Below are 142748 nucleotides of genomic sequence, written 5' to 3'. Positions count from 1 at the left end.
CAACAACAGAGAAATACATAATTTAACTATGCTTTTGAATAGGGCTTGTCTTGTGCTCATATCCTCCGGGTCTGATCTGGAATATAACAATCTCAAAAATAAAACATGCTTTAACAAGTAATGAAGCCGTGTCCGTCATAACACAGTCGTTGTCATAGAGACGGGATGTACTTGTTGCTGGATGCAAGCGAATCTGAGGGCTTTTCTGCCCAGAAAGAAACACACAGGGCCTGAGTGGAGATGCATCTTTGAACAAACACGAGGCTGAGGACCAGAGGAGGCCGAGCTTTATCAGCTAGTGCTCCAAAACCAACCTCAACGTCCCCTTATGTTCATGTGCTGACTGAGAGCCCGCTGGTGGCTGGAGTCTACAAACTGTGCCTTTAATTGGGCCAGGTGAAATGGCCTGAAAAAATAAACAAATTCAAATTAATGTGTTCTCCTATTAAAGAAATACAAATAACAAAGAAACGACTCAAAACAAGTTTCACTTTTTCACAACATTTATTAGAAGTAAGCTGAATTTCCCCTCTGGGTTTAATAAAGTGAACTAAGTGTGTGTTTTGGGGTCAAAGTGCGAGCTGTAAACTTGTCTTTTAAAGTGCACTGTGTAGTTAAAGTGTACAGCTGAAGTATACATCAGGCGGAGTAACTTCAGCAGCTGTGCAGCAGACAAGTTCCTCATGTGGAAACAAACTCTCAATCAAGCAGCCTTGTTGTTGTTGTTGTTTTTGTGTGCGTCTCTGAAGGAAGTAAATGAGGAGGGAGGATGTGAACTATGGGAGCCAGAGCAGCGGAGGAAGTCAGATAAAATTTCTACATTAGTTTAAATGTCATCCTCAGTAACCTATACGTTACAAATGATTCGATATAAAGGATTTATCGCTCAGCCCTAAGTCAACCGGCTTTGTAGAGGTGCGTCTAAAAATAGAATAAACCTCTAAAAATGTGAAGCGTTGTATTTGCTTTAACCTTGAACCTTACAGCTAATGAGAAGAATATCACATACGACCAATTAATCAAATGTCGACCTTCTGAAAAAAAAAAATCTTCATTTATGTCCTGAACACTTGGTCACAATGGTCAGCACTCCTTTTTCATGAATCACTGCGGCGTGGCTGACACAGTCAGCCTGTGGCTCTGCAGTCTTAAGATACTCCACAGATTCTGTGGTCGGTTCAGGTCTCGAGGCCACAGTGAAGGGATTTGAGGTGCCATGTCATCTGCCATTGTTGGTCCACTGTGTTCTATGAAGTCCAGAGTCAAGGCAGCATCCACCAGGAGCTTTTCAAACACATCATGCCTCCCTCTGCTGAGGAGCTTTATGTTGATTTCCTTTTCCAGCAGGACTTGGGACCTGTCCACAGAGTGAAGACTACCAGTAAATAGTTTTCTGACCCTTGATTACTGCGCTTGATTGGCCAGCTAAATCCCCTGACCTGACGTTCTGAGATGCACTTGAGTAAACTACCGTCACTGTTGTTAGCTTCAACAAGTCAAGCTAACAAATACAAACAGTCTGTGATATGAGTTGTTTGTCATTCCACTCTCACTTCTTTCTTTATACCCAGAGCTGAACAAAAACCCTGTGGAGGGATTCTCAGCTGGCTTGATTGAGGACAACGATCTCTACAGATGGGAAGTCCTGATTATCGGGCCTCCAGACACATTGTAGTAAGTCTGTCACTGCTATTTAGCGTGAGCTCGTGTTGCTCCGATGATTTGTTCAATCAAATGTGATCATGATTCTTTTTCTGTTCACAGTGAAGGAGGTGTTTTTAAAGCTCATCTGACATTTCCCAAAGACTATCCTCTCAGGCCTCCGAAGATGAAGTTTATCACAGACATTTGGCACCCTAATGGTACGTACACTGTCAGCACTTGTGTTGTAATGTTCCCCGACCTTTTTTTGTTGAAGAAACATTCAGAGCAATATGTTTCCAAATCGAGGTCAGTAAGGCTTAGGCTTAGGCACGATACAAAACAATCATGCCTAATCTGAAAACGGCCTCAAAGTGCGTCTGTGATTAAACTACGTTTTTCTACTGAGTCGAACATGTTTCAGCTCAAAGTGATCAGAGCGGCTGCACAAAAAAAGACACTGGGAGCTGCACCTGGATGTCCGCCAGCTGCTACAAATATATATAATATAAATATTTAAAATGCTATAAAACTATAAAACGCTCTCTCCTCATTGAAAACAAAAAACAACAAAAAAGACTCTGGAGCTTGGAAATAAACGAATACTAATTTTCAGTTTTTCATTAAAGAAAATAAAAAATATACACATGTTTTTCTCATTTCACTTCACCAACTTAGACTATTTGGTGCAGATCAATCAAATAAAATTTAAACTGAAAATATTTAATTTATATATTTATGTATATAGATAGATGTCAGTGTGGTTGATTTGCTGAACGTCATGGGCAATAAGAGTACAAGAAGAAGCAAACATTAAAACAGCTCGAGATTCAACATGGCCTCCGGCAGGGCTGCCCTTTGTCACCGGTTCTGTTCATTACTTTTATGGACAGAATTTCTAGGCGCAGTCAGGGGCCGGAGGGGATCCGGTTCGGGGACCACAGGATCTCGTCTCTGCTTTTTGCAGATGATGTGGTCTTGTTGGCTCAATCGAACCCAGACCTTCAGTGCGCACTGGGGCGGTTTGCTACCGAGTGTGAGGCGGCTGGGATGAGGATCAGCACCTCTAAATCTGAGGCCATGGTTCTCGACCGGAAAAAGGTGGTTTGCCCCCTTCGGGTCGGTGGGGAGTCCTTGCCCCAGGTGGAGGAGTTTAAGTATCTCGGGGTCTTGTTCACGAGTGGGGGGAAGATGGAGCGTGAGATCGACAGACGGATCGGTGCGGCGTCTGCAGTCATGCGGTCGCTGTATCGGTCCGTCGTGGTGAAGAAGGAGCTAAGCCGAAAGGCGAAGCTCTCGATTTACCGGTCGATCTTCGTTCCTACCCTCACCTATGGTCATGAGCTTTGGGTCATGACCGAAAGAACGAGATCTCGGATACAAGCGGCTGAAATGGGCTTCCTCCGTAGGGTGGCTGGGCGCACCCTTAGAGATAGGGTGAGGAGCTCGGTCACCAGGGAGGAGCTCGGAGTAGAGCTGTTACTCCTCCACATCGAGAGGAGTCAGTTGAGGTGGTTCGGGCATCTGGTCCGGATGCCCCCTGGACGCCTCCCTAGGGAGGTATTCCGGGCATGTCCCTCCGGGAGGAGGCCTCGGGGTAGACCCAGGACACGCTGGAGAGACTATGTCTCTCGGCTGGCTTGGGAACGCCTTGGGGTCCCACCGGAAGAGCTGGAGGAGGTGTCTGGGGTGAGGGAAGTCTGGGTGTCTCTGCTTAGACTGCTGCCCCTGCGACCCGGCCCCGGATAAGCGGTAGAAAATGGATGGATGGATGGATGGAGATTCAACATGTTCTGTTTTGTGTTTCCAGTTGACAAGAATGGAGATGTTTGTATTTCTATTCTACACGAGCCCGGGGAGGACAAGTACGGCTACGAGAAACCCGAGGAGCGCTGGCTGCCTATCCACACAGTGGAAACCATCATGATTAGTGTTATCTCTATGCTTGCAGACCCAAACGGGGACTCACCAGCCAATGTGGACGCAGCGGTAAGGTTGTTTAGAAAAGTGTTTGGAAAAAAATGGAGGTGATTTCTGTTTTAGTTCAGCCTTACATAGTGCCTTAATGAAGATCTTATTTAAGCTACACACGTCAGCTAAAACCAAGAACCCCCTCAGGGATCCTTTGCACCCCTCCCATAGAAACTGTATGAAAAGAAATGCATGTTTAATAACTTTAGAAAGAGTGTTGATTGAATCATTAAACCCATTATAGAAGGTTTAGTTCTTTTGATTATAGCAACTGTTAAATACTAACAGTAAGATAAAAAAACATCAACAACCTGATCTTTTTTTCCCCCCCGCTGCAGAAAGAGTGGCGGGAGGACAGACACGGAGCGTTCAAGAGGAAAGTGGCCAGATGTGTACGAAAAAGCCAAGAGACTGCGTTTGAGTGATATTTATCAAAGATCTAGCTTCATGTTTTCAGGGTGAGTAACGACGTTTTCCACCAATGAACGACACAGCATACGAACAGAGTTCATTAAGTATAATACAGTTTGATTCGCGCCTTGTGTCCTCGTGAGGATTTTAGGTTACTGCCAGCGTCCACACCTCGATATCCAAATAGATTAGATCTGTGGCATCTCATGTTGGCTCAAGAGTCTGAGCTTTCTCTATTAATCATGTCGTTTTTCTTGCCTTCTTCATTCTGTCAAGTCAAGGTTATGTGTGATCAGCCTCTTCCTCATGTTTCTAATTGGATCTTTGCTCTCCTACAGGTCTCCAATTGAAAATCAACATGGCACTGTTTCCTGCACTCACCCCCCCCCCCCCCCCCCCGTCGTCTGGGTTTGCCCTTCTTTGTCCAGGCAGGAACAGACTGGCTTCTGTAGGCTGCAATAGAACATAACAGTGACTACCAAGGCTGACAGAAAACCGCCAAGCAAGTGCCAACTCCAACAACAGACGAGAAAACATCCCAGAAGACGACGCACCCATTTCTCAAGACTATGAACTGCTTCAACATTCAGGAAGATATTGTAAAGACGTGTAAATAGAACAGACTAAACCGGATAATATATAAACTCCCTCTCCATCCATCAGGACTCTTAGACCAAATGAATAGCGCTGGTTCCACATAGATATGTTTTGTTCTTGTTTTCTCTTTTCTCCGCTCCAGCATGCATGAGCCCTCGTTAGGTTGTTTTAACAGCAGCTCTTCATAGAAAGGGGATGTTGTCAGAGGAACGTCAGCAGTGAAGACCTTGATTGATTCGAGCCAGACGTGACCTGACTGATGAAGGTTTTTTTCTTTTTCTTTTGAGGAATACCGCCATGTTGGAAAACACAGCTGTTCTTCTCTTTTGGGTTCTTCAACACTCATCACATTTTGTTTTCTGTCTTTAAGTCTGAGCATTCCGCTCAGTTGACTTAAAGAAGGAAACATTCCCGTTACTTCTTTGCTTTTTTTTTTTTTTTTTTTTTTCAAAAGTGCCTCCAAAATAAATGCTAGGCCGCTTCACCGTGCATTAAACAATAGTCAAAAAAACATTATAAAGGAAGGAAGACTTGTGTACCACCTATGGCTGAAGTAAATGAATAGCGAGTGCACAGGCAGTCTGTGCCATTAGGGTATTGGTAATAATTTGGTGTAGCAATAATTCCTCTAGTGTAAAGTGTACATGTTAATTTTGGATGTCCTGATCCGGTTTGAGCTCCTCATCTCTGGTTTTCTTTTAGCAGGCTCCGCCCTTCCTCTGTGTTGTCCTCAGTAGAAAATGTTATGCATGCTATATTGTTCTTTTTTCATGATTTTTTTTTTTTTTGCATAAAGTTTCTGGGATTATGTTTGTGAATGTCCCGAGTGTTTGTGTAAAGAGAGTGTGCGCATTTCGTTTTGTCACCCCTCATCCCCCCCTCCCCCCACACACAATCTCATGATTTCTCTGCTCACTGAACTCTTGCAGTTTTGCCTGATGTACAAAGACAAAATACTGATGTATATTTTTCATGTTATGAATCCTGTCACCTGTAGTGAGTTCTTCTAAAATATGACTTTTTTTCAATATTTACCTGTGTATTTTATTCAGCTGTAACATGAATCCCAAATTTCACAAGGCGGCAGGAACCTTTTCACGGACACACAGAAATGACATGCTAATATTTATTTGTTTTAAAGGCATGGTACATAGCTTACACACACTTCAGTTCCTACAGGCTGTCGTCCACAGCAGCAGATCAGACAGGAAACAATAGAAAATTAAATGCATCAGCTGTTAATTATAATAAATAATGCTTGTCACAACAGAGACGAGTCAAATCAAGAATACATCTGGATGGAGATCCTTAAAATGGTTTGTCATCCACCTTCGTGTAGTCCTAGAACCGGCTCCAGGGAGACCCCTCCTCCACCTTACTGTCTCTTGATCTGTTTAGCATACTTTCATAAGATGCTGTTTCTTTGCACTGACCCATTCTTTCACATGTGGGGCCTTGGATGTTTTCCAGTATCTTAAAATAACCCGACAGCCTGTTATTGTTCGCTCCATGATCACACAAGATTTATGTTTTTATTTTTTTAAGGATGTTAAGACGTGCACATATTTAGAGTATAGTAAAAACAAAATTTTACAAGATGTGATTTTAAAGCCTCGATCTACTTGGTCAGATCAATGTTCAAATCATACATTTTCTGTTATGTTTTGTATGGAGCAATTAACTGGACGCCACACACCGCATTTATAGCCTATACTCATTCTATACTCAGCTTAAAAGTAAAGACAGGCGGGATAGTACAGGATACAACCTATTATACATTAAGACAAAGTAAAGCAGGAAGAGCAAGCTCAGACATAACCACCAGATGGAGTCCTCTTTAAGAAGAGTTTCAAATGACTCCAGTCTGTTTCCAGTTTGAGCTCTTCAGCGTTCCACACATATTGATCCCCTGAACACAAAAAGCTGCTCTTCCCAAACTGAAGAGTTACCAAATCTCACCTCACAGTCTCCATCAGAAACTCCTGATAATCTAAGTGAAACCACGAGGTCACAGAGCTCCTGAGGATCCTGAAGATTTAAACATTCATGGATGACTTCAAGAGAAGCGGTGTGAATAGTTTATTCTGTATTCACAGTTTATCAGTTTTGATATGTTAGCATGTTAAATTTACAGTCACAGACTTTCTTTTGTGTAGGAGTCAATAAATGAAACTCACACAGACAATATATGGCGTTATCAGTCCTACTATTATAGTAACAACAGGAATTAAGATAAGACAGGAATTTCTTAGTTCTGATGTGATGCTGCTGCAGTGTTTTTATTGTTTAATTTGTTGCACTTCTCCATAAAAAATGAAATGTCAAAGTTAGAGTTCCCTGGAAAACGTGTAAATAACAGCCTTTCACAGTTTAGGGTTTTTATGGCCATATAGATTTTAGATATCAAGCCCATACCACTCCTGGACTCGCCCCTGCTTGGCAGGTTACTAACGTTTTTTTGTTCGTTTTTTTTTTTTTTTGGCACATAAAGTGTACGGTTTGGCCGATGCTCCTGAAGGCAACGCTTGTTTAACAACCGTAAAACTACTTAAATGTTTACACCGTGCTGCTTCTGGGTTTATGCTAACTTATTAGGAATATAACCCCTGTGTTTTAAGATGTCTATCAATAAATATATATATTTTTCCGGAAGTAAGGAAAGTTGCGTACGATAAATAACGAGTTTTAATAGTTAAATGAACGCAGCACCTTCGCCTGCTGTCTGTCGCTCCGACATATCGCGAGAGAGACCGTTGGGCCACAGAGCTAACGCGGAGCAACATGGCGGAAGGTATGAGATTGGGGTTTTTTGACTATTTGGTACACTCCCTGTTGTCCCCGTTTGCTTGTTGAACTGTTGAGACGAATCAACTAGTGTCTCAGGATTTCATTAACCCTTTCTTTTATGCGTGGTTTGAGATATGAACCGTAACGTTTGTAATGACACACTCACATTGTCGTTAAACGTTAGCTCTCGTAGATGTTGCTAGCTTTTTAAAATTATATATAGCTGCGAGTTTTTGTGTTTAGGCAGATTGCTGGGGTGCTTCATTAGAAATAACCCTGATGTTGAGTTACAGAAAATGCAGTTAATGTCTGCAAAGATGGTAAACTCAACGTCAACGATGAGATCTGCGTCAAACTGTGCACATCATCCAGCTCCGTGAACGCTCCCTTTCTGCTCTTTTAATGGGTGTTTAATGAGAAACTGTGTTAGCAGTGCAGTCTGATGTCAGTTATCTTCAATGCAGAATAAAGACAGGACCGTAGGCTTCACATGTGTCACTCCCTGAGAGGTATTACCTGGCTGGCAGAGGTGCCGTGGCTTAGGCAGGGCACCTCCTATATTTGGCCTTGACGTGTGCCAAATATAAGCTGTTGGTGAAAATCTACTTACCAACACATACCAAGTGCTATAAGGAATCTGCAGTGGTATGAAGCTGCTGCATGGATATGTAGTGAAGTGCTCTTGTTGTCTGAATTAAGAGATGGCCTATGTTTGATTTAAAATCCCACTGGCAGTGCTTTGATTGTGTTGTTTTGTAGTGACAGATGGTTTGTCCTCTCACAAGATGCAAAGAGTCGAGGCAAAGTTAGTTTGCTTCGCTGCACAGAGTCTATCACTGAAAAGAATAGACTTTGCACATGTCTGTTTTTTTATGTGCCTGAGTTCTGTTGTATCACACAGCTGTCTTTGAACAAGCTACTGGTTCATTTTTGGTTTGCAGATACACGCATCACTCCAGTTGGATCCTGCAGACATTAATTGGATTTTATCATAATGTACGAATAAGTTCTGGGTCAAGTTGGTGGGCTTTAAGCTGCAGCTCTGCTCCAACATGCCGCCCTTCCTGTATTCAGCTGATCAGGTGGTTTTCAGACCCCCCCCCCCCCCACACACACACACACACACACACACACACACACATGCACACACACACACACACACACCACCATCTGATCCTCATGACCAGTAGCTGTGCCAGTAAGGGTTTACGACAAGAGAGGACAAAGTAATGTGCTGCATCAGCATTCTTTCCTCACTAAAACTTTACTGGTTTAAAGGAAGGAAATGGGCCTCAATGAAACTCCCTGAGATCTGTTGAAAGTGTCCCAAAGAGGAAGAGGGAAAGCTTTGACTAAACAAAAACACCCACAGCCTGCCATGGTCTGTTTTTTTGACATCCAGAAATGTGCATCTTCTATATCCTTCTCAGGGAACACTAGAAAACTTTACAAACCTGGCTGTGTGATATATAGAAGGAAATAAGAGCTGAAATGACACTTCTCAATGTTTTATAGCAGCACATAACTTAACCTCAATGTTGCTACTCCAAACACACTCGCTGCTTACTTTAAACTAACACAGACCGCCTTTGTTTCTTTGAACTGAGAGGTGACTCTGTCTTTGTTGCTGCATCCTGTTTCTCCTCCGCCTGTCTGCTGCACCTTGGCGTGGGACAGAGGAGGTGGCCAAGCTGCAGAAGCACCTGGCCCTGCTCAGGCAGGAGTACGTGAAGATGCAGCAGAAGCTGGCCGACACAGAGAGGCGCTGTGCTGTGCTGGCTGCTCAGACCTCCGGGCAGGGCGCCTCCAGCCCTGCAGCCGCTGCAGAGACCTTCATCAGCCGCCTGCTCGACATCGTGGCCGACCTCTATCAGCAGGAGCAGTACAGGTGAGGATCATGTTTGGACAGGATGACTACAAATGTCATCACATGGTTGTGCGCAGCCGGATCTTTTAATCTGATGTTTGAAACAACAAACGTGTTCAGGTTTATTTTGAGTACTGTTGTCTTTACTGAGTAAGTCTCCACAGTAGATACTCTCTTGATGAAGTGTATCTTATAACACTCGTGACTTTGTTTCTCAGAGATCAATGTGTTTGTGTTCCAGTGATCTGAACGTTAAAGTGGCAGGACAGAAGCTAAGTGCCCATAAGTTTGTGCTGGCTGCTCGCAGTGATGCCTGGAGTCTGGCCAACATGGCCTCCACCTCAGAGCTCGACCTGTCTGGTGAGTGACTCCGATGTGACTTTTCTGTAATGAAGGAGTAGCTGAGGTCATTGTGAAAATCAATTTGTTGTCCACTTGCTCCTCTGTCGGTCGACATGCTAACAGGTTAATAGACGATGGCTGGATATTTATTCAGTCAAAGTCCAGTATTGGGCAGCTTGAGGTCGCGTTCTGCCCTCAGGCCTTTAAAGAGAATCATTTAGGGTTCGAGTTTTAAAGGTATTACTATTTTATTTTTTTTCTTCATGAAGCTATTTTCACTCTGACACCCTGTCTTTATGTCCTGATGGATGTTCCAGACTGCAAACCTGAGGTTGCCATGGCGATGTTGCGGTGGGCCTACACAGACGAGTTGGAGCTCAGTGAGGATGATGCCTTCCTTATTGACCTGATGAAGCTGGCCAACCGCTTCCAGCTCCAGCTGCTCAGAGAGAGGTGAGCGCGAGGCATTTATCTGTCCTGAAGGCTGCCATTAAAAGATCTCGTTTCAGAGGCAGAATGAATGTTGCGTAATATTCTTCGACATGTGGAAACACTTTGGTTTCTGTCCTGGGACAGGTGTGAGAAGGGTGTGATGTCATCGGTGAATGTTAGAAACTGCATTCGCTTCTACCAAACGGCTGAGGAGCTGAACGCCACCACCCTGATGAACTACTGCGGGGAGATCATAGCCAGTCACTGGGTCAGTACATCAGACAGAGGCTGTATTCCTCGCCTACTTCACTTTACTAATATCCTGCATCTTCTTTTGAACTGTCAAATAAATCACTGATTGAGGATAAATATGGCCCGAAAGATATCAATATTAGGGCGAGAAAAAAAACAACAAGATACCGATATGTCGGCCGATATTTTTCTTAGCGCAATGAGCGATCTGTTGAGAAAGATGAACACATTTATCGGGTCGATCTCTCAGTTATCTAACACTTGTGGAAAAGATTTATGACAAAAACAGGACGATCACTGGAAATTAACTGAGCATGTACGAGTGTCACCGCTTGACTTTGCTTAAAAATTAAATGCTATTTGACTGCTAAATGAATCTTGTAATACTGGCACATATCTGCAATAAAATTAGCCGATACTAATAGTTACTTGATATTCTAATATCGGTCGATTAATCGTCCGCACTCCCGTAAAGAAGTTTGTTTCTGCAGCTTGCTGTCAGTCCTTTGGTTTGAGTCTGACCCTGTTCGAACATCAGAAGGAGTCGGTGGTCTCTGTGATGGTCCAGTTTTCTCTGTCAGGTGGTGAAGAGTCATCAGTACCAGCTTACAACTCCACAAAAGAGCTTTCATCTATTTGATCAGTCAGGATGAGCACCCAACTTTTATATTTAAAATCAAAATGCAACTTCTTAATCTTAGAATCAGAATAGTTTTTTTATTGACAAGCTCATTTACACGAGGATTCGGACTCTGTGGTTTGGTGCAAAAATAGTAAGAAGCTATAAAAACAGCAGAGCTGGAGCTGAACTTAAATAGAATCAGATTCAAATCTAAAAGTAATTAAAACATATATTATAGAGTCAAAAAAACTAAACGCGCAAAATGTACAGAAGGTGAATGGAGGAGCTGTGCAGGTGTGTGCAGGATTCCCCGTTCAAATAACTGTTGTTTGTGTGCAGCTTATTGTCCCAGAGTTAACTCTTCTCTGACAGATCAAGGTTGCTGTGTCACACTCGAGTGTATCATCTCCTTTACGAGACGATAAATCCAGTCAAGGTTGTCTTTACAACTCTGCTGCAGAAAACATCTATCCATCTATATATCCATCTATATATCTATCCATCTATATATCTATCCATCTATTTATCTATCCATCCATCCATCCAGTTTCCATGCATGGGGTGATTCTTATTTTTCCATCCTGTGTAAACACTGACTGTCTGACTCTGACAGTAGGTTGTTGTCTTCCACTGATTGTCTCGTGTTAGGATGATCTGAGGAAAGAAGATTTCAGCACCATGAGTGCCCAACTCCTGTACAAGATGATCAAATCGAAAACAGAGTTCCCCCTTCACAAAGCCATCAAAGTGGAGCGAGAAGATGTTGTCTTTCTGTATCTCATCGAGATGGACTCTCAGGTGAGCTCTGCACACACACTCTTATCCGCTGCTCCCACGCCTGTTTATTTAGTATGCTAAGCAGCATGGTGCAAGAAAGGTTGTCGGGTTTATGTTTTGGATCCTGATGATGTTATTTCTCACTTTCAGTTACCAGGCAAGCTGAATGAAGTAGACAACAACGGTGACCTGGCCCTTGACCTGGCGCTCTCTCGTAAATTGGAGAGTATTGCCACCACTCTGGTTAATAACAAAGCCGATGTGGACATGGTGGACCAGAGCGGCTGGAGCCTCCTGCACAAAGCTATCCAAAGAGGTGTGAAGAGTGATTGCTATTACACCCCTCATGTTTATCCTTCTTCTTCTGTCTTCTCTTCCATATTTCTGTGTTCACTTTAAAAAGCATCTATTTAATATCAAACTAAAAGTGAAGTATCATCCTTTCTGTTCAAGTCATTTTCTTGCATAACCTCAATAACTGAGAGAAGCACAGAAGTGTGGTTTTGTGGTGGTAGTTGATTTTTTTATTTTTATTTTTTTTTTGCAGAGGTAGAATTTCTTCCAAACTGTCAGTTTTTCTTTTCCCGCTTGCAGGCGATGAGTTTGCTTCCATCTTCCTGATTCGTCACTCAGCTCAGGTGAATGCAGCCACGGTGGGGGCGGTTGAAACCCCTCTTCACCTGGTCTGTTCTTTCAGCCCCAAGAAACACTCTGCTGAAGTGATGGGGGGTATGGCCCGGATCGCAGAGGCCCTGCTTAAGACCGGGGCGAACCCCAACATGCAGAACAGCAAGGGCAGGTAGGTGATTAGGCTCCTGCTTCAAACTCTGCTGTCATTTTCTGAAGATCACCAACCACCCGGAACGTATCGTGTTAATTCAGTGTTGCCTCTTATTTCCGGTTTTAGAACTCCGTTGCATGAAGCGGTTTCCTCAGGGAACGAGCCCGTGTTCAACCAGCTGCTCCAGTGCAAACAGTGAGTGACGCTCTACCTTCAGTGTTGAGTTTGCTGGCATGAAAAATCGTAGGATGAACTCATCTAATTAATTTGACATAATGTGTTTCTGGCCTTGTGTGAAAATAATCCTGTGTTTCACCGGAGATAATCTGTCCATCTCGTTAGGCTTGACCTGGAGCTCAAAGACCACGAGGGCAGCACTGCTCTATGGCTGGCCCTGCAGTACATCACAATGTCTTCAGACCCTTCAATAAACCCGTTCCAGGACGACGCCCCGCTGGAGAACGGCACCTCTTTTGACGAGAATAGCTTTGCAGCCCAGCTTATCCAGAGAGGGAGCAATCCTGACGCACCCGACGCCACCTCAGGTGTTGTTTCTGAACCTCACATCCCTGTGGCCTCTTAAACTGAATGCTGCTGGAGCCTGTAAGCACATTTGAAATCCTCATCTCGTCGTGTTTTATCCCTCGTAGAAAACTGTCTCATGCAGAGAGCAGCTCAGGCGGGCAACGAGGCAGCGTCTCTTTTCCTCGCCACGCACGGAGCCAAGGCCAACCATGTCAACAAATGGGTGTGTATGAACGTTTTGCACAGGTTGATAACTAATCCTTAACCATAAGGTGAGTGGAAAATTCTCCAATGTTACTATCAAATATGTCATTCATCTCTTGACCTTGTTTCAGGGGGAGAGCCCGCTCCATACCGCTTGTCGCTGCGGCTTGGCGAGCCTGACAGCAGAGCTTCTCCAGCAAGGTGCCAACCCGAACCTCCAGACCCAGAAGGCTTTATCCGACGATCACCGCGACGTGGCCATGCAGACCCCCCTCCACATGGCCATTTCTCACAACCACCCAGATGTTGTCACTGTGATCCTCGAACAAAAAGGTCTGTGCATGCTTTGTGCGTTTTATAAATGATCTTAAAGAGCAAACGGCCTGAAATGGATCCACTGATTTCCTCCCTTCATTTCTCTATTTCAGCAAACGCACTTCATGCCACCAACAACTTCCAGATCATTCCAGACTTCAGTCTTAAAGACGGCAGTGACCAGACCGTGCTGGGCCTGGCCCTCTGGACAGGTAGACGCCGCTCCACGTCTTCTAACTGTGGAATCTGTTGTCCTTATCTTCACAGGTCGTACTCTTGTAACCAGCGTTGGGCTCATTACTGAAAAGAAGAATAAATTATTCATTACTCTTTTTTAAAAGTAATATCATTTTAGTTTTTACTCCCTGCCAACAGTAAAATGTTACACTGGTTTTCTTAAACAGCCAAAAGTTTCATGAGATCTTTATTGCTTGTAGCTATCCATAATCAAATCCAGTCTCGGTGGTTTTGTAGGCATAATGAGGCTACAGCAATCCTCCGCAGTGTGCTCAAGGAGGCGTGAGGTTGTGTATTTTACAGAAGAAAGAATCCTGGTACATCTGACAGCGATGTTCTCTCGACAAAATGAAAGTTATGGGAATATTTCCAGCCGCTGAATTTAAACGCGTGCGCTTCCAGGTTCCAGGCTAGCCAAGGTTGGCAGTTATGTGTGACAAAACAAGCCCGATGCTCAGGAAAAAAGCTACCCGCGGCAGCACCTAGAAAGAAGCCCAATTCGGCGTGGAAAACCGCACATGCCTGGCAGCCATGAAGCTCGCTTCATCCCTGCTTGGCTGACGTGCTTGCCCAAATCAATCTGGTGATTTAAATCAGAAGTGAAGTAATAACAACAACAGTTAAGATGTAACGAGTGACTTTTTGCGTGAGTCATTTCTTTACTAATTCGTTACTCGTTTACCAGTGAAAGTAATTTTATTACTGTAAGGTGTTACTGGTAATGTGTTACTGCCCAACACTGCTTGATCAGACTGCTTCTATTTATCTGACGTAATGTTCTGTACTTTGTGTTCCTGCTAGGAATGCACACCATAGCAGCTCAGCTGTTGGGATCAGGAGCTTCTATCAATGACACCATGTCTGACGGACAGACCCTGCTGCACATGGCCATCCAAAGACAGGACAGCAAGAGTGCCCTTTTCCTCCTCGAGCACCAGGCAGACATCAACGTGAGGTAACGCCGGCCCCGACTGCACTTTCCTTTGACTAAATGTTTTGAGTTGCTTTTATGCGTTTAGTAATGAATGCACACAAGACGATGACTTAAAAGGCTTCACTGTCCACCAGGCTGTCACAATCATGAAATTGTTTTAGTTTCACTAATTAATATGCTGTGATAAATTCCAGCTGCAGCTTTAAGAACAATGAAAGATCCATTTGTGACCAGAGCGACACCTTCACTGTTCTGGTTTCCTCTCTATTTCTCGTCCACTCTCAGGACTCAAGAGGAGAAAACAGCACTACAGTTGGCCATCAGTAACCAGCTGCCACTCGTGGTGGATGCTATTTGCACAAGAGGAGCCGACATGTCTGTGGTGAATGATAAAGGAGAGCCTCCGTTGTGGCTTGCTCTGGTGAACGGCCTGGAAGATATCGCATCAACACTGGTGAGGACAAATGCATTCAAGAAAGGAATGTAGTATGTTTCCTCCCTCTTGGCTCAGCTGATAAACTTAGTTCAAGATGGAATGAAACCTCAATGAGAGGACACATCAGGACCCATCTCTTATTTTCATCACCTTTTTGTTGGAAGCTGCCAGTTTCATCCCAGCTTTATCCAAAACGTGTGGAGTTGATCTTAAACGACACGAGAACACAGATCAATGATATTCTTCTGCAATAACCCTTTAAACACCTGTGCTCCCACCTGCAGCCTGTCCTCTTACAATCTCCTCACACTGAATGTTTCTGCCTGCTCAACAGTATTCTCTGACATTTGATTTCTTTCTCATCGAGGTCCGCCACGGCTGTGATGCGACTTGTTGGAGTCCCGGACCCTCGGGCTGCCAGCAGACTCTCCTGCACCGAGCGGTTGATGAGAACAACGAGGTCTCCGCTTGCTTCCTCATCCGCAGGTCAGGCTGCACTGTGAACGATCATTCATCACAGTGTTTATCAGAGCTGTCAAATTAAAACGAGGTGTGGCTGTTTTAAAGCATTACATTGAGATGCTTCCTGTTTTGCTTATGTGTCTGTAGCGGTTGTGACGTGAACAGCCCCAGGCAGCCAGGGCCTAACGGGGAGGGAGACGAAGAAGCTCGAGACGGACAAACACCTCTCCACCTGGCAAGCAACTGGGGTTTGGAGGAGGTGGTGCAGTGCCTTTTAGAGTTTGGAGCAAATGTCAATGCACAGGTCAGTTCACTTCCTGCCGCAGCGGCTCTGCTTTTGTTACGGCACTGCGGCACCTACGCTGCACATCCACTTACAAAGTGAGTTTGTCAACATGCTCTTTTCGATTTATTCTGTTTTTACCGTCAGGATGCCGAGGGCAGAGCGCCCATCCACGCTGCCATTAGCAACCAGCACAACGTGATCATACAGCTGCTCATTTCACATCCAGACATTCGCCTCAACATACGCGACCGTCAAGGAATGACCCCCTTCGCCTGTGCCATGACCCACAAGAACAATAAGGCAGCAGAGGCAATCCTGAAGAGGGAGCCAGGGGCGGCAGAACAAGTAGGATGGATTCTAAAAGGCACCGTTTTGTCTGATGTCACCCTTTATTAAGAGAAAAGGCATCCATCCCCTTTGACCTCAAACTGCTGTTTCCCTCCAGGTGGACAACAAAGGGCGTAACTTTCTGCATGTGGCTGTGCAGAATTCAGACATTGAAAGTGTCCTGTTTCTCATCAGTGTCCAAGCTAATGTCAACTCCAGGGTTCAGGATGCTGCCAAACTCACCCCTCTGCACCTGGCTGTCCAGGCCGGGTCTGAGATCATCGTCCGCAACCTGGTACACGCCTCGCATTCTCACAATCTGCTGCTGTTTAGTCATTCATTTCAATCCAAGTGTAATACAAATAGTCAGTGCTGTTTTTATTTGGCCGCTTGCAGCTGCTCGCCGGAGCCAAAGTCAATGAGCTGACCAAACACAGACAGACAGCACTGCATTTGGCCGCACAGCAGGACCTGGCCACGATCTGTTCGGTGCTGCTGGAGAACGGAGTAGACTTCGCTGCCGAGGACGAGAACGGCAATAATGGTACCTTTCATCTCTGTTATTATGCTTCAGTTTTTAATCCTGGATCAAAACAAAGATCAGGTCACCAATCAGCTCTGAGGCCAGTCAATGTTTCATTTTCACTTTCACCTCAATCTCTTGACAAACAGGACAGTTGAGTTATCAGTCCCGTGATAATCAGTCTTCACTTCAATTAAAAATGATTAATAGCTGCCTTCTCACAAGTTCAGTCTCTTCTCTTTTACTTCTTTGTTTTATAAAAGAGTGATTTTTTAAAAAATCCAATGATACTTTAGCCCTGTTGTTGCTTATTTCAATGAATTATTTAAACATGTTTTAGGCATTTTAACTTGCGATTAGTCTGTTTGTCTGTGTAAGTTGTCTCTGCGGGGCGTTCCAGCCTGTGAGCTCTGACTCACACAGACAGAGAAAACTGTGTGGCTGAATCCTCAGACAGACTTTCTGAGGTGCAAGGTTAAACAGAAGCTGTTTGGATTAGACGAGGCCAGCAGGTGGATCTGAGTCCAGTTAGGCGAGACCAGCAGGTGGATCTGAATCCAGTTAAGCAAGACCAGGTGGATCTGAGTCCAGTTAGACAAGACCAGCAGGTGGATCTAAATCCATCGGGAAAGTAAGACGCTGTGGTCACTGACAGATCAACGCAATTCTCAATGAAGTTGGAGTAACGTTGAGCTGTAACAACTTTGTGGTTTTCACCCCTAAAGCACCCTAAGGTGGGGTTTGCAGGTCACCTTGGAGAGTCTTTGATTAAGCAAAAAAAAAAAAAAGGAAGAAGAAGAAAAGCCACTTGTTCTGTTTTCTGTCGTGTGGGTAGATTTCATTATCTAAATCTTTCTCTCTGTTTGTGTGTTCTTCACAGCTCTGCACCTGGCTGTCATGCAGGGTCGCCTTAACAATGTCCGAACCCTTCTCACAGAGTCTAACATTGATGCTGAGGCCTTCAATCTCAGGTACTGTGTGTTTCTGTCATGGTCAGACTTCAGCTCAGAAAGATTTCAGAAAATAAAATCAAAATATTGAGTTTGAAAAAGTTTGAGAGTTTAACCGTCTGAAGACTGAGACGTCAACCCTCCTTTGTCCCTCCTGTGTCATCTTGTTCTATCTGATCAGGGGTCAGTCACCGATGCACGTCCTGGGCCATTACGGGAAAGAGAACGCTGCCGCCATTTTTGAGTTATTCCTTGAGTGTATGCCTGAGTATCCTCTGGACAAACCCGACAATGAAGGGAACACCGGTACGGAAGCTTTACTATTATTAATAAGAGAACCCGGACGCTACATTGATTCCTGCCGTACATTCAGAACATCTGTGACCTGTGTTCTGTTGCAGTTCTGCTCCTCGCCTACATGAAAGGAAATGCGAACCTGTGCCGTGCCATAGTGAGGGCCGGGGCTCGACTCGGTGTCAATAACAATCAGGGCATTAACATTTTCAACTACCAGGTCGCAACCAAACAGTTACTCTTCCGCCTTCTCGGTAAGTTCTCTCGTCTCATTACCTGCGTGGTTCATAGTCGGTTAACATGATGCTCTGAGCCTCTGACACTTTGAATAAAACCAAAACAGTTCAAGGTCTTCTTTAAACCGGACGGTCGAGGGTTCAATCCCTAAGCTACACACTTCACCCAGCGGTGTATGAATGTATGTGAATGGATGAGTTAATACCTGACGGACATCAGTGTGTGACTGTGTAGGTGCTACCTGTGCTGTAAAAGCACTTTGAGGAATCAGAAGAGTAGGAAAGTGCTTTACAAGCTCAGATCCATTTACCCTTCTCTTCTCCCTATCATTTGTTCAGACATGCTGTCCAAAGAGCCCCCATGGTGTGACGGGTCAAACTGCTATGAATGTGCAGCCAAGTTTGGTGTGACAACTCGGAAACATCACTGGTTAGTGGGGCCGTGGTATTTTTATAGATTTAGTTTATGCTTTCATGTAATGTAAAATGTTTTTATTCATCCTTTGTCTCGTCCTTGACCCTAAACTCTAGCCGCCACTGTGGGCGCCTGCTGTGCCACAAGTGCTCGATAAAGGAGATCCCCATCATCAAGTTTGACCTGAACAAGCCGGTGAGGGTCTGCGACATCTGCTTTGATGTTCTGACTCTGGGTGGGGTCTCGTAATAAAGCGGTCTGGACCTCCTCCACCCTCTGACGCTGGCCACGCAAGGCTGAACTCGGCACAGTCATCCAGGCACACACGGAGAAGGGACATCAGTAGCAGGACAAACTAACATGAGATTCCTGGACAGTTCTGGACCTTCATCTTTCTAACGTTCCAGTCTTTGAAAAACGGTCGTTGTTCTAAAAGGACGTTGTCTTTTTGTTGTTTTTGATCAAAGTATCTTAACGTGGATATAAGCAGATCCCCAGCTCTGTGACGGCTGGACACAATTTGTGAATCAATTTCCCAAGATCAGTAATGTTCACGATGATTAGCTCTTATTAGCTTTAGCAGGTAGCTGCTGCTGTGCGTACATTTCAATTCAGTGATGAACTTTTCAATGATCAAATCAACTTCTTTTGGGGGGAGGGAGGGGTTACTGCTCCCTGTTGGTAGATTTCACCATCTGCAGCCTTCATGCTATGTGACCTGCCCACAGACAAACCAATTTTTGCATTTATAGGACATCTGAGGCCGCTATCATTTAAGAACAGAGTCGAACAGTAAAATGAGCTGCATGTTCTCTGTAATCTTTCATGTGTTGCTCTTCTGTTGTCCTGACTGCGTTCTGACCGGGTAAAGACGAGGAGGACTTAAAGGGAAAGAAACCAAACGTAATCTTCACATGAGCATCTTTTTAAAGTGAGATCTTCTCTGAAGTAGATTCTAAATTATAACACTGACATTTTTTGATTTCACTGTGAGGTGAACGACTGCTCAACTGAGCAATGATGAAATTCCTTCTATCACTTTTTGTTTTCACTGATCGTTCCATCATCTTGTTTACATCACGTTTGGAATTGCGACCAGAGAAAGCCCCCTGCCCCCCTTTCCTTTCATTAACAAGAGGAACAAAAGAATTCTCTTCCACTGTTGTTGTCCACGGTTACAGAGAATCCTCTTCTGCCTATGCATGTGATTTAATTTGTAGCCTTTTCATGTCCCTGTCAAAATCATGAATCTTGTTTCAAAATCAGCCATCAGATGATTACATTCCATTTTTTGATCTGCCGCGAGGTCCTGTGCAGGAAGTTGTGATTGTGATCGAGTCCCCCAAACGTTGCCTCAAGTCGTCGTCTTGACCCATCCCGCGTAACGCTTCTTGATTTCTAAGCCTAACAGGAGCACTTTATCAGAGATCACGCAGCATCTTGGATCATCGGGCAGAATGTGGAGGGCCGGCCGGCTAATGGGGCCTCTTTAAGTATTGTTTAATTGTACAGATAAATGTGTGATATTTTTGACCACTACAACTGTTTTGTACTTAAATGCAGTTTGTGCTTGTCATTGTGACAAACCTAAATCTTGCCTCTGTTAATCTTTTATGCACATTGTTTAATCTTTTATGCACATTATATTGTATCTGTATGCTCAGATATCTAGCCTGTCTCTTCCTAGTGTATCCTTTTAGAAGAAAAGGGAGGACAAATTTACATAAAGGTCATCAAAAACACACGTATGGAACTTTCTTTATTCTACTTTTTTTTTATTGTTCAGGTTAGCTGTGATTTCCTGGTGAATACTTCCCTGAGATTTGTTCTAGTTCATTTTTCTGAGCTGGGCCCAGAAACTACTGGTCTTTAACAGAGCATGAGTCAGCATGTGGAGGGCACCCATCATACTTCTGCAGGTTGGGATTGTCCTCTGCTGCAGACGGGTCTTCAACACACACACAACGAGCGCCAGTGAGGCCTGCAGAGAAGAGTTTCCGTGGTACACCTGTCCAGCTTCTGTCCACTCCGCCGCTGAAGAACGGAAAATGATATAAGCATTGTTCAATCTAATACATGAACATCAATCACACCTGCTATAGTGTAAGACATATCACAGGGGAACAGTATCTCCAAGCGTCACACGCTGTGTAGCCTGGTTAATATTTGATAAGCACAGAACTGTCTCCATACCTCTTCGTGGAGCACCAGACTCTGCCCCCACTGGTCGAGCTCCATTCTGAGTTACACGTCGGGAATCGAACCTTCTCAGACTCCGACTGGGCCTTCAGTCTGCGGCCCTTTGCAAGAGACTTTTCTGCCTGCATCAGGGCCTCCGTAGGCTTCCCAGTCTCGCTATAGAACCGGCCAATCACAAGACCTGTACAGTATAGGAGACGCGGTGAAGTCTAATGTTACCACAGAGCAGCGCCTCTGTACTATGAACCTTTACTTTGTTTGATTCTGAGGTATGATGTGATGCCTTTAAACCCCTCTATTTCAGCCCTGCTCAGAACAGGCTGTTTCTGTGTCTGTAGCTTTAAATGTAAATGAGATGTGTTGACAGACTAGGGACACATAGCCTAATAGAGTTAGGGAAACATGGTGAAGTGGATTTTGAAGAATATGCGACATCTTAAAATAAAATCCGAGTTTAACAGACATGTAACAGGTGTCTTAGTCAGGCTTATTTAGTTTAGGAACTATTACAGGTTGTATATCACAAACCAAAGACAGTGTTATTAGTAATCGATGGGACCACATACCTACAGCTTGGTATTCCCTCTGGTAGAAGGCCAGCCAGTCATAAAGGGCCACCACCTGCACAGGGGTCAGGCTGGACAAATCATCTGTCAGGCCTCTTTCTGTGAAGTCCCCAGTAATGTAGGCCAGCGAGGCATCTTTGCCTGAAAATCCAAACCCACAAACAGAGTATAAAGTACAGGGCTGCAGGCTGTGGTACTTATCTACTTAAGCTGTTCATGTGCTACTAATTGGCTTTAATTATCTTCACATTGGTTTGTTGCTCTGCTTTTTGACGTATTCAGCATCACACATTGTTTAAACATAATAATCTCTCTCTTTGGTTTTATACTGAGATCTCAGGTTCAACACACACTGTTGGGTCAGATAGGAATCACCTGCCATACAGTGGTAGGCACCACCAGGTCCATAGTGCTTCTGTCCCTTATGCACATCAAAAACTTGTCCCAGTATGCCGAGGTAGAGGCCCTTGCTGCCTTCCTCTCCGTCGTACAAAGCTAATTCACGCCGGTTCAGGATCCGCATGGGGGGGCCCTGCTTTGATTCATTCCCAGATTTAAAGAGCCACTCCCAGGGAAGAAACGGCACTGCCACCGACAGAAGCGCGACACACACATAAGTGAGCATGCTGTTGAGTCAAACGAAGAAGTGCATCATTCATTTACATCACGTCATCATTTCTCATTGAACATCTGACAACAACCACAATAAATCTGTGGCAACTACGACGCAGGTGCTTCCGTGATGGTGATGTACTTCTAGAGAACGAGTCGGTCCTAATAGACGACTCACTAAAGTGACCGGATCAAGATTGTGTTTTGTTTTGGGGTTTTTTTTAGGTTGAAATTGATTTATTTTTGTTATTTATTTATCAAATAAAGCTCCCTGCACAGAGCATGGATACTGTAAATATTACAGTTAACACTTTCGCTGGGTAACACTTTTTTTTTATGAAACACCGGCTATTTTGCAGGTTGGTTGAACCAAAAGATCTGGCTCACTGGAAAAACACGAATTTCCCATCTGTATGCTACTCCGTGAACGGGAACTCATTTAGCGCATGCGCATTAAATGACGCAATGGACGTTTCATGCAAACTGACGTACAGTACGTCAATGCGGTAGTAGTGAACGACGGAGCCTAGCTGTAGGTTAGAGAGAGGTCTGTGTACAGACCGGTTCTCGAAATTGACACCTAAGTGGGCCGCAGAGATTTTCGGGGGCTGCGAAGGCCGGTGATACAAACATGGGGAACGCGGAGAGCGGCTGTGGGGGCGGCAGCGGCGACGAGGAGGACGTAGAAACGGAGAGCCCCGGTTTCGCGGAAGACAGCCCGGCCTCTGCGGCCACTGGCGTCAACGTTGGAGGCGGCGGAGGCGGAGGCTCCGGTTCTGGGCGAAGCGGAAGGGGATCGAATAACCTGCCGGTGCCCACCGGCGGACCCCCTACCCCCGGGGTCCTGCTAGAGCAAGTGAAACTGAGAGAGGCGGCGGCTCGTATCAGTGACTCAGGAGTCGCCATTCAGGAGTCTGTCCTGGCAGGGAACGAGGGAGTCCTGGTGCGGTGGCTGGAGGACCGGTTGAACCGAGGAGAGGAGTCTGTCAATGTGGAACAATTTTGTGAGATGTTGGAAAGCAGAGACGCCCCGAGAGATGAGTGTGAAGAGGTACACAGAACCAGAAGCGGGCCTGGCACATGTGAAATGTCTTTATTGCGACTCCCCAGGGTGTCTCTGATCTAGTCCCAGGTGTGAGGACACAAGTGTTTGTAGGCAAGCCCATTTATGAGGACTGATTAGAAGCTATACTGAGGCCATGACAGGAGGAGTCTTGATATCCTGTATTCGAAAGGGTGTGGAAGGAAACGGATGAATAAGGTGGTGTTGTGCCGTCTGTGCTTGTCAGAGTTATTGTCCTTTGGTTTTGAGCTTACAGTGTACCTCTAGTAAGCAGAACATGCAGCTTTGTTGTCTGGTATGTGACATCTGTTGTGTGAGCAAAGGTTGCAGATGAATGGTTAAACCAATGAATGTGTACTTTAGTCTGCAATTGGCTTTGTGTTGGTCAACATGGAGCGCCTCTGCAACACTGTGAGTAACACTCACTCCACCTAAAGGTCCTGCTGCATGACATGTAGAGCTGCTCCATGCCTTTCTTTCACCAAACACTCACAAACACATGCATTTCTAAACATCAGAGAATGAGTTAGCATATTGTCTGCCACATGGATGAGCATGTGTGCAGCTGTGAAGGAATGTGAGTTATTGTGTTGGATGTCTAATGTGACCACGATGTGTCCCCCGTCTCAGGCCTTTGGACAGTTTGATGCAGAGGGGGACGGGGTGGTGGACGTCGAGAGCATGCTGGTTGCTCTGAAGAACTCCAACGGAGCAAATCTAAAGGGAGAGCTGAGTCATGTGATAAGACAGCTACAGGCATGCTCCCTAACTCCAGGTAGGAGGACTGATTTGTTTACCTGCATCAACAAGGCCCGGATTATTTGAATGGGTTTTGTTTGCAGGTTGCAGAGGAGCTAACGCTTCAAATGTGACCACTGCTTTTTCTCCCTGCAGGTTTTGTTGACATATTCTCCAAGACCAAAGACCGGTTAGGGGCACATGCCTCTAAGATCCTAAAGTTCCTACACAGGAATCGTATTCCCAGCAGTGCCATCCCTTTCCCTATCTTAGAGGGATACAACAGTATCTGCACCATGAGGTCCAGCGTGGTCCAGGACTTCTTGGAGTTCCTCTTGCAAAAAGAGAAAGGTGAATGCTTTTTGTGAATGTTCTTCAGTGGATTTTTATTAAAGACTTTTTCAAACTCAAGGCACATTTCACAGCTTCGTAAAATCCACTGCGGCGTCGTCGCTCTTCATCACATGTGTTTGGTTCCCTCAGATTTAGACATCCAGTACAGGGCAGAGCTGGACCGCGATCCAGATGTGGACAAGGTAAAGGTGGTCACACAGTGCTACACCACGATCGAAGCTTCGTCCAACGCGTCAGACATTAACAAGATGACGAATGGGGAAACGTCCTCTTTCTGGCAGTCAGACGGCAGTGCACGCTCACACTGGATAAGGTAAGAGCAGCTCATGAGTTGGATCCTTTTAAATATGTCTCTGTGTGTATGACGTGATTTCAGGCTGATCTTTTTTTTTTTTTCTTTTTTATTCGTGTGTCAGATTGAAAATGAAACCAGATGTGGTTTTGAGACGTCTTGCCATCGCCGTGGCTTCTAATGACCACAGTTACATGCCTCAGCTGGTCTCTGTTGCTGTCGGGAAGAACCGCCGCTCCTTGCAGGAGATCAGGGACATCCGCATCCCCAGCAATGTAACGGGCTACGTCGCTCTCCTGGAAAACGCCAACATCACACATCCCTGTGAGTTTTTCGCTGTCCGTCTATCTGCTTTGTGACGTTTTCTTCCGTCTTGGTTTGTCTGGTCCTTCACTGATGCTTGTGGTAAAACATCTTTCTCATGTGCTGTGAAATCAGAGCACCGTGTGAGCTTCAGAAAAGCACTGCAGCTTTCATCGATAGCTGAGTGGTTAAGTGGCTCAGATTTGAATCCAGAGGCAAGTTTCCTGGAGCGAAGGATTCCTACTTGCCGCTGAAGGGACTTAAAGCCAGGGCTGTTTATAAAGCCAGTGGGCCACACGTCAACCCATACTAGACGTTTTTCAGCTTAAAAGATGCTTCACGACCTCCGGTTCGCCCCGCCCACTCCCACTGTCACAGAGTGAGCAGAGTTTGAAGGCACTCCGCCAGCTGAATGTAGCGCCCTTCATTTAATTGCAGTCATTAGATACAAAGTCAAGATGTGAAGTTGCAATCGCATGAATCAGTTTCAAGACTACACACTGATGACTTAGATCCTTAATATGATCTGAACCTTTAGATCTTCTCATCAGTGTGATACTGTGTCTTACTTAAAGCAGTTTCTGTTTGTGTGGGTTACACCTGTTCAGTTTATCTGCTCACACTCCACCTACAAAGGTTTTAGACAGCACGCAGGGTGGTGGACTCTCCACGTGAGCACAACAATGCAAGTTCACAGATAGAGGGAGGAAGGGATGATTTCAGACTGAGGCTCAAAAATAATAGCAGAGGTTAAAACTGCAGAAAAATGTGGCCAGGTATTTTAAAACAGTCCTGTAATTTCTGCTGCAGCTACAGGTATCTTCTTTGATTGTTTAAAATCCCCTCAGCACTTTCTGCAGCACAGACACTGTAGCTTCAGTGTTTAGCCAGCTCTGCATCAGTCTGTAAACCTTTCTGCGTTCTAACCTCTCTCCATTTTTCAAAAGCATCTCCAACATTGATCCTAGTTTGAGCAGCTTTCTGCTGGTGGAGCTTATTAGAAACATGCAGAGGCTTTTTAGCTCGGGTACAATCACTTCTATCTGAACCAGTTCCACTGCCCGCTTCCATCTCTGCAACACCTGTTGACCTGATAACTGCTCTCATATCTGACAAACTGAGGGGCGTCCAAAATGGCCAGATGCCTTTTAAACCGCCTACCTTCTCTGGTCCAAACAAATCCAGAACATTCAGGAGCAGAATCTAAAGTTAGAAGGAGGACATACTGACTGCTGCATTGTTGTCAGAGAAGCCAGCACTTTAACACAGCATGTTTCCTTCATGTCTGATCACAGAGTAAGGTCACTTTATCACTTCACTCGCGACACAGCTCACTGATTGATCCTTTAAGTCTTTTATTCTCGTTATCTGCCGGCAAAGCATCTCGTTAAAAATCAAGATTGATATTGGTTTCAAAAATCCTGTTGTGGTCTGCGAGTGTTTTATCAATCTCACAACAAAATCCGTCAGTGTTCTAACTGTATCATGTCTTCTAATGAACCCCAGACATCCAAATCAACATTAAGAGGTGCCTAAGTGATGGATGTGACACACGGATTCACGGCTTGAAGACGCTGGGTTATCAGATTACTAAGAGTAAAGAGGTGTCTGTGTCGGATGCTTCAGCCATCTGGTACCTGTCTCTCCTCACCTCCCTGGTCACCGCGTCCATGGAGATCAACCCTGCGCTGGCTCAGACTGTCCTTCAGAGTACACAGTAAGACCCACTACTCGTGCGTGCGTGAATTACAGGGTTGTAGACAGACTAGAGACACATTCGAGTTACAGAAACATTTTGACGAATATGTGACCTTTAATGATTGATTGTTATACTTTTGTACATGGAGAGCACAGTATATCAAAGTCAAATTCCTTGTATGTGTGAGCATACATAGCCACTAAAGCTGATCGTGATGTTTCAGCCCTGTGTCTGAGATTTTTATTTTTCTTTCTTCACAGGAAAGCCTTACGACACATGCCACCGCTGTCCCTCACGCCGTCCTCCACAGAGTTCCCAAAGTTCTTCTCCCTGAACATCCTGGAGGAGGTGGATGGATTTCTCCTCAGCATAGCAGAGTAAGGACAATGACATCAGCATACTTAGTCATCACTGAGCTCGTGATGCTGACATCATCGCAATAACAAAAGGCGGGAGTCGGGAGTATTATTGATGAAACACTACATCCATTTTAGAGACTCTGAATTCTTCAGTGGTGCTTTGAGTCTCATCAATAACACAAATACTACCAGTTAGTTATGTGTATATGTTTTGTTTCACATGCAGCATTGTCAGAGATTTATTCTGGCTATAATTATGTTTACATACACCAGAAATAAATCTCTGCACAGCTGAATGTATGTCAGAGTAGTGTAAAACTCAAAGACACTGAGTAAGCACACGGTCACTCTTTATGCTGACACATTCATTTAATCATACAACGTTTTGGTCTCACCGATCTTCATCAGGTATAAAGATGGCAAGAAAACGCTTTTATGTAAATGTACACAGCCAAAGAGAGTCGAGGCTGGCTCAGGTTTTTAATCGCTCAAACAGAGAAGCTTCGAGAGTGACGACCACCTGAAGGTGCACAGTGCATCGTCAGCCAGGAGAGGGATTGGATGAAGGAAGTACGTGGCCGAGTTGAAACTCAACAGGAATGAAAACTTTAAAGGCAGATCGTTAAAATGCAACCATTTCTACTTGTAAGGATCAAATCTTCTTTGAGTCTGTGAATACTGCACAGAGATTCATTGGTATAGCAAATTCATTTAAACCTTTCAGGACAAAATACGCAGCCGATGCCCATATCAGTTCTTCTTCTTACTAGGATGCTAAAATGTTCCTAAAATGGAGTTTTGCTAAGTAGTTAATTCTAATTGAAAGGTCCCTCAAACTAACTCTTGCATTTCTCTGCTCCTGTGAAGCTGCTGTGAGAGTCCTGATGCAGAGCTCACCCTCCTTGCCTTCGCTCTGGCGCGGGGCAGCGTGGCCAAGGTGCTTCAGGCGCTGTCCTGCATCAGCGACCACTTAGAGGCCGAGTACAAGGCCTCCACCCTCATCGTGTCCATGGCCTCCGTCAGGCTGCGACTACTTAATCGCAACGGTAACGTGACCAGCCCTCATTCACTCTCACCGGCAGCGAGATATTTGAAACCACAGGCCTGGGAGAGAAAGTGCTTAGCGCTCGCAGATGAGATGCATTAGTGGAGTGTGCAGTGGAAAAATGGCCAATTCTGTTAGACAGCTGCAGTTCAAGGCTCCTGAGTAGTAGGATGAAATTCTATCCTGTATGGAAAATGATAAAGTGATTAACTCACTAAAAAAGCAGTCATGATAACTGATGTGTCCTAACAGGGAAGCCACTCCAGTTGCACCTGCAGGCATGTGACGTAAAGAGCAAAGAGGAGAAATCAGGACCTGAGAACATGCTCACAGAAACCTCCACTGGTGACGGTATGATGCAGACAAACAACAACATGAGCCTCGTACCTCATCTGAACTCTGCACATGTCCTTTATTCAACCTGAATGTTGTTGTTGCTCTGAAGGTTTTCTTACAGAGGGCGGCAGGAAGAAAGCCAGTGTGATCCTGTCCACCGAGGATCAGAGTAACTTCCAGGTCACTCAGATGAAGATCAAAGTGAGGCTCGCTTGGCTTTGGAGGATTTTGTTAACAACTGCAGTGGAGCTGTAAGTTGAATAACAGCTTCTGTCTGGTCTGTGTGACGCAGGTGCGAAAAGGAGCCATTGGTGCAAAATGCGGCTTGGTGTTTGCGTACAAGGAGGAAGAAGCTTTTGATGCAGAGAAACACTTCAAGAGGTTTAAAAAGTACGACTCGTGGGACTACAAGGCCTACAAAGAGTTTGTTCAAGACAGGTAAGGATAACTTCAAAGAAATCTGAAATGTATTCATCTATGCTTATCTAAGTTAAAGGAGCAATATGTAACTCTGACACCTCGTGTTTAAAATGGGCACTGCAGTCAAAATTCAAAACATTGTAGAGAGCTGTCCCCCGTCCTCCTCTCTTAGAGTGGATGCTCAAGCAGGTTGCCATGTGTTGGACACTGAAGCTTCAGTGTTTAGCCAGCTCTGCATCGGTCTGTAAACCTTTCTGCGTTCTAACCTCTCTCCTATTGATCCTAGTTAGAGCAGCTTTCTGCTGCTGGAGCTTATTAGAAACATGCAGAGGCTTTTTAGGTCGGGTACAATCACTTCTCTCTGAATCAGTTCCACTGCCCGCTTCCATCACTGCAACACCTGTTGACCTGATAACTGCTCTCATATCTGACAAATCGAGGGGCGTCCTAAACGGTCGTGTTGGAGTGCCTTTAAACCGCCTACCTTCTCTGGTCCAAACAAATCCAGAGCATTCAGGAGCAGAATCTAAAGTTTGGAGGAGGACATACTGGCTGCTGCATTGTTGTCAGAGAAGCAGCACTTCAACACAGCATGTTTCCTTCATGTCTGATCAAAAAGGAAGCTCACTTTATCATTTCAGTCACTACACATCTTACATACTGCTCCTTTAAGAGTCAACAACTCTTATTAACAGAAAGCAGCTACAGTATGTCAGTTTATCTAAGAAGAAATGAAGCCCCTCTACAGAGGGGAGTCTTCTGGAGGTTTGTTTGTTTGAATGGCTAACACAACATGCTGTCACCTGACCTGCAGTGTGAGGGCTTCAGCTCAGTCTGAAGATGAGCCGATTGGCTGGTTCGAGCTTGAGGATGACTGGAACGACGTGGAGATCAAGCTGCAGCAGTGCCGTGTCGCAAAGGTACACGACTGCATCTGAAACCTATCTTATTGCCAACAGATGTTTTGCTGTCTAGCATTCAAGGGTTTCACTAAAAGTTCCTTTTTTGTTTTTGTCTTTCTAGTTCCTGATGGTGAAGTTCCTGTGCACCAGGCAGGACTCCGCAGAGCGTCTTGGCGTGCAGTCCCTCACCTTCAGCGGTTACCTGTGTCCCGGGGCGGAGAGGCTCGGAGACCTGGACGACCTGAGTCCAGACGGAGAGAGCTACGACTACGACGCTGTCACCGGCCTTTGTCTACTCAACAAGACCCTATTCTTCATACAGCAGCTAACACGAGACATGGTAACTGCTAAACCTTTTTCAAAACATCCAGTGGTTTAATTTATGACTTTGAATACAAACTCCTAGTATCTCAAAACAATTCCATCAGCATGAATCTCTTCATTTCGTTATTTCCCATCATGCTGTGTTGTTTGTCATCCTTTGTCATTGTCTCTCTCCGCTGCTGCAGGATGCCTCTCATTTTAAACCGAAGTTTCTTCTGGACTTCAGTGGCCTCGGCCTGAACCTTTTCTGGAGCTTCTACAATAAACTCAGGGAGATGTGAGTAGTAGTGCTATTATCACTGCCTCCATTAGAGCAGCAGTAATAACCATTTGGCAAGTGCAGGCTAAGAGTCGGGAAGCAGGGCGTGCACCGTCTTATGAACGTCTCCCTTTAAATCCAGCTGCTCTGTCTTTGTCTTAGCGAGGGAGAGGAGGTGTTTAAGAGCAGAGTTCTGCTGCTCCAGTTGATGCAGAACTGTTTCCCCATGATGCCAAACCCACTGGAGGTCCGAGTCCCTGAGGACAGCACAGGACCAGAGGACGGAGCGGGAGCAGCAGCAGCAGCAGCAGCTTGTCCATCCACTTCCAGCAGCACGGAGCCTCCGTCTGAGTCTGTGAAGGCTGTGAGGGAACTCTACACTTACCTCTGCAGTGGTAAGAACCCGTTCAGCTTCAAACATGCGGGAGCAAGAAAAGGTCTTTATTGAGAAGAAGAATCTTTGCAGGAATAGGAAACCTGACTGATGTCTCTCTCTGCTGATGTTAAGAAAATCAGAAATACGTTTACTGCCAGTAGATTTGCACATACAAGCAATTTGTTTTGTAATAAAATCGAATAAAACAGAAAACTGTACTGACATGAGCAAAGTGTGGCAGAGGCACAGTGTGAACTACAGAGATTATTATTCAGTGCGAAGGTGTAATGGAAGAGTCTGATGTGGTGTCTTAATTTGGAGTTAGAGTAATGAAACAAAAAAGGACTGGACTAGGAGTGTGTCATCACAGCGGGGGGGTACTGAAGCTCATTAAAGACGCTGTCAGCAGAGAGACAACACGTCCTCATGTTTCAGGTTTTGGTCCTAAAGTACCTCATCAGATTGCGGCCTTCTCTGCAGAGAGGGGCTGAAGTAACTCACTCAGTCTGTAGGTACTTGGGTTGTGAAGCCGGTGCGGACCATGATGTTGAAGTTACTGTTGTAGCTGGAGAGATTCCAGTGCACTTCTCAAGTACTGCCGAGGTGTCCTTGAGCAAACCACTGAACCCCCAACAGCTCTGCTGCGTTCCCTGTTTAGCAGCCCCAATCCGACATCTCTCCACTAATGCATGTCCTGGTAGGTGTGTGTGTGTGTGTCAGAAGCATGTCTCATCAGGTGACAGGCTGCAGCGTCCTCTTGTCCTCAGCAGGCACTGATGGAGGAGGTGAGGATGGACTCACTGAGGGAGGAGTGCGAATGCACACCTTTGTCTTTGGCACATTGCATTTCTTCAGCTCCGTCTACTCCCTCCTCTGATTTCCTGTGATGCTCATATTGGCCTCTCACTGAGACATCACACCTGTGTGCATGTGTTCTGATGTGCAGAAACTCTCTGTAAACCATGTTGGGCAGAAAACAACGGTTCAAGTGGTTACAAATGATGTCACGAAAAAATGTGTTGAGCTTCTACACGGCACATGGAGCAGAGCATCACAGCTGAGTAGACGCATTCTGCATTCTGATTGGTTGAAAGTGTTATTTAAGTTCATTTAAAAGAAAGCAGCCGGCTGTCTAACTTTGCATGGCCGTGTCAGCGCAGATTGGAGTGCACAGTCTACAAGGTGTTTGGTGGATACTCCCCCTCTAGAATCTGTTTGTATCCATGTAAACATAGATGGCTATCTTCTGATTATGTTTCAGTCGTGGACGGTCCAGTGGGAGAGACGTTGGTGGAGAAAGCGTTGCACAAAGAAGCAGTGAAGGCCATTCTTAATGGAGCGGCAGTTTTCTTCCCTGATAAAACCGTCAGGAGAGACAAACTCTTCCACATGATGGTGAGTTATTAAAAAGCAAACACACCGGTGAAGACAGACATCTGATCCTATTAATGTCATACTTTGTCTCTTGCAGAAAAACATCACAGAAGAGGATCAGCCCGAGTCGGTGAAGGTGACGTTTGAATCTCTGTGTAATTACTTCAGGTAAGCAGACTGCAGATACGTACGTGTTTTCTTCCACGTTCAGGACACAGCCGAGTATCAGCAGCTGTTTTTTTTTCTTCTCTGTGCAGTGACCAAGATCCAAGTGGCCTTCTACTGCTCCCACCCAAAGGAGCTCCCTCAGACTTTGACATCAGCCCCATACTGTCAGTCATGGAGACGCTGCTTCTGGTGGCGACACGAGAGGTGAGACGTAACAAACGTTTAATTACACCAGTCATCAGCGAAAGCTGCTGCTCTCTCTACTCTTTAATTTTTGTTTGTTTGTTTATCTGTTGTGTTTTTGTTTTCTTTTTTTTTTCTCCTTTCTATTTTAATTGTTTTATCCTTTTAAAAGCCTACTGTGGACAAGTCTTGCAGATTAGCACATGTGCTAAAACACTCAAATCAATGCATCTGCTTTGTCCAATGTAATCGCTATGTCCACATGAAATAAGAGATAATAAAAAAGACATACTCTTCTGATCCACTCTGTGCCTCAGTGTGAGGTGATGATGGTGGGGGAGAGCAGTGGAGCCAGCAGGACGGTGCTGCTGTCCTTGTTCTGGGCTCTGCAGGGCAGTCTGGTCTCCTGGTGCTACCTGCAGCTCAAGACGGGATCGTCCACCGCCATCGCCATGGAGCTGGCCAGAGAAATCCTTCTAAGATGTAAGATACTAACTGTCCAACAGATGGAAGGGCGTTTCTAATGGTTCACTTAGAGAATCAGGAGTAGAGGATGGGCCTCCTCAGATGAATGACTGGGTGCTTTCATTTTGCAGACGTGGATCAGTTCCTGGGAAGTTTCAAAGCCATCCTGGGTTCCCTGCTCGAGAGGTACAGCGGTGCTCAAATCAATGACAAACTGGGCAGCTCCATCCTCGCCACAGTCTTCAGACAACTGGTAAAACACTGTCATCTTTCTGCATTGTCACCCAGCCCCGGTATGAAGCTGTAAGCGCTGAATAAATGTGAAATGTGTTGTGACCTCTGCAGATGATTTTACTCCTGGAGCTGTGCTCTTTGGACATCCCTCACAGTGTGCTGCTGAAGAATTTCTCCTCTCTGGTCCAGCTGCTCAAAAGCCTGTCAGGCGATACAGGAGACATCTTCTCCAAGGTCAGTCCACTTGGAAAAATGATACAGCCTCTAATCCCACTGGCTGAGTGGAAGCAGAAAGGTGAAAAATGCAGACGAGTATTTGGGGCGTGAGGTTTTGTTAAGCCATGAACACACACTGAGGCTGACTTCTATTTAAGGGCACTTGTTTGAAACAAGTTGCGATGAACTGAAATACTTTATTAATCCCGGGGGGGAAATTTGATAATGCGAGTGATAAACATCTGTGTTTGGAAAATTGTGTCCAGCTTTTGGCGCTAGTGGTTTCAGATCAGCACACCTGATCGGGGTGAAACAAACCAAAAATCCTCCGACATGTTAATGCTCCACCATCAACTGATTGTGTTCACTGACTCACCTTTAGGCGGATCAGGAGAGCTGGCACCAGCCCCAGCAGCCCGTGGTGCTGAGGACCTGGAACTTAGAGTCTCCTCACAACTATGAGAACAGCCGACATGAGACCAGCGTCTTCGCCTGCCCCGGCGCCACCTCGTTTGAGCTGGAGTTTGACGAGCGCTGCGAGACGGAGAAGAGGTGAGCGCAGTGAAGAGTTTCTCCTTCGTATCCCCGGTGAGACGTTCTTGTTAACCATTCTTTATGCCCGTGCTTTTCATAGATACGACTACCTAGAATTCACCGACTCCCGAGGTGGGAAGGTCCGATATGACATGAAGGTTGGAACTGAGAAGTGGCCAAAGGTAGCGACTAAGAACTACAGTCAGCTGCGTTCGTATGAAACTCTGTTGATGTTTATCCTGATTTAACACGTCTGTCGTTTCTCGCTGATGCTGCAGAAAGTGACGTTCGACGCTGGCCCTCAGCTCCAGTTCCTCTTCCACTCGGACAGCAGTAATAACGAGTGGGGTTACAAGTTCACTGTAACCGCCCTCGGGCTCCCTGATATCACCATTTCCTGGATGTCAGACTTGCGGCTGCTGGTGGCCCGTCTGATGGGTCGCCTTGCTTCAAGAACACTCGCTCTCAAATCTCCTCATGGTGAGACCGCCCTCCAGGAACTAAATCACATGAATGTTTGTGAGCTGACGGGTTTGGGTGTGAAATGCTCGCCAAAATAAGAGTCTTTCATCATGCACATAATCAAGTCTTAAGCTCTATTCAGACTCCCGAGGGGCGATATTTATGTCTGCATGATGTTTCCGCTTCAGTATGAATGTCTCAGGCGTCATGTGAGGAAGATGTAATCACCCCTCTGTACCGTCTTTGGAGGTAGTAACAGAGGCGTTACAGAGGCGAGGAGCACGCCTTCCTGTGCTCTCTCATGCTTCTCCAACGCTGTGACGCCCCTGTGTCTGAAGGTTTGATGACATCAGAGCTTCGTTGTAGTTCTGCAGCTGAATTGTGAAAATCAAAAGGGCTTTACACATGAACAGATCTCGCTGAGATGTTCTCTCTAACTTGGTTTATGTTGACCTTTTATTTCATGATGATCTTTGTTATGTATTAGCTTTAATTTAGCATCCATCTGTTATCTTCACTGCTTATCCAGTGATTTGAACCTTTGAGGTGACGGCAGCAACCACTGCGTCACTGCATTTCCATCACATGCCATGTGTTGTTCACATGCATCTTTTTATAGTTACGCACTTTGAGCTACAATTCTGACACGAGAGGAGCAGTATAAAAATACTGTTCATCAAAATAAGAGATTTGTTGATTTTAAATGGATTCAATTCAAATAAAAAAAACTTTATTTCTCCCGGGGGGGTATTCAAAGGCACACGGAGCAGTAAATGAGCGACAGTGCAGGTATACTAAAATTAGACAGAAAATAAAGTGTCGACATTTAAATATAAAATTTAAAATACAAAATTACCAAGTAAAATATATCAAAGAAGAGTGAAGGTATTGGTGTGTGTGTGTGTGTGTGTGTGTGTGTGTGTGTGTGTGTGTGTGTGTGTGTGTGTGTGTGTGTCTGTGTGTGTGTGTGTGAAAAGATATCATTCTAAACATTTTGATATCGCTGTCTGTTTCAGAGATTCGATCTGTGAAGGAGCTTCCTCAGGGGAAAATGTCCCACGTTCAGTCTTCTCCTCTGTGGAAACCCATCCTGAGACATGGATTGTGTGAAGCCAGAGAGACGAGTCGAACAAAAAATCCCACAGACCAGGTACCGTCCGATCAATGCACAAGTTTCTTTTCTCAAGTTGTCTTGAGCACGGAGGCGTTTCATCCCGTTGTTCTTTTTTTTTTTCGTCTTGTAGTTGAATTCGTGGACCCCCGATGAGGTAGTGAACTTCCTGGAGGACTTTGCCCGATGGAACCCGTCCCAGGAGCCGACAGACAGCAGAACAGAACTGATGAAGACCCTCATGCAGTCCTGCAGGAAGCAGCCAATTAGAAACGAGATCGCTGCCGGGTCAAAGACAGACCAGGCTGTGAACGCCATTTGGGCGGCCATGGTGTACCACACACCGGCCCTGAACCACGCGCTGACCACCTACGGTAACGCTCGCTTATAATCGTTGGCTAAAGAACACAACGTTTAATTTATTAAGTAAAGAACCTGCGTGACGTCTGTCCTCTGTGCTGTCTTTGTGTGAGCAGTTTATCAGGATTGTAAGTCATGCCTGAGCGAAGAGTTCGTGCAGGTCTATGCACTGGCAGACGGCATCAGGACTTGGATGGTGAGGTTCAGAACCATCGAATGTATGTGTGCCGCTCAACTGACAAACGATGGTGTTTCTGAACCTCTCTGTTTGTTTTCTCCGTCAGCTGGAGATGAAGCAAAGGTACCTCGTCGGTAAAATCACCATTCCTGATGACAAGGAGGGAGGTCACGAGGAGGTTACCACGGAGACGCTAGGTAAGGACTCTAACCTTTGTAAAGGGATGGCTCTCAGGTTGTCTGTCCCTTTCTGAAGGTGATATCTGAAGAATACAAGGAGTACATGGGGCTGCATGATGTATGATAACATTGTTCGATATTACAGTAATTATATGAAGAGCAATAAATTAACACAAGAAGGAGAGAGTACACATGTTTGGACTCGGTTTGTACATTTATCAGCAGTTCTTCATGTTTAACACCATACCTGAGTGCTAAAGTCTTATGATCAAAATGAAACGTGAAACTTTTACGACTAATGATCTCGTCTTCATAATCATGTCAGACAAAATCGAAACTGAATTTGAAGCTTGAGTAATTGCTCAGCTTCATGTGTTTGCGCCGGCTCATATGAGGATGGCTGGTGGCGAGCTTGAGCTTCATCGGACTGTACTTTGGCCTTAATTGTCTTACTTCTTCCCTGAGTTTGGACTGACAGACTCAGCTGTCTGTCTTATTCACGTGAATGTGATATGAAATCTTTATCAAACTGCACGTCATTGTGATTACACATAGTTTATTTCTCTTAATCAAGGTGAGAGTTCTCTTCATGAATATCTGTTGGTTCAGATGTTGTGAGTCGCATCTTCTGCAGAGAAACACAGAAAAGAGATTTTCTCTTGTATGTTTTTAATCAAGACCTGCCTGTGTTGTTTGTTTGTGAGAAATCCATGAGTCGGTGTAAAATGTAACTGGATCGCTTGCAGAGGCATAAAACTTAAAGGCTAAACCAATTACTGTAATTTTTCTGTCTTGGTCTCCAGCTGAGATGTGCATTGAGAAGAGCCTCCTGCTGTTCAGATTCACACCATGTGGAGTGCCGTGTCAGGACAGTGACTCCTCCAAAGCTGCAGAGGGCAGCAGTGCTCCACTCTTTCGCTCAAGCTCGATCTCAGAAGCAGACTTTCAGGCCAGCTCCTCTGTGGGACCTCAGCATGCGAGGCCTGAGGAGAGCAGTGATGCCAAAGCAGCACAGAGCCAAACCTCTGGTGTCCAAAACTCATCTTCATGTGGACACAAGCAAGGCCACAGAGGCTCCACAGAGAGCCTCTCCTCCCAGTCAGGAGAACCAGCCTCACCCTCCACCTTCCCCCGTAAGGCTCCATTCAGCCGGGCCCGTCTTCGCCTCCTCTCTTGCAGATCTATAGAAGAGCCACGTATGACCCCGTCTGTGAAGGATCGCTACCCAATCCTGAAACACATCCTCAACTTTATAAAGGACCAGGCTCTCACAACAGCAAGGTATCACCCTCACTCTTTTATGTTTTCATTCATTATTTATGTTGTTGTACCGTACAGGTGAAAGTCATCCATGTCTTCCTCCTTTAGCATTCTGCAGACCCTCTCACTGAGCAAAGCCCAGGCTCTGAGTGTGTGTAAGGTCCTGGAGATGGTTCAGCAGTGTTTAAATTCCCTGGGAAAGCCACACCTCTTCCAAGCCCCCTGCATCCTGTTCCTGCAGGAGCTGCTGGCGTGTCAGAAGGACTTCACCAGGTACAGCTGCAGAGAATTCTCTGTATATTGTAGTAACACTAAAGTCCAACTCGGCTCAGTAAATATATCAATGTAAACATATAAAATATTATAGTTGTGAGAATCTTCTCCTTTATTGTACTAAACTGAGTTTCTTCATTGAGCATGCTAAAAAAAGAGTCCATTCTGAGTCCTGTTTTATTTTTAAATATATTAAGTGTAAAACTCTTTTACAAATGTGAGTCAAATGTACACTTTTTATAAAACAAAATGACAAACCCTAAAACACTTAAACCAAGGACAGAACAAGTCTACAAGATGTGAAGTACTTTTACCAGCGCTGAGACAAATTTACAGACGATGTCTGTCTTGGTCTTGGTGGAAAGAGAATGTACCAAATGCTGGGAGAGACCGAAGATGTGAAAAGTGTTTCACACATCTTAAATGTGTTTTGTCCTTGCTAAAAGTCCTTGGTTTGGGGTTTTGTAGATTTATGAAACATTCACATTTCTGTTTGCTTTGCCTCTTCCAGTTACTTCTCTCAGCTGTCAGACAGTGGGCAGAAGCTCGGACAGGAGGTGAGGCGTTCCTACCATCAGCTGGTGCTCATGCTGGTGGAGGCAGTTCAAGGTTTCAGCAGCCTCAATGAGAAGTAAGCCCTCCTGTTTGTAACACAAATGACTGAAGTTAAGAACACTGAAGTGGAAAAGCAATCATGATGAGTCTCATTTGAAAGTGTGAATACTGTTATATAACCTGTTCCCTGGTTCCCGCTCTGCAGAGCCCTGCTGCCGGCCCTGTCCTGTGTGCAGACCTGCTTGTTGCACCTTCTGGACATGAGCTGGGAGGTTCATGACCTTCCTCTGTTCCAGAAAATCAAGCTTCCTGAACTCCTGCTCAGCATGTCCCAGGAAAACATCAGTGTCCATGACATTGCCATCAGGTAATCCACAAAACATTTTATAAAGATGCGTTAAAAGGTTTTTCTTCACAGCTGATAAGAAGAGCAGAAAACACAGCTTTCTGTGTTTCTTAAAATATGTTGGACACTATCCCAACGTCTCAATGATCTGTTTTGTCTGATGTTCTGATGCGTCTTCAGTCAGTGGACTGAGGAGGATGAAATCGCAGACTACAAGAAGAACCAGGAGTGGATGGATGAGTGCATGGACGGGATGTTTGAGAAGTGGTACGACAAAATCGACGAGGAAGACTCAATGGAGGACAGGAGGAAGGTACCAAACGCACAAAGTGCTGATTTAAAAACTGCATGTTGAAAAGTGGTTTCAACGTGATTCTCGTAAAAATCAAAAGCCGGCAATACTTGTTTCGATACCATGGCAACAAGATAACAAAAATCCTAGACAGCCCTTTTGGGTGATTTCTTGTTTTTAATGACAAAAACCTAAAATGACGATGAGGTAGCATGCAGATAATGTTATCATCAGATAATACAAAGATTGTGCAAATAATTTTTCCTGCGGTTTCCACAGATGCACATGTTCATCGCTCGTTACTGCGACCTGCTGAACGTTGTCATCTCGTGTGACGGCTGCGAGCGGATGGCACCGTGGCACCGCTACCGCTGTCTGCAGTGCATGGACATGGACCTCTGCAAGACGTGCTTCCTCAGTGAGCTCACACTGCTGACACTATCATACAGAGAGACTCTCATCTCGAGTTGTGGATGAGACAGAGAATTTGTTTGTGTTTATTACCAGGCGGGGCCAAACCGGAGGGCCACGAGGACGACCATGAGATGGTGAACATGGAGTACGCCTGCGACCATTGTCAGGGCCTGATTGTAGGCAGCAGGATCAACTGCAACGTCTGTGAAGACTTCGATCTGTGCTTTGGATGTTACCATGCTAAGAAATATCCGGACAGGTGTGATGACGCACATTTCAGGTTTCATCTAATCCTGTTTAAACTGATTTACATGAGTAGTAACTCTGATATTCTCCATCGGTCTCCTTCTCCAGCCATCTGCCAACTCATCGAATCACAGTTTACCCGATGGTGACGATACGAATCAGTGACCGGCACCGTCTGATCCAGCCCTACATCCACAACTACTCCTGGCTCCTGTTCGCCGCTCTGGCGCTCTACACGTCAGAGCTGAGCAGCCAGAAGCAGACGGAGGGAGAGACTTTAGATAACAACTACCTGAGCCAGGCGTCAGCCCTGCAGACGTGCTGCTCCCAGCTCATCACAGACTGCCTGCTCAAGGGCCAGCCCGGCAAAGGTCATTACAAAGTGGTGTTCTGACTTTAAGCAACTATGCTGAGACTGCCAGTTGAGATTATGAAGAATGTTAAAAAGCATCAGATACAGTATGTGTGCCAAATATGAAGCTAGGACCAGCAGTGGGAAGCAGAGACAAACAAGTCTGGATTTGTATAAAAACAAAGACATACACTGCATATCATGAGGCTAACAAGCCTAAAAGCATCCCCTGCACTTTCTATAACACATTTTTTACTCAATAAATGCAACACAAGTAAGTGAGCTGTAGGGATGCAGGTTTTAGAAAAGCTCAGATGAATGTCTGCCCAGTGTTTCTTAAGCACCTACCTAAGGTAAGAACATACTGAATGTGACTTTACGTTTGGAGTACATATAGACAGACACTTATAGGGGGGTAAGTGTACAAAATGAAAACATCCAAATCAAATGCTGAACTAAATTTCAGCATCAACAAAAATAGGCTCAGAGTAAACTCTCTCTTATCATAACATTAATTTACCTGGAGAAAACTGATTATATCTAAAAAAGAATTACTAAACTCCTCAAGTTGAGCGTGACCTGAGAACCTCCAAATGGAGGCGTCCAGGAAGGCATGCCTGCTGATGCGTCATTGGTCAGCACACATGGAAACAAGAAAACCTCCAGTACTGAAAATCCAGATCCTCTGAGAACAGATGTGAGAACTTCATGTAGAATCTGTAAAAGAAGAGATGATCAAACGTTTCTATTCTTTCCTCCATGAAGGTCTGCGTTCCTCTGCCTTGCTCGCCATGCTGTCGTCCAACGACTCGTCTTCTGACAGCGAGCTGTGTCCAGTCTCACCAGAGTCCTCTCAGGAGCTCAGTACCACTGACACCTCCTCTCTGCCTGGATCCACCGCAGCAATCTGCTCTCCGACGTCTCCAAAGGACAAGGTGAGGAGCTGAAGACAATCACAACACTTTAGGTCAACTGGTTATTGAATTCACTGAATTTGTTTTGCTTAAAAGTAATGTGCAATATCAGTCGCTCATACATACTGTACGTCTTTGTTTCCTCTCAGTTTAACCCCCATGCTCTGCACCTGTAAACATACTGAATGGTTTCATTCTCTCACCTCTAGCGCAAACCGTCCAGTAAGGAGAAAAACTCAAAGGAGGTGGGCTCTCCTCCTGAGGTGTCGTCCCCTCCGAGCACTGGAGAGCGGGACAAAATGAAGCTGGTTATTCAAGACACCCTGGACTCCCCTAGCCTCAGCCAGACCCCCTCAGTGTCCAGCGACGACCCCCTCTCTCCTGTGGTCCGGAGTAAGTGTTGAGTACGAGTCCAGCAGGCTGATTTGATCTTTGTTTTTATATCACTAAATCTACACTGCATGTCCTGAAATGTTCTCAGCTTCAGAGTCCGGACCAGGAGCAGTCAACTCTCCGACATGTGACGCTGTAAAGGGGACGGATGAGAGGCTGCCGCAGGTCCCCCTTCAGGAGCATGTGTTCTCAGAGTGCTCCAGAGAGAGGATACTGGGTCTACTGGCTGCCATGCTGCCACCAGCAAAACCAGTAAGTCACAGATATGACTTTTCATCGTCTAACAAAGTGAGTCCCAGTGAGATTACATCTTGTATGTGAAGGGAGAACTGTCCAAGGGACTTAGCAATGTAAATAAAACATGACTATAAATAACAAGCGGATACACAAAACCATTCTTAGAGATTTCATTCGGCATCAGAAAAAGCTGAACTGGACGTCTCCAGAGGACCGCTTTCTAAATCACTGCTCCCCACTCCCACACAACTGTGAGCTCCTCATAATATATCATGAAGAGTTAGATTGTCAGGATTATTCTTAACTTTTGTTTTTGCACAGATTTAACAAACCATATAGAGCATAAAGAAGAAGTGCCAGGCTAGCTTTCTCCAGCAGTTTTTATGCAAAGCTAAGCTAACTGTGTGCTAGCTCTAAATGTATGTTCATAAAATAAATAGAGTGCTGCCAATCTTCAATGTGCACATTTACCACAAATACTCAAATTTACTGACACTTGTCCTTTTCCTGAAATGATTCCCAATTCAGCATCTGCATCGTTGTTCTCCACAGATAACATGAAGATGTACAATTATAATGTTCTCCTTTGTGTCGTCCTCAGGGCTGCACCCTGTCTCTGCCCAGTCTGAACTCCATCCTGCCCCAGCTTTTCAGAGCCGTCATCTCCAACGCAGGATCTCTGAACGAGACCTTCCACCTCACACTGGGGCTGCTGGGTCAGCTGCTGCTCAGAATCTCTCCGACAGAGGCCGACACCGCCGTCACAGAGGCTCTGGCTGACAAATACGAGCTGCTGACACAGGGAGAGGCGGCCAGTTTAGACACTCAGGGCTGGAAGACCACACAGCTGCTTTTCAGCCTGGGGGCGGTGTGTTTAGACAGGTGAGAGGAGTCATCGTCTCCACACAGACAGGATACTTTCCCTGCAGCACTACTACCTCTGACATTGTTGTCTGCATGCTGTTGAATACCACTAAGGTGACTTGTCTCCTTCCGTCTCTTCCTGTTTCACTAGTCGTATTGGACTGGACTGGGCGTGTACGGTGGCAGACGTTTTGCACAGTCTGAATGTGTGTCCCGAGTGGAGCTCAGTCATCGCTGCCTTCACTGACCATTGCATTAAGCAGCTTCCACAAACGCTCAAACGCACCAACCTCTTCACCCTGCTTGTGCTGGTGGGCTTCCCAGAGGTAGGCGGTCCACTGGACTCGGTAAAGTGTGGTACACGCGTGTTCCTTGACTTTCGTTAAACAACTTTGTGGCTCCTCTGTGTGTGTGTCAGGTTCTGTGTGTGGGCACCCAGACGGTGTTTATCGACAACGCCAATGAGCAGCACAACATGATCCTGCTCAAACACTTCACAGAGAAGAACCACGCTGCTGTGGTGGATGTTAAGACACGCAAGAGGAAAACAGGTTAGTGGAGTGGTAGCACTTCTATCAGGTCTGCCAGTGTTTAGAAAGAACATCAAGGCTCACTGGTTTAGAGGCACGTTACAGTGGTCACAGGTCCGACTCCCGGTCCTGTAGAAATTTGTCTCTCCCTTCAATCATATGCTGTCCTGTCAAATCAAATGCAAAAGGCTGAAGAAATAACATAAATTGAATCCTCTGTGTTGTGTTTCCTCTTTCTAGTGAAGGACTACCAACTCATCCAGTCCCAGGATTCCACTACAGCTGGTCTACCGGGGCAGTCGGAGGGCCAGGGCTCCTCTAAGACCCTGCTTAGCCGCTACCTGAGCAACTTCACCTCCATCATCAGCCACCTGCTGCAGACCAGCCAGGACAACGGCTCTGCTGACGCTGTGGAGGCGTCCTGGGTTCTCTCCCTGGCTCTGAAAGGACTCTACAACACCCTGAAGGTACCGGAGACCTGGTGATACGACGTTATCATTATGTACTTCTGTCATAAGAAGATAATATTTGAGTTTTTGCAATTGGCTGGTTATTGAAATGATGCATAAAACAAGGAGAATCACCTGCTGCGTCGCACATGAGCCCTTTTCAGACTGCGTTTCCACAAAAGTACCGTAACAAATCTCAGCCATCATCACATCTTTGAACATTCATATTGTCATGACCGGCTCAAAGCCCATGGAAGATAAAGGGAGAGACACCCAAAATAACACTTAATTAACTAATTTAGATGCAAAAAATCTGAATGAAATTAGAAAAGGAATGAATTATGGAAGTCAGTAGTATCACTAGTTTTTGTGATTGGGTATGTGAAAGTGTATTGTGCATGTGTTTGATGGAGAAGAAAGGCAAAGTAACAAAACAGATAGCATGTAGAAAGTCTCTGTGAGCAGACTGAGATGACAGAGCACCGGCCCCCCCCCAGTCAGACTGATGACAGCCACACCAACACGCAACACAAGAAAAAGAGAAGGCACAACCTAACAGGCCACAGGGCCCTCACAATATTGATTCTGCAATGGCATTATAAGAGCCCGGATTATTTGGCATGCGCACACACACAGCGCTGAAACATTCTCTCCTCTGTTACTACCTCCAAAGACAGTACAGACGGAGGATCACTTTGTCCCCCCATTACGCTGCCACAACATTCAGATTGCGAAACATCAATATCGTGGCCCTCTGAAGAGGGCCTGACTTTACCCGGCATGTGTGACAGGGTTTTGATTCAGTTGTGGTCTGTTGTGTAGAAACATGGAGTAGACCAAGCTCAGGAGGACATCCAGCAGTCAGGACTCACCCAGCTGCTGGTGAGGAAGTGCAGCAAAGGGACGGGCTTCAGCAAGCTGTGGCTGCTGCGAGATCTCGAGATCCTCTCCATCATGCTCTACTCCTCCAAAAGGGAGATCCACTCCATGGCCCAGGACCCCGAGCGAGACCAAAGGGAGCAGGACAAGGAGCACGACTCGGACCACTCCAGCTGCTGCGCCGACGAGCCGGACGTCAACAGACCCGACCCGTTAGAGGGTCTCGATGAGGAGACAAAGATTTGCTTCCAGGTGATGAGGGATGCAGGTTCTAATCAACGCAGCAAATAAATACAGTCGGATATGAAAGTCTTTATTTATTGTTTTTTTTTTCTTCATCCCAGATCACCCACGATGCCTTAAACGCCCCTCTGCCCATCCTGCGAGCCATGTATGAGCTGCAGATGAAAAGAACCGACTCTTTCTTCCTGGAGGTGCAGAAAAGGTCAGACACAACTTCTTCATTTCCTTTAGAGTTGAACTTTCTTTGTGCCAATCCAACCGGGTAAAGGTCACCTAATACCGCCTCTCTGTGTTTTTTTTTTCAGATTTGATGGAGAAGAGATCAAAACAGACGAAACCATCCGCACGCTGGCTCAGAAGTGGCAAGCGAGCAGACGGCCTCGCTCTGAGGAGAGGAACACCAAGGCTGTGGACACTGACATGATTGTTGTATCCTGTGTGGTGAGTTTGTGAACCTCCATTGGAAGAATTAATACACAACTTAAAAACCGTCATATCACTAACTCTACAAATGAATAAGATACTGTGTCAGTATCCTGATAAACCCTCATCATCCCCCAGTCTAAACCCAGTCACTGTGAGAAGGCCACGGAGGAGATCAACGTCGTGGCCCAGAAGCTCATCACCAACTCAGAGAGCGACTTACAGCTCAGCTACGCCAAACAGAGGCGCACGAAGAGTTCGGCTCTGCTGCACAAAGAGCTGGACGTGCGCAGCAATCGGGCAGTTCGTCAATACCTGGTAAAGGTAAACCAGGCCATCGCCACCCTGTACGCCCGCCACGTGCTGGCCTCGCTGCTCGCCGACTGGCCTGCAGGGGCGGCGCTGAGCGAAGAGGCGCTGGAGCTGAACGGGGCGTCGCACATGGCCTACATCCTGGACATGCTGATGCAGCTGGAGGAGAGGCCGCTGTGGGAGAAGGTGGGCAGTGCAGTCTTCCTGTTGTGTTCACATCAGTGATGGAGAGTTCAGCTGTACAGCTTTGTTAATGAATGATCTTCTCTTTTCTTTTTTCTTTTTTTATCAATGGTTGATCAGATTCTGAAGAGGGTGCTGAAGGGCTGCAGTCAGAGCATGCTGTGCAGTCTGTCTCTCACTGCTTGCCAGTTCATGGAGGAGCCGGGTATGGCCCTGCAGATCCGAGAGTCCAAACACCCGTACGACAACAACACCAACTTTGAGGTGGGTAAACTGCCCCTTATCTTTAGTTTTAGAATTAGCTGCTTCAATTGCAAACACAACTGTTCAGGATGCATCCATATTTGGATAGAGCGTGTGTCATTCTTTTCTTGTATCATAAACCTTTTATTTACTCCTAGACAGTCTCCTTTTTTCAAGTCGGTTTGAAGACAGTTTTATTTCCACCTCTTCAGGACAAGGTGCACATCCCCGGGGCGATCTACCTGTCTGTGAAGTTTGACTCTCGCTGCTACACAGAGGAAGGCTGTGACGAGCTCATCATGTCCAGCAGCAGCGACTTCCTGCAGGACGTCCACAACTTCAGCGGCTCTCCTCAGAAATGGTCCGATTTTGAGATTCCAGGTGAGTCATGTGTTCCTCTTCTGCTCTTAATGTTTATATGATGTATGAATCATGTTCGCTGTTCACTTGAGGTAAATGCTGGTTTCTCTTAGGTGACACCCTGTACTACAGATTCATGTCAGACATGAGCAACACAGAGTGGGGATACAAGTTCACTGTCACAGGAGGCCACAGAGGACGCTTCCAGACAGGTACGCTGCAAAGTACAATATTTCTATTACCTTCTGTTTTTAGTCATCTTTCACTGATCAGGGAGTCGAACCTGTAAAAACAGAATACGGTTTTCATCCTCTCTGTACTGTCCCCTGTCTCACCAGGCTTTGAGATACTGAAGCAAATGTTAGCAGATGAACAAGTGCTTAGTCACCTTCCACTCGCCGACATCTGGGAGTGGCAGGTGGGCGTGGCCTGTCGTCAGACTGGGAACCAGCGTCTCAAAGCCATCCACTTGTTGCTCCGCCTCCTGCAGTGTCAGTCCACGACGTAAGAATTCAAAGATCTCTTTCTCTTTCCTTCCACATTCCTCCTGAGTGGTGCATCCTAATTTTGTTCTCCTGTGAAGTAATTTAACTACTCCCTTACTTACTGTCACGTATAAACACTGAAAGGTAAAGGTCCGTCTATCTGGACCAGCTAACTCTTAGAGCACCCAGCAGTGTCACTTCCTCGTGGTGCAGGATTTAACCTCCACACAGCGTTTGCATAAAAGCTTTGACAGACGTCATCTCGGATGTGAGGTGAAGGATGTGTTCAGGAGTTTACATACGCCGACCGACTCAGCCACAGTCAGGTCACAAAGACATGGAGCCGTGTTTTATCAATACTACACCCCTGATCCCTTTTGCTTCTTATGTCTTCACTCAAACTTTTTTTTCCCAAACTCTTTGTATTAACATTTTCTAATAAAATGACAGCGGTGAATAATATTGATTCACCATTCATTCACTCCAACTTTTCACCGAGCTGAATGTTTAATGTGCTGGTCTGTTTCACTGACACATTCCCACAGCGAGCTGTTTGTTCTGCCTTCTCACTGTAAACTATAGGACATGGAGCAAGAAAGCCCGAGCTACCTGAGCCCTTCCAGAGAGGGGGCGTGGTCAGACACGGCTCATTTACATATTTAAAGCTCCAGACACAGAAACAGCCTGTTCTGAGTGAGAGGGGTTTATAGACATGATCAGAGACAGGATACAGAGGAGGGGAATATGTAACCTTTAAAGACATTCAGTCTTTTTTGGTTTTATTTGGGATTAATGTTAATACGATGATAATGCATAAAGTTTGATTCTATGAAATGCTTCTGGTGGCTTTTTTTCTAAATATCTTTTTTTTTTTCGCCCTGCACTTGTGATTCTTGTCTCACGTCCAGCGCCTGTGAGCTGACGCTGCTGCGACCTCTGTGGCAGCTCTTCATGACCATGGAAAACAACCTGAGCCAGGATCCCACCAGCATCACTGTGTTGCTGCCTCTCCACCGAGCCCTCACTGAACTCTTCTTCATCGCAGAGGCCCGGGCCATCGTGAGTGCCACACACACACGCACGCACACACACACACACACACACACACACACACACACACACACAAACTCACGTATGAAGCCATAATGATATATCTAATTGTATAGGTGTGTTGTTACAGCTGGAGGCATGACTAGCTGACATTTGAGGTCTTTGTTTAGGTGTGTTGGTCGTCATTGGGCTATGATAACATTTCTGTGGACTCTGGAGATAAAATATACAACCGAGTTTCTCAGAATGAGGCTTTTTTGAATAAATCTTAACGTTTGTTTTCTACCTTTGTCCTAAACCCTCTCTCTGTCTTTATCCGTCTCTCTGTGAGATGAGCATGTTTGTCCTCCTCCCACCTGTTCTCTGTGCCGGGCTCGGGGCCAAAGAACGTCCCTTCAATCTGCCAGACGGCCACACTGCCACACCGGCTCCCAGCACACTGCCTGAGAGAGAGGGGAAGAGATGCCATCCATTTTGTGATGCGCTCTCTCTCTCTCTCTCTCACTCTGGATTGTCCTGCATTATTGATTAAGAGGAGTCTCACGTCGTCAGCCAGGAGATTCCCATCTGCAGACCAGAAAAGCAGTGTGTGTGTGTGTGTGTGTCCCCCCCGTCTCCCTTCAGGTCTGCTCGCTGCAGCCCTCAGGCCGCTGATCTGACAATAAAATTACATCAGTCGACTCGTCATCAAGGAGAGATTCTGGGCTCCCATCTGCTCAGACTGGATGTAGTTTTTATATGTGAGGGAGGAGGAGACGCTCAGGGGCGGCTGGTTTGTCGGACAAACACCAGGGGGCAGTAGCAGTGTGCAGCAGTTTGTCCTGAGTGTTCTTTGTAGAGTGCCGTGTTTGCGATGACAGACACATTCAAGTGTCATTTTCAACTCGACGTGTGTGTGTCTGTGTGTGTGTGCAGTGCTTTGGCCCCTCCTGCTCCTCATCCATACCTTGAAGCAGTTAAAGACGGAAGTCCTAGGAGAGGCTAAAAGACTGGTTGTTCGATTGTTTTGCACCCCATTGTTGTTCTCGTCACATTCACTTCCCCGATCAATGATGTGCCAGAAAACTCCAGACACATTTTTATAATCTTTATTTTTACCAGACGTATTTACAAGACATCAGCGCAAACAATAAATAAAGAACATAAGAGAACATCTGGCCGGGTCGCTGTGGCAGCAGGCTGAGAAAGTTGCCCCAGACGTCGTTTCCTCCTGGAGGATCCCGAGGGGTTCCCTGGCCAGAAGGGTTATACGATCCTTCCAGCAAGCTCTGGGTCTGCCCAGGGGTTCTTCTCTAATGAGGACATGCCGGAAAGTCCGCTAAAAGGAGGCGTCCAGAAGCCATCCTGATCAGATGTCTGAACCGTCTCAGCGGACACTTTTTTCGATGTGACGGAGTAGCAGCTCTGCTCCTCGCTCCTCGCTCTGTCTGAGCCCAGACCCCCTCTGGAGGAAACTCATTTTCAATCTTATTCTGTCAGACACTTCCCAAAGTTGAGACCATAGGTAAGGGTTGATAATCTTGTTTCAGAATCCTCTCTAAAGCCTAGAACTTAAAAAAAAAAAAATCACTTAACCAAAGACAGAGAAAGTTTATGAGTCCATACGGCCAAAACGTGCAGCGACAGTTTATTTACTATCGCTTGATGATTGCAAAGGAAAACCACACACCTGCTAGCCCCTCCTCCGCTGTCACGTGTGCTGTTAGGTGGTGCTTTTGTGTCAGGATGTTGTCCAAAGTCTAATAAGACTGTCAGAGATTACACTGAAACTTCTGGAGAGGACTTGGTCATCTAAAGTCATTGAAATAGTGTCAGTGTGCTGTGTAAGGACGTCTTGGTATGTTTTTCTGCAGTTGTCAGAGAATGTAAACATCCGTCGTTTTGAAGTGATGGGAAATGTAAAAGCCTGTGCTGCTGCTCCACAGAGTGTTCACTCTGTCTCTTTCCTGAACTCTCTTTGCCCTCCAAGCCTTCTCGCCGAGCACCTCACTGAAAGCTGTGAGTCCGAGCTGTGGCTCCTTTCCTGCCTGTCATCCCCGCCCCCCCCCCCATATCCTGCTCCATCCACTGTCTTAGCCAAACGAGGAAAAAAACTGGGCTCAAATCTTGAACAAAACAAGCAGTACTTTACCACCCTGTGCGTAAACGTGCAGCAGCTATAAGGATCAGCTGTCTACCTACAGCCTCCTGCTCCATCTGTCCCCGGCCTCCTAAACGTGCAGATTAGTGTGCACTGGGGTCGGTGGCCCTCATGTCACATTGACTTACGAGTGTAACTGCAGTGATGATATACAGCCAACTTCACAGACTCCTTTCTGGCCATATTAGGACTGAACCCAGAAGCGGCTGGTTTTAAACCTTTCAGGGGCTCCAGTGCGGTTCACATTCCAGCCTCAGTCCTCAGCCGGCTCCTCTGAGACCGAAAAAACCCTCTACCCAGGAAGTGAAAGTTATATTTAGGAATCATGTCGTGCATGACTACTGACTGTACAAATGGTCCTAGGATGTTCCCCGGCATAAACAGTCAGGCTGCAGCAGGATGGATGGAGCAGCAGGGATCTGGATTGTGTCTCCAGTCCCGTAAAGACTCGCTTGTCTTATCTGCGCTCTCTGACTCTGTGTGCTGATACAAGCCGGGACACGTCTGTCTCGTGGGGCTTTAGTGGAAGAGCTCCAGAGATCGTTTATAACTTGGAGCAACTTTATCAAACTTCCAGACTTTCGTCCCACACTGAGAAGCAGATGAAAGAGGGGGAACCAGTTCAGCAGCGCTAATAGGATAAATATGTATTGACCTATATATTGCAAGGTTAAAGGGCCAGAAACAGAAGTGCTGCTTCTCTGACAAACAATGCAGCAGCCAGTATGTCCTCCTTCTGACTTTAGATTCTGCTCCTGAATGTTCTGGATTTGTTTGGACCAGAGAAGGTAGGCACTTTAAAGGCCCCCCCCAACATGGTCGTTTTGGACGCCCCTGGGTTTGCCAGACATGAGAGCAGTTATCAGGTCAACAGGTGTCGCAGTGATTTAGAGGTGCAGTCAAACTGGTTCAGATAGAAGTGATTGTAACTGACCTAAAAAGCCTCTGCATGTTTCTAATAAGCTCCACCAGCAGAAACCTGCTCAAACTAGGATCAATATTGGAGGGAGGTTAGAGAGCAGAAAGGTTTACAGACCGTCACCACCTTCTCCCACTCGCTCGAGGTGAATTCTCCTGATGATATCCTGCTGCGTGCTCACATCAGCTCACTCTGACTCTCTGCAGAATAAATTCGTGGAGGCTGGAGGAGAAAATATGTGGCTGTTTTAGTTCACACCTGCTCACCGCGAGAACTTCAGGAGTTTTTCTGAAATTTTGTGCAAAGTGTGAGAGCACTAAAGTATTCAATTTAAATATGTACAGGTTCAATAGTTCACCTTTTTAAAATATTGCGTACTGCCGTGCTGGACCGTATCAGCGTTTCCTCCCTTACTCTGCAAGGGAAGCTTGTATTGAATGATTGATCATGTTTGCAGACGCATTGTAAACAGGCTGTCGTTGTGTTTGTTCAGTCACAGGGGATCCTCCAGGAGTACCTGTTAGCCATGACCACTGACGAGCAGCTCCTCAACCACACACAGATGGTAAGACCTCAACCGTCCACACCTTTCCTCTCTGACGTCCTCCCTGCTGCCAATCCCTCTCAGGCCATCTTTTAGGTTTTCCTGCCAAACGTAGATGATATCATGTCACAGGATTTGTGCGTGCACCCTCAGGTACACAACCCTGTTTCTGAAAGAGACAGTCTGGTTAACCGAGCGCTCTGTGAGTCACCCACAGCCTCAAGTCCCTTTTCGCTTGTGAATCACGAAGCTGTTGACACCCAGCAGATCCCTCAGCAGCCCCCCCTCCTTTTGTTTGGAGTGTGTGTGTGGGCCTCACTCAGGACTAATGTATTTGATAATTACAGTCCATTAGCATTCGTGGCTGAGCGAGCCGCAGCGCTCTCTGCTGCACCGTGGACCCCTGAACGCGTCAGAGGAGCCTGAAGGCAGCTGAGAGCAGCAGAGGATGCGGGGGTCGTGAAAAAAATAAAAACACCGTAGGTGGTTCTGTCGAGTGATTATCTAATACCTGTCAGGCTGGAACCAAACCCTCGGTGGCTTGGCAGTAGTCATAGCGATTATGACGACAACGATGCAAAGTCAAAGAGCGAAGATGCAGAAGCTCACTCTGAGGGAGCAAAGAAAAATGTCCGAAGGCGTCCAGAATAACCGTCTTGTTGACGTTTAAAACGATCTCTTAAGGCGAACTCCTACTATGCAACCCGTACCGTGCTCAAGCACCTCTGACCTCCACTGTCCTGTTTGTTTGATCAGCGCGAGTACACTTCATGATAGAACGTCTCAGCTCGCAGTGTTGCAACAGCTCCATTGTCGTGTTTTCAATCGGAGCTCGTTTGGTAGAAGCTTTGGGATGCGACGCTCCCATACTGAACAGTGTCTGGTTTCACATTTACAATCATGTTAAAAACTGTTTGAATGTTCAACATGTTGGAAAAAGAACATGAATATGTCCACTTCCAAAAGTCAGGGCAGGAACTTTTGAGATAAATGATCTTGGATCAAAGTTTTAATCAAAAAGATTTCTGAAAGGCGTTCATCGAAAACAAGAGACAGTCGATTCAAAGCACAGCCGTCCTGCTGGAGAAGATAACAGATTGAATTTAAAATCCTGTCAGTGGTGATGTGCACTGGACCGAGACGGAGAGAAACTGCCTCCTGTTATCAGTTCAGTCTGAGACGGAACAAAAAAAAAACAATAGAGGCAGTCAATATTTTAAGGCGCTGTTATTTGAAGCCGTGTACAGAAAGTCTATGCAAAATAAGAGAAGTCCTATTTAATGCGTCCATATTTCACCACTTATCGTGCCCTGCAGAGCCTGTGTGAAAAACGAGGTTTCCCCTTCTTTCCTGTGATTCATTCGCCTTCTTTTTTATCGTGCAGGCTCTGAAGAACATCGCTGCCATCAGCCTGGCCATCAATTACCCCAATAAATCTACCAAGCTCCTCAACGGCTCTCCTTGAGGGAGCCACAGGGAGACGTGGAGGGGGGGGGGACACACACATCCTGACTCTGCTGGATCACGTGGAATGAGCCGCAGAGAGGCGGGGGGGGGGGGAGAAGAACCGTCCTGACCAGGACCCCCGCCGCCCCTCCACCTCCACACCTGTAACTCTCTGCACTTCTCTGGAGCTGGGGTGGATTACACTGAAGGAGCACTTTCCACACTTACTCACAATCCTATTTGCCTTAGGTGAATCCGGTATATCAGCAGCAAGTGCATTCACTGGAACAAGAACAGGAACAGCTGCGGGGTCTCAATTTCTTTTCTTTTTTTTTTTTATTTGTTATTATTAAGTTTTACTTGAAGATGCTGTGCTAAAAGGACATGCCGTGTGCCAAATTAGCGACCTTCAAGGGGGGGGGGGGGGGGTTCTTTTCTCTCTTTCTTTTTTGGTGTCCTGCCTTTCTTCTTCCTAAACAGCAGCCACTCTGGGTTATCTCGTTGATCATGGTGAAAACAGGTCACCTTGGCGACTCGCGGGTCTCAGCGGACATGTAGAGCATCCTAAAAATACAGTCCAGGACAGTGGAGACTCATTAGTCACCACGGAGAAAAGGTACTGACCTACAAGCTCATTCAACCCCCTCCCTCCTTCCTTCCTTCGTTTAATCTACCTTTCTTCCGACCCACCTTTTTCTCTGTCTCTACTCTCCGACAGCAGAAGTCGACCGTGGTTGTTTTAGTGCTCTTCTTGAAGGATAGGATCCGTAGATAATCACAGATACCCTAAACATAAATCTATCTTGATGAAGCTCAGAACTCCACACACACACACAGAGACACACACGAGACCTGCTGACAGTTTGATCGGGCTGCACAGGATCAACGTAAAGCCAATAATAGCCATAGTCAGCAGACTGCAAGGCGAGGAAAAAACTGTGATAAATGTCTATCGCAATGCATTCCTTTAAAGGTTATTCTGCCGACAAGTTTGAAGTATTTTCACTCGTTTACTAGTGAAGGAATGAATGATGTCAAAAGAAGTTCATGAAAATGAATAACAGCAAAAAAACTAAAAAAAGATGGGGGAGAAACCGTTAACCCCTTAAAGGCCTTCAGTTTTATCCATAAATGTATTTATTCTTATCTAAAGTTTCATTTGGCTCTTTGTTTTACAGCCGCGAAGGACGAGCTGCTCACACTGTCATCTCCTCAGAGTTTATGTACGGAGCTGACTCCCACAGAAACACAAACCCTTTCTCCTCTCGCCACTTGTAGACACGTAACCGACCACCATTGTTACCGATCGCTACGCTGACAAATATACACGTGACTGTAAAATAGACACAACCCACTTAATCACAGGCTACACACACACACAGACAAGTTTATTACCTCATCTTCTGTAATCACACAAATAATCGATGGCGTGCTTCTCTCAATGTTTAACGTGGCATTCAATCGCATCACATTGTAGCCACATCGATGTTTCACCTTGACGTACAAAATAGCAACCATGTGGTGTTTAGTGACGAATCGAAGACGGAGGGAGTTCAGATGGATTTTTTTTTCCAGTTTTAATTTTCAGGTTTAGAGGTGGTTTTATTCATAGGAAGTTGTGGTTGTTTATACCAAAGAAACCAATCATTGTGAGCCATGAGACATCTCCGACGCAGCTCCTGGAAGAGCGCCATCTCTGTCGATCACGCATGAGAAAGCGACCCGTGTGAGGAAACCTTTAAACATCAATCTCTTTGTTTTATTTGAATTTGTCATGTTTTTTTTTATTATTATTGTTTTACGAGGCGGCCTCTTAAAGCGGACCGCAGAAACAGCTCGGCGGTTTTGTTTACAAAAGCATCGGCTGCAGTGAGGAGAGAGGAAGAGCAGCACGCAGCCTCGCCTCACCTATCTACGACGTGCCTACGGTTAAAAATGAAGCAATCATAATTTAACTCATGTTAGCCGAAAAGTTATTAATTCTATTTTAAAAGAGAAATCTATCGTTTAATTTGAGGTTGTTTTGTAACTTTTTACTTTTATTGTCGGTCGCTCTTTTCTGTTGCTGCGAGGACGCTTGATATTCGAGGCTGACTAATTTGAATGTACATATCTGTGAATATTAATTGCACAGGAGAAAGACTTTGATATCAACCCCTTACAAATATATATATAAAAAAACAAATTTATTGGGCACTAACAGACAAGACACTTTGATTCAGATTTTGTATGCATGGCACATTGAAGGTTACAGAAGATAAATATATATAAACGACTCGGGTTGACATGTGATCCATTTCTAATAAAAATACAAATTACTGAATGTCTGCTGTCATGTGTTTTTTTATGAGGCTGCACCGAGGAGGTCTGTTTTGTAGTCCAGACGGACCACACTAACCGAGACCGGGACACACTTGAGACCAAAGTGCTCCCAGACCGAGACAAAACCAAGACCAAGGCAAGGGGAGACAAAGACAAGACCGAGACATATAGGGATCGAGACCAAGTTAGGGCGAGACTGAGACAAGACTAGGACCATAAATTTCAGTGTTACCAATTGTCCTCTTGTGTGCAGGGGGCCTGTCACCTATTTAGACTTTAAAGGTGGGGCACAAACTACACAATAAATGTCTTGAAATTATTAGTTTATATAGAAAGAAGTGTTTTCCTTCAGGACATGGCAAACATTCTTTCAATGGTGCTCTTGAAATAGGGAGTCTGCCACTCTGAGATCAAGAGAAGACAGAAAATATGCTTTTAGTTCCAAGACAGGACCTTCAAAAAGTGATTTCCAGACCCGTCTTGACACCAAGACAGATTTTAGTGTGTGCTGCACAGGATAATGTATTGATCAGTCGGTCTGTATGGATCAGAGCCCACACGCACCACCTGCAGAACCTGTGCTCAGCTCTCCATCAATAGTTCTCTCTCTCTCTCTCTGCTGGTGGATCTTTGTCCTCTAAATAAACATATGCTTTATCACAAACAAAGATCCTCATATTCACTGCTTCTATGTACGATGTGTTCCACCTCAAAGCCCCCCCCCCCCCCCCCCTCTCTGCCTCCCCCTCTTCCTCGCCCCTGCCTGTGATCTGGAGTCTCATGGACAGAGCTGATGATGGCGGCAATGAGTGCCGGGGCGCTAATGACATCTAATGCAGGAAATATTCAATAAGGTCTCCAGATGATTCAGAACCCTCCCCCTGCGCCAGCGAAAGCCCCCACACTGAGGCGTGAGTCAGCTCTCTTACCTCCCCTCATCTTCCTCCCTGTGCTCTGGCCCCCTTCCTCTCCTCACTCTCCTGCTTTCTTTTCAGCTCAGGATCCCACAGCTCTCCTTTCATGGAGGTGAAAAATGCATTTTTAATCATGTTTGAAATTCCAATATTATGGATTTAATACAAGTTTTTATATGCTTAAATGTCATGTTTTTGTCTTGAGCATAGACTGTAAATATTACTGGACGATGCTGGAAATCCTTTCTCTGCCTAACTTTCATTCAACATAACGACAGGCTGAGAACTGAAGCAGAGGTGGGTTTTAAGGTTTACAAACTATTACACAGTGCCTGCCTGTCAATCATGTCAGCTACTATGGATTATACGCATTGGTTTCGAAATCAAAACAGAGCCATTTTTAGATATTCAGTTCTCGTATGGCGCGTGCCAATGATGATTATAACTAATTAGACCTATTTGTGTTTTTGTGCTAGGCTGTAAACATGTTTATTTCTGCTGTAAAAATCGTCTTTGTTGGCTGCGTTGTGTATGTGACTTACTGTGTTTCTGCAGCCAGCCTCTAGTGGACACTCGAGGAATTGCAGGATTTCAAACTTCAGCAGCAGTAGCTTAATTTTTCAACACCGGAGGTTGCAGCTTGGTTAAGCCTCAGTTCGTACCTCTGGTACCTGCTCATCAGTGGAACAATTCTCCGCTAGCCTCTACGTCATCTTTTGTTTTATAGTATTGATCGAGAGCCCCCTGGTGGCCGTATCTACACATTGTATCTTTAGAGGTGTGCCTTTATATGAGATGTAGATGTATGCTGGATCAATGGCTCTCATGCATGTAAGTGAGGGGCGTGGCTTTTGAGGGAGGGGGTGGGTGAATACGGAGCACTGAGGGAATGCTACTTTCAAAATCATGCTAGTTTTTGAAAATTACCAACCCTGCCTTTAAGTTAAAATGTCATTTATTAATTAGTAGGCTACATGATATTATTCTGAGCATAATGACAAAAAAAAGAAAGAGTTATAATCACTTAGAAGCATCCACCAAAAAAAGACCTCCCACATTGAGCTCATTTCATGAGGCGCACTGCAGGACAGAAACATTATGTCTTTGACCTCATTTGCTTTTATGGTCTCCTTCAGCTGTTTAACTCATGAATCACAAACCACCATGAGCATCCTATGAATCATGATGTTAATGTTTTCCACAATGTTTTTCTGTAGCAGTACAGCTCAAACACCCCCCATCTTGTCTGACATCATTTTCCTGGACTATCCTTCCAATAAATTAGACGACTTCATGTCAGACTCTGAGGGTCAGCTGAAGGACAAGAGCCCTGTTTGAATCGGGCCTTCCTGTTTCGTTCTCACCATCTTATACCCATCACTAGACAGATGCTGCTCATTTTCATGTCATCATGTAGGCAAACAGTTACCGGCTTTTTAATCATTACTTTCTCTGGAATTGAGCATTTTTATAAGAAAGCTGGAAAAGATAGGAGAAGAGAGAAAAGGCAGGATGCTCTAAATATACTCTGAAAAACTGCATCACACAAGAGGGAGCGTTGTGCATAACATCTTCTCTGCTGAGATTCACTCATAGGTCCGAACATAGTCACAGCATGCTGATAGTACAGATTCTCTACCTTGAGTGTTGCTTTTATGCAACAGTTCTGCAAGATATAAATGGGCTTCCAAAGCCCCCCGCAGTAACAGGTCACTCACCCTTCTTCCATTTATATTTATAGTCTATGATTTTAAGTTAGCTTGACCCACGTACCATCTGTTAACATGGAGGTTTATGGAGGGTTTATGACTGCAGCCAGTCAGCATGGGGAGACAGACTGTAAACAGAAAGCAGGAGCTTCACACATACCACCTTTACACCCTTCCCGCTCCAGCTTTTGACAGTGTTACTACCTCAGCTGCATGCTCAGTGGATGTGTAACCTCACCGTACCATGCCTCTGTTACATTTGTTGACAGTGAGACATAAAAGCACCACTTAGAAATAGGTCGTGAAAAAGTGGCCATTGTATTCTCACAGTGATATTGTACTCAATGTGACCGATCACACAGAGAAGGGGCTTCCTATGGCAGCTTCTCCGAAAACACCCGAGCAAATCCAGAGGGAAAAACAGCTGGGAGCGCCTGTGGAGTGGGCCTTTGGGATTTGAGTGAACGTAGAGCTCTCGCTGTTGCTCTGCTCCTAGACGAGGATAACTTCTGTGCCCTCCCAAAAACTGCTCGAAAAAGCGTTTCACAGCAGCAGAGAAAAGCGCCTCGCAAGCGTGCTGTACCATAGGAAAACAATGATCATGCTGGCACCACTTTTCGAGCAGTGTGTCTCTGTGTGATCGGGCACAATGTCCAAGCAGATGATCATTATGTAACAGTCTGAATTTATTCCTGTAAACTCTTAATGTGTAACATTCCTAAAAAGAAATGTTTTTCTTTCCCCCCTTTTTAATCTTGGCTGTGAAACTTTTTTGGAAAATAAATGACTCCTTTTTTTTTTTTATTTCTCTTTATTCAGGACCTATTAACAGGCTCACTCGGTTACACTGTGAGTTCATGTCTAAATTCACTGGCGTGTTTTATGTCTTTTGTTTGCTTTTCCACCGTCCCCCTGTTGTTTCCACGTTCACCTTTGGCATCCTCTGCACCCACAGCCTCGCTGAAGAAACATGCTGCCACACTGGAGGAAACTCCAGCTCACCTTGTCATAATGAGACCTACTTCCTGTCACCCTCCAGGGACACGAGGCCGTTGTGGGTCAGCTCTCGCGAGACTCAAGGATAATTGGGTATTTTAGACTATCCAGTGAGAATAAGACACACTTAGGACCCGCACCCGTATTAAGTAGCTGCACACATGCTAATCTGTGATTGCACTGGGAGAGCTTAGCGTGCTGTTTTTGATCTAATTTCTCACCTGTGTCAATCCGGGTTATAGACGGGCCACGACAGGAGCAGCCATCTATGGCTCCTAGAGAACATGAACTGTAATGGACAGACGGGGGTTCCTATATTAGCGCTGCTGTTCCAGGCCTGTTGGCTAATCTGGATCATTAGGACGAGAGCTGGGTATGACTAAGAGGGCATATTGGCTTTAAAGGGCTGAGGTTAGAGCAGACGGACTGGCCTGCTGTGTTCTGAGCCTGTGTCAGATAAAAGCTTTGTGTTTGATTCTGATCAGGATGAAAATGAGTCATCTGCTGACAGAATTAGATTTAGGACAGAGTGACCGAACTGACTCTATATGTCAGGCTTAGTGTTGGAGGCAGAACTGTTGACATTTGATATGGTTACAGGTACATAGGCTACCTATCCATATCCATTGACTCCTTCTGATCTTTAATAGAGGAAACATTACAGTGTTTTTAAACATATATTTGGCAACCTGAGTGTTTACATACCCACAACATGTGAAAGTAACCCATCCGGTCTTTAGCACAGAGGAACATTTTTACAATGTGTGCTCCTTGTGACATCACAGTGGGATTCTGGTACAAAACTCCCCTCCCCTCTAGTGGTATCTCCACCCATTGACTCTAACCCTCAGCAAAACATTTGTGCAGGTCCACCATTTCTTGCTAGTGAAGGGAGTGATGTCTCTCAGGAAAACTCGGGGGGCCGTTGCATTTAAAGAGACACACGCCAAAACAGAGCGTTCTGAGAGAGCTGGTTTCTTCAGGGTCACAAACCTCCTCTGCTGCTTTATTCATGTTTTATCTGAACCAAAGCACAGCACAGAGGTTTCATTTACAGGGGACTGATTGAAAACATGGAGAAGGGGGATAATAGGAACTCTTTAACAACTAACATGCAAGCTGAGTAGAAGGCCAACAATGCAAGGTCTCATCCAGGTGTTCCCTCAGGCCTACATTTCCCCTGCATCACGGCTTGCCCTTCTATAATGCAAACAATATTGTAATCATATTTTAGCTGATTGGAGAGGAGAGATGTTAAGCTGTTTAAAAACCAAGAGTGACACAAATAAATGACGTAAAATTGCCACGTAAAAGATGGCGCAAAGGCAGCGCAACATCTGTAAATGAGGAATAAGGTCTGAAAGTTTAAGACCTTCATTTTAACAGATCCTGCACAGATGAAATACAAGTACAGCTAGTAGCTTTATGTGCCGTAGACAGTAATAATGCAATAATATATACAGGATATTAAAATATAATCAATACACAAACCGCAAAAGACAACAAAACATTGTAGAGAACATTAACACTAAATAATAAATAATAAACAAAAGGAACCATACAAGAGGGCAGAGCGGAGGGGGCCAAATGAATATATAGAAATGACCAAAGAAGAACACAAAGGAAGAAGGGGCTGCAGACTACACAATAAAAACATGATGGAGTCCTGAAGTGTTCTAACACAAAGCTAACAAATGCAGGTCATTTTGTGTAATTATATTGAGAAGAACAGGGAAATATTCAGGTGCATGTTTGACACTGTTACAAACACTATCAGAATCATTATCATCATAATGTCATAGCTTATATAGCTTAAATAGACAGTAATTTAATGAAGTGAATTGTACATATTATTTGATAACACATCACAAGAAGTCAGGGGTTCATAATGTAATGTCTAAGCCCCATGCAGCTTCATCATCTACCATATTCCTCCGGATGAAGAGCTGGACCTTCTCTCTCCTCAGTTCATTCGGCCACATTGGTCCCGAAACAGAATTATAAACATGACTATAAAAATTGCTGCAATACCAAAGTGACTCACCAATGCAATGAAATAAGTACATTTACCGTCCTCGATACTGGTATTGCTGCTTACAGACGCTGCTCAAATGATGCTCGCAAGCTTTGTCACCAAGCTCACGCTGGTTGCGTTACTGTCCATCTGACACTTTCCTCTGACGCACAATGCATGACGGTGTATTGCTCAGTTGTACACAAGCATCAATCTTCATGGAAAAATGAAGCCAATGAAAAAGTGCAAAATCCTGCAATTGCCAGAGTGTCCACTAGAGGCTGGCTCCAGGACCACCTACACATACACACCACAGCCAACAAAGATGATTTTTACAGCAGAACTAAACATGTTTAAAGCCTGGTAGAAATAAACAAATGTGTCAGATTACTTACTGTCATGACGGGCTCACACTGTACGAAGGGTGAAATTTTTTTTTTATAACTCTTCTGGTTTGACAAGAACACAACATTACAATACGTGTTATCCATAGTTACAGCTGTGCTTCTGTCCCCACAGCTCGTCTGCAGGAGGAGGCCTGTGTCTGTTATGATGTCATCTCTTGTAGGAGGATGTCGGCTGCAGAGAGACGACTCAAAGGTACAAAATTATAAACCCAGCATCGGTCCCTGCACTGCAGAGCCCACGCCAGGTCAAGCAGCCCACCTGAACGCCTGGAGGGCAGCAGCTTCTCTACCTCATCAATCCCTTCTTTCTTTTCTTTTTTTCCATAATGCTGCTCCCTCTCTCTCTCCTAGTTTCCTCTTCCTCTTTTCATTCTTTGTGCTCTGTTAAAAACATTTGAGTCCTTGACTATCATCCGTGCAGCACTGAGTTGAATTGGTTTGTTGGTGTTTCCTCTCCCATTTTCTCTAACGTGACAGATTACTTATATCTATATGAATATAACGTTCTAGTTGGTACCTTTACTTGTCTGTATGTACTTTTAGTACCAAGCTGTGAACATTTTATATCTGCTAAAAAAAGAAATCATTTTAGGTGTGTCCTAGTGTCCACCTATATAGCATTTCTTTCTGAGTGCCAATGTCAATTTTTTTTAGCTTTTTGCCTTTTCTGTGCAGCTGCTCCAAGAACACAAGATGAAAATATTTCAAATTTTCAGAAAGGTGCCGTTGACATCATTGTGCTCTTATGCCTCCGACAGATCATGTCTTGTACCCACATCCTTCACCTCCATGTCTGCTGGGTAAGAACGACATTAAATATAAAATAATCAGTCAAAAGTGTCTGTCATACAGCAGTCGTCAGCTGACTGTTGTCGACGGACGTGCAGAGCTTTTCTTCTCAGCGCACGCTTCATGCAAGTGCACAGCCAGCACTTTACTGCTCAGTAAAAAAAAAAAAAACATAATATGGCATGTGTAAGGCACTTCCTGTTCTTTTGGAGTCAGCCTCAAGTGGACATTCTGGGAACTGCAGTTTTTGCATTTGATTGCGTTAGCTTCATTTTTCAACATCTAAAATGTATACAGGAATAAGAAGATTGCCTGACAATTTTTTTTTCATCTTCAGCATCAATTTGGTCAGCCTGTCAAGGTGTTACACCAAACTTTTTCTGTCTTTCCAAGTTCCAACTTAAGTGGCTGATCACGTTAACTCTTACAGGCGGAAACTCATTTCCTGATAACCCTCACCCTATAGGAGTGCAGGGTTTGTTGACAGGCTGTGAACATCATCATGACCTTGCTAAGGTCTTGCTGAAGTGTATGTTTTATTAAATAAATTTTCAAAAACACACAGGTGTGAGTGCGTACAAAGATAAGTAAGATAAGTAGTGCTTCTCTCTCTGCCTGCAAAGATTCTTGGAGGCTCTTGGTTGGAATGCAGACATTGGACACGTATGCAGGTGCATGGACCTAAAGTCTGTGTAAACATCCTGTCCTTTCATATCTTTAAGTTATACTTTGATTTGATTCCCAAATATTTAATCTTGCTGCAACTCGTGTCTCACTTGTTCCACACCCCCTCTCCCCCAGATTCAGGTCACACTTTGAAGCACAGAAATGTGCTGCAGTGGTCCACTTGTAACTATCATTAACTCACAGCCCTGCCTGCCTGCCTTGCTGCAGAATGTGATCCGCTCAGGTGTTCACTGTACTAGAACTTATTCAGGTCCAATGTGATCAGGCCGGTGAAGTCGTAAGACGATATTTTAATTCCCCTCGTTATTATTGAGCCCTCCTGGCTCGGTATCCTTCTCACTGAATGAGCTTGACGGACAAAGAAGCCTCAACATGACTGAATAAGAGCTGGTTAATAGTTAATGTCTCCATTATTACTTGGACCTGCAGCAGCAGGGGCAACATGCAGACGTCTTTCTGTCCACAGATAAATGGAAGAGAAGTTCATAAATCATTCTTCTTTTTATAGTTTGAAATGATAGGAAATGCCGAGGTCAGTGGGAATAAATCTGGAAAAGACATCAATAGAAAAGCAGGAGGGAAAAATAATTCTGGCTGATAATATTTTGGAACTTGCTCTTTTCCAAGCGGTCACCTTTCGCTACGGAAAGTGCAAGGAAGGCAAAAAAGAAAGAGAGAGAACTGGATTTAATGCACTCAGACTGTAACATGCAGCTTTGTGGCGATCTGTCAGAGGCAGCTGGTTTGTCACTACATGTAAGAGCTGGGTGTCGGAGCCACCTGTGTGAGAGAGAGAGAGAGAGAGAGAGAGAGAGAGAGAGAGAGAGAGAGAGACTGCACATAAAACGAATGTTTTTCCATTACACATGCTGTAATGGAGTCCAGGGATACACATTGCAGATGGGAAATGTCCTTTTATTGCATCTTTACACTGAACTTCCTTTGACGCATCCTTCAAGATATCCATTCCACCCAGACATTATGTATCACTGCACCATCACATCAGATGTGTTCTAGCCTTAGCAGAGAATAGTTTATTCCTTGTGGCTTTGTGCCAGGAGAGCAGCTTCTATAAGACAACATGAGATCAAAAGCGGAGCCTCATCTGAAGGCTTATCCTGTAAATGAAACCCCTGCACTTTCTCATTAGCATCACAATTAGTCCAACTCTAAAGTTAAATGAAAGCCTGATAAGTCTCTCACCTTCTCTGTTCTTATCTCATCCTCCAGTGTCAGGCTGCAGATAAACAGACGGATCATTTGTGTGCGATTGTTGTGGGTTTGCATAAAGGGAACAATGAGCCTAACACACTTGTCTGAATGTGTACATTAACAAAAAGCTAAAAGGCCTTAACCAAACGTATCTGCACACGTAAAAATCTAAAATACTGCTTCAATCCTAAACACATTATTCATCCTCTCCTGCCCTATCAACCCTCGTAGCTAACAGCTATTATGCACACACGACCAGTGTGTGTGACATGCAGAAACCAGTCCAAAGCAGTCTCTATTATCTTAGCCTGGTTTTGCATCCAGTGTCCATTCCTACCTGCCGTCATTTGTTAAGCAAATGTTAGCAAATGCATGCCTCAGGCCCACCAAACTCAGCTAATGTCCTGACAGCAGCCGGCCACAGGAACATAACATGCTTTAACACGGTTCTATTTCCCGTTGATAGGAGTATGAAACAGGTGTTTTTTGTTTGTTTGAATGCATCATGTTGAGCAATGTTAAACTACACGACTGTAAAGTGACAGCATGCCAAAGCATTACCAAAGTATTTGCAGAAGGGACATCTTAAAATGTTAGACACACAGAGTGCACTCACATCTGCCCAGTTATCCTGTCACCCCTAACTAACCAGGCCTGAGCCTGAGGTTACCTCTTGTAATTAACGTTGTTCTGTAATTGAACACATTCATGGCTTCACATGATCATGAAGCATGCTTAGTTTATAAGACAGGTGGATTGAAAAAAAAAAAAGCCGCACAGTCAAGTCTGTAAATCAGAGAACATGACAACTTTACTGACTTATTTTGAGTAAAATTTTTGTCAGATACAAACAGAACACTCGAGAATTTCTCAATAATGAAGCCTGTCCACGTTTTGTGCTTGTACTCGTGCATGAAGTGTGCCAGGGGGGCCAGGGCCAAAAGAAGTGTACAGATTGGTGCAGTCACTCTAAACAAACTTTTCCAAGTACAACCACTTTGAGGGTGAAGCGTGCTTATAGGCATGGTACGGATTGTCTAGTGTGAGGGATCCCAAGACTTTTTTATCCATTTAGACCCAAAGACGCCTAAAAAGTTTCCCTCTATAACAAAAGCAACGTTTGAAATCAACCTCTCAAAACCTGCACAGCAATTTCAAATTGTGTTACATAGAGACATAAAAATAAAACATGAAACTATTGGCTTTAACTGTAAATTAAAATGTTCTTTTCACTCATGTTTCTTTCTGCGTTGAAGAAAGAAATCATAAATAAGTCATTTTATGGGCTATGTGATCAAGAAGGCTCAGAGGTGTCATAAAAACAGCAGGCTGGGCATCTCTGACTTCAGACTCGGGCCTCGGCTGGTGGATGCCTTCTGGCCTTTGTACACTCAAACCGCAGTTTAAATGCACCGTTTTGGAAAACTCCTTCAATGAGTGAAGATTTTTAGAACATGCTCATGTCGACTGGGATGCCGTGCAAAGATTTGCTTAAAACTAAAATTCCAGGGGGCGCTGGTGGCGCAGTGGCAGTGTGCGCGTCCCCATGTATTGAGGTTCAGTCCTCACGCGGGCGGCCCGGGCTCGCGTCCGGCCTGTGGCTCCCTTCCCCGCATGTCTCTCCCCACTCTCTCTCCCTGATTTCCGCTTCTATCCACTTTCCTCTATAATAAAAGGCAAAAGGCCAAAAATAAAATCTTGAAAAAAACAAAAAACAAACTGAAATTCCATAAAAAAGTATGTAAAACAGAAGAACTAGTACTGTTCAATGGACTTCTAGGTGTTTACAAGTAGTTTGGAGTCAGTCTTAAATTCTCCTGATGCCGTTGCCTTAATGTGCAATAATGTCACATACTTGTCCCAACCTGACCCGAGTCCTGACAAAAGCTCGCTGTGTGTCCCCGGGCAGAGGGAGAATACTATCTGTCATTTGTTCTATACTTGACGCACCTCTCGACCAAGTGTAGATAACCCTGTGACACTATAAGAAAGCCATTTCTGAGTCTTTATGAAGCGGGACCCCAGAGGACTTAATGCCGCCTAAGTAGAACTCCTTGTGCTGAGTGTGCTGAACTTCAAGTGCACTGTCCTGTTGTCCGGAAATCTAAAAATAATTCACTTGTCCTGTTTGATCTGAAAGCAACTTAAGCTTGGGACACACAAAAGGATTTCTTAAATCTTAAACATTTCAAACAGTTCAGTTCTTATAGTTCATGGTGTGCATGTCAGCACAGCACACACTGACAGACTCATCCTGCAACAACCAGAGTCTTCCCTCTCAGATGGTCAAGCTAAATGTAGCTACAGTAGCTCTTTACTACCCACAGTACAGCCAATGCTGTGAAAATGTTTGTCCAACTCATTTCCTCGTCAGTTGGATTGTGGTTTGCCGTAACAGTATAAACACTCATATTATTGCCAAAAATCAACAAGTTGCTCCTCCGTTGCAGACATCTACCAAACTTTATGCTTCACATTTGCTGTTGTTGCCATGGTTATGTTAGTTGTGTGTAGTGTCCTGCTTCAGTTAGCTTGCTTCCTGTTTGACTATTGTTCTATTCCACGTGACAATCCATAGAGTCTGTGCTTGGATGTCCTCTTTGTTCTCCCCACATATAATAGCAGGATTTTAAATCAAGGAAGCTCCGAGATCATATTTCCAGTAGAAAGGGGATGTTATTGGATCTCTTAACAGACCTCACACCAAATTAACATCTGGCAACATCATCTTTCGAACGATCAGATATTGGACCTTTGCTGACTTTGGTTTGAACAAAATAATCAGGCTCAAAGTTGTCCAGGTTATCTTGTAGTGTGTAGCCTACCCTAATAAAGAAAACAACAACTTTTCAAACTACCTCTTTTGATAAAAGGTGAGTCATCTCACTGCAGTGGTAGATGTTTGCAGCTTCCACTTTCACTCTTAATAGAGAGTTAAAGTTGTCACAATCACGTCTTGTGTCGTACTGCAGCTCAGAGTACTGCACTGATCTGGGCTCTGCATCTAGGCCATGTAGGCACACTGCCTTCTGCTCAATGTGTCTGAAAGTAAGAGAGAGAGAGAGAGAGAGAGAGTGGTGTAATCAGGCCAGTGTTTTATTTAAAGACTGTAACGTGGGCAGGAGTGATTCTCAGGGGCTCTGGTGCCTCACAGCACAGCTCTCATAGAGGTGATCAGACCTCCTACTAACTTTTAACACCTCATCCCTTTTCTCCCCCAACTTAGAACCGAGCGCAATCTGAAGCTGGACAGACGCTGCATCCAGAGAGAGTGAGATGGTTCCTACCTAAGAGTTATAGAGAAAGATGGAGATTTGGGAAGAGAGGGAGAGTATTTGAGGTAAAGAGGAAGAAAGAGTGGACATCTGCTTTGCGTACAAATTCATGTGTCACGTTTGTTTGGGGGTTTGCACAAGGTCAAAGGCTTGTTTCATTAGAGCTGTTACATGTCGGTAGACCAATAAATGTGTGCTTGTGACCCAAGCTCTCTGTGTTTCAGCAGGCTAATGGAGTCCTTGTGAACACAGCATCAACAAAAACAACACCTTGGTCTGGTTTAGCACAACAGGAGCAGCTTCCTTTAAGACAAACTACTGGAAGCTCACCAAGGAAGACTGTTATGTAATGAGGACGGCTTTTATCTTCAAAAACATGGTCCGTGTAGCCAAGAAATCAAAGTGGTCAACAGTGGCGATTCTAGAGTCTATCGGGGCCCAAAGCAAAAATTCATCGGGGGCCCCTCCAACCAACGTTCATCCGAATGTCTGTCAGTGTCCCAACGCCTACTCCTCTTCCTCTTTTCTCCAAATTCTTTTGTCACTCCCACACAGATAATTCATCTTCTTTGTCCTTCAGTTACTTTCATTGACAAACTTTTGGTTTTCACAGCAGAAACATGGTGAGGGAGTGTTTTCAGATGGGGCATCCCTTTATAATGGTAAGGGAAACACTGGCATGTGAAAGGAAGAGGCTGGATCATCAAAAGTCCTGTATAAATTGATCTTTAGAGAGTACTTAAAGATCACATATTCTCCTCCTCCTCTTTAGCGTAAATAAGTCTCAGAGCTCCTTGAAATGTGTGTGTGAAGTGTCTTGTTCTGAATCCACTCTGATCCTGTATTTGATCAGGCCTATAAACCCCTCTATTTCAGCTCTGCTCAGAACAGGCTGTTTCTGTGTCTGGAGCTTTAAATATGTAAATGAGCTGTGTCTGACTTTGCCCCCTCTCTGGAAGGGCTTGGGTGGCTCGGGCTTTCTCGCTACATGTCCTATAGTTTACAGTGAGAAGGTAGACTCAGAGGGAAGAACAAACACCTAGCTGTGGGAGTGTCACCAAAGTGGGGGAGGGGCTACTGCCTTTTGTGATGTCATGAAGGGAAAATCTCCAAACAGCCTGTTTGAGCACGCATTTTCTGAAAAGTGTAGCAGGGAGAAGACGGAGAGGATGGACTTTTCTTATTGTTGGGGGGTTTGTAGACAGAGACTAGAGACATGTTAGTGTTAGATAAACATGAAGAAGTGGATTTTGTGTAATATATGACCTTTAAACCTTCCTAAATATATTGTCATATGATGCACATTTTTATCCCACTATGAACTTAAAAGAGTGAAACTTTACAGCGTTTAAATTGTAAGGAAAGTGTAAAAAATGTTTATACGATATATTGTTTTGCAGCCCAAACCAGCCTTCTACACCAGACGAATGTCAGGTCTGCTGCTGAGTAATTTCTCCTCTAATCACACTCACCACAGTGTCCAGAGCTTAAACCCATCTGGAGGAATAAGCCTGCTGATGCTCTGCTCGTTAGCACCGTCATCCGTGACGCGCCGGGCGATCTCGACACAATGTCTGCACCGATTATTCAGAGCTGATTTGTGAACCATTCAGCTGAAGAAAACCAAAGGTGTTAGCTAAGGATATGTGTGGCTCCAAACATGCATGGTCACGTCGTGTCCATAAATAAGATTGTTTGACTTTTTCTTATTGATATTTATTGTCTTTGGCTGTGTCGATATTTTATCATCTAAAAATAATCAGGTATTTGTCAGTAATCGATAGTCAGTTATATGCAGCTAACACAGTGTTATCCTGCACCTTTTGATATTACATCAAATAATGAGCCTGTAAAGTTATTAGCTCCTCCACTGCTCTGTGTTTTTGTGATATTCCTATTTCATGCTCAGTTTAAGCTCCTCTGATTAATATCAAAGCGTGTTGAATGCATCCCCACACCACAGGTAATAAACCTAAATGTACCCTGCTCATTTGAAACGCCTGTTTGTGTTGCAGGACGTACGTTTCTAGTCATAAGAAAAGCATCAGCATGAATATTTACCACCTTCTTTTTTTTCTTTCCTCGACATCCTGGGTGCCGTTTTCTTTTCACTCAGTATTTACTGAACCTCCCCTCTGGGTCCGGTGTTTTGCATATTTTTCCCTTCACCACACTGAAAACAGTAATTTGCTTCAAACCTTACCTGACCCAGGAAAGAAACTAAATCAGTGCAGACACAAATGCAGGACTGCAGAAGTGTGTGGGTAAATGACGAACTGAAGAGACAACCCTCTCTCGATCTCTCCTTCTGTCAGTGTCTGTGCAGTCAGATAGACCCTGTGGAGATCAATAAGAGCCTTCCTCGTTCTCTTTCCTCTGAATGCACAGATTTGTTTAAGTTTGCTAACTTTGAGGTGGCGTATTGGCGAAATTAATTTTATCTTTCAGTAATGACAGAATTAAAAATCATTTGGGGGAAAGTATCTTTCAATAAGCCACAGTGGTCTCGTTATTTAAAAATACGATGCAGTGGGTCACTGGTCGTGTGGGGATTGGTGCACGTGCCCCATGTAGGGAGGCTGTAGTCCTCCAAGTTGGCGGCCTGGGTTTGAGTCCCACCTGTGGCTCCTTACCCGCATGTCGTCCCCTGCTTTGTCTTTCCCTTTTCCCAACTCTAGCCACTGTCCTGCCTCTCTAATAAAGACACAAAAGGCTTCACAATAAATCTTTAAAAACTCAGACGCAGTCATCAGAAAGCAGGATGGAAGTATTGATCATGTGTTCAGGGATATGAATAACCAGGTTTCTCTTTGTGCATGTACAGCACTATATTTGACTTAAAGCACTTTTCTGTGCTGTGTCTGAACTCTGTGTCCGTGTGAAGTATGTTTGTTCTTCACTTGAGCTGTGGACTCTCTGCAGATCTAATTTCCTTTCGTATAACAATAAAGTAAAAGTTGTATACAGACTGCATGTAGTCCTGCTGTACCATCTGAGATTTGACAACTTGGGAGTCGCAACTTTGGATGTTTAACTAGCCAAAGTAAGACATGTTATTGGATGTGTTTGAAAAGTACTGGGTGTTTTACAGATGTCATCACAGAGAGTGAAATAGTTTATTAAAAGCTCCTGCTCAGCTCACAACTTGTTAAAGTGCACTGTCAGCTCATCTCATCCCGCCCACGGACGGCGCGCAGCTTCTCACCTTTCTGGTAGCTTTTCCTGCTCTGTGCATGTGTGTTTGTACAGAATAAACACACACACACACACACACACACACACACACACACACACACACACACACAGCCGGGTTCAAACGGGTGCCTCCGTGTTTGCGCGCTGCTTTTTTCTCACATTGCATTTGTAAATGTCTTTACATAACAGCTGACTGCACATTCCTGCAGCCTCTCACCTGATACATATTCTTTGCTGTCTAAAGTGTTGCGTCATGGTTGCCATTTATATCTGATAACAGAAAAATAAACAGCAACTCTCACAAGCTGAGCTCCTTATTGGAATTCACGTGTGGCGTTTATTTGCACAACCTTGCCAGACGCTGCAAGTATAGTCCTTAAGCAAATTTTTAATACAAACGTTTTTTTCACGTTGGCTCTTTTTTTAGGGGGAGAAAGAGGCTGCAATAGACAGAAACGACGTGAGAAAAGAAACGAGGTGTCAGGTGGTTTGTATGGAAGCCTGAGCACACAGACTATAAAAAGACTGAGACTTCCCAGAGGACCAGCGCTCCCCCAGGAATCAACATCCGCTGTCCCAATCCCTGACCTCCATCACACTCACTCCTCTTCATTCTCCCCTTTTTCCACTCCTCCATCTCCTCGTAGCTGCACATAGGTTAAAGAGACAATGTGACAAAAACATGAACAACATAAAAAACATATTGTATGCAAAAAAGATTTTTTTTTTTCAAACTTTTATTTTCCCTCTGAGGTTTTTTTTTTTTTTAATTTCAATAACGTTTTTTCTGTGATCACTGTGACCTTAATCTGACTGTTAAACGAATCGAAGGTGTCAAAATCTGCAGTTCCTCAAATGGCCACATGGGTGTAGCAGCAGAAACGAGTCAGCACTCTTCGAGCCCCGCATTAAAATGTCCAAATTTACTGCAGAAATAAACTTATTTTTTTATGTGTCAGCCCACACACCTATTCACTTCAGATGCTGAATCAGCTAAACTCAAATACAGTCAAAGCATTATAAGAAATACATACATTTAACCCTGCTATACATGTGCTGATGGATGTATTATAGAATCACCCGATCGCTCTTGTGTTTTTTTATGGGGTATAACACTTGCAGATGTTGATGTACAAGCAGGCCAGTCTTTTCATACACACACACACACACACACACAAACACACAGGGGCCTTCCAATAATATTATGACATGACACATGATCAAGGTTAATTATCTGTCTGAGTCTGACGGCGTGACAGCTCATTAAAGCATGACACGGCTGCATAATCTCTCGCTCCCTCTCTTTCTCTGTTAAATATTCAGCGTGTGTCTGGATGTCTATGACAGGAGGAATCATCCCGAGACAAAGATCTGAGCAGGACCAGACAGGCGCAATACAGCAGGTACAAACTCACATTCATGACAGAGCATGCTCTGGTGTCTCTGCAGCCAACAACAAGCTGTGATTGAACCTCGCTGCACGCCTCCATAAAGAAAGAAAGTGGACCTGAGAAGGCTCTTAAAATTATTTTCACTGTTTTTTGCTCTGCTTTGGAGAGGGCTGTGGAATAATGACTTTTTGATTTACAGCTGAATTATTATGGCACACTGTATATGAAGTTAATGTCCTTGTCATTGTGAACGCGGCAGCTCCAGAGCTCACTATATCACCGTGTGCTGAGAACAAAAGTGTAATTTACAGCAGTAACAGAAGGACCTGACACAGAGATGAACACTTTCTTTCCTCAGAAGAACTTGGAGAGTAAAAAAAAAAGAAGCTTTGGATGGAGTCAACTTAATGGGAGAGAGGAAATGATGAGAGAAGCAGCCTGATAGGAAAGAAAAACATCTGCAGAGGAAAAGCATTTCTATTTACCACAGCGACATGGATGAAGTGCAACTATCTGAACACAACTGTCACAACAAGTTAGACGAAGAAGAAATTATTCACTGAAGATGACCAAAAAGAGATGATTTGTTTTATTTTGAAAGAGCTTACTCGGCCTCGTATGATGTTTCTGCAGTTTTTGATCAGTTAAAGCGTGAACTTCTTGTGTGTGCTTGCCTAAAGCGACCAGTGTCTCCTGTATCTTTTACGCCGGGCGCTGACAATCTCGATTATTGAGTCGTACGACTGATTTTACAGTGAGGCCGACTCTCTGCCCGACTGTCGTAAATTGAATAACACTGATTAACGCCTCGATCAGCTGCTCCCAACAGGTCGGATTATTTTCTGGCATGTTTGACGTTTTGGTCAGACGACTGCTCACACGCTGTGAGAGAAGAGCCACAAGCCGATTCCACAACTTTGGAACTTTTTTCTGCCAGCTGACAGGAATATTGATGATGATTTAGCTGCTAGTTAGCTTGTGTTTATCTGTGATTCCTTGTTGAGAGAGTGAGCGAGCGTTTGTTTTTTTTGCCGATCTGTGTGTTTGAGATACAAGACAACTGAAATACACACATATCTATTCGACAATTGTGAACGCTCAGCCCTGATTTCTCTCGTACTGAGCGAGCTCTCAGGTCGTACTCATACTTAACATGGCTGCCTGCAGCTGTTTGATTTATAGGTTTGCCCTGAATCTATGGTGAAAGCATTATTTTTGTTTGTTTGTGTCGCGTTAAAGGCGTTCAGCTTTTACATTTTGACTCTTTTACAACTTTAGAGCAGCCGTGCTGACACACTGGGTTACTTTACATTAAGCATGTGGTATACAGATCATCTCTATCATGACAGAACATTTGATGGACTAGATTTGACATTGGGTCTTTGAATCAAATCTTGGATGCTTTTATATGAGAACTCCAGTGTTCAGTTTAGTATTCCTCAGGAGTCCACAAAGCCTGCCTGAAACGGTCGACTGCTCCAAGCTCTCCACACTGGACTTATTTTCTTCACTTCTGTGGGAGTGGAACACTTTCTGACAGCATCTTGGACCCACCCCCCCTCCACACTCGCTCCTCCTCTTCCTGTTATTCTTTATTCTGCTATTCTCCACAAAGTGTGGTTGAAACTCACAACTGTTATGTATGTGTGCAGCAGCTGAAAACACTGCAGACCTGTTAACTGTCAGGACTGAATCAGCACTCAGCCACCGAGGATGGGGATTTGTTTGGAATGAGGACTATACAAAGAGATGTAGCTTTCTATACACACACCACTTTTTATGTTCTCTATACACCTTGAGCGAAAGCAATTTTTTTTTTCAGTAACATGTGTAGAGAGTAAAATGATTAAATTACCTTCCTCTCTGATCAGACATGAAGGAAACATGTTGTGTTGAAGTCCTGTTTCTCTGACAACAATGCAGCATGTCCTCCTTCTAACTTTAGATTCTGGTCCTGCGTGGTCTGAGTTTGTTTGGACCAGAGAAGTAGGTGCTTTGAAGGCCCCCCCACACGGCCAGATATGAGAGCAGTTATCAGGTCGAACCAAGAGAACTGGTTCAGATAGAAGTGATTGTACCCTAAAAAGCCTCTGCATGTTTCTAATAAGCTCCACGCGCAGAAACCTGCTCAGACTAGGATCAATGTTGGAGAGAGGTTAGAATGCAGAAAGGTTTACAGACCGATGCAGAGCTGGCTAAACACTGAAGCTTCAGTGACCACCACATGCTGACCTGTGTGAGCATCCACTCTAAAGAGGAGCGGCAGAGGGAGAGACACAAGATCACAAATTCAGTATTAGAGGTGAGAATAAAACCAGTCTTCATCCATGTGGATATTGAGGTGAGACTCAGCACATGTTACTGCTGATGATTGAGAGACACTTCTAATAAGACTGATTTACTAAGATCTCAATTAAAGAGTACTAAATTGCGTGTTCACTGCAAAAGTTTGCACGTTTGGTTTGTTGGCGTTTTGTGGGTTTTACTGAGAACATTTGCGTGAATGACGTCAGGTGCAAACCTTGTGGAGGCGGTAGTATTTCTGTCAGGCTTTTGCGTGTTCTACTGGTTTACGTCACGAAGAGTTTGGACAGAAAGCAGGACGACTGCCATCGCAAATTAGATATTAGTGGGAGAGACAAATGAACGTCCAGTATTTTCAAGTAAGGGGGGAGGGGGAGTAAATCTGAATATAACAAAAGGAAATATCTTGGTATCAAGTTTGCACACTTTTGAAGACACGTAAACGTTTAGTAATTCAGGCCCTAAATGTCTTACGCCTGAGCCCAAACAGTAGGCGGAGCTTTGCCTACTTCAGATCAGACCTTTCAATAGACCCAACCCTTGTGGTCATTCGGTGGGCATTTTTTGGGTCCAGCTCAGTAGACTTAACATTTCAGCATGGATGCTGACTTTTGGGTTTTGTGCTTTTTTGTTTGGATACATCGTTTCAGTTGTACTTTAACACCAACAATGCTGTGCAAAATGAAATGTAAGTTGTCACGTCACGTGCACCTCTAAATCAAAACAAACGAGCATGGATTATTTAAATCAGTTTTTAATCCAGAGTTAAAGTCTCCACTTCCACGCTGAACGAATCAAACGAAGAAGGAACAAATATAGCCTACTGACAGAAGGTCCTAACAGGATACACCACGACGAGAAGGGACTGCACTGTCAGTGTGTTAGCACTTTACATTTCGGATGCAGCCAGGGGGTGGAGAAGTTTTTTGAGTTTTTAAGTTGTTGAACTTGACCAAGGTTCAGACGGAAGGAAACGTTGTGATTAAGGCCAAGTCCACACGAAGGCAGATATTGTTAAAAACTGAGGATTTTGACCTTTTTCACGTTCAACAAATTGTGTTTTAGGTCAGCACACCTTTTGTAAAACTCCTCCCACAGTGAAGCTGTTCAGAATCTCTGTTTAAGGTGTTTCTGTGTTATAGAGAACCGACTGCTTGTTTTTCCTTTGTTTGAAGTCATCGTGCGATGCTGTCACAATTGCTTGCACGAGATCAGTGCGATGGCAGACGTAACCAACCTAGTGCTGATGCTAATGTTGATAAATGGACTTTTTACATGCTCACACATACATACACAGTTATGCTTCCACTATGTTGACGGACAGAGACGCCTGAACGGACGACTTTGTCAATGAAATGGTCATTGCAGAGGAATGGCGAGAACATTTTAATATGCAAGGACGTCGTTGACTTGGCGTGCTTACGACAGCTGTATCAGTGCGTTTTTCATTGGACAAGATGTTTTGGAGAACATATCATGAGTAGACCTGACTATTTTTGAAACACAGGAGCAGTGTGCAGGATTCTTTTCTTTTCAATATGGTCTTACTGTGCTAATAATCGGCACATTATGTTAATGAAGTCTGTTTTTAGTACCACATTGATTCTTCACAATCTGAAAACACATTTGTAAAACTGCTCCTCTGTGAACTATCCAAACTGAACGCTTCTTCTCTTTTATCAGGTGTGTTATTCACAGTACCTCCTTGTGTCATTCATTACAGTTTGATGGTTTCAAACACTTTAATGTTCACCTTCCGTCTCCTTTGGGTGCTCAGTCCCCGTGTTGAATATTTCATGGAGGTCCTTGGGGTAAACTGACAGGAGCACCTCGCTCTCACAGTGTCACTCGAGAGTAATAGGACTTGTGGGGGGACCCGGTCATGAAATGGTGTTGCTGTGGTTGTATAGTGAAATGAAAAGTGTCAGTGCTCCAGTGTCAGCCCTGCTCTGCTGACAGAGAGAGGAAGTGTGTGTCACTTTGCTCATTTGAATAAGGTCAGACGTTGATTGTAAAAGAGGAAGTGTTGATATTCAAACTGAAGGCTAACTGCTCGTTCTGACAGTGTTTGTCAGGGTGCAGGAAACCTTACAGCATGATTCAACACATAGAGCAGATGAAGCATCACCCGCTTACTTTGGGGGGAGGGGGAAAGAACTGTTCAATTTTAACATGTAAACTTTTGTTATTATACCACGGTTTCTCTGCTCTACCTTGTTATTGTGCACACAGAGAGAGGGATGTAGAAGAAGAAGAAGAGGTGCTGACAGACAGTGACCATCTGTCCCTCATTAAAAACGATGGGAAGGAGGAGAGAGCCAAGTCACCACTGGACATAGCACTCATCTTTCAGACACACACACACACACACACACACACACACACACACACACACACACACACACACACACACGTGCACACATATGTGCACACACTGTGAGAGAAGAATCTCCCCTGAGATTCTGGATCAAGGATGACTCTCCGTCTGCTATGGTAACTTGGAGAGCAGGGACACTAATAAGAGTTGCTTCCTTGTTAGGCAGCTTAAGCAGTGCGTGTCAGTAATGGTGTGTCAAACTGCCCCGAGATCTGACTTACAGGATCAAATGTGTGATAGGAATTCTGCTCTCACCTTTACTAAAACATTAAGGGAAGCATTACTGAAAGTAACCACATATTAAAAATGGATTTGTGTGTCGCTGTTTGGCACTGTGAGAAAAAAATGTTATTTAATTAATGATATTTTGTAAGAAATGGATCAGAGACCAGAAATCTGTGGTGTAGTCTTGGTCTAGTAGGTCAGCTGTCAAGTCTGGTAGTTTCTTCAATTTGTCGTCCATACGTGTCCTCTCTTAGCTGCTGCTTCACATCATTTAAATTTGAGTCTTGTCACATTGTTTAAAGGCGACAAAGCACCTGCTCTGTGCGCACTTGTGTTTAAGGACTACCTAGTTCAACACAGCTTAAACCCATTCACTATTTCTCCCATGAAAACCAGCCCAGAGGGTTTTATAAAACAGAAAGATACTGAAGAAGAAGAAGAAGAAGAAGAAGAAGAAGAAGAAGAAGAAGAAGAAGAAGAAGAAGAAGAAGAAGAAGAAGAAGAAGAAGAAGAAGAAGAAGAAGAAGAAGAAGAAGAAGAAGAAGAAGAAGAAGAAGAAGAAGAAGAAGAAGAAGAAGAAGAAGAAGAAGAAGAAGAAGAAGAGCCCTTCAGACAGCTTCATGAAGATTTTGATTGTTTTCTTTTAAATCACAGAAGCGAATGGTTTACCACACCTGAGTGCAACAACAAAAATGCAGGTAAACTTCAGCACTCCTGCTTACAAGCCTATATTTACTGGCTTCAATTTTGTGGGCTTTCATTAAGCAAACAACATGTGGTCTAGTACACAAACGTTGCAGCAAATTAAAAAAAAAAAAAACTTTTGCAAGTTTTCAGTGTGGTTTGCTTGAATGGAAATTAATGGACCACTTGACTAAAATGCTCCATTTTGGTGTGTGTCTCTTTAAATGCAATAAGCATTGAGTTTTACAGGTGGACGCCACTCCTTTGCTACTGAGAATAAAACTGGCCGACCTGCACAAAAGTGTTGTTTTAGGCAGGGGATGGAGATAACAGGGGAGGGCTCTCTTTAAAACTTGTGCAGACCACAAACAAAGGACTGGATGAGTTTACTTCACATGTTGTGGGTTTGTAGACACAAATATATGTTCTTAAACACTGTCAAAGTGGACTTTTCACAATACGACCCCTTTAATGAAAGCCCCTTCAAGACATTTCTGCATTATGCTAGATTTAAGAATCATAATTTAATGAATGACAGTTTGAAGCAGGATGAGCAACAACAGGAAACCAGAAAGAGCGAGCTATATTTTGAAAGTTTTGAAAAGCCTCTCCCACATGATTTGCTCTGCTGCCTCGCTCAGGTGCAGGGTCCAAGTGAGAGAGTGCTGGCCTGAAGTCCAAACCACCTCACTCCAACTTCTTTACTCTGTCATTCGTGTGGAACGAACTCCCCATCTCTAGCTTGTGGAAGACTCACCTCATGCACAGTGAGTACATGGGTGTATTGCACACAGGAAGTTAGGTAAACAGGAAGCGTTCAAATGAAGATCTAATGTTTCTCTTACAATCTTGTGACAGGAAGGACAGGAGTACTATTTTTAATTTAGATAATTGCGTTTGTGGATTGCTGTCTGATGATGAGTTGTTGCGATAATTTAAACCAATATTGCATAAAAAGTGCATCCAAACACGGTTAACCATGCAGAAGGGGAACTCGGCATCCTCCACTCTGACATCTTGTTTTAGATGTGCAGGGTCGTAACACGTGGGGACAAACTCAAACACAAAAACAACTTCTGCTGTAAAACTATCTTCAGCGCTTTCCTTCAACACCTGCTACCTCCGCCTCTTTTTTTTCTTCCAGGTAATTGATTGGACGATTGCTGTGGCCTGACAGGATTTGACATTCAAGGTTTCTGTCATGATGGGGAGAAGCGTGTTCATTGGTAATTTACATAAAAGCTTGATGAGGAATATGGGTGACCCAACGCTTGATCCTGTTAAACGGCCCGACTTGTCATGGGTGATGATCTGTGTGGAGATCACGTGAGGCAGTTAGGGAATACAAGAAACATTTAATACTGCACGAAATGTAGTTCTTCAAACTATATATTTAAAGGAGATCTAAATAAAGTTACAATATTGGATGTCCAGAATAAGGATATGGATGTTTTTAAGCCACACATCACACAGTGCTACTCAATGTGTCCCACACTGACATTAATGGTGAAAGTGAGGATACTAGATCTCCTTTAAATCATACATTCTTACTATTTTTATAAGCCAACTATGAGGCCGGGATCCTCTCATGTTGCCTTTCAGAGTCCACACGTGTTCATCACTCTGGATATTTACACCAGCTGCCGCGAAGTCGTATCAGATCCAGCCCAAAGTTCTCAAACCTGTGCACTTGTTGACAGCAAGCTTCATGCTGGAGTTAATTGGTGTAGATGACCTGTCAAACCAGCACAGAGGAGATAATAGGAGCCCTCAGAGCTTCATCATCACTGCTATTAATAGCACTAGCAGGACGGAGCCTGCTAGCTAGAGTAAACCCTGAATGCAAAATTCAATCCATCACATTGACGGAGGAAACAAACCTTGCATTTAATTATTATCTTTGCCTGAGGACAGGACGGCTTCCAGTAAACTGCTGGCTCTGACTTTCTTTTTGCACTTTTTAATCTTAGAAACTTATGACAGGTGTACACTGCTGGCTGTTTGCTAGACATGGTGTTTCCCAACCATTGGCTATCTATCTATCTATCTATCTATCTATCTATCTATCTATCTATCTATCTGTCTATCTGTCTATCTGTCTATCTGTCTGTCTGTCTGTCTGTCTGTCTGTCTGTCTGTCTGTCTGTCTGTCTGTCTGTCTGTCCTCATTAAGAGTTTGTTGTTTGATTCAGTCGTGCAATATGCACTGATCCATCTTTTCCTCTCCATGCAGGATCTGATCTGTTTGTGTGCCCGTGTGTGTGGGTGTGTGTTTGTGTGGAACCATGCATTAAGCAGAGACTTGCACAGGACAGCCTGTTACACACACGTAATCAGTGACAGGGATAATTGCTTCGTATGCAGCGTTTGATTCCATTACAAACGAACTGATTGACCGGGCGAGCCGTCATTGCATGGTGACTCATCCTGTCCAAAATGATTGAGTAGCAAACACTGTGCCTGGATATGACAATGTCATTGTGTGTGTGTGTGTGTGTGTGTGTGTGTGTGTGTGTGTGTGTGTGTGTGTGTGTGTGTGTGTGTGTGTGTGTGTAAGCAGCGTGGCTAGCCTTTTCACAATCACTGTGTTAGTATTAGACAGGACAGAAAATGTAAAATGACAAGTTTAGAAAGAGGGCCGTCAGAGGTCGCACGCAAATATTCACATTGATCAGACCAAACAGTCTCTTACATTTAGACGCTTTATCTGAGCTGACCGACAAATCAAAGTGGAACAAACTGTTTTATTTTGAGAAGATGAAGTTAATATGAGCCTGAACGTTCTGTAACTTCATTTATTACCCTAAAACCAGCAGCTGCTTTAACCTGAAAATATGGATGAATACCCTGTCAGAGTCCTGTTTTTGATTAACTTGACTTTTAAAACAAATGTACTTAACCTCTAGGGGAAAGAAATGTGACACTAATTGTCTGTACACATACCTGTGTTACTCATCAGAATGAGGTGTATCACCTTGGTGTTGTAACAGCCCTGCTGGCTGCTTGTTTAGCTGGTTGGCTGCTTGTTTGTTTCAGTTGTCGGTACATGTCGGTGTGGTGAGGTTGCATGAACTGAGAATGACCTGGGCCCAGTGTCATTTGTTGTGCAGTGTACACTGAGGCACGCCTGCCAATCACGGCCTGGTCAGCTGCTCCTGACTGGTCAGATGATTACTGTATCTGGCAGGTTTAAAATGTGTGCTAATAACTGCACACACTCACATAAGTATGTAAAGTAAACTGACACACCACATCTAAAGTCAGGATGGCACCAGCAGCCATGCCAGCTTCATCTGATCATGAAAGAAACGTTAGCAGGAAAGGTTTGCCAGTGTGTGTAATTGAGCTGTGCACATGAGACAACTCAAACACACATTGTGTGCATCCAGAAAGATTTGAAATGCTCCGTCCCGATTTGTCTCGTACAGCGTGTGCTCTAGGAGAGTGCCCAATGATCATGTTGTATAGGAGCACACGAATTGTGAGTTTTAGACATGCACTGTAAACAATTCAGTAGTATGATGTGAGCTGACATTCAAACCGTACAGAGTATGGTTAAAGTAGGTTGTGTAGAGGCATTGGTATCAGGAGAAAATAACTGATGGCTACTTAATCTTGTCACGCCAAACGTCTGTGTTTAAGGCATAAGGATGTGAATTTGGGTGGCAGAGCTGACGTCGCAGCCGAGACCCAGTGCGATGTCATTTCATTGCTTTAAATGGCTGCAGAGTCATTATAGTTTGGGAACATTGATAACAGCTTTGGGAAAATGAAACAGGAGGGTTCAGACTCATTTGCATTTACAAATTGGTCTGGCAATGAAAGAATGAAATGCTGCAGAGGAGTGCTAAGCTCTCTGATTTTCACACGAGGACTTTTATCCTTTTTGCACGTCTTTATCTGGCACCACGCAAAAAGTGTTTGTTGCACGACGTCACACAAAGACAGGAGCAGAACGTCAAAGCAACATCTGGAAAATGTTCAGGATGTTTTGAGGCCTCTGACCACAAAAAGTTTCAACATTTCTTCCAGAACGTTCCTGTAATATTAAATGGAGAATGAATGAAGAACTTTTTGCATCAACATTCTGACAATGCTAACATACACAGAACAGGGCTGCATGGTGGTGCGGTGGTTAGTGCGTTTTCCTCCTGGTTCAAATCCCAACTCAGGCAGGCAGTGTAGGGTTTGCATGTTCTCCCTGTGCATGCATGAGTGTACTCACCACATGCCCAATGACGGCTGCGATAAGATTCATCGTCGTAAAGCTGCATGGGTTTCAAAAATTGATTTGGTATTAAGACGGTGAGGAATCAGAAAAGCTCTCCTCTGACATCAAAGATTTCACTTCTGTCTTTGGTCTGACAGGCTGTGGGACACCCCGCTATGCCAGACTGTAAAATGATGACTTTCTCACAGATGTGTGGAGCCCCCAGCTGAGGACGTGGAGATGGAGAGTCGGGTGGGGAGCTTATTAATGATCAAGCGGCTGGGCGTGGTTGAGTCTCCACTTTGGTTGCTTGTCAGGTACAGCTGCACTTGCACTGCCTCTCCTTGAGTCAAAGTCAATGGCAGCAGCAGCTGTTTGTTCCCAGCTCGCCAGTCTTTTGTACCGACTGCAAAAAGCTTTTGTGTGCACCGAAATACATCAACATGTTTTTTGAGACAAATATCTTGTTTTTGTATCATAACCGAAAAGAAGTCCTCCAGCGATGGCAGTACAGCAGGTCTGTCATCCATCATGTGCAAGGTTGGAGGAAAAAATAGTTTTTTTAATGCTTGGCCGGTCTCGGCTCATTTCCCTTATGCAAATGAAAGCTGCAAGCAAAAAAGGAGGGGAGGCAAATGCTATTGGAAGTCTGACAGTGCTGTGTGGAAAATGTTGTGTGACTGGCGCTGAGGCTCACAGTCCCCCAGTGTGTGAGGGGAAAGAGGGAGTGAGCCGTAAAGGGGGTCTGGGGTGGGGATTTCCTTTTCATGAGGGCTTTTGGCATCGGAGGGGTTCCTTTGAAATGTATGTCACCTCGAGGGGCTGATGCAGAGAGACGTGCTCTCTCACTCACACAGGTTTAAAAAAGAGAGAGAGGGATACAAGTCGATATCGGTGATGAGTAACACTAATCTCTCTGACTGTGCTTGAGAGTGGGCAGAGGAGAAAAAGTATAGTCTGGTTAAGGCTCGAGTGTCTGCAGTGGATCTGTGGACATCCGCAGTGAGGTCTGGATTTTTAAATGAGACATTTCTGGATCTGAATATCGACGCAGAAGCAAAGACAGAACCTCCCAAGCAATGAGGGGGCACTTAGGCTTGTAGCATCCGAGAGCTTCTTCAGCATCCTCCAGACAACAATCCTGGAAGTTACATAAGCTCCAGATATAAGTATCAGGGTTTTTTTTTACTAAATGAGAGAAGAGGTCAGCTGTGAGAGGGGACAGAATTGGAGCACCTTGTTCCTTTTATACTTTATGCACGTCGAGGTCCCAGTCCAGCGACTGTGATCTCTTACAGTGCACCCATTTCATTGTGTCCTACTGTGGGGAGATTGTGCCGGCGTGACCTCACACTCAGTATACAGTGATGAAATCTGGAGCACTGGTTTCCTCACTTGCTGCTTAGTTGGTAGTTTTTTTAATTCAAGTCAACTCTGACTGGATGAATTAAGTTTTACAATTTTACATCTACATAGTTAAAATACAGATTTTTCTCATATGGGGGGGGGGGGGGGGGGGGGCAGTCACACCATCTGTACTCAAGCACTATTGCCCACCTGCTGCGTCATTTGCCCACTGGCCAGCACGGCCCGCCGTCACACTGGATCAGGATGAATCATGCCTGAGCATGATTATCTCTTTGACATAATGTAATGTAGCACATGTGTCATGGGGTAGCAGGTATGAAACAGGGAGGGAGGACCCAAGTGCAGGAACAAAAATATTTATTAAACAAAGGGCAAAACAAAACTTACTCAAAAAATCTAAATCCAGAACGAGTGTGAAAAAACAAAGTAAATCCAGGGAACAAGGAACAGACAGGCAACGACGGACACTCAAAGACTACACATGTCCATTTAGACATGGGGTAATCAGACGCAGGTGAGACTAACGAGACAAGTGAGGAACATCAGGGTAATCACAAAGGCGGGAAACACAAGGAACAAAGAACACAAGTACAAAGTAAAACTCAACATTGACAACACAACCAAAACCAGATATACAAAATAAAACAGGAAACACCAAAGACTAGACTTAAAAACACAAGACAGGAAATAAACTAACAGGTAACGTAGAAGGACACAGGGAAATACACTGAAGACTAAAATAAACACAAGACTATGAAACAATCAACACAGGAGGGAAACCAGAGAGACAGGGAAACACAGTGACACGGAAAAACACGAGGGAATAAATAAAACCGAACTCAAAACTCTGAAATACAACCTAAATGAAACCAAACCATGACAACATGCATGCTTTATGTTTTTATGAAGCATGCTCAGTTTAAAAACAGGCGAGAAAAAAAGTAACAAAAATGGACGTGGAGTCGAGTTTGCTTCTGCACATTGGAGAGCAAGACAGAGAGAATGAAAGGTACTTTTCTGACTTTGCGGCTTATTTTGAGTCACTTTAATCAGATACAAGAGACACACAAAAAGGTGAAAAGGATGGATAACATGTCCTCTTTAATATACGTCATTAGATTTGATTTTGTCACGTGCCTCACAGGATCACGTCCTCTCTGCACAGTCATGTGTCATTATTAAATGAAGATTTAAACCACTGTGAAACATCTAGGTGAACTTTAAGTCACTTTAGCAGCTAATGAGTATCCATTAAAATGTCTGGTGTCTTTAATTAATGACACATAAGGGCGGGAATGTTCACTAATGTGTGTTACTTTTATTGTTTGGCAGTTCAGGTGACGCCTGTACATGTCATGTTTACAGTTTTCCAGTAACTGACCATTTTCCAGGAAGTTCAAGTCTCAGTTAATGATATGCAAATAAATGTTTTGATGTCAGACTCATTTGTTTTCTATATCCTTGAGAAACCAACTCGGCCAGTTTCTAAAAACAACAGGGTGCACAGAGTCACTGGGACAGAGCATAAGGTGGTGTGTTTATGTATTTCAGGTTGACACAGTGAGTCTATCGGAGCATGAACAAATAAACCTTTTGTTTCCTCTTATCCAAGGTCGGGTCGGGTCGGGTCAGTCAACCAAGACTTTCCGCTCCCCAGCAGCGTTTTAGAGGCGTTCACAGGCCAGACTTGATATATAATCCCTCAAGTGAATGCTGGGTCTTCTCCCAGTTGGGTATTCCAGGAGATCCTCGGAGGCCTGCAGGCAGCTTCCTAATCAGATGCCCAGACCACCTCAACTGGCTTCTTTCGATGTGAAGTAGTAGCAGCTCTGAGCTCTACCTGAATGTCTCAGCTCCTCGCCCTCTCTCTCAGGCTGCAGACACCCTCCAGAGGAAACTCATTTCAGCCGCTTGTATACGCGATCTTATTCTTTCAGTCACTGCCCATTGCTCATGACCACAGGTGAGGGCTGGATCGAAGGTCGACCGACAAATCGAGAGTTTTTCCTTTCGGCTTAGCTCCCTCTTCAACACAACGGTCTGGCACGACGCCTGCTGACGACGAGCCAATCCGCCCTTCAATCTCACGGCCCATCCTACCCTCACTCGTAAAAGAGAACCCAACATACTTTAAATCCTTTACTTGGGGCAAAGACCCCCTCTTCTGTTGATTCTATTTTTCAGGAATATTTCCCACCATCAGGATGGAGTCACGTCTCAGGAAAAGGAACCTTTCCTCATGGTTGAAAATTCAACATTGTTCTTCCTTCAAAGTGAAGAATCTGCTGCTTCAGACTGTAAAGGTTTCTTCGTTTAAGAGTTACATTTTGATTTCTGCGCACCAGAATATACCCGTAAATATTTTACGATTAAATGCTTTAGTGTTGACATATTTCGAGGGAGTTAACATGAGAATTATCAGTATGAATCCTGTCTCCATCTGTCCTCTATAAGTGGATGTCCAGGGTTCGGACCTTGTGTCCGCAAACACCCTTTGATATTCAGCCTTGGTCCTGAGCACTCTGAGGCTGTTTCTTTACAGCAGGAGAGGCAAGGCTTTAGAAGGATGTTCTTGTTCTCATCTGTACTTGAGAAAACAGCCTGCCGAGCTCACAAGGACGGAGAGCACAGCTGTCAGAGTCCGTTTGGCTGCTGTGGTGCAGCTCTGAATGTGTTCAACACTGTCAGGGTGACAATAGCATCCTCTTAGGTTGTGTTGTTATCATATTGAATTAGTAGTTTTTATCATATTGATTTAGTAGTTTTTGTCATATGGATTTTGTATTTTACAATGGAATGGATTGATGGAGTCAAAACATGGTGTTGAATTGTAACTACAAGTGAAGCCTGAATGTTCCACCTCGATATTCATTTCATACACACTTTGCATACACACATTTGCAAACAAACAAACAGTTTATATTGTTTGCCCGTCAAGGTCTTGTACTGAAACGTTGCCAATAAATGTTTGTTTGCAAGTCAGACAGTGTGCAGGAGTTTAGCTATACAATTAAATTGTCTTTCTTGCTTCTGATTTTGCAGAACACTCTGGTACGTAAGGGTTCTGACATGTTTTATTACCACAGACTGTAAATATTAATGCATAAAGCCTGATTAATGTTATCAATCTGTTCCTGCAGGGGGCGCTGGAGTCCCGTCGACCTAAGGCGGGTTTTAAGCCTCCTGACAAACTGTTACACCGCGCCCGTATGTCAATCAGGTCAGCTACAACGTCTAATTTTGAATTCCTCTTATCCTTCATCAATTCATAACGGATGACTTAAAAAAAAAAAATCCACTACAGGGTGTGTTCATGAAGGCAATAACTACTGGAGCCGAGCCCAGCTGTCACTGGGTGAGAGGCAGGTTACACCATGGACTCTTCACCTGTCAATCACAGAGCTGACATATATAGAGACAGACAACCAGCCACACTCACATTCACACCTACGGGCAAATAAGTCACTAGTTAACTATGTCTTTGGATTGTGGGAGGAAGCCGAAGTACCCGGAGAGAACATGCAAACTCCACACAGAGAGGCTCCTGTCAGACAGGGATTCAAACCAGAAACCTCCTCGCTGTGAGGCAACAGTGCTAACCACAGCGAGTACTGTATATATGTGATTTAATGCGCTTCTGCAGTCTGCAGCCAGCCTCTAGTGGACACTGGAGGAACTGCAGGAGTTTCACTTCAGCAGTGGCTTCCTTTTTTAACACTGGAGGTTGCTGCTTGGTTATTACCAACTATAGCTTAGACCAAACTGATGCATGTTGGGTAAATCCCAAACAGAAGACCGGTCGCCCAAAGTTTTCTAAATCCTTTCTCTACACGTTACATCTCTTATGTAGGATATCTGTTTGTTCTTTTATTATATGTTAGCAGCTGCTCACCTCTAAGACTTTACAAGAGGATCTTCTTTATATTGGGAAAATACAGTCATGTGTGAAACACATAATTCAAATTCAAATCAAGTAATTACTGCCTGTCATTAAAGGGACATTATTTCTCTGCGGACTCTTTAACAAACCACAAATTACAAGCCACGTTTTCCTCTCTCTTAGAACAACTTCAGAGTGGAAAGCAGGCCTCGGGTGAAGCTGCATACTCTTGAAGCTTGAAATGAGTCATTCTTATTTGTGTCTGACTTGGTTAAGATTAGTCTCAGAGCAGATCTAAATTGTCTAGATTAACTTAGTCTTTGTGCCATTGACCTTAGGGCTGAGCTCACCACGCTGCACTTGTCTCACACTGTAAGCTGTTGTCTGGGGGCACTTACGTCCGACTGGCTGTATTAAGGTCTGAAATTTACATGATATATTACATTAAAAAATAGAGTGTAAACATAAAGACTGAATAAATGGATCCAAAGCAGCCATCATGACATGAAATTCTGCTTGAAATTAGGGGGAGAGTTATCACAGCCATATACGATTGCTGCTGAAATGTATGAGTTTAATTTTTTTGGTTGTGGATATGAAATGGTAGTCACGCACTGCGATCCCCGTGTGTGCACAAGACCACAGAAATGTTTCATGTTACTCTGTGGTCCGTTCATGAGACCAGAGAACGATGGTTTTATAAATCAATCATGTTAGTACTAGTAGCTAGCTGTTCGTATGTTCACACTTCTGTTGTGTTAAAATACAATGCAGGTTTGGTGGTGATGGCAACTAAGGGCCCTCAGGTAGGTTTTGTAACTCATCATTAGTGCATATAGGTGTATGATTGGGATGAAGGGTATCTTCACTGAGCACTTATCCTTTCTTTAGGGGACAAATAACTTGTGTTAATTTCAAAATACTGCTGAAGCAATCCTGTATGTTTGTATCAAAATAAAGGCCTGTCAACACAAAAACTAATAATTGGGACTTTTATTGTGAAGTCTTTGTTGAAAATAAATGTGTTTATCATTTAGTGTAAGTTTTACCAATAACTCTGAATGGGAGCTCAGATCCACTCCACTGACTATGAGTCTCATTCACAGACTGTAAATATTAAAGGGACAAAGCCTCCTCCTCAGTTTCCCATTGATGATGGTCTCCGTGCTGTAAATGCTGTCTCACTCTAACTTCCAGACAGCCTGACGAGAGCTGAAGCTGACGCAGGTTTTAAGCCTCCTGACAAACCATTCACAAATTCCCTCGACACTAACAGAAACAGTGGAATTGATATCCTGCCAAGCTGGGATTTCTGCAACTGGCACAGACAATATTAAACCATCAGAACATCTGGTATTATTAACTGTTAGACTATTAAAACTGTAAACACAACAAGACCGATAACACTCAGAACCACCTACATCTGCACACTGAGCTAAGCCAGAGAAGGTCAGAGAACACGAATCCCCTTTGTGACAGCAAATGACAGCAAAAAAACCCTGAAAACGGCGACTTTTTCCTCCACAGTTTTGACCCTTTTCTGTGATAAAACATGCACTAATTCAAAAGCCATTATTAGACAAGGTTCAGTGTCAACATAAAAATGTCACCTTGATGTTGCTCTTTAAGTGAAATGGATTGTTTTCTAAATGTAAAGCATCATAATGCTAATTCTTTCAGCCAGCCAAAAGCCCTTTTCTGAACCTACATTATGTGTTAGCATCAAGCTAATGAACATATATAAACACCCTGGCCCATCTGTGAGAAGTAGTGCCCACCTTGGAAAACGATGCACTGGACATCGCAGCTGTAAATACATTTAATTCTGCTTTAAAGATGAGCTTTAAGTGTTTAACATGGTGCCTCAAATAATTGACTCAGACTCAAGTGGCACTTTGAGGAACTGCATTTTTGAAACTTCCTAGCTTTATGTCCAAGCCCATGAGGTTTCTAAGGTAAACACTGAAGCACTTACAATTCAAACTTTATGGAAATAAAAACACAACTTGAGCAGTTTATGTGAAAGAAAGATTAATAACAAAAATGTAAAAAAGACAAACCAAATATAATGATTTTCAATGTATTTTTCAATATAGAGACAATGACGTCATATGGCTGCATTTACCTTGCCTTGTTTACTAGTACACAGGACTGAGAGGGTCATTGGTTCGGAGTAAGACGTTTGCATGTAACAGCTGAACCCTGCGCTCAGGTACGCGCAGCCAATGGGAGCGCAGGAGGGAGTGCCCATCAGAGGAGGAGGCGGTCCGCCCCGGCGCACACACAGCACACCTTCAGATGGAGATGAAGTAACAGCAGCAGAGACAGCAGCAGCAGCAGCAGTCGACTATCAGGGCAACAACAGCGTCAGTTTCGCGGATCCGGAGTTTTCTCTGTTCAGGAGGGACAGGTGACGGACACTCGGCAGCCTTAGCGTTCATCGTTGATAATCACCGAGGTTTCACCTCCTCCTCCTGCACACCTTCCGTTTGCCACAATAGATGTTTCTCAACTACATGCATTTCGACCTGATCATCTAAGACCCGGTCCAACACGATGGAAAATGCGCACACTAAATCAGCGTCCGAAGTTTTGGACAACTTCGGCGTGAACGAAAACACTGGGCTGACTCTGGAGCAGGTCAAAGTTAATTTAGAGAAATATGGAGCGAACGGTGAGTAGTGTGATATATTAATTTCCTCTTTTGTTACAGGTGGTGATGTGTATTACAAAAGCCCAGATCGATTAATCTGCCAGGAAATCCAACTACTACCGCTTTATGTCAGGCTGTTGAGAATCGTGCGCTTAAAAAACAACATACTCCATCTGGTGCGCATTGACACATTCATTGATGCACATGCTCTTGTGTTGAAATCATTCATTGCGTATCACCAGAAAAGTTGTCTCAACTCTGTCTTTCATGGCATTGTTTACCAAAGCGCCTGTTTTAAGTGCATGTGGTCACTTCATGTCAAAGTATGTCAAATATCAGATAGAGTATTTCAATAAAGAAAGCTTTATTGTCGTCTCAAACAAACATGCAGCCTTCCCTGGCCAGGTATTGACACAGTCATGTTGCTCCTGTGTGTGTGTGCGTGTGCGTGCGTAAAGATACACATCATTGGCTGACACAGGGTTCAGGAAGTGCAGAGCAGGCAAGCTCAGGCTACTGGAGTAGAAGGAGATGAGGTAAAGAAGATAATGAAACAGAAAATCTTGAACAACCTGTTTTGACTTTGCACAGTTGATCTGTACACGGCTCCTACTTTCCAACTCCAATTACAAGATAACAGGAGAAAAAGGATACAGAAAGTCACTCATGAAGTCGTTTATAGTGATAAGGATCAAACAACACTCAATACAAATTATTTTTGGCAGTATTTTCTGAAAAATAAAGCGCCCCCCTGTAGCCTAGTATTCATCATCTTTGACTCTCAGCTGGTGGTTTATGGATCATTTTTTTGTGCCGAGCTCCAATGTGTGATCACCACACTTTTTCCTCCCGGCCTGTCATTTGCATGTGTGGCCAAGCTGTGGAGTGGAGCGGCATATTGTGCCAGTCGAACAGTAGCCCTTTTGTTGCAGCCAGTCACTCTACAGGGCCTTGTGATGACTTCATGGAAAGAGAGCAACGTCTTGCCACAGATAACATCTCTCTCGCTTTTAGCTGTGAACTTCCTGTCTTGTGGGAGCGCGATACAGATATACGTGCAGGAGGGAGGGGATACCCTTGTTCACTATTGGGGCTCTCTCTCCAGTCTACTGCTGCTTCTAAAAAAGAAGGAAAACGGCTTTAGGTCAAGTTGGTTTATCCTCCTTTTTCAGAGCACGTAATTGCATACTGATGTAAAGCTGCAAAACAGCTCCCTCCTCTCTAAACTGCAGACTCTGTAGCTGTTTGTAGCTTTGTGGGGTTCCCTTCAAAGCTGTTGTGCTGGTGGTATGCGTCCCTTGGACCCACTAACATGCATGCACTGTGTGTCACTCTGATGCGTAGTTAGCACGATCTCATTATCAGCCGGATCATCAACCTAAATAAACATGTCCACAAACAAGACCTCCTCTGTGCGACTCTGCTCACACAGTCGACGTATGTCTAGTTTTGGAAGAGAGGAGGCAAACAGGAGGTTAGATTGACATGATCTGCTGTCATTTCACCGCCGACGCACTGCTGCAAGTGTCAGCAGTAGGAGGAGGAGGCACTGATGGGTTTGACTCAGGCATCACACTCCTCCTCCGTGGGACTGAAGAGGATTCACACTTGATTGGCCTTGGGATGAAGGAGGTTAATCTTAATTGGTTTCTGAACATATTTGAATTTATAGCAACAGTATGTAACTTGTCCATCTTAAAACAGTTGTTTCAGAGTAGTAAAAACTTTCCATAGGGAGATTAGTGTCTCTCCTATGTCCACTGATTGCCTGCTTGTGGTGCTATGTAAGTTTGGCAGCAGGTCACAGTCCTCTCGCTAGAAGTGCATACGGCCTGAGGCTTGATGTAAGTGAAACAATAAATCCATATTACGCCAAAAAGTTGACTCAACAACGAGCTGTAGATGCTAGCAGAGTAAAACCCAGTAATGTTACTGTGACTTGTGAGTCGTCATGGTTATTTGGCTTAACAACACTACCTTTCTGCTCATTAACAAATGCACATTATCTATGAGCAGGAGGCATAACTGCACTGTTTTACCACAGTGCTGTTGAGCCAAAGAACCTATGTATCCATAGTGTTGCTTGTTTCTATTAAGGGTATTCCTACTGTAGAAGTCGATTCATCAGAAATTTAAACTTGGATTAGTCTACTAGTTTAGAGGTAAGAAAACAGTCAAAGTTTAGCATAATTTATTCAACACAGCTGAACTCACTCTAACTGTGCCTGGGGATAAATGGTTTGCAGATTGTGGCTAATGTTAGCAGTGCTAGCACCACCAGCATCCACGTGCATGTACTGGGTACACATTGCTCTGGGTGTTGTGAGCCAGTTTACCATGACAAAACCTACATAGCCCTACAACTTTATCTCCATTTACTTGATCCTGCCTCTTCATGATAGAAGATTATATCTGGGTAGAAGAGCGTTTTGGTTGTATAGCAGTAGCCAATTACCCAGCCTTCACAAAACATTGACTGACTTGAATTGATAAAAATATTAACAATAAGTTTAAAATACTAGTAATTTTGATGGCTTCTAGGGAGGATGAGGACTGTTTAATCTCTATGTTGGCTAGTTTCCGTACCAACACCAGTGCCAGAAACGCCTCCAAAGCTATCCATGTCATTGAGGAACATGAATTTTAACCCCTCAAGCTACTAGCTTCTTTCTTCAGTCTTCACAACATGATATGTATTTGTGCTGCCACTACCGAATGTTTAAGATATCAACACTGCGGAGCTAGCAGAAAGTTAAAGCTACCTAAATGTCTGCTATCAGTGTTTCCCATCATTTTAGCCTGCACTTTTTCATTAAATTTAAAACTGTTTCAAAAGGTAAAAACACAAATAAAGCAGTTTCATGGTCAGAATCAGTGTTTGTCTGTCCTCGGGGGAAATGTTTTAAGAGAGGACAAGCTGAGCAGCCGCTTACATTAGCTTCGTTTGTTTATTACGTGCTTTATTTTTTTAGGGTTGTATTTGTTCATTGAACAGAGCGAGGACGTACTCATTCCCATGAAAAGAAAAATGTCACATCTGAACAGGGTTAGTTAGCATAGCTCTGGTGTATGGTTAGTCCCAGTTGTGTACACAGTATTTTTTGTCTAAGCTTCGGATTCAGTAGTGGGAGGAAACAATGACATCAGATCAGCTCTGCCTGGACTGTCTGTTCTGCTCTCTCAGTTCCACAATTAAAACATGATGAGAGCGCCACACCTCATTACTTCTAGAGATAACTGGATGTCTTGGTCTGGTTTCAGTCTTCTTGAAGTATTTGAGTATGCATGGCAACGTCAAACGTAACACTAGTCTGTGTCATTAATTCTGCTTTTGAGGCCAGAGGTGTGTGTGCTGCAGGAGGATTTGACCTTGATCTTTGAGGTTCAGATCCATTTTTTTCTTCAGGAGGAGGTTAAAAAAATGTCGCCTTAAGTGCCACATTGTAAGGTGACAGATGCCTTGTCTGTCGACACTTTCACAGGCTGTGACGGTTGTCTGCCAACGGTAAGGTTGGGGGTTTGATACCCAGCTTCTACCGTTACATATCAGAAGTGTTCTTGAGCAAGACATTGAACAAATTCAGTGTTGTGTGAATGTGTATGAATGGGATGAGTAAATGCAGATTGACACTTTGCCCTCAGTGTGTGAATGTGGCTTGAACATGAAGGTGTGACTTGTGTTGTAAATGCTTTGAGTAGTCAGAAAAGCTCTATACAAGCTTGAGTACATTTACCGTTTACAACCCTGCTGAGCAGTGTCACAGTTTCTAATCTTCTTTGAGAATCAGCTCCGACTGCTGCCACATCTGAATGTTTGTGCTCTCAAGCCGACTGTGCTGCTGCAGAGAGGAGGCTGCCGCCGACCTTTTGATCACACCTTTAATTTCAGGACGTTGCGTTTGAGAAAACACAGCTAATTTACTGTTCACGACATCTGGATGTACAGGACAGTGTATCACTTCCATGCTGACATGGTTGGCTCTATTGTAGCGGTAGGAGGCCTCTCCTCTCGCTCTCTCACACCTTTTGTGAGTGTGGATGCATGAAAACTGGTTTGGCTGTTACTGCTCGCATGCTTGATGATATTCTCCTGTGCTCTTAAAACTCAGATCTCAAAGAACAGACCGTTCAGTAAAGAGAGAATATTGTGTTCAACTTTTGAGGGTGTGACCTTGAGAGCACATTTTTTAAATTGTATTTTCATTTAGCTGACACACGAGTGAAGAAGTCAGCAAGGTAGGACGACTGGCTCTTCTCCAGGTGATAATTTCTTAATCCCCTTTAGTTGAACATTTTAGAGAACGTATAAGTCCTTATGATCTCAAAAAGTAAGCTGTCAAAGCCGGATGTCTTCAGTTTAATAAAATAATGAGGGCTGTTACATTTGGTGCCATTATCAATCAAAGAGGTGGATGAATCACTCCTCAGCCTGACAGCCTTTAGAAACAAGTGCTTGTGTCTCAATTGTGCAACAGATTCAGGTTAAACAAGCTGGCAATGTTTTTAATTGCATAATACAGTGTTTAATTTTAGATGAATGTTTTGACTTTCAGACCAAACAGGATGCTTGAAAGATACTGCATGCAAACACAGGCACGCGCCTCAGTCAGTTCACTCTGCACTCTGAGCCTCTGCCGACCTCCTTGACTCTAAGTCCTGTTAATTATTTGATTGGTTTGATTAATCCTAAAATGGGAGATGCGATAATCCTCCAGAAGGTTTTTCCTGTCTTCAATGCAATCTAAAAGTGGGCCTGACGTTGCTGCTAACAATGCTCAGGTGTTTAACCTTCTTGAGGAAATATTGTAGCTAAACTTTCCTCACTGTAGTATCTGCCACAAACGGTAACTACAGCTTCCCTTAGTGAAACCTCACTCTGCGTTGTCTCTCTTCCTGTTCTGCAACTTGACATCAAAGCAGCCTGACGTGCGTCGGCGATTGTTTGCTGCTCCTCCTCCCTCGTACCGACACACTTTTCATCGCTTCTCAATCAGGGGTTCTTTATTTAAAAAAAATTGTTTTATTACTCTCACTAGTTCTGAAAACAATCCAGTCCAGACTGGAGAGTTTGGCTGTGTCGGAGCTGTGTGTGGGCCGAGGAAGGAGAGTTAAGTCGTAGGAAAGTAATTTGAAGTCCTATGGGTGTTGAGTCACTTCCCTGTTCTAGTGGGCTCTGTGTGTGTGCCTGCCCGGCTGCCTTCAAAGACGCTGTGATCCTGTCCGAGCTTGTCACTTGTCTTATTTTCCCTCCAACCTCTGCAGCTGTCACTCATGACCTGTTGCTGAGATGATATTGAGTCACAGAGCCCTAACTCTGCTGAAAACACGACCCGGTCTGCTGAAGAGATGTGTACTTAAACATGTTTGTGTTCCTTGGAGGGGAGGGTGTGTGTACACAGAGCTCATGCGGTGTATGTGTCTGCCTTCAGGCAATCGTAAACTGAAACAGGCGGCAATCGAAAAGACACAGAGAGACATAAGCTGTGTGTTCAGTATGCATGTAAAGTAACTTATGTAGCTCATCACGCTCTGTAGAAAGAAGTAAAAACAAGAAGTCATAGTGTTAGGATGATGGATGAACCTGTTCTAAAACCGGTATCAAGTTCACCCCAGCCTGTCAAAACCAAAAATACTAAAAGGTGCTTTAATGTTTCTAATTTACATCTTAAACGTCTTAATGACGTTTTCATGCCACTTGCTATTTTTCTCGACTTTGTTCCTCCTCTTCAGACACCATGAAAGAATCAACCTCAACACATTTTATCCATGTTTTATCAGTTATACCTCAGGATAAGATCTTCAAAGACTTGATTGATAAGATACATCAAATAAACACAGATTGAAAATCAAGTTAAACTCCATCTGAGTGAAAGAATAAAGACAGGAGGGTTGTAGAAGACAACTCTAAATCTCAAATGAATATAATTGACAATATGGTCGATGTCTGATGCTAGTCATGTCCACTAATGCTAGCTGTCCTCCGGTGGTTGCTGGCCGTCTCATCTCTACTGACTTACCCCTGGACTCCACCTACGACCATTTGAACTGTATGTTCCCAGTTTGACATGACAGCAAAATCAAGTAGAGCTAAATGCTTCAGATCCATGAGAGAATAAAAAAACAGACTGATGGAAATCACGATTTGGATGGAGCTCTTGCAGAAACCCTGAGCTCCTTTGAATCAAGTTGAGTAACGAAATTAAGGTCACAACTTCACTGCAACGCACTGCATCAATGAGTCATTTGTGTTGCCCCAATTTATGACTAGTTTTATCTGGAGATGCTTAACAAAAGAGTGTGTTGTCCACACTTCATGAGCGTTGAGGTGGAGGTCGCATGAAAGAGGACGGCAGGTTTTTTTAGGGACGACACATTCCCATGAAAAGACTTGGCCCAGGCAAAAGTTTATCTTACCGGAAGTAGCTAAGCAACGGTTACTATGAGAGGGTGCTTTCTAATTGGTGGGTCAGCAACCAATTAATAGAGTCCATAAAGGCTCTATTAGACGATCATCTAAGATGGCAATCTGTTAACAATTTTCAGAATAGGGAAAGAAACCTTTTTTGTTGTAAAAATCAGTAAGAGTTTAAAAACCTCCTAACTTCTTTATACTATTAAACTAAGTAGCTCCAACATGTGCTGTATGATATATTGTCTCAGCCAGGCTCAAGGGCTTTGACAAATATGTGAAGGACACGAGGTGACTGCAAATAATGAGTATTTATTCAAGGAAAGTAAACAAATGAAACAAGGCCTGCAAACATGGAGTGTGTCCGTCAGTGAAGTCAACAGTGTGAATGAGGATGTGTGGCACAATGAAGTGTGGGATGTTGTGAAGCAAAACTGAGTAAAAACCAAGAGGTGTACGAGAGAGAGAGAGAGAGAGAGAGAGAGAGAGAGAGAGAGAGAGAGAGAGAGAGAGAGAGAGAGAGAGAGAGGCGCTCAAGTCGAAAAATCTTTCAACCTGTCAGAAATGCTCTGTTGGCGTTACCGCTGTTCTTAAACAATCCCAAATATAAAACATGCGCTAAAAAGTAACGGAGCCATGTCGGTCATAAAGCAGCCATACTCAACAGACTGTTGTCATAGAGACAGGATGAATGTGCAGTGTTTTTGATCTCAGCGCACAAACTCTTCATGCAAACTCTCCTCAGTGCACAGGGAGCGCTTCTCTGCCCGGAAAAAACGCTATGGGGACACGGGGCCTAAGTCATTAATCTGCCTGGCTCCTCGGTTTGAACCAAATTTCATTAGTGCATAACTGGACTATTTTCAGCCGCTTCTCTCGAGAATATTTGTGTTTGCAGGGCCGTTTATGTGGCTTTCCAAAAGAACTACAGAGCCCAGGGTCATCTGGATAACGGAAACTGGGATCGAGTGCAACACTGCTGCTCACTCATGTTTGTTAATAGTGTTTGGACAACAACAGGGAATAAGCTACACCTCAGCAGGCGTTGATACACAGACCCTGCATGGAAGAAGAATCTGTTTTTTTATTGCTATATCATACATAAGTTTCTATATCTTCCAGACTTCAACTGAAAGTACTTCAGGTGTGCATTTTATAGGTTGCACCACATCGTGCAGCTATATATTCATCTCTTTGTAGTGTGCATCTCTTTAAAACTAATTCCGCAGTCCTCCATCACTGCAAGGCTCGGATCAGTAAAGTTTTTTTCTGTACCAGCAATCTGATTGGATAAAAGTGTCGCTCTGGTTTCCAAACCTAGAATAAACCCTATAAATAGCAAGGTGGTAACACAGATATTTCAGGCCGTCGTTTGGGACTTTGCTGACTATTTTTCACAGCTTTCAGCTTCTGCGATTGGCTGCCGCGTGGCCGGGCGCCATCCTCTTCGCTGGCCTGTTGGGATGTTCGAAAAAAAAAAAATGGTTCAAATGCGCAAAGGCACAGCTGCGACCTTAAAGAGGAAGCTGCGAGCTCCGATGAGATATCTGCTCTGTGCTAATCACCTCGCACATGTCCTGAGCGGTTGACAGGCCCTTTTCCTTTTTCCTCTCTAACTCTCCAGTGGAACTCTTTCTACAATGCAAGGGATTGAATGTGTGCATGTCCTTCACAAACCTGAAGTCAAAGTGCAACAGGCAGTGTATGTGCAGGGAGACACCAGATAAAACATGTATAGTCATCAACAGTTTTATCTATCTGTCGTGCACATGTTCGTGGAACCAGGTTATTTCCTAACCAGATATGAGATAAAAGTGATGTCGGTTTCAAAAAGCTTTCAGCTTTCAAACATGCAAAATGTTGAAATCTTATCGCCAAATATGCAACGAAATAACCCTATCCCAAAAAATACAAAGAAAACTGGCATGCACAGGTCTTTGATACTCCAAAGCGTGCAGACTGCAGGATGATCAGGCTGCTTCGAGGTCCGATTCCTCCTTCCTGACAATCACAGGCTTGTTTCCAGACTTGAGGCTGCTCGGAGCAGATTACCATCTCATATTTTCTTGTAGTGCGAGTCGTATAAAGATTGAATCTGAACCTCCATGATGTGCTCCAAGTTCATCTGGGAAGACACGATTTATATCAGACATGTTTGATGTGTAGGATTTAGGACGCCAAGAAAGGGTCTGCACGATGTCAATACAGTCAACTCCAGGAGACACGAGATGACCGTAATAAGTAATATGAACCCACACAGGTGCACTGTACAACTGTGATGTACATGACAGAATCTGACCTCCAGCTCTCCAAGAAGAACAGACAACCCATGTTGTCCTCGTCTCCACAGACATGTCTCTGCTTAGAGAGAAGGTTATCTGCTAATTATCCTTTTAAATTTAAAACATGTAGTGTGTGCCAGGATAAACAGAAAGATGTCTGATCCTCTGCAGTGTAAAGTCATTAGCTATGCAGCATCATGCTGGAGTCTCTCTTTTACCCTGACCACAGCTTGATGACATCAAAACCAAGCCAGCCAATCAGCAGCCTCTGAAGCCACTGAGACAAATCTCTCGTCATTTTCTTTCTTAATTGGCTAAAAAGATCAAATCTCCACTTGCAGAGTCGTGAAAAGAACTCATCTCAGCACCGCTCCGACAATTGATGGTGTTTCCACTTTGTGTGTGTGTGTGTGTGTGTGTGTGTGTGTGTGTGTGTGTGTGTGTGTGTGTGTGTGTGTGTGTGTGTGTGTGTGTGTGTGTGTGTGTGTGTGTGTGTGTGTGTGTGTGTGTGTGTGTGTGTGTGTGTGTGTGTGTGTGTGTGTGTGTGTGTGTGTGTGTGTGTGTGTGTGTGTGTGTGTGTGTGTGTGTGTGTGTGTGTGTGTGTGTGTGTGTGTGTGTGTGTGTGTGTGTGTCGGCAGCACAGAGGAAATTTAAGGTGGTTTGGCTTATCGAACATAGCAGCTCTAAAATTGTATTAATCAGGTCATTTCATCAGGCCTCCCCTTTCAGGTCTTTTCTCGCCTCTCAATGAAATCCGACCATTACTGCCTTTCTTTTTCCAGAGTTCACTGAACAAAAGCCAAAGTCATTTCAGCCTTTCAGCTCTGGGTGTGTCAGCAGGTTTTCAACTTCTGTTTCAGGTTGCTACTAACGGCTCACAGTTTGTCACGTTTTAGTGAGGGAAGAAAATCGAAGGCCACTCTGGGATGATTTTAAAACGTTCACACAGGATTAAACAATTTGTTTCAACAAACCCTTCGCACAATAGTCATATTATTCCCCCAATAAATAATAATATGCTCTAAACTCAACTACTTTTATAACTTCCTGACAAACGAGAGAGAGAGAGAGAGAGAGAGAAAGAGAGAGAACACCTCACCAGACTGACAGACACTTTGTGCATGGGGCATGTGTGTGCACTAATGACTAGGCTACTGGCAGCCCCATTTGTACCATAATTGCTGTCAAAGCCATTAAACTTTTAAAGTGTTCTTGGTCTTGCTTGCAGCAGGACTTAAGGGATGCCTAAATGTCTTTGTCTCATCTTCGTCTTGGAGCACTCTGGTCTTGGTTTCAGTTCGTCTTATCTTGACTACAACACTTAAGAGTGTGGAGGTGACATGCTCCAAACAGCATCAGGACCGGGAGTCATTCTTGGACCGGTGAGATGAGGTCTGCTCCAGCAAGTGTAACTCAGTCTTTATTTTCAACACCCTGCAGCTCTACTGAGATTAAAATTTTGATTTGGTGTACCTCCTTGGGATTTTATTTTGGTGATGTAATCATGTGACTGTTTCTTTGTTATCCTGTTTATTTCTAAATGCCTGCAAAAATAATGCCCTTCCCATCAGCCTCCTACATTGTATTCAGTACCCGTCATTCATCCCTAAAATGTTCTGTAACATCAACTATAACAACAAACATTAAACCTTTTTATCCTCAGTATGTTCCTATAAAATATGCTTTCACCTTCATTTTCAAGGCCCCTTTAGTCCCTAAAAACACCATTTTAATACACAACAGAGTTCTTTTTGTCTGGAAAGTACCACCAGGGCAGGTTTGAAAAAGACCCTGGAACCTAAGCTTAAAGGTTCCTGTGATTTGAATATGGCTTGTGCCTTTGTGTAGGATGAAAATCTAATGCTCACATGCCCACAAACTGCAAGCATGACTATGGACTGGTTTCGTTGGATTGTTGCGTTTGAGTGCAGCGTCTTGTATCCATTATGAGAGAGTTGAGGGCCTTTGATGGTTGTGGAGAAGATGTATGGGAGGGCATCATTTTATTATACTGCAGACCATTGTTGAGAGACTTTGTTCCACTTTTTCCTCTGGTTGACTCTTCAGAGGTCGGGTGCTCCTCAAGATAGCTGCTGACACTTAGCCTCTCGACATGGCGGTATATCACTTCCTCCAAGAAGGAAGGTACTCCATGGACATATACGGAAATTACAGAAATATCGACTGAGTAGACTGCAGAAGTCTCCCCATGCTGTTACATGCCACAGATAACAGTGTTAGAGAGGGGAACATGTATTATTTACATTTGATGTGGTTAATGCATTCAAACTTTTTCCACTGGGAGAGTACATTAGGAGAGAAAGCGGATATGGGAAGTTATCGTAGACAGTTATTAGGGGTTACATCATCATGATATTTATAGGCCTGTTCTACATTCTCATGGTTTGTTGATGCTGTGGGATCCTGAAGCAGGACTCAAACTACAGAAGTTTTTAGCCAGTTTAGCTCTTCCCTTTGTTTGTATCGGTGTTTGGCACAGACAATCTGTCAATGTGAGGAGATTACTGAGCCAGTCTCAAACCCCCTGAACTATTTATGGATTCAACAGTTTGTCAGTGTAATTTCAGTTTCATCTTTGATATTGTCAGTGGTACAAATAGGGCTTGGTAATCGTACAAACTAACGATGCTACACATCACAGTGAAGAGGTCATGATGTGATGCAGATCTCCATATACATAGATTTAGAAGGAATTCTCTTCAACATCTTCTCTTTGTAGTAGATAATAACAGCAGACCTAGCTGTTGTTGCTAGCGATGTGTAGACTGAGGTTTGTTGTGCTTGTTTTTGCAAAGCCGGCATCTTGTATGACTCGTGTCCACCTCCCCACTGCCTGCTATTTGTTAAAAACTGAAAAATGCTTCCATTTCTTTGCTTCGTGTTTTGCTGGGGTGGGTAGGGTTTCACGTGCAAGCTTCTTTGTTTTTTAAATAAAACATTCACAATTGGTTTCCGCCGCCACCTACTCGCTTTTTTGTGAACCGCAGCACTATAAGCAATGTGTCTTTCAACACTGCCTTCACAGTAATTGCTGCCTTAACGATTCATTAACATCTGCCTGGATACACATGATGAGTATGCAGTCTGTCACAGAAGTACATCAGAGAAGAAGGTGGCGGCACCATTGATGATGTTTGCTAGCAATGATAAACACACAGGCCCCTGAGGCTAATGCTAGTTAGCATAAAAATGTTGACTAGAAACAAACAGATACAGTTTCTTGTCAGTAATGAACATCAAGTGTTGACCAAGTCCAGAGCCGGGGGGGGCTACCAGACAAATGTCCATATTTGGTCTACACTTGGACTTGAACTGGCAACCCACGGTTCCCAACCCAATTCCCTATGGACTGAGCTACTGCCGCCCAAAAGTTTATACTGTGATGATCTTAACCCTTTCGTGAGAGATGCACCATTAGATTAAAAACTTGAAGTGTGATCATGTTTAAGGTTTCAAATAAAATATCTCAAGTTTCCCCTTGTGTGATGATGCAAGCCGGTGTTTGTAGTTTGAGTCTGACCTTGAAGCGTTGAAGTCTTACTCCCCGCCTCCACTCAACCTGAACTTCCCTGCTCACACTTAACCAGCGGCTGCTTTGGAGGTGTGTCTGCTCATCTGCATGCTACTGCTCATGCTAGCTGTGTTTAGCATCCTGTGGAGGCTTGAAATTAGGTTTTTGACATTTTTATTAGTATGCCTGTATCAAAGCCAAAGTCGATTGCATAACAAATGTTTTTGGTAAATTCTGAAAAACACTGGCACATTACCTCATGAAACGTTTTTCAAGGAGTCTGCATGAGCCAAGTTGCCATGGTAACTGCTGAAAACTTTCGCATGTTTGATGTTTACACAAGAGGAGACTGAACTCAAGCTTGTACAATACAACGCCGCCACACTGTGATGTGACGGTTACTGGGGTCCCAGTTAATCTAAACTGTCTGTTAATGGCCTCAGTCAGACAGAAGGAGTGTAAGAGGAGCTTGTTATGAAATCTCCTTTGTCAGCAGTCCGTTTGCAGAGACGCAGATGGATGTCCAGTTTCCTTCTTTCCTCCCTGACTCTCTGGACACACAAACCAGCCCCCTGCTGTTGTTGGCAACCGTCTCCAGGAAGTGTCTCCCCTCTCTGCGCCGTGCTGCTTGTCAACAAGCTCTTTTATTCTTTGTCTGAGTCTGGAAGAAGGAGGAGGCGGAGGGAGGTGCTGTGGGGACACAGAGTGAAAGAGAGCGAGAGAGAGAGGGAGGTGAAGTCAGTATTCAGGAATGTGCCTGGGCAAGCCCTCGGGTTGACACAGCCCAGATGACTGTGAGGGAATCCTTTGGCAGAGGGAAGCCGGGGAACCCCGTTCACCACCTCCAGCCTTCTCCCTCCCTCCCTCCCTCGCTCTTTCCCCTCTCCTCAGTTTCGTCCTTTCACTCAATCCGCCTTTGTCTGCAGCCCTCAGCCAGCCTGTCTGCCATAAAAACATTATACAACAAGGGAGGCACAGTAATGGGGAAACCGGCTTATGTCAGACTGGTGGAGCGTGGAAAACAGCAGAACCTATTTCTCCACATTTCTGCAGCCTCTGCAGGCAGAGTGCAGCCAAAAGTCCCCTGTGAGTTCAACCGTGTCCAACCTGAACTCTGAAAAGCTTCCAGACAGCGAGTTTGAAAAGCTCTTCACAATGACTCATCATCGGCTTTTATTACAGGAGCAGGACTGTCTCTCGTGGAGCTGAGACATGACCTCGACACCGGGGTCGTCCAAATCGTCCAAAAAAAGAATGTTTTATGGAGGCGCAATCAAATCAAATAATTGCTTCGAATGCCTTTTTAAGAACTTCTGTGCTCATTTATGGATCTTTGTAGCGCAACAATCTGTTTCCCTCACCCTGGCTTTATTACAAACCAAATTAGGAAGGTTGTTCCATCTATCAGAGCACTTTTTCATTACCTCTGGCGAAGCACTCTTCTAACCACCCAATAACAACATTTGGAAGTGTTGGAAGGATCCCAGCAGTCTTAATGTGAAATAAATGTCTTTCCGCTGGTGGCTTGTGTATTTGTGTAATGCAAGTGGCTGCAAGCGCTTCGTTCTTTTGGAAAGAGGCTGCGAGCTCACGTCATGGCCTCTCATCTCTCCAGCCACTCTCTCCACTGGGTCACGTTTTGGACTCGTGGAGCGAAGTTCACCCAAAACATGCAGAGAAACACGAGGTTTCCACTCCTTAAGCGAGAACTCCCACCCTTCCAGGAAGAACGAAAACAAAGATCTTCACGGCAGAGGAACTGAATTTGAGTCGGTCAGAGTTCTGCCATCGCTCGTGGAGCTCTTCTGATGGAACGGATGTTGTTTGTTCCGTTAAAACCTGTTGATGGGCCTCTGACAAACGCAGTGATTAATCACATCTGTGTCTCTTTGCGGTGACAGAGTACGTGTCAATATGAATGTTTTTAGAAAGTGATGTGTTTTCTACTCACACCAGTGACTCATGTGGTGGGTGTTGTTGTGTTCTGCTTATCAAACCAGCAGAGAGAGGAGAAAACGCTCTTTGTGTCCAAATGCCCCCAAAACACAGCCTTTCATTTTAAATAACACGAGGCATGACGAGCTGATGTGTAAGAAAACGCCACATATTGTGTTTACTGAGGGAGCTGAGCCACACACATGGATTTTATAAGAAGGGACGTGCAGTCCAGTAGCAGAGTCTGCAGCATGAATGTCAATGACATCACCAGCGTCTGATGGAGGCAAAGCGTTGCCTGGTTGTCTCCAACTACATTTTCAGTGTGGGCACCGAGTAGAGCTCATACAAGAAATAACTACAACGGTAGAAAGAAGCTCCAGGTGTTTTCACAAACTTCACTGACATCTTTAAATTGCTAATTGCTTAATTTATTATCCAAACTATAACAGATTACAGAGGGATTGGACTGAGCCAATCTGATATGGGTATCGTATCGGATATTGGCGTAATTTATATATCGGATACCAGACTGTCGGTGCTGATCCACAAACATTTTTCAATCTATCACCAGGGATGTGTCCAGACCTTTTTTCACTGGTGTGGCCCAGCAGGGGCCTAAACTGTGATGTGTGCTCAAACACACACCCATAAATATCAATGATCTACCCTTTCTAACCTCAACAACAATATCTGCTATAACACGAGAGAATAGTAAGAGTAGCTTGTTTCTTTATGAAATGAAAAGATGATTTAATGTAGTCCTCAGACTTGCAAACAACGTTTTGGTTGCAACACACTGCCCTTTATTCAATAACAAGTCAGACAAAGCACTTTATTTTCCTCTTTTAAGAAAAAGATGTGCAACGTTTTCATTTGCAATTTAAAGTTAGGGTTGGTAATTTTAGAAAACTAGCATGATTTTGAAAGAAGGATTCCCTCAGTGCTCCGTCTGCTCACCTGCTGCACTGTACATGCACCAGCGCCATTGGTCCAGAAGCCGACAGCAGCTCAAGCTTTGAGTGTGGGCTTGTGCACACACGGAGTAGAGAGCGAGCAGGGAGACAGGGAGGCGTGATTGGTTCATCAGATTGGTACCTTGCAGCAGTTTTTACAAACTTACAACTGCTACAGATGACTGGTTTTCTTTGTTCCTTTTTCAGAGTACTTGAGTTATTAATTTCTGTCAGGACCTAAAGACAATTTTAACCAAAATCTTAAAAAGTTGTTATGGGGTTGTTTTTGCTGTCTCTTTAATAATGAAATCACAAACAGACTGTAGATAATCTTATATGGTTTATTTCAGCTGATAAAGTTTCTGTGTTAACAAACTTGCTTATATACTGCTAAAAGGTACAGCCTACAAATTCTTTACTATTCTGGGTACATGTTTTTAAGGCTTAGAAAGAAGACATTACCTTGACTTGTAAATGTCAGACGTCATTTCCTTTTCAACTCACGACAGACACTTGTCTTCAATCCCAATATAACTCAGCTGCTGTTAGATGCTTTGCTTAGATATAGTTACAGGTCAAACCTAGAAGAATTACTCTTAGATGGTAGACAGATTTAAAGGATACATTCACAGATTTACCAAGATGAGCGAATTCATGGATATTCCTGCTAACAAAAGTGTATCTGGAGAAAATCACCAACCTTAAAGAACAACACCTGAGATAACATCTCGGAACAAACAAACGAGGAGTGACATGCTGTGCTAGATAAAACGTGTAACTACAGAAAGTGTTCATTAACCAGATAATTAACCCTCTGAGATCAAGAACAGGTGATCTGGCCAAGATGGCAGCAGCTAACAATAATATTTCTTTATAAGTTCAGATGGGACCAGTAAAATATTTTTCTTTCAAACAATCCTTTTCTATTCAGGACTTCAGAAACCTCTCTGCTTCCAGCCTCTCAAACGTATAGAGTTTATAATTAAAAGTCTCCGAACACCAAATTAGCTTTTGGTAATTTATGATGTGCACTTTTTCTGACATTTTATTAATTATAAAAAAAAAATCCTCAGATGCTTCCCTTAAAAATGTCCCGATTTAGATTAAACATGCACTCGCATTTAAGATAAAGCTGGAACACACTCTCTTCCCTTCATTGGAGATCAATCAATCATAATTTGTTTAGCGCCAATTCATAACGAGTGGCTTTATTAAAGAGCATATGTGATAAGATGCAGGAAAGATCCTCCTTTGTATTCGTCCACACTTCCTTGCTGCTGAGGTGGAGGTCGGAGCAGGCCGTGCATGAAGAAGATATATTGAGTCCAATCCCACCGATGGTTAGAGAGCATTCACAGACTTGATGGACCATCAGTGATCTCGGATAACCTTTACAGGAGCAGGATATGAGCAATCAAACAGGAATCAAAAGGCTCGAGTTCGATCTTATGAAGCTGTTTGTTATTACACTGTCCGTGTGGAGCTCGCTTTCTTTCTTTCAGAGTCATTTTGCAGTTTAAACTGTCAGCCTGAGGCTACACTCAGAAGCTGTCTGGGCAGCATGTCAGTGGCCTTGCATTGGTAGTTAATCAAAGGCAGTAAGAGTACAAATGCAGAATATAACCTTCAGCTTTGAAGACTGCAGTATTTCTGTACGGTTTTTTATGTGCAGAGATGTGTGTTCATGTCCATATATCATGCATTCAAGTGTATTAACTTTCTCTCCTCTCTCCTGTTTCCTCGGTCCGGCCGATGTCGACTCCTTTACAACCGTGGTGGTGTGACATCCATGCAGAGCTCCCAGCCGAAGAAGGTAAATATTGATTTTTCCAGTGAACTGCCGTTCCTCCTCCCTTTTTACTACCTGATGAAGTGTCTCGAGCTCAGAGCTTTTCTTCTCTAAAGACTAGGACTAAACTTTGGGAGGGGACACCGCTGCAGGTTTCCACACATGCACACACTTCCTTACTCTTCTGCAAACACAGGCATTGTCTGTCTTTACAACTGCTTGTCTGCAGCGGGCAAGTAAAGTCAACATATCTTACGGATCCTCCTCATTCTTTAAGCTCAAGAGCTAACTGAGTCCTCGTTCTGAAAGCTTAATCATTGTTTACAGTCTGTCATGCATAAAGTCACATAGTGTGTATTTGTTTTTGTAAATTCCAGGGAAGTCCCTGTGGGAGATGGTGGTGGAGCAGTTTGAGGACCTCATGGTCCGGATCCTGCTGTTGGCTGCCTGCGTCTCCTTTGTAAGTGCGACACAGCTCATTAAACGTCTAGTAGCCCTCATCTTATTTGCTCTTGATCTTGATCCTCAGATGTAATCCCTCCCGTGGGACCTGAAACCCAAATTAGACATTGGTCAGGAAATTGCCACCTAATAGACTCCTCTATTAGCTTCAGGGAGCACTTATTCCCCTGGTAAAACAATATTCGGCTTAGTTAGTTGTCCCTGTACAAACTCATTTATTACAGGCTTTCCACACGGCAAGAAGTACCCAGATAATGGGGTTAAAAAGGTTTTAGTTCAAGCAAAAGCATTGACTCAGGTTTATTGAAGTAAAAGTAAAAGTGTTACAGAGTCTTGTCAATAGAAACCCTCTGTACCGAGAATGAAAGATGCTAGACCTGTTTTGCTCTAGCCTGGGGGTGGAGTCCGTAGGTGGAGATACCAAGGGAGGGATGTTTTATTACCACAACCCCACTTGTGATGTTTTTCTCTGCATTGTAAGACTTATTGTCAGACCTCAAACAAAGGACTGGATGGGTCTGATCAATATTAGATGCTTTTGAAAAATGGAGAGAGGTTAGAATGCAGAAAAAATTACAGATCGATGCAGAGCTGGCTAAACACTGAAGCTTCAGTGTCCACTACATGGTAAGCTGAGTGAGCATCCACTCTAGAGAGGAGGGGCGGGGGGAAACTGAGAAATTAACACATAATGTCAGGGGAGCCCATTTTAACATCTCTGCAACCCCGTGTGGGGTCGGGATCCCAAGGCTTGATAAAGATGCATTACAGAAAGTGTAATGTATACTCTGATTGGCTGAAGTTTAAATGTTTCAACATGAAAAGATTGTCAGCTGCACTCTCAGAATATTGAAAAATGAACCTTCAGTGGGAGTTGTCATTTTATTCAGGTGGAAAGCGTTCTGCCTGTTGTTGCCTCCATAAGGGCCGTTTACCTGCATACAGCAAGACCTGCTGATACATGATTGATCAATACCACTTAACCTTAACCCTACAAACATACTGCAATCTAACAACCAGCACACCTCTCATTCTGAAGAATTTCTACTGATTCTACATTTTAGTGTAAGTCGAGTTTCAAGCTGAAGTAAAAAGCCTTTCAAAAATCTAACAGTATTACAGACACCTGAAAACTGGTCCCAGGTAGAGTAGGGTTGGTTGTTTTTGCTCTTTAACTTCCCATCTCTGCTGACAGGGAACATGTTAAGGCCCTTCTGGAAAAACAAGCATCAATCATGACTCCATCTGCTGCTGCCGCGGCTCACACTGTGTCCCTGCTCTGTGAAGGTCGCCCAGGGGTGGAGTGGGGGAATCCTGCCTGCATAATGACTTTTATTTCCATCTATTACAGCACGTCCCCGGAGTCTCAGGGTGGAATTGCTGTTTCTATTTCTGAAAGTAGGAAAGTTGCTCTAAAAATGTATATGACACAATACATCTTCTCTGGCCGTCTTGTTGGTGTGAGGCTCTGAGACGAGGTGTGGGCGGCGTGTTGCTGCAGGACTGTGCAGTATGGGCTCACTCTTCCTCATGTTAACCAGGCTGTCCTTACTTTAATAAGCTTGTCTGTAGTGGGATAAGACCTCCGTTTCACTCCTGCAGACCCAAAAATGTCCTCCCTGCCTGGAGGGGCTTTAGTCAGGACCTGAAATACATTCCTTTCTGGTTTGCAGATCCTGTTTGTTGATCATGATGTTTCTTTTATGCCCTTAAACCTTGAAACTTTTGTGTTTGCTCTCTGATCTTTATGCTTCTTGTTTAAAAAGGGAGGGGCAGAAAAGAAGAGCAAACTGGAGGGGAAGTTGAACCTCACCCTGGGACTCATTTGGAAGATACTTTGAATTTATTCAAACTGAGATGATTAGGCGCTCCTTTGCATGAAACAGTGAGGCACATCATCAGTGGAAAGTTAAACTACTTTTCTGTATACTCAGGTCTGTATCTTAATATGAAGTTATTATATAATATATATGACGAAAAGTGTCATTTGAAAACAGTTCAGTGAGCTTCATTTAAAAACATGACACCATTTAACATGACACCATTTAACTCTTGAATAATTAGAATAGATCGTTCCCCAGTGCCAATTCCGTCTTTTGCCTGCTTCACTTTTCAGAAAATGTGTGCTCAAACAGGCTGTTTGGAGAGTATCCCTTCATGACATCACAAAGGGCAGTAGCTCCTCCTCCTAATGGGTGACACGCAGCTAGGTGTTTGTTCTGCCCTCTGAGTCTGCCTTCTCACCAAAAACAACAGGACATGGAGCGAGAAAGCCAGAGCCACCCAAGCCCCTTCCAGAGAGGGGGCGTGGTCAGACACAGCTCATTTACATATTTAAAGCTACAGCCACGTAAACAGCCTGTTCTGAGGAGGGCTGAAATAGAGGGGTTTATAGGCATGATCAAATACAGGATCAGAGTGAATTTAGATCAAGAAACTTCACACGTTTCGTGGAGCTCTAAGACTTACTCACACTGGTAGAAGAGGATTAGAATATGTCACCTTGAAGATATGGAAATTGCAACACTTATAAGTTTTGTAAATTGTTCTTCAACTTCAGGGTTTTTTTTATTTTGGATCTTTTATGTTTCATCTTAAGTGAACCTTAAGATGAATGGAAATTATTTTTTGCAAAAGACAAACCATTTCAATATCCTTTGACTCTTTCTTTTTATCATTGCTCTTTTCATTTTTGTCAGACTACAAGCTAATGTTCAAAAAGCCTTTGGTGTGGTTTTATTAAAGCATGGTCTAACATCAGCCTGAAACAATCAACGCGTTTCCTGCCTTTGAGGTAAAGATAGAATCGGGGCTGGACTTTTATTTTGGTTTGCCACATCTTCTACAAGTGGAGCTGATGTTGGAGAGGTCAAGAAAAGAGCGCAGGAAGTGTTTAAAGGTCAGGTCCCACTGGAATGGGACAACAAGCCCACTGAGTTTGTACAGAGTTTGTTTCAATGCTGACTTCATAAGGGTTCTTTCTGAATAGTTCAATAGGAATTTTTCCTTTTGCTGAGCTCCGTTTGATGTACCACAACTCTGGAGATATTCAGTTATAATGTGCCATCTGTCTGCATGTGTCGCAGCGTTCAGTTTTGCATGTAGAGTGTGAGGAGAGGAACATGTAACGCTGTGAGGAAAGTGAAGTTTAAAGCTGCCAGGAGAGGTTTATTCTGGTGCTGAAGCTCTGAGTCAAGGCTTCGATTCTTTGCTTTTCCTCAGATTGCAGAATGCAAGGAGATAGATTTCCTCGTCTATGATGTGTCGTGCAAACTAAAGTAAATTCTCTATTTGAAATCCCATTCAGTGTGAGAGTAGGAGTTGGATATTGAAGCCCCCTCTCTAAAGGGAGTCTTTGAACGGTCCTCGCTGAGAGGCCTGCCTTTGTTGCCCTCAGCTCAGTCAGAGCGGGAGATTTAGCGTCCCAAATGATGTGGAATGATGAGCTATCGACCAGGCTCAGGCTGCGTGACGTACCCTCCTCTGCTCAATACTCTGCAGAGAATATACTCTTTATCATTTTATAAACCCCATCACATTATCTCTCTCTCTCTCTCTGCTGCTTTTGTTGTTGTGATGTAACATCACTCTCTTGTTCTTTTCCTTTGATAAATAGAGTATGAAGTCAATTTCTGTGTAGGATCTCCTCAGAATGCTCTTTGTTTGGCTTAACTGATTAAAATGAATGACAATGTTTCACGTGTAGTTGGTTAATCCCACTCAATCCTAGTTACGGTTTAGGAGCCAGATTTGGACATTTTAAGGAAATAGAGACCTACGTAACGACTGGACTCGACTGGTCTTTGACTACAGAATTACAGTGGTCATTTCTTTGACAGAGCTCATTTATCCATATATTCATTTTAGATTATCTTCATCATTGAACTAGGTGTCTTGTAGTCTTGCAATCACAATTAATTCTATGACAGGACTCATTAGGTCTGCGTCAATGTGACCTTATAACCACATGTCCAATGTCCAATACAGCAGCCTAAGACGCGATGACTGCTCGGTGTGTGCAGGATGATAACATGTCAATTTGTTTCTGCTGCCCTCATGTGTCGCGATCAATTCAGGTCATATTTGATACATTTTATTATATTACTTTACTGAGTTATTAACATCTCTCCACATGAAAACTGAGTTTGGAAAGGAAGCTCAGACATCACTCATTCTTCATCCTTTAATATTCACAGTCTATGGTTGACACACCTAAACAAACTAAGCTGCAGCTTTTCTTTTTCCAACAAGATCCAAAGTCCGTTTGTAATTTGTCCTAAACGGGTTTCAGAGAGGGTGAATCCTGACGACGTGTTGATTTGATCTCCCGTCTATCTAACGCAATTGAAATGTCTGTCTGAGTTGCCTGTGTTCTCTCTGTCTTTAGGTGTTGGCTCTGTTTGAAGAGGGAGAGGAGACAACCACCGCCTTTGTTGAGCCGCTTGTCATTCTACTTATCCTCATCGCCAACGCTGTTATCGGAGTGTGGCAGGTGAGATACACCTTTCATCCTGTCTCTCTGTTTAAATAGTACACTCAGGAGTAACATTGTCTCTCTCAACATGGGTGTTTACACGCTTACCCAGGCTAATGATGGCCTGAGTATACTGTACATTTAACAAAGGACTAGCCTGTACTCCAGGTGATAGAGGGAACATAGATTTACTTTTAGTGTCTGGTTATCCATCCTCTATTGGAAGTGCATCTGTATATCTGAATACTATGCTGCAATGGTACAAGGCCTTCAGTCTTTATATCTCAAGACGAGACATGACATGAAGAAACAACATGGAAGTGACGTACGAAGCAACGGAGTCTGCTAAACAACTCTATATTGAGAATATTTGCCTTTACTGTATATCAATGCTAAACGTCACCACCCTCTCCCACTCGAGGTGAGTTCTCCTGATCATATCCGGCTGTGTTCTCACATCAGGTCACTCTTACTCTCTGCAGAATAAATAAATAAGGAGGCTGGAGGAGAAACTCCAGGTGAAGTCAGTTTGTGTTCACACATGCAGCTTCTCCAGCAAATCTTGAGAGTTTTCTTCAAGTGTGAAAGCTCTACTAAAGAAATGAGGTTGAAAGCATGTGTACATGTGTTCAACCTCGGCAGATATTTGTGTTATCTGCTTCTGGACAAGTTTGTGTGAAGAGTAAGGGATTAATCAAATGTGTACTTTCTCCACACTCGGTTAAAAGGACCAATGTGTTCAATTTGGTGGCTTTTTCTGTATTGTCATTTTTGCTCTCTACATGTTTTTATGATCTCAGATCACCAAATAACCTTTTAAAGCAAGAGATAACACTTAAGTTGCTGTTAAACGTCAATTAACCTACAGTTCTTAAATTGTCCTTGGCATAACTTTCTCTTATGCACATCTCACATCAGGAGAGAAATGCTGAGAATGCCATCGAGGCTCTGAAGGAGTACGAGCCAGAGATGGGGAAGGTGTACCGCATGAACCGCAAAGCCGTCCAGAGGATCAAAGCCAGAGACATCGTCCCAGGAGACGTGGTAGAGGTGGCAGGTAAGCATCCGGAACAAACTCTCGCCGTCACTCACTGGGACTAATTTATGACTCGTCTACCTTCATAGGACTGTGACACTCTCAGAAACACACACTCACTCACTCAGCCTCTGCCACCCATTCATGAGTCTGGAAACACGGTTGGAATATCTCTGACTGGATTACATAAGAGTCTTTTCCCTGGATGGGCAGGTGCCAGAGCTGTCTGTGTGTGTATATGTGTGTGTGTGTGTGTGTGTGTGTGTGTGAGGGTCTGTGTAAGTGGCTGTGGTCACCACTCGTATTTAAAGCCCAGTTTAATTTTCCGCAGCTTTCCCCCCCATTTCCCTTTGCTTTCCATGCTCTCAGTCCCACCACCTGGACGCTGCTGGATGTTTGTCAGCTCCTCACTCACACTCCCCTATGTTACATGCACACACAAACACACACACACACATGTGGCACACACACAATCCTCGCGCTGTACACTCGCCCATGTGTGGGCAGCTTGGTCTATAAATAGTGGTGTTGTCACTGTGGTTCCAGAGCATCTGTGTGTGCCATGAAACCAAGGAGATCACTTCACGGTTAACATGCCCGCTTTTTACAGTGTAATCCTCGTCTGCACGTGGTTTGGGATTTGACTGGGATGTCTGCAAGTGATGTGCAGGGAAAATGGGGAAATCACAGCGCTCATTCACAAGCACTGCATGCAGAATGAAGGAGAGGGATTATGCACGCTTCAGTGGTTACAGTGAAGCCTCAGCGCTTTTCGATTTTAGCTCAAGGGTTCAAAAATGGAAATTAGATCATTCATCCAAATAAACGTCACTGAGGGCTCCTCAGACCAGCGTTCCTTCAAGTACAACTTCTGCAAGTGTTTCAGATGGATATTTTTATTTTTTTTTAAAACAGACGAGGCTAGTGGTAGCGCGTCATCTTTCACCATGGCAGCTGGTGCTTCAACATAAATAGCACTTTTATTATTCACCATATTAACATGTAGAGGTGGATGTTAAAGTGATATTATTACCTGCATGGGTATTACATTCTGCACTGACGTGTATTGTCCTCATGCTGCCATCACTGGTTTAAATATACACACGTTTGCTGTGACCACGATCAGGAGTTTTATTTTGAAATGAACCCGATGCCATGTGCACTTTGTCGTCCTTTGTTCAACTTGTGCTGGTAAGGTTAACACTGACCGCCACCTAAAGATGCTCAGATCTACCTGGCCAAGCACTAAATTAACCGGAGAAAATCTCTTGAGTCAATAAAAGTTAAGATTGCCAAGAACAGCCGACACCATTTGAAGGAAAACCTGAACATAAGATACTGATTCTTATCAGGATCAGTTAATCAAGTCAATTCTTGTTTGTTTTACAATAATAAATGAGTGATCAGTTCTCCAAAAACACTCAGATGAAGTTCATGAACTCTTGACCTTGACTGTAAAGCAGCATCAGGTCGTCACAGTGTGTCTGCAGAAACTTTAAATATGAAATCTGATTTACAGCTCATACTCTACTTGCGATCATCATCACAGCCTGCTGTTTTAAGTTCAAGTTTAGATTAGGTTTACTTTAAACTGCTGCAGCAAATTAAACATTTTTCACATGGTGTACGTGTGTGTGTACATATGCAGTTGTCTGTGTGTGTGTGTGTATGTCTGTGGGTGTGTTTATGACAGGTAGCACCTCTTTGGAATTTGGGCTTGTTTCAGCCGGTGTCCTCATTCACACATGTACACGCTCTGCCAGACTCAGACAAGCCCACACAGGTGGAAAGAACCAAAAGTACTTTACAACATCCCCCACCCTCAACACCGCTACCATCACTGTCAACACCAACCGTGTTACCATGACAACGCTGCATGCTCTGCTCAGCTCGTTTCAGTGACCATGCAGTTCATAGGAGATGATGATCGTGCAGTGCAGAGACAGACAGACTCTGAATCAACAATGTGCAGTTTGAGTAAGAGGTCGTGATGTCACTGCTGCTGATGGAAGATGCAGGTAGTTTGTCCTGCTGTGGGGGAACGACAGCCAGCGTCTGAGTCCTTTCTTCTGGTTTGACACCAATCATCACTAAGTTAGCAACCATAGAGCGTCAAGACGTCAAGTGAAATGATCTGACAGCAGCGTGTGGACGTCTATGAATTGTCCTTTTTAGATGGTCATCAGTGTGCAGATGTGACCTGCAGTGTGAAAGCGCTTTGAGTCGCCTGAAGACTAGAAAAGAACTAAACAAGCTCAAGTTCTTTTCCCAAGAGTTATTCACAATATGGCGCATAGCTGACCTGATTGACAGGAGGGCGCGGTGTAACGGTTCGTCAGGAGGCTTCAAACCCGCCTCAGCTCCAGCTCTCAGCCTGTAGTTAGGTTGACTGAAAGTTAGAAAGAGATAGGATTTCCAGCGTGGAGGCTGCTGCTGATCAGCGTCCAGCGCCCCCTGCAGGAACAGCTATGGTGACATCACTTAGGCTTCATCTATAACATTTAAATTTAAATGCGCTATGTTGGGAACTCGTGTATAATTTGCATCGTTTCACAACTCAAGAACGTTGAATACACTTGTTGAGTGATGTTGTATGAAACAGTGAATTAGATTCTCGTTTATGTTATGGTCTCCGTTCTGATTGCACTTCATCACTGCCCTCAATAACCATATATGGTGTCGAAAGCCTTTCTTTCACAGCGAGGGGAGATGTCTGCATGTGGACGTAAGTGGGAAAGTCTGAGCTGAAATCGAGGCATTAGTAAACTTCTTTGAAGTCCAGAAAGCATTGAGTGTCAAGTTAAGAAGAGTTATCCCGGTGTTCTGCACACTGCTGCATTCTTCTCACATACACACGTAGTCATATATTAGCTGCTTGGTCCTTTCTGACATAATCTTGTTGCTAAGCAGTTTCAAACAGGAGTAAACAGCTGAGGTGGGCACCGACCGTACCACACACTCCTCTCACTCCGAGAGCGTGTGTCAGGGATCTTCACACACACCCTCCTGACTGAAACATTTGAGGTGTATGGTGACAAAGAAAACATGTCAATATTTTCCTTCCTTGCCGGGATTTCCTGGGCTTTCCTGTAGCGCAGATTAGCTGCTGGTTGTTCCATGGGAACTGGAGGCTGTACCAAGGTATCGGAAAAGGACACTGCTGACCACAAGTGCTTTGGAGGAGAGAAAAAAACATAAATGTATTTACTCAAGTTTCCACCACTACAACCACCGCTGCTGCTGCCTCTGCCCCCTTCTTGTAGGTACAGTCTTGGTGATGCCAGGCATGGTTACCACACAGTTGTGATTTTGGGCCTCCTCTGGAACTTTCCTGGGTTTGTTAGATGGAGCGACTGCAGCGGTCAGGTTGTCAGGACCTGAAGAGATGGAAACCTGCACCCAAATATTTACTGGGAACAAGTCACGGTTATCCTACATGTGAAGGGAGACCTCTTTGCCAGAATATTATGCAACACGTTAAGATTTTGATTCAAGCCCATTTTTACCGAATGGAAGGAGAAGTGTAGCTTTCCAAACCAGCTGATCTTCTCATTAATTCAAATCAAACATTAACATCCTCTGTTCTAATGTACTCCTGACTTCCTGTAATTATTTCTCTAGTTTAGATTTTTCAAAAGAAGTCTGAATAATAGTCAGACATATTTAAAGGCCTGGGTATCTGCACTCTGCGTGTCTACATTAGAATTAAATATTCCCTTTCAGCAGATGGAGAGTTTCTGTGGGAGGCAGGTTCGGGGAGCAGGAGTCTGGAGGTAGGCGTTTTGAAAGTCCTATCTTTTCTGCCCTCAGCCAGTCCTGCTACAGTGAACCTGTAGCCCCCTGCCGTCTCCCACACAAACACATCACACACACTTCTCTCCCCCTCCGCCTCTCCCACTCCTGTTCTCCTAACAGCCCATGGGTGTCAGACACAGAAATGCAGACATTGAAGTAGAAGCTATTTAGCTAAACACAGACACAGATTCTTCATTTCTTCTTCTCCCTTTTTACAATATTTCTGTCCTGTCAGGAATGGAAAAAATCCTTTCTCGTCTTCGACTGTGTGCCCAATGATCCAAAGTGAACACGTCAACTTACCAGCGAGTAACCATTTTGAAGTTTCTACTGTGACGTGCTACAGAAGAAAATCTGCCTGTACATCTGTCATGAGTGTTTAGAGAAACTTCCCACTGCCATTCCATCCATCCATCCATCCAACCATCCATCACATCCTTTAAATCCATCACATCCATCCATCCATCCATCCATCCAACCATCCATCACATCCTTTAAATCCTTCACATCAATCCATTACATCCTTTAAATCCATCACATCCTTTAAATCCATCACATCCATCCATCCATCCATCCATCACATCCTTTAAATCCATCACATCCATCCATCACCTCCAACCATCCAACCATCCATCCAATTATCAATCACATCCTTTAAATCCATCACATCCATCCAACCATCCATCATATCCATCACATCCAACCATCCATCATATCCATCACATCCAACCATCCATCACATCCATCCAATTATCAATCACATCCAATCATCCATCACATCCTTCAGCAAGTGAAGTAAGTCAAATCAGACTTCCTTCCAGCAAACTCTGGGTCTACCGCCGGCTCTCCTTCCAGTCTGGCGTGCCTGAAAAAACCTCCAAAGGGAGTCGTACAGGATGCCCCACTATCACTACTACATCATAATATCCCCTATTTCTCAAGCTAGCTCTGGCCCACTCTTTAATGTTCATTTTCAGGCTTTGACAAAGAGCAAGCAATAACCATTTTGTTTTGGGGCGTTAGATACTGTAAATGCTCTGTTTATGATACATGACTTTAATATGCAGGTCTTGATAACTCGTGGCCTCTGGTGGAGAAGATGAACTGTATTTTGCAGATGTAATGCAGGATGAATCTTAAAGTCTGACGTACTGCAGATAGAGTAAGTCTTAGTGTATCAGAAGAACACGGAGAGATGCAGAAAGTGAAGAGGAAGCTACAGGGAGGAAGTAATTGATCTTTTCTAAGAAAGGAATGTGACTCCGAGGTTATACCTGCAGAGTGAGCTCTGTTATTGTATGAACACATATTCAGTGGTGGGTGTAAACCACACATCATCGGCAGCTACACTTTGCTGTCCTGCTTACTTTACCCTTGCGTACCCATATATCATGACCCGTCCAAACATGTAGACGGGCCTCATACAGTTGTTAGATGGGCCTTTTTCTAACCATATTGACAATGAAGGTCACATTCCGGTATTGGAGATTTTCCGATTCTTCCTGTTTGGCTACCAGCCAAAGTTTATGCTTAGTAAACAAAATGATATTATCATATATCATGTCATCCGTCCAAGATGATGTGTTATTATTGTTCTGACACTCGGATTTTCCTTTTAGTTTAATGACTGATGAACTTTTGGACCAATAGAAAAACGGACAGGTAGCATCACTGCTGACCCCTCACTCGGTCACAAACTGTGCAAACTCCTCCCCTTTCATTGGCGTCCCTGTAACGTGAAACGAACCGACGCAAGAACAGTTTCCCCTTGTTGCATAGCTGACTTTGTTAATTGTGTGAGTCTATCATCATTGTATTTTCATTTGTTCATCTGTTCTTGTTTGTTTGTTAGTTGGTGACAAAGTGCCTGCTGACATCAGAGTGACCTCTATAAAGTCCACCACGCTGCGTGTAGACCAGTCTATCCTCACAGGTATGTCTCATGTCTTATCAGACACTAAAACACGTTCACATAATCTGGACACTGTTTGCTCGCTGCTACTTTCATTGATCCTAAAACACCTCAGGTTTAGTCTCTGTGATGTGGTCAGTTATCCTCTACCCTTTAAGCTTTGAGTGCTAACTTTGTTAAGCTGAGTCACTGTTCAGAAATCTCATTGTTGGTCAAATAATTACCCGTCGCTCTAGCAGATCTAATTTCGCTGACTTGTCCGGTACACTCTTTCCTTTAGGGGAGTCTGTGTCCATCATCAAACACACTGACCCTGTTCCTGACCCCAGAGCCGTCAACCAGGATAAGAAGAACATGCTGTTTTCTGTAAGTGTTTCTCCCTGGAGCTGGCTGACTCACATGCATCTACCGCCGTAATTTATTTCATGTTTGTTTGCACTGGAGCCAGTGTGAAGCTCATAGTCTGAAGCCAAACCGCCACAGCGTTTATAGCCTTGGATCATTCAGTCACCTCCACCATATTGACCTTTTTAAAATACAGAAAAATACATTTTAAATACACGAGAGATGGAACTAAACCGAGACCCAGGTACAGTAAGAATAAAGACTTTAAGAATACAAACCTAACCGATAACGAAGCCTAATAGGGAAAAGCATCCTTTTGCTTTTTCACACATGCACCCCCTAGTTCATTTATTTTTCTCCAGAGCTGGTTGTTCTGTTAGATATTCCCTATATAACGCTATAATGAGAATATTTCTATATTTCCAGCCTATGGTCGTGCAGCGATCACAGGAATAAACGTCACCACCTCCTCTCACTCGCTCGAGGTGAATTGTCCTGATTTATATCCTGCAGCGTTCTTGTGACCCACCAGTTGAGAGTCACTGGCGTAAAGTACAGTGAACATCATGAATGTATCTTAATGCTCATTGACAGAGATCTGAGTTATCTTCCTGTCGTTTAGTACTGAAGTCAGTTTTTAGGAGAAGTATGATCAGTTCACTTTTTAGTTTGTTGTTTCCAAACCTTGAAGCTCCTGTGGAGCCTCACAATGAAGGGATTGATCAGGATATACTGCTATGATAAAAAAAAAAACTTTTTTAATTAGTTCCTTCGATTAGATGAGACTGTGTGAGTGGCTCGTGAGTTGTTTTTAAACAGAACATTTTTGTCAAAGATCTGAATTTTCTTCAAGAAAGAATTTGTGTATTTCATTTTACTTCAGTACTTTCCAACACTCAATATTCTCTCCACACTCCCCCTTTTGTTTCCTCTCAGGGCACAAACATCGCTGCAGGCCGAGCTATCGGGATTGTCGTTGCTACCGGAGTTTCCACAGAGATCGGTAAAATCCGTAACCAAATGGCCTCTACAGAACAGGAGAAGACGCCGCTGCAGCAGAAACTGGACGAGTTTGGCCAGCAGCTCTCAAAGGTCATCTCCCTGATCTGTGTGGCTGTGTGGGTGATCAACATCGGGCACTTCGGAGACCCTGTCCATGGCGGCTCCTGGGTCAGAGGAGCGATCTATTACTTTAAGATCGCCGTGGCATTAGCTGTGGCAGCAATCCCAGAAGGGCTGCCCGCCGTCATCACCACCTGCCTGGCCCTCGGGACACGACGCATGGCCAAGAAGAACGCCATCATTCGCAGTCTGCCGTCGGTGGAGACCCTGGGCTGCACATCTGTCATCTGCTCTGACAAGACGGGGACCCTCACCACCAACCAGATGTCTGTCTGCAGAGTAAGTGGCAACCAGGACAGTAAAAAAACTGATAACGACAGACATTTCATTTAAACTCTTTTTTTGACGTTTAAAAAGATGAACTGGATCAGAAAATGAAACCAGATAAGTTTAAGTTAAATGTCGAAGCAGGGCTCATAGAGGAATGTGAAATGCTTCCTCTGTTCTAATGTTTGCCTCAGTCTGGCAGCTTTGAGATAGCGGCTGGTGGAGTAGTGCAGGCTGGCATGACCCAGCAGCACCCACAGCGATATCAGATCAACTCACACAGTACACGGGAAGGTTTCCAAAATGTCAGCTAGCCTGAGTGAACACAATGTAGACAGTGTTCCACTCAGAATGAGGTCGTGCCATATTAATAGTATTTACTTTCTTATTCTCTCATTTTCTTTGGACCTTAACATCGGGCACTTCGGAGACCCCGTCCATTATGTCTCCTTCGTCAATGTTGTCCTTTTTTCATCTGAGGAAGTCTGTTTTCTACCAGTATCACCCAGTCATTAGCTTAGGTTAGCATTAGCTTTTTCGAGAAGGTCATGGTGAAGAGAAAATTCAGATTGGTTTATTTATTGATGACTGACAGGCCTTTAAAACAGGAGCATCACTGCGTCTTCACTGGGCCTCGATCAGCGCCTTCATATAACGGGCACAGCAGAGCTTTCTCTCCTAGTGTCTCACATTGACTACACAGATGGACAGTTTTTTGAGATGCAGATCATGAAGAGCTGCTCTTTAGGTTTCACAGAGGGACAAGATGAGAGGTGAACATTGAGGGAATATGGGAGCTCTAAACAATACAAATAATAATATTTAAATTGGTAGGCAAATTGACCTTGGCAACCTGCAGAGTCATTTTCTGAATGTGGGAAACACTGGGAATAATTAATATTCATGACTGTCCTACAGGTTTTAGTTTATAAATGGCCTATATAAAATACTGTATTTAACTTGGCCAAACAAAATATCTTAAAGACAATTATTCCCAAGTATTTCTCCAGCAAATATCCTCATCCTGTACCTGTCGCTGTTAGCATGAGTGTGTTGGTGTTGCTTACCAGGAGTCTTTTCTCCAAGCACAGAGTAAATGCCAGAGCAGCTGTTTGTCTTGGCTCCTGTTTAAAACTTTATATACACACACACACACACACACACACACACACACACACACACACACACACACACACACACACACACACACACACACACACACACACACACACACACACACACACACACACACCTAATCAGTTAACACCTCTTGTCCTTACATCCTCCACCTCACCTCTCACCTCAGCTAATGATCTCACAGGTATGAACAGGCCAGCTCTGAAGCAAAGCACAGACAACACTTCTATGAGGAAACTGTTGGCAGCTCATTCATTCATTAAGACTGTCAAACAGTGATGAGAGAGGATTCAGGACTATTAGGATCTTCAAACTTCCAGCTTTGTTTCGTACTTTATCACAGAGGAGGGATCAAGAATATGCTAGAGTTGAGCGCTTCGTAAAAGGCAAGGGTGAAGTTTAGGGGTAAGGTGTAGGTCTTCATGTTCAAAGACCCTTTTAGGAACAAATCTGCAGAAAAGCTCCCTGAACCCTGAATTTATTTAAAGGTCACGTATTCTCCTCCTCTTCAGTGTAAATGAGCATCAGAGCTCCCAAAAACATCTGTTAAAAGTTTCTTGTTCTAAATCCACTCTGATCCTGTATTTGATCATACCTATAAACCCCTCTATTTCAGCCCTGATCAGAACAGGCGGTCTGTAGCTTTAAATGTAAATGAGCTGTGTCTGACCACGCCCCCTCTCTGGAAAGACTTGGGTGGCTCTGGCTTTCTCGCTCCATGTCCTCAAAGTTTACGGTGAGAAGGCAGACTCAAGAACAAACAACTAGCTATGGGAGTGTCACCCACCTGGGGGAGGGATTACTGCCCTTTGTGATGTCATGAAGGGTAAATCTCTAAACGGTCTGTTTGAGCACACATTTTCTGAAAAGTGGAGCAGGCAGAAGACGAGAGGATGGACTTTTTTGTCGACAGACTAGAGACTTCTCCTTTACAATACTCATTCTTCTTTCTCCCCTTCTTCTTTTCTAGTCTATATTCGTGTATGTGTTCATTGTCTTTAAATAATATTCTTAGCCTCATTCAAATGTGGCTATCCTTGTGGGTTTCAACGTCATGGTTAAAAACACAAGACAACTACAGAATGCACCATTCCATACATCTGCAGGCAATTGTGTCAATCATGTAGTGGTAAAATAGAAATGACTGTAGAAACAGAAGCTGTTTGTCATGTAGGATGCATGTTGTGCTTTGTCATTAGTACCGGAAACAGTGAAGGAGAAATAATATTCTACCCTTTGTCTTCCATTTTGTATATTCCCGACTGTTTCAAAAAAGACTTTGCATCAGAGGACTGTGCATTCCCTGCACAGCACACTTGTATTCTGTGTTTGCAGTAAATGCTCCTCCCTCTGCTTTCCCTCAGATAACTTAGTGTGTGTGTGTGTGTGTATGTGTGTGTGTGTGTGGATTATTGCGTAGCAGCAGGGAGTTCCTTCCAGCAGGAGGGACATGGAGCAGTGATCTCACTGCAACCCTGAAATCCTCTCAGACAGAAAAAGAGCGAGGCAGGGCTGATGCGGGTAAATATTGACCTTCTGTTTCCCTCTTTGCGCCCTGGCCGGCTGCCCTGGGCTCTCTGGAGGGAGATAAGGCTGCAGATACACACTACGCACGAAGAAAATCGAACTTCCGCTTTGCGTTTTTTCGGCAGGGTGTTTCCTGGAGATAGTCATTTTGGTTCAAAACGCTGCTGTTATGCTCTTTCCTTTATTGGTTTTTAAATGTGTCGAGGTTTGAGTCGGCCACACCAATGTTTACCCTGGCGTATCCATCTGTGCTTATTCTTGGATCCTGCTCCATGTGTCTCCCCTGACTCAGGGGTTTGTCCCATATCCGCAGGATTTCCAAGGATTCCCCCCTCTGCATCCTGCTGACAGTGACTCTGCACTTCCCCCTTTTGCCCTTCACAAATGAGCACAAACACAAATAGACATGCACACATTAAGAGGGTTACTCTTCATTAATCCCCGCATAAGCTCAAAGGGAAATGAGTGTAAGAATACAAACTTGTTCCACTACGGCTCACTCACATGGATTACACTGTGTCTTGTTTCCTTGGAGACTGCAGAGGATTAGAAAGAGAGAAAAAGTGACCTCAGATGAAAGAAGCCTTATTTAGTCTCTGTCAGCCTCACTGTGTGTGTTTGTGTGTGTGTGTGTGTGTGTGTGTGTGTGTGTGTGTGCTTTAGTGGAAGCTAAAGTTATCGGCTCCCTGAGATGTTACTATAGATTTAAGTCAAGAAGAATGGGAACAAAGTGAGCAAGCATGATGACCTTGCCGTGATTAAGAATCGAGCAGAATCTCCTTAAAGGGACAGCACATCCAGAATTTCAATAAAGAATTGGTTGGCTAAAATAAACTGCATTGTTGTATTACAGGGCAGACATAACGTTTACAACCTAAATGGCCAACTCATCACTAATGCAGCTCTGAGACTCGAGTGTGAAATAATTCTAGATAAGTCACGTTTGACTTGGTTTTCCATGAGTACTGTTGCTTAAAGTAAGTGTGCTTTAATACAACGTGAACACAAGCATCTGGTGTGTTTGGGCTGGTGGTTTTGATTACAAATCGGTGAAGGTTATCTCGCTGAGAGGTAGGAGGAGGTTTGCAGAATGGTCCCTGCAGCTCTTCGTCTGAGGGATGTAAAGGTAAACACTGATCTGTTGTTCAAACAAAGAGAACCATGTTGTACATTTTAGAAGCATATTTAATGAAACGTATGTGATGTCATGATGAGGTCATATTTGCTATCACTGTTTGTTGTCCCTCCTGAATCCAAAAAGCCCTTTTTGTAAAGCAATGTATTTGCACCGAGTTATGAAGGCCACTGTTGGTTGTTCCCATATTGTAAATGGTATCTCCACCTAAGTTCGATTTATCTTTCATCAGGAGAGACGATGTATTTTTATCTTATTTATCTTATGCACACTAGACTTGTAAAGGAATAATGTCTCTGTCAAAAGGCTGAACTAAACTGTGCCTTTAAACAAGCGATACAAAGGCTTTGTCTTGTCTGAAGTCTGCCATTGATTGATTGTTTGTTTTAAATTAGTGGTTAGTTGGCAACACAAAGACACCGACACAAGAATCAACACGAGTTAAACCAGTTAAACCAGACGGCGGCTTCATTAAATCTTCATTCTGTCTTAAATCGAGTTGAAATCAGGAATTAGGGGTGTTTCACCTCTGCATTTTTATTTCTGCTTCATACTGAACTTCACTGAATGCTTGACGCCTCTGTGGCACAGTAGTGGATCCACCAGCCTCCTCTCTCCTTGTGTTTTTGTCTATAAATTAGTATTAGCAGTGCATCATGATGCCGCCTCCCTGGGGGAATTTCAGGAATAAGATTTGCCAACAAAGCAAATCCTTGGACAGCTCTGGGACTCCGGCTCCCTCGCAAAGTCTCTCTGACTCGTTCTTTGTTTTGCAGCAGTTTAATGAAGCGTGTGTGGCAGTTTGAGTGACTGATGAAGCCTTACATCCAGACATGTAAGCAGAGCAACTCCCATGTTGCCTGTGTGTTTAGAAACTCAGAGAAAGAGGCGTAATAGCACAGCGACTGCTGCACAAACTGATAATGAGAGGGGAAATCTGGGCTCTTTGTGGATGTTTGAACTCAACCCCTCCAGTGACCAGATTTCAGCTTGTGCAGTACTTTGTGTTTACAGCTACTTCTTCATTTTATCAATGCCCTCCAGCCTTTAAGTTATGCTAAACAAGTTCAAAAGTACGGGGAAAAATCCTCAGTCTTTTGTAGGCTGTGTTTTGCTTCTGGGTACTAACATACGACGCAGCCTTTCCTCTTTATTTAAAGGGCCTCTGACACCATGAAGCTATAGTTGTGAGGTTCATATGACACTATAGTAGCAGGAAATGTGACTGTTGAAGAATAAACATCTCTTCTACAAATCCAGGTTGACATACTGTGATAACAAAGGTGTTTTATTAGCTGTGTACATACTAACTCAAGGGTTTAAACAAACCGCAGCGCTGCCCATTACAAGCACTTTGAATAACATGAAAGGAACATAGCCTTAAAAAACACTTTCTTTTACAAATGAGATGTTTAATTTTTGCAGTCATAGATTCTTGCCTGATCAAGCCCCCTCAGGGTTTTATGCTACAGTCCTACTGGGCTTGAAGATACTTTTAATGGGAAACATTTGTGATCATTAGCATAATGTGTGAACATTACAGGATGTACCCCGCCTTCTGCGCAGCTGCAATCGGCTCTGGCTTCTCTGCAAACACAAACGGGAAAAGCAGTAAAAGATGATGGTCGTAAACATGCTATGTTTAAGTGCTGGCTTCTCTGACAACAATGCAGCAGCCAGTGTGTCCTCCTTCTAACTTTAGATTCTGGTCCTGAATGGTCTGGATTTGTTTGGACCAGAGAAGGTAGGCGGTTTGAAGGCCACCCCACTCAGCCGTTTTGGACGCCCCTGGGTTTGTCAGATATGAGAGCAGTTATCAGGTCAACAGGTGTTGCAGTGATGGAAGCGGGCAGTGGAACTGGTTCAGATAGAAGTGATTGTACCCGAGCTAAAAAGCCTCTGCATGTTTCTAATAAGCTCCAGCAGCAGAAACCTGCTCAAACTAGGATCAATAGGAGAGAGGTTAGAACGCAGAAAGGTTTACAGACCGATGCAGAGCTGGCTAAACACTGAAGCTTCAGGGTCCACCACATGACAACCTGCGTGAGCATCCACTCTCGAGAGGAGGGAGTGGGAGACAGCTCTCTGCAATGTTTTAAATGTGTAATGCAGTACCCATTTTAAACACTAGGGGTCAGAGTTACGTACTGCTCCTTTAAAGTTACAGTCAAGCAGACAATGTTTTCACAGGTTACACTTAATTCTCCACATATTCTGTTCAGATTTGTTGATAATATGGTGAACCTGTGTGATGTAAAAGTTATCAAAGATGAATTAATAATGATTGAACACACTTAAATAGTGAAAGTACTTACATTTAGGGTGTAAATGAGCTTTCGATAATGCCCTTACTGATACACTAATTAATGCAATTAAATCTGAATAGTTTCCATCAATTTTATTCCATCAGAAAACATGATCTCACCTTTCTGCCTCTGTCTGTGTTTTCTCTCCTCTCCAGATGTTCATCACAGACAAAGTGGAAGACTCCGACTGCAACCTTCATGAGTTCTCTATAACTGGTTCTACGTATGCCCCAGAGGGACAAGTGTGAGTGTCACAGTTAAACATGCATGACTGGTATTTTGCATAGTTGTGTCCACCCAGTGGACCCTAACCCTAACCCTCATTTTATTCCATACTGGTCACCATTTTGACAGAATTTCTCATATTCTTCCTTCTGTCTGTCTTTGATTGAAATCTGAATTTCTCTTTTTATTACTAGATTTTGTCAGGCACACTTTTCAGTGGTCCAAGATTTCTTAATTTATTTACAGAGCTTATGATTTTTGAAAATGTTCCTCGAACTGCTCCAGGTTTAGCTGAAGCAATATCTGAGTGCAAAATAAAGAAATGGAAAAGGTTAGACATTCTCCTCTCTAATTCCGTATTTTATCATGTCTATAAACCCCTCTATTTCAGCCCTGATCAGAACAGGCTGTTTCTGTGTCTATAACTTTAAATGTAAACGAGCTGTGTCTGACCACGCCCCCTCTCTGGAAGGGCTCGGGTGGTTTGCTCCATGTCCTCTAGTTTACGGTGAGAAGGTAGACTCAGAGGGCAGAACAAACACCGAGCAAACAAGCACATTTTCTGAAAAGTGAAGCAGCCTAAAGACGGATGGACTTTTTTCATCCTCGGGGGTTTGTAGACAGACGAGAGATGCATGCTAATATTTGAAAACCAAGGTAAAGTGTATTTTGCTGAATGGCCTTTAACATTGATGAGTCCTTTGCATTTTATTGAAGAAAGGTTCTCTGGTCACAATCACACATCATCTCAAACTGTTTAGCCTCAGCTGTTCTGTATTTTTGGTGCATCACACCTTCTTTGTTCTAAAAGTTTACAAGTGGAGTGTGAACTTGTTTTAACATCCTTTGAGTGTTGAGGTTTTTCTAGCTGCATCTGTTTTATCTCGGTGAATATGCGATGGTGTAGGATTAAAGGTAGGAGGCCAGTCATCAGGTAGGAGAGGGTTCATTGCATAGACATGTTGTTTATTTAGTTGTTGTTTTTTTTTGTGAGTGACTCTGCACGAACCTGTCGATTTCATAACAGCAGAGTGTGGGTTAGTGTGTGGGAGCCTCGCTAGCAACCGAGGCAGTCTCTACTGGGAAGAGATCCATGGTTGTCATGCAATCGGAACTGCTTGTCACGGACACACAGATACACACCCACACATACACTGTTTACTACTGTACAAGCACCATTTCTTCTCTCAACTTTTGAATGCTAAACAACTGAATGTCTGCCACACTCATACATATGGATGGGTTACTGTATCTGAGCTGTAGTCAACTGTGAAGTGTTCTTCCCTGGTGTATTGCTGCTGTTCGTGAGTGACATGCAGATGTGTGTGTGTGTGTGTGTTTTCCTTCCAGACTAAAAGGAGACAGGCCCATCCAGTGTGGTGACTATGATGGACTTCTGGAGTTGGCCACTGTGTGCTCTATGTGCAATGACTCCTCACTGGACTACAATGAGGTCATTAACACAAAATTATGCACACACACACGCACACACACACACACACACACAGTTTACTCTCAATAGATGATTTCATGGATTCCTTTTTAAACCTTAATCTTGGACAGCTGGGGCGGCTGGGGCTCAGTTGGTAGATTTGGTCGTCTCTCAAGCGGAGGGTCGTGGGTTCGATCCGCAACTCGATCCTCCACACTCACATCGAGCCAGTTAACCTTAAGTTGCTCCTGCTGCTTCGTTGGTGGCATTTAAATGTGATTAGTTAACATTGAAGGTAATTTCACACAGCAGGCTCCACCATCAGGGTGTGAATGTGTAGGTGTGGCCTGCGGTGTCAAAGCGCTTTGAGCAGTCAGAAGACTAAAAAATAGATGTTCAAGCTCAAGTCCATTCAGGCCTCTTGTTTTTCTTTTTGTAACGTCTAACTGCCGATTTTGTTCTGCTGTCAAACGACTTCATGTCGTGGTTTTCTTAACGTGGTTGATTGTGTTTTTCTTACTCTTATCTTGGGGTTTATTTTGATATTAGATTTGTATTTATATATTTTAAAAAAAGATTGCAACAAACAACTCCAATCAATTTATCCACAGAAGCCCACAGACACAAACACCAGGAGCACGTTTTTAAAACGAGTCCAGCATTAGCAGCAAGTAGCTGTACATTCACTTTATTGTAAACGAAACCCATGAGAAGTTTCGGTTCTGATATGAACAAGAGAGGTGCATGGACAGTGGACCTTCTCTCTCTCTTCCTCTGAAGCTGATGTGATACTGCTGTCTTTGTTTTTTTTGTTTTTTTCACCCGCGCTCTCTCTCCCCCCCGCTGTGGGAAACTCTGCTGTTACATTTGACCCTCTTTCGCACTACGTGCACATGCGTCATATTTGCTGAAACGTCTTGAGTCAATTAAAACAAACCTAAACATGAAATTCCAGACAAAGGACAGGTTCTTCTGCACACACTCATTTCACACAAGGTTACTTTGCAAATGTCCTCGTGCCTTTACTGATTGTTCAGCTTAGAGAGCCTTCAAGACTGTGAGAAAAGATAGAACTGCAACGCACACAAACACCACAGAAATCCTTTTTTTTTTTTTTTTTCTTCTCTTCATTTGATCTTATTCTCAGCTTTGAATTGCTTTTTTTGTCACCTCCATGGTATCATGGTAACCACGCCGAGGAGAAGAGATGATGAGGCTACGTTTCCTCTCAGACTGTTTCTGCTCTCTTAAACGGCCTTTAGTCACCAATTTAGAACGTTTTCAAGCAAGGAGCGTGAGAGTGGGATCAAAATGAGCTAAATGGAAGTGAGACGGAGTGAGAAGAGCAGAGTGCAGCAGGAGGGAGCCAGGTGTTTTATTGATGTCATTTCTCGGTCACACAAACAAATGATGTGTGCTACGTCATTACCGCTTTACCTCACACACTCCAGATCTCAGCTGGTGAGGGCGAACACTAGAAACACTTTGCATGTGTGACTCAACGTTTGCAGAGGCTGAGGTGAATAAGCTGCGGTTTGGCTCAGGAGGCGTTTTCGAAGGGAGTCGTGTATGTTTAATAAAAGGGGTTAAAGTTGCTTCTCCTTCTGAATATTCTCAGAGAATTTAATGACTGTCACTCTTAGCATGCTTACTGTGTCACAGGTCTGCAGTCCCTCCGCATGTTTTAATGTTTCTGTCTCTCTCAAAGGCCAAAGGAGTTTACGAGAAGGTGGGTGAAGCCACAGAGACGGCTCTTACGACCCTGGTGGAGAAGATGAACGTTTTTAAGACCGATGTGTCCGGACTGAGCAAGGTGGAGCGTGCTGGAGCATGCAATGGGGTAAGACACCGTACACGTGGATGTGTGAGAAATGTCCGTGTTTCAAGGGGAGTCCACCAACTTTTCCAATATAACCGTGAACGTGTGAGGAAGGCACCTGTGGAAAAGTCATAAGAAACGAGAGTATTAAACATCTGAACCCAACCATCTGAACCCAACCATCTGTGACCCACTAAACCAAGAACAGTTTGTTGAATGACATTTTAGGTTCTGCTGCTGGAGTCTCACAGTGTCACATGATTCTGGTTTTAAAAAAGCCGGACAGATATTTATAGGTTGACCTGGTGATATTATCTGGTCGTTCACAGATTTGTATATATCATTATCAGCACATTCGTTTTTCCAAATGCATCAATGTGAAGATTATTTTATAGAACATAAAATCCAGAACATAACGCTGTACATTGTCCAGCAGAGAAGAAGCAGTCATGTAAGTCTGTTAAACTCCAGCAGTGTCTGCAGCAGATGTGGCAGAGCAACAGAATGGAGCAAACTCTGATCAGACAAGGTCAAATAATATTGTTTTTTATTTGTTGTAACTTAACCTCTCATGCTGATTTTTTTTAAAGTTTCAGATGATGAGGGAAAGGGGTTAGGATTGTTGTAGCAATCCCAGGATGAGTCTGCAGAGGGCACTAAACAGCTTGCTCTTCAAATCATACATATCTCCAATATGAAACCGAGAATTTCCAGAGGCATCTTAAAGCCTCTGTGTAAGCCGGTTACACAGACACTCATCTCCGAGCTCCGGGGAGCAGCCTTCCTGTGGCAGCCCTGCAGCGTCCTGCCACCCTTAAACACATTCAGAGAGCTGCTCAGTCATTCATCTCCTGTGTAATACCTCTGAGTATGACACTGTACTCAGCTTGCTTATGAGGATGACATCCGTAACAAGTGTGCCTCATTTAGTTTCCCTTAATACTGAACATTGAAGTCCTGTGTTTTAACCAGTGACTGGTGGTGAGTAAACAGTGAAAGGTTCACGGTCTCACTCCAGGACAAGGTTGTTGACAGACTCGTTGGGTATGTTTGACTTCTGGGTGTGAACCCTCACCCACCATAACATTTGACATTTATCTTCGATAAGCTCTAAATGACAACAAGCCTGCCTTGCCCATTTCTTCATTCACATCTACATCATGAAGATGTAAGTTCAACATGGGAGGCACCTGCTGGTTTCCTGAGGTCAGTTTTTTTTACCAGCTGTGGTTGACGGTTCAGCGCGGAGGGATCTGTCATGCACTGTGTTGAAGCCTGTCACTCGTGGTTCAGAGACTCCTCACACCTCTGTAGATAAAGGTCATCACTGTCCCCGTGGGTGTCACTTTCAGGAGGAACAAAGCTGGTCAGTGGCGAGCACTTACGATGAGATTATCCCTGAAGTGACAGAACTCAGAGAGGCCGTCGCCTGAATTTAATTCACACCTCGGCTTGAGTAACAAATACAAACGTTCTCTGCAAACTCTTTAACATCTTAGCAGTAGGACAATCATTTCCCAGAATGCCTTGCTGAGACAAACTCTCAGTTCTCTCCTTGTTTGATGGAGAGGACAAGTTCGTCACAATGACAGATTTCAGGACATCCGTCAGATGTTTGCAGTCCCCTGACGGCGTGTGTACATCATCACCATCTGGCTGGACTGAGAGCAAGATCAATGTTGAGCTCTGGAGACTTTTATGAGAACTGCGATCAACACAGACTCTGAACTAGAGAGACACCTACTGGTAGAAAGAGAGTTTACACCTTAATCCGCTTGTGACTGCGTCCTGGCTTCTGTGACTAAGATTTATACTTTGCAATTGACACTTGTTTTTCATGAAAATATATTTAATGAAGTTCACACTAAACCAGGATAATGCAAAATTAAATAAAAGGAATTTCTTAAAGGCCTAGATAGACACCAGCAGCATGTGCTGTTAAACGAAGCACATTCATATCCGAGGCTGCAGCCAGACATCCAGACAAGATCGATGAGTGCTTCAAAGTGTCATCCTTCAAATGTCAGTGACTAAGTCGAACCTTTCAGTCCACACCCGGCTGTCGGCCTGACAGCTGCACACAAATACATCTACTCAGCTCAACTTCTGACTCTTTGTCTCTTTTCTCGCCGCGTTTCATCCATCAGGTGATCAGGCAGTTGATGAAGAAGGAGTTCACCTTGGAGTTCTCTCGTGATCGCAAGTCCATGTCTGTCTTCTGCACTCCCGTCAAGCCCGGTTCCCAGAGCAAGATGTTCATCAAGGTATGAATGAATCATGACTCAAAGCGGCACAAAAAAAAAGGATTCTGTTTGTGCTCATTGTTGTGTTAACCCTTTCCCCTCAGGGTGCCCCAGAGAGTGTGATCGAGCGCTGTCAGTACCTGCGGGTCGGAACAGGGAAGGTGTCCCTCACACCTGCTCTGCGTGACCAGCTGTTGTCCAAGATCAGGGACTGGGGGACAGGCAGGGACACTCTGCGTTGTCTGGCTCTGGCGACACATGACAGCCCACCTCGCAAAGAGGACATGGACCTGGAGAACTCCAGCAAGTTTGTACAATATGAGGTAAAGCAGAGCAGCTACGCTTAAGAATCCATGGCTATCGAAAGGGCTCCGAAAAAGTCTTGATTGTTTTTTTGTTTTTTTTATTAAATGATGCACACCTCAAAAATATGAAATAGGTTGAATTGTATCTGTATGAGTATGAAGTCACAATATGAAAATGCATTGCAGCGTTGAGCAAAAGGCAAGGCGTGCAGAAAAAGTGCGACGCACACACACACACACACACACACACACACACGTCTCTGTGTTGTAAACAGTTTGATGTTCCAGCAGCAACACTAATGATAAAAGGCAAACTCCATGTCTGTGAAATAGAAGTGTTTGTGTTTTCAGATATAGTTCCGTGAACTCTAATCCTCCTCTCTCTCTCTCTCTCCCTCTCTCTCTCTCTCTTTGTGTTTTTTCTTTCAGCTGGGTCTCACCTTTGTCGGCTGCGTGGGCATGCTCGACCCACCCAGGAAGGAGGTGATCGGTTCAGTGAAGCTCTGCAACGAGGCGGGCATACGAGTAATCATGATCACAGGAGACAACAAGGGCACAGCTGTGGCCATCTGCAGACGGATTGGCATCTTCGGCGAAGAAGAGGACGTGACGGGAAAGGCTTATACGGGTCGTGAGTTTGATGATCTCCCGCTGGAGGCCCAGAGGGAGGCGGTGAAACGGGCCAGGTGCTTCGCCCGGGTGGAGCCAGCTCACAAGTCGAAGATCGTGGGATACCTGCAATCATTTGATGAGATCACAGCCATGGTGAGGAGGAGAGATAGCAACAAATGACGTGACAAGTTTGTTCTAACAGGAGAGATAGAAAACACTTAAACAGAGATGATTTGTAGACAGTAGAGGCATTTTGCATCCTGTTTTCATGCAGTATATGTTTGTCATTCCTTTAGCCAGCCGTTCTTTGGCCCTTGCGCTCAGTGAAAGACAAAGCTGAAGAAGTGTGTCGTGAGCTGTGACATGTTTCAGGTCTGTGTGAGCTGCTCTCTCAGACACTGCTATCAGGAGCTGTCATCACCATCCCGCTCGGCTGCTTCCTATCTGACACGCGTCTCAGAAGAGGCGTTGATCTGCAGGAAAGCCGGGAGGGAAGGAGACAACAATATGGCCATTTAGCTGTCAGACCGACTCTCATTCAGCAGTTAAAGCAGCTTTCGTCCCCGAAGTGATGAACTCGTATATCGCTGCTGTTCAGCTTGAACCTGATCCTCTCTGGATCTGAAACGACAATGAGGCCCAGCATAGTGACACAGCACTTTGTTTATCCATCATCAACAAACTGTTAGAACATTTTCTATTAAAATATTGATGTAATTTGGGCACTTGATATTTTAACAACAAATAACAAAGGTCGATAAATACCAAACTTTAAAGGAGCAGTGTGTCAGATATCTACTGAATTGAATCATAAAATAATTAGACTCTGGTCCTGAATGTTCTGGATTTGTTTGGACCAGAGAAGGTAGGCGGTTTGAAGGCCCCCCCTACACAGCCGTTTTGGACGCCCCTCGGTCTGTCAGATATGAGAGCAGTTATCAGGTCAACAGGTGTTGCAGTGATGGAAGCGGGCAGTAGAACTGCTTCAGATAGAAGTGATTGTACCCGAGCTAAAAAGCCTCTGCATGTTTCTAATAAGCTCCAGCAGCAGAAACCTGCTCAAACTAGGATCAATGTTGGAGAGAGGTTAGAGAGCAGAAAGGTTTACAGACCGAGGCAGAGCTGGCTAAACACTGAAGCTTCATTGTCCACCACATGGCAACCTGTGTGATCATCCACTCTGGATGGGAATTTGGATTGCAGTACCCATTTTAAACACTAGGAGTCAGAGTCACATACTGCCCCTTTAAATGTAGTTTTTAGAAACAAGAGTCTTCAGAGCTTGTTCAGTAGCCGTGTCTAAAAAGTTATCTTTTCTGGAGGGATAGATCTTAATGTTTCAGTCTTGTATATATAGCAAGCAATGTTTGTGTGTTTGTATATATTTTAAGCTTTCAATAAAGTTTTGATCCACTAATGACAGTCAGTTGTTTTTCTCCACAGACAGGAGACGGAGTGAACGACGCCCCCGCCCTGAAGAAAGCAGAGATCGGCATCGCCATGGGCTCCGGCACAGCGGTGGCAAAGTCTGCGTCTGAGATGGTGCTGTCTGACGATAACTTCTCCACCATTGTGGCTGCAGTGGAGGAGGGCAGAGCCATCTACAACAACATGAAGCAGTTCATCAGATACCTCATCTCCTCCAACGTGGGAGAAGTTGTCTGGTGAGGGTTTGGGAAACACAGAGATCCAGCCGCCTTATTTAACCCACTTTGACTCTGACGTTTGTGTTTCTTCTCTCTGTCCACCTGCAGCATCTTCCTGACGGCCATCTTGGGTCTTCCCGAGGCCTTGATCCCTGTCCAGCTGCTGTGGGTTAATCTGGTGACTGATGGCCTGCCAGCCACTGCTCTGGGCTTTAACCCCCCAGACCTGGACATCATGGACAAACCCCCCCGCAACCCTAAAGAGCCCCTCATCTCAGGCTGGCTGTTCTTCAGATATCTGGCCATTGGAGGTAGTACAGTCACATTAGACACCCGTTTTCAGTGACGTCACATCCACGTCCATATATCAGCCTTATAATAGAAATGCAAAATGAAAATGTTTTCAAACTTTCAAGGAAGAAACTTGCTCTTTCATGACCCTCACTCTGCTAACTGCGACTAGCTGAAAGAAACAAGGGAATCCTGTTTGTTTAAATATCTAATATAAACTCTGAAGCTCCGTGTCCACCTTGAGTTTTTTTTTAGAGCTACAAACACATGAACACAAACTCGCTTTCTCTCTTCTTTATGGAAGACTCAGAAAATAGAAAATGTTTGCACAACATTGATATTGTTAATAGCATGGAATCCCACTTTTCTTGTGGGACAATCTGATTAATAAACAGTCATCTCATTGTGATCTAATGACATTATGACTATTTACATTCCCCACAGTGAAGAGCAGATTTGAAAGAGAATTTGATTTATTGCTGTCATGGAGGACTTTCTCAACCTCTGCTGTGTGTCCTGTAGGTTATGTGGGGCTGGGAACAGTGAGCGCTGCAACATGGTGGTACCTGTTTGATGAAGAGGGACCACAAGTTTCTTTCTATCAGCTGGTGAGTGGGAAACCTTCCTCTATTTGTTACATCACAGTCCCTTCCTCAGATAAGCATGAGCTGAAATCCGCTTCTGGACCAATGGTGCTTGTGCATGAAAGTGAGGCGCGTGGTTTTTTAGGGAGCACAGAGGAGGGAGGGAGGGAGGGAAGACAGAGCTAAGAGAGAATGCTACTTTCAAAATCATGCTAGTTTTGGAAAATTACCGACCCTGCCTTTAACAATGAAAAATAATTAGGCTTTTATTTAGAATTTCAATATGTTGTTTTTCTTCTACCGTCTTAAGCTGAGTTTTAACTTGCTGTGTGGTTTTATTTTGAAATACAGTATGGAAGCTTCTGGTAGAGTAAAGTTTCAGACATGAAGTTACACCCAGAAACAGGAAGTGGTTAGGGATCCCAAACTGAGGTCAAACAGCTCAAAGGAACGTAACAAAGGTCAATGTGTGATGTCACAAGGTGGACATGACTTTGGACTGGTCAGCTGAGCTGTCTGAGAGTTTGTTAAAGTGAAATGAGACATTCAAAGATGCAGCAGTGTCCTTCTTTTACATCTCTGAGACTACAGGGAGACACTGAGGACCACTATCTACAGTGAGCCTGAGGGGACAAAATAGTACAAGATTAATAATGATAAATAGAAGAATGCATTAATTGACCCTCTGTCATCCTTCTTTGAGTTCTCAGCTGTTGGACTCGGTGATATTTCCCAGTGGTGTACAGGAATAGAAAGTGAAGTCAGACCCATGTGGTTTAATGGCAGTCAGGGTGGAAGCAAGGCCAGGGTTCTGCAGCTGTTCCCTCATCAGACCTGAGCTCCACCAAACCGGGTCACAGAGGCCCAGCTCACATCCTGTCCACACACACACACACACACACACACACACATTAACCCCATCATTCTGTCCATCTCTCTGCAGAGACACTTCATGCAGTGCACAGAGGAAAACCCCATGTTCCAGGGCATAGACTGTGAGGTGTTTGAATCCCGCTACCCGACGACCATGGCGCTGTCTGTCCTGGTTACCATTGAAATGTTAAACGCACTCAACAGGTCAGTTATCTCATCTCTGAGGTCGCTCTGTAAATGTCACGGCTGTCTGGTTTTTTATTTTAAAAGAAATCTGTGTCATCAAACGGGACATTTCTTCCTCACAAGGCTCTGTGAGCGATAACATGACGGAAAATCTTCCATCACAAACATCTTACTCCTTTTTTTAAGTGAGGATTCTGCTTTTGGTGAATGTGGAAAAGAAATCAAGCACAGACGCGCATGTGAAGGAATGGAAGAATGCTTATTTAGGAGGCAGAACGAGGGGGAAACTCCTCGTGTTTTTGCCAGGTTTTCTCATGGAGAGAGTCTGCCAGAGGCTCCCTGTAGAAACAAACACCGCTGTGTCATTCCGGAAAGAATCTTGGGATGGTAAATGTGATGATAAAGAAAACGGTTGCTTGGATCCATCACAGTCAGGAGAAACACGTTTACATCATCCATCAGAGAAAGAAAGCATTTAGTGTTTGTCAAAGAATATTCTAATTAAATATAAGCTTATATTAGGACTCTTCAGTTACTGAATCGGAAGGGACACTTTGAATCAGAAGGCCATCCGGACGTTTATATTTAAATCAGACCTGTAAATCTTTGACTCTGTTCGCATGCACATTTCTAATCTTTACACAGAAGTAAGGTTTGTCTCAATGAACATGCAATCAAGTCGTCCATAATCGATGACTTACACAACCTGCTGATGAAATGGAGATCTCATTGTAAAGGCAAAGCTGCAACCTCGCCCCTTTAAATGTCAAACTGTAGAAAGCTTGAAATCAACACCTGCACGTTTTGTACTTTTCCGCATTTGTCTACATTTTTTGAAATTCCTTTTTTCTTTATGCTAAATGATCAACGGGTAAGTATTTCTATTGACCAGGATTATTTTTTTAGTTTAAGTAAAGTTGCAATTGATGAATTTTAAACTCACGCTGGTCTTTGTTTTTTTACTCGGCAACATGATGGAATAACTTCTTTGTAAATCCACGGTGTCTCGTTAAACCCGGTGTGGTCAACATGTTGTAATCTCTGAATTCTTTGTCAGTTTGTCAGAGAACCAGTCTCTAATCAGGATGCCTCCATGGGTCAACATTTGGCTGCTGGGAGCCATGATCCTCTCTCTCTCCCTCCACTTCGTCATCCTCTACGTAGAGCCTCTGCCGGTGAGTTCTCCTCTTTCAGACCATTGGAGATAAATTCATACACATCGAGGTCCATGTGTAGCTGGACCTAAATAAATCCTGGCTGTGATGACTTGAGTGTTACAAAAAGAAAAAAAAAACTTGGAAGGAGAAGGATGTTCACCCTGATATCTCTGCACATTGCTACTTCAGGAGAGGAATGCAAACAGACACATACACAGTTACTCACTTAGTTTCCGGGGTTACTTCGTATAAGGGCCGAATATATCTGCTAAATTCTCGGGGTCACTCTGGGGTTGCACACGCGGCTTGCAGAGGGAGCAGCAAAGACTAGGCAGACTAGAGCAGCTTAAATAAGGTAGCATGAGTGCTATTAGCCAATAGGACGCTTGGAGGCAAATCCCCCGTTATCAAAAACACTGACAAAGTATCAGTGTGAAGTGACTGTACGCTCAGTCTTTTACTGTAGTTCTGTTACGACCTGGTTTCTGACTTCCGGACTCCTCGTGTCCTTCAGTTGATCTTCCAGGTGACCCCTCTGCGCTGGTCCCAGTGGATCGTGGTCCTCAAGATTTCCATCCCAGTCATCCTTCTGGATGAGGCACTGAAATACATTTCCAGGAACCATCTAGAAGGTACGCTCCGCCACTTCTCTCTGCCCGTCCTGCAGTGAAAAGTGATTTGAGTTTGATGTATTCAACCTTTTTAAGTAAGTGACTGTTGCAAATTGGATTTTCCTGACGCGTTGTATCTGTTCTTTTTCTCTGCTGCTTTCCTTACTCAGCCTAAACTCTTTTAATCTCACCTTCTGTGAAAAGGTACTTCTTCTTAACCCTTTCATGCCTCTTTATCTTTCTAGTAAAACTCTCACCTACAGACTGGAGGAAGTCGTTGCTACGTGTTAACTATTTTTTTTTTTTCTTTTTCTCCGGCAGGTGATGACGGCAAGAAATACCGCAGGAGATGGCAGCTGAACTAAGACCTCTCCCTTAACACACTCACACACTTAGACACACACATGCCTTCCCTCCTCCCTTTACGAGCTCGGAACCTTTTCTCCCCTGTCCTCGCTCCCCGCTCCTGCATGACCGACAAACCAACCACCACTAGAAACGAGCAGGGCTAGCATGTGAGTGAGCGTGCGAGAAAGAAAGAGAGCATGTGTGTCACTGCGAGCATGGCTTTGTACAAGTGTGTGAGTGAATGAGAGTTGTGTGTGTTTGTATGTGTGAAGAGGCAGACGCAGGCCTGTCTTTATAGTTTCCAGAGCAAGAAACAACTGCAGACAAGAAAAGAAGTTAAAACCACCCAGGCTCTGCTTTTTAAAGATTTCTGCTCATTGGGGTTTCAACTGTACAAACATAGTGGTGCAGAGAATAGACTTTTCAGGGAGGGAAGGAGAGGGATGACAGGGGACTAAAGGTTGTTAATACCTGGGATGGGAAGGGAGGGTATTTGAAATAATCACAGAAACTGAAAGAGAGATGGAGAGGCATGTCGTAGAGAGTGCACTCGCTGGTGAAAGAAGAGCATCAGCAGGAATGTGGAGGTTGAAAACAGCCAGCTCTGGAGGCGGGATGAACTGCGTAGAGAGCCATCGTACCTGCAGAAACATTATGCGGAGGCACCACCCACGGTGATGCCACCGAATTCTTGCCAGATCTGCAGGAGCGCAGCATCATCAGCTCAACACCTCCGTATCACCGGCACAGTTTGTCACAGTGCTGCTCCTCCTCCTGCTCCGTTGTATTGGTGCAGAATCACTCTGTTCTCTCGCTCTCTCTCTTTCTCTCTCTCTGTCTCAGAGGCAGCTGTGGGTGGGTGGGTGGTTGGGTGGGTGGTTGGGTGGGTGGGTGGGTGGGGGGGGGGGTTGGCGTTGTGATGTTGTCGGGCTCCTTTGTCCGGGTGTGGAGATGTCGCTCTGTCTAGAAGGTGTGTGAATAGCTTCACGCTGCTTGGCCCTTTCCTTCTGCTCTTAATTTTAAGAACTGAGATCAGCTCACAGACAGAAATAACAAAAAACAAAAAAACATATAATATATAAATAAATAAAAACCAAACCAGCATATCAGTAGTGTAGTTGTCAGCCAGTGCAGCCAGCTGGTCCTGTTAAGCCTCACTGTAATGTCCGTCTGCTGTGCTGCTATCTGAGTTTTAGCCGTCAACAATCTGTTTTAAAGGGAGATCTGGACAAGAGTGTGAAGCTCCGGGACACTTTGTGCACACAAACGCTCTTTGAGCTTCATGTTTTTGATCCCCCTTTGTGGTGCTTTGCACAAGCTTCTATCCTCTTGAACTTTTTCCTACATTTGGGCGTGTCACAGCTCGAAGCTTTGAAAAGACTTCTTGTGTTTGTGAGCAATTAAACAACCAAGAATAAAAGCAAATGTAAAAAAATGGGTTAAACGAAAACACATTTTCTTCATGAGATGAGATGCAACCAGTCATCTTCAGGTGAACTTGTGCATCTGACACACATCTGCTTCATGGTCTTAACTTGTTGTGACACAATTGTGGAAAAACTCCAAGAGGGGAGAAATCTTAGGCAGGTGGCTGTACTTATTCCTTACCCTGCACCAGCTCTAATGTGTGTTTGTGCGTGTATGTGTGTGTGTGTGCATTTAGCCTTACTTGAATTAATTTGACTCGGTTAGCTTTTACAGTCTTTGAATCGCACAAATAATGTAGTTAAATTAAGTTAAGGAATGTCAACTAAACGGCTTGATCGTCTCACTTGCTGATGTATCATTTAAATCTTAAGCACATGTATCATCCATGCCTTATTATGCCCACTGCACCTCCACATTAAACATGTGGTCCAAATGAATGTGTTTCTGCGAGCCTTTAATGACCCCGCCCTCCCGTACGTGCCCCGACGGAGATGTTCACCCTGATCAATGAGAGCAGTGTGAGGCGCGAGTGTGTGTGTGTGTGTGTGTGTGTGTGTGTGTGAGAGAGTAAACCCTGTTCCTGTTGTCGCTTTATGTGCTGCTCCCCTCCTGCTCTCTCAGTGCTTTAGCGACTCCCCCTGGGTATCGTTTTATAAAGACTTAAATGGAAATGTATTTGACTGAACGAGCCCACACGGTATGGATTGCGTTTTTAAGTCTTAATTATGGGTTTTGTGTGTCGGGCCCTGGTGCTCTGTGGACTGGGTCCGAGGTCTCTCTTTGCTTCCCTATACGTGAGTGGAGTGGAGTGCGCATTCAGCAAACAGCTTAGTAAGAAACAGAAAGTAGGATCTGCACGCTCAATCGGTCACTTTGGAGCTTTTTAAAAGAGCTGAAGAAAAGCAACAGTAAAATGATCTTTCATCCATCTGTTGACTGATGAGGATCTGTAAATTACATTCACTCTGAGTTCTCGACAAACTGTGCAGATCTTTCTTCTTTTCTCTTCCTTTTCCTGCTTCCAGACTTGGTTTATAAAACCTGTTCCAGCAGTGTGACGTCTCTTTAAATCCGTCCTCGAGCACTTCCGATTCAGTTCACGCTCTGTGACAGCTTACAGGACGGCATTAGGTCGTCTCTTCTGTTTTAGTTGCGTCGTGTCATTTTTCTTAATATTCAGCCAAACTTAAGATGACGTGACATCGTCGTATTTCCAACCCCTCACTCTCTCTGGAGCCATTTTTGGAGATCAAAGCAAGAAGTAAACTTACATAGAAGAAAATACAAGTTATAAAGCGCAGCCTCGTCACCGTGGAAACCCCTCAGAGGAGAATGGAAATAAATCTGGTGATCCGTTTTCTTGTTCTTGTCCCAATAGTTTCTTCTTCAGATTTCATGACAAAGTAGCAGGTGAAGAAAATGAGTTTGTGCTGGTGGTTTTTCTAATTCTGTGTTCTTTGGTCGTGTAGATAACTTGCTTATACTCAATAATAAAAAGACTGTAGCTTGCTTGTGTAAAGAGAGTGCTCTTAGGAACATACATGCACTTCATCTCTGTGTGGCTAAAATCAAAACTGATGTAAAAAAAAAAACAATTCTTCCTTTCAACACAGATTCACCTGCAGTTCTCGTTTTTAAGAATACTTTTTTTTGTTCCTGCCTCACCTAACCAACCCACAAACACACGTTTCAGATTAAACAACAACAGACAGATGACGCTGTCAAACGTCGACCACATATTGTTTTCTCTGAAATTAAATGGTCAAATCTGTTTACACAGATTTACATGTAGTTCTGGTTTCCCTTCTCCAGCCTGTGGTTGGAGTTGAGATTACACAACCAAGCGTTCAGCGATATTGGCCCAAACTCACTTTGTTCACCTGCACAAAAAGGAGGAAACATTTCTAAGAAATCATTGCTCTGTATTTCCGACATGTTGTGTCTCTTTTTGGCTGTCCTACTCAATAAAGGCAAGGGAAAGAAGACACAAATCCAGAACGATTATACCATCAAATCTTCCACCACTTATTGTTGAATCTGAAAATAAATAATTCAAATGTTCTAAGAATTTGAAAATGGAATCACCAGACTTGTTTTTTTTTTCTTTTTTCTCGTGTCATGTCAGCTTTTAATTTGACAAAGTCTGAAGCTTGAAGGGTGGAATATTCCTGAACATTTCAAATAAGAAGTCGGAGAAATACAATTTAAAAAGACCTTAGATTTGATCGCACTCTCGTCCTCACGTTTTAGTTTTTCTTGTCCATGAAGTGAAAGGTAACCCCCCCCCCCCAAACATCCCCGTCCACCGCTCTGTAACATGCTGGCGCTCCGGCCACCGGGCACCGTAGGTTTGTTTGTGCGTGCGTGCGTGTGTGTGTGTGTATAGCCTTGTTATTTACTACTGAATCCTCAACGCTGTACAGAAGACGAGCGTGTGATCGCATGGAACCTTGTTACTGTAATAATAACTTCTACAGTATATAATATATTAAATTTTTTGATAACTTCCATCAGTGAAACCTGTTCACCAACCACACAGACCGACTCACCAGTCACCAATTTCGGTTTTTCCTCGAGCACACGGTATCTAAGGATCTCATTTCTTTCTTCGTTTTGTAGAGTAGAGAGGTTGTTTCTTCTTCATTGTTTGGTTTTTACAGTTCCTGGGGTTTTGTGTCTTTTACTGTATAGGTAGAAGAAAATGTCATAATCATGTTTAAGATAGAGTCATGCTTACGCTAATAAATGACGATGATGATGATGATGATGATGATGATGATGATGATGATGATGATGATGGTCATTGCAGTGATGGTTATCCGGTGTGAGAATGTTGGAAGAGTTTGTGAATGAACTGTGTCTGGTTTACACTGAGCGATAAGCAGTGATGAATCCTGGGATATGAAGTTTTCTGACTGTACTCTGAAGGGCTCGGCGTGGATGCAGGCTCTAGAGACCTTTGACAATCCTCTTCAGTCCGGCATGGTAATCAAAGTCCTCTTCCATCTGCTCAAATCAAAACAACCTCTATTATTAATTGTGCTAAAAGAGCTCAGGCTCGTTTCAGTGACGTCCGGCTCTCTTTGTCTCTTTAAGTCTCTAGAGCCCGAGATCCACCCCTGAGTAATTAAAGGATTCTCTGCATTGCCTTGTTAATATTACTTGTGGACACATAATTTTATAAATGACAAAGATGTGGAAAATAAAGATAATTTATCTTGTTATTTATTCAGAGCTTGTCTTCTTTTCATGGCCTTTTGAAACATTTGAGCACTTTTCTCTGGAACAGGAAAAAGTCCAAATCAAATCCACGGATGAAGAGATTTATTTTTGAGATGACTTTCAATTCTGTGAAGCCGCGAAAGACCGCATGATACCAGTCCTTTCAGAAAAGCCACAGTTCAGTATGCAGTGCAGACTTTTCAGTAGACTGAGCCCTCGTGGTCATTCAGTGGGCATTTTTTGGCTCCACCTCAGAAGACACAAGAACATCTCAGCATGGATGAAAACTTTTTCCTTTTTTTTTCAGTTTGGTTTGGATGCACCTTTTCAGGAAAGGAGTTGTATTTTAACACCCACAATGCTGTGCAAAATGAAATGTTAAAACGTTACTTCAACTTCGCCTCCAACTCAGAACAAACAAGGATGGAAAAAAACAAAAACAAAGA

At 44.0% G+C, this 142748-nt stretch overlaps 5 protein-coding genes across 6 annotated transcripts in view; 4 read left to right on the top strand and 1 right to left on the bottom strand.

The window, feature by feature from the left end:
• ube2g1a (ubiquitin-conjugating enzyme E2G 1a) overlaps positions 1-5650 on the top strand; it is a 6965-nt gene extending 1315 nt beyond the window's left edge. Inside the window, exons 2-6 of the mRNA XM_079354999.1 lie at positions 1572-1674; positions 1765-1862; positions 3452-3630; positions 3951-4070; positions 4362-5650. Of these exons, the coding sequence (XP_079211125.1) occupies positions 1572-1674; positions 1765-1862; positions 3452-3630; positions 3951-4037 (467 nt within the window). The 3' untranslated portion in view covers positions 4038-4070; positions 4362-5650. The remainder of the gene's footprint in view (positions 1-1571; positions 1675-1764; positions 1863-3451; positions 3631-3950; positions 4071-4361) is intronic.
• A 1506-nt stretch (positions 5651-7156) lies between these two features.
• Positions 7157-20368, top strand: ankfy1 (ankyrin repeat and FYVE domain containing 1). Its single transcript, XM_079354997.1, has 25 exons — positions 7157-7411; positions 9085-9295; positions 9516-9634; positions 9934-10069; positions 10193-10316; positions 11571-11720; positions 11850-12015; positions 12294-12498; positions 12607-12675; positions 12823-13025; positions 13131-13228; positions 13341-13542; positions 13638-13736; positions 14563-14716; positions 14981-15149; positions 15499-15617; positions 15741-15897; positions 16024-16224; positions 16325-16501; positions 16603-16750; positions 17610-17700; positions 17861-17985; positions 18081-18227; positions 18549-18639; positions 18741-20368. Exons 1-25 carry the CDS (start codon positions 7402-7404, stop codon positions 18871-18873), a joined length of 3504 nt encoding a protein of 1167 aa, XP_079211123.1. The 5' UTR covers positions 7157-7401; the 3' UTR covers positions 18874-20368.
• On the bottom strand, positions 20365-22193 carry cyb5d2 (cytochrome b5 domain containing 2). Its single transcript, XM_079354998.1, has 4 exons — positions 21765-22193; positions 21390-21530; positions 20818-21004; positions 20365-20658 (listed from the first exon to the last, which is right to left on the bottom strand). The coding sequence occupies exons 1-4, from the start codon at positions 22012-22014 to the stop codon at positions 20484-20486; spliced, it is 753 nt and encodes a 250-aa protein (XP_079211124.1). The 5' UTR covers positions 22015-22193; the 3' UTR covers positions 20365-20483.
• A 275-nt stretch (positions 22194-22468) lies between these two features.
• Positions 22469-54610, top strand: zzef1 (zinc finger, ZZ-type with EF hand domain 1). Its single transcript, XM_079356141.1, has 54 exons — positions 22469-23052; positions 23695-23839; positions 23959-24153; positions 24286-24469; positions 24573-24772; positions 26258-26468; positions 26711-26827; positions 27677-27855; positions 28107-28205; positions 28300-28391; positions 28483-28628; positions 29425-29530; positions 29634-29852; positions 30022-30113; positions 30258-30490; positions 31733-31866; positions 31943-32013; positions 32103-32217; positions 32514-32679; positions 32793-32914; positions 33007-33129; positions 33494-33663; positions 33746-33827; positions 33924-34125; positions 35124-35257; positions 35352-35592; positions 35695-35774; positions 35863-35953; positions 36739-37216; positions 37304-37468; positions 37980-38099; positions 38229-38390; positions 38550-38682; positions 38941-39079; positions 39169-39334; positions 39430-39692; positions 40439-40608; positions 40797-40980; positions 41069-41232; positions 41819-42099; positions 42233-42407; positions 42500-42632; positions 42852-43078; positions 43883-44191; positions 44284-44384; positions 44488-44623; positions 44744-45103; positions 45221-45364; positions 45556-45724; positions 45817-45915; positions 46042-46207; positions 47097-47247; positions 50791-50862; positions 52226-54610. The coding sequence occupies exons 1-54, from the start codon at positions 22633-22635 to the stop codon at positions 52304-52306; spliced, it is 9117 nt and encodes a 3038-aa protein (XP_079212267.1). The 5' UTR covers positions 22469-22632; the 3' UTR covers positions 52307-54610.
• Positions 54611-88495: 33885 nt separating this feature from the next.
• Positions 88496-142304, top strand: atp2a3 (ATPase sarcoplasmic/endoplasmic reticulum Ca2+ transporting 3). Of its 2 annotated transcripts, none has more exons than XM_079356143.1 (22): positions 88496-88920; positions 105809-105826; positions 106180-106262; positions 110652-110756; positions 111657-111795; positions 117422-117502; positions 117762-117847; positions 118763-119227; positions 125476-125564; positions 126896-126998; positions 128686-128817; positions 130944-131060; positions 131144-131362; positions 131774-132109; positions 133400-133620; positions 133711-133913; positions 134416-134501; positions 135421-135554; positions 136594-136711; positions 137208-137325; positions 137626-139925; positions 139971-142304. In XM_079356143.1, exons 1-21 carry the CDS (start codon positions 88803-88805, stop codon positions 137667-137669), a joined length of 3015 nt encoding a protein of 1004 aa, XP_079212269.1. In that variant the 5' UTR covers positions 88496-88802; the 3' UTR covers positions 137670-139925; positions 139971-142304. The 2 variants fall into 2 exon arrangements, with proteins under 2 accessions (XP_079212269.1, XP_079212270.1); XM_079356144.1 differs by lacking the exon at positions 88496-88920 and adding an exon at positions 90901-91061.
• Positions 142305-142748: the final 444 nt, after the last annotated feature.

Source organism: Symphodus melops (assembly GCF_947650265.1).
Source record: "Symphodus melops genome assembly, chromosome: 11".
NCBI classification, from domain to species: domain Eukaryota; kingdom Metazoa; phylum Chordata; class Actinopteri; order Labriformes; family Labridae; genus Symphodus; species Symphodus melops.
Note: the sequence above shows the minus strand (reverse complement) of the source record. Positions and strands in the feature narration are given on the sequence as shown.

Excerpts from the sequence above, each read along its gene's own strand:
- atp2a3 (XM_079356143.1), top strand. The coding sequence starts at position 88,803 with ATGGAAAATGCGCACACTAAATCAGCGTCCGAAGTTTTGGACAACTTC. Across the intron at positions 125,565-126,895 it reads TATGCCCCAGAGGGACAAGT|ACTAAAAGGAGACAGGCCCA; the intron begins GTGAGTGTCACA and ends TTTTCCTTCCAG. Across the intron at positions 135,555-136,593 it reads ATGTTAAACGCACTCAACAG|TTTGTCAGAGAACCAGTCTC; the intron begins GTCAGTTATCTC and ends ATTCTTTGTCAG.
- zzef1 (XM_079356141.1), top strand. The coding sequence starts at position 22,633 with ATGGGGAACGCGGAGAGCGGCTGTGGGGGCGGCAGCGGCGACGAGGAG. Across the intron at positions 35,258-35,351 it reads CAAAAAATCCCACAGACCAG|TTGAATTCGTGGACCCCCGA; the intron begins GTACCGTCCGAT and ends TTCGTCTTGTAG. Across the intron at positions 47,248-50,790 it reads TCGCAGAGGCCCGGGCCATC|TCACAGGGGATCCTCCAGGA; the intron begins GTGAGTGCCACA and ends GTGTTTGTTCAG.
- ankfy1 (XM_079354997.1), top strand. Across the intron at positions 12,016-12,293 it reads GCACAAAGCTATCCAAAGAG|GCGATGAGTTTGCTTCCATC; the intron begins GTGTGAAGAGTG and ends TCCCGCTTGCAG. Across the intron at positions 15,150-15,498 it reads AAGATATCGCATCAACACTG|GTCCGCCACGGCTGTGATGC; the intron begins GTGAGGACAAAT and ends TTTCTCATCGAG.
- cyb5d2 (XM_079354998.1), bottom strand. The coding sequence starts at position 22,014 with ATGCTCACTTATGTGTGTGTCGCGCTTCTGTCGGTGGCAGTGCCGTTT. Across the intron at positions 21,005-21,389 it reads GAGGGAATACCAAGCTGTAG|GTCTTGTGATTGGCCGGTTC; the intron begins GTATGTGGTCCC and ends TATACTGTACAG. Across the intron at positions 20,659-20,817 it reads GTCTGGTGCTCCACGAAGAG|CGGCGGAGTGGACAGAAGCT; the intron begins GTATGGAGACAG and ends TCCGTTCTTCAG.